The 144179-nt window shown below is 40.7% G+C and overlaps 1 protein-coding gene and 2 pseudogenes across 1 annotated transcript; all 3 read left to right on the top strand.

The window, feature by feature from the left end:
- Positions 1-21448: 21448 nt before the first annotated feature.
- Positions 21449-40675, top strand: LOC127079842 (26S proteasome non-ATPase regulatory subunit 2 homolog A-like; annotated as a pseudogene).
- Positions 40676-42185: 1510 nt separating this feature from the next.
- On the top strand, positions 42186-119993 carry LOC127079841 (26S proteasome non-ATPase regulatory subunit 2 homolog A-like; annotated as a pseudogene).
- A 1376-nt stretch (positions 119994-121369) lies between these two features.
- LOC127079840 (uncharacterized) lies at positions 121370-121819 on the top strand. The gene has a single exon (XM_051020208.1). It carries the CDS (start codon positions 121370-121372, stop codon positions 121817-121819), a length of 450 nt encoding a protein of 149 aa, XP_050876165.1.
- Positions 121820-144179: the final 22360 nt, after the last annotated feature.

The raw sequence follows: 144179 nt of genomic DNA, 5'->3' as shown, positions 1-144179 counted from the left end.
TGCTATGCATATGATGCAAAAATGAAAATGAAATTAATTCTATGAAAATTTAAATATGCCCAGACAAAATTGGGGTATGACAGCTGCCCCTATTTAATTATCTTGAACTAGAAAGTAAGAATGACGACAGTCTTCATACATTCGTGGTGGAAGGTAATTAAATACTAAAAAGACCCAAATTTTGTCCTTTGGAATGCAATGGAGAAACGCAGAAAGAAAATGCAGTGAGAAATACAGTAAGAAAAGTTATTAGAAGGTAAAATGAAATGGTCAAGACTCTCAGGGAATCGTCAGAACAGTATCTTGGATGTCATAATCGAGATATTCCAATAATGGAATGATACCTCAACTGTATCTAAGACTTTCTGATAATTAGCAGAACAGTGTCTCGATTTGAACGCATGAGATTCTCTGAGGATCAACGAAGCAGTACCTTATATGATATAATTGAGATATTCCGACAAGGGAATGATACCTCAACCGTATCTAAGATTCTCCGAGGATACCTAGAGTAGTATCTCTAAAAATGAATGAGACTCTTCATATTGATGAAGCAGCATCTCAAACAGCAGAAATGAGATTCTCTGTATCGAGTCGAAGCAGCATCTTATCTGATAGAATTAAGATATTCCGAACAAGGGAATGATACCTTAATTAAATCTAAGACTCTTCGAGGATACTAGAGCAGTATCTCTAAAAACTGAATGAGACTCTTCATATTTATGAAGCAACATCTCAAACAGACAACTGAGATTCTCCATATAAATGAAGCAGTATCTCAGATGTTTATCTGTTGGGGGAAATGTTTTAGACAAGACTCCTTTTGGAAGAGGTTTACTATAAATGCTCTGCAGTGGAAAAGCTCATAAGAGACTTTTTAGGGTAACCTCTGCTTGGGGAGCAATGATAGCAAAAATGTTGGGGAATATCATTATTAATCACAAAGTTGAAGAATGACTGGCTGGGAAATAATTCCACGAGCACATATAAGGTAATAACTCTATTAAATTAAATGAGGAAAGTCCGGGATACATATGGACGGCCCTGGATCTTGATATTTTATGTTTGTATGATGTTCCACTTTGGGTGGCAATGCCATGCATGAGATGATGCATTAGATGCATGAAGGGATGCAATTGTTGGGGATATTTAGGATGTGTATGTATGAATGCGAGTAATTTTGTTCATTTTTTATGAAATTTCCGTTTTGACGGGAGTGCTTATGCATGGGTATGCTGATGATTGATAGGATTGTGTTTGATGAATCTTCCTGTTTGGTAGGAAAATTATGCATGAAATGATGCATGTGATGCATGTGGGAATGCAATTGGGTACTTGGATGTTTTTGTAGGGTTTTATTCTTGATTGCCAATGAGGTTGGACTTTAAATGGGAATTGCTAAATGAGAATTGGTGAACAATATTAAACTGTCAGGTGAGAACAGAACTTGAAGGATATGTCACCAGACCAGAACTGGTGAAAATAAATGAAATGTCAGACGGGATTGAATTTGTTTTTGTTTGTCAGACGAGAACTGACTTTTAAGGTGGGCTACCAGACGAGAACTGGTTACGAAAAATAGACTACCAGACGAGAACTGGTATCGAAATAGGTGACCTACCAGACGGGAACTGGTATTTAAGAGGTAATTTACCAGACGAGAACTGGTATTTGGCAAATGATTTTTGATATAGTTTGCCAGACGGGAACTGGACTTTGGAATAAGTTGCCAGACGAGAACTGGACTTTGAAATGAATTGCCAGACGGGAACTGGGCTTTTGAAATGAATTTGTTAGACGGGAACTGGGCTTTGAAATAAATTACCAGACGGGAACTGGGCTTTGAAATAAATTGCCAGACGGGAACTGGACTTTGAAATAAATTGCCAGACGGGAACTGGGCTTTGAAATGGATTTGCCAGACGGGAACTGGGCTTTGAAATAAATTGCTAAACGAGAACTGGACTTTTGAAAAAGGTTTGCCAGACGGGAACTGGGTTTTGAAATAAAATGCCAAACGAGAATTGGACTTTGAAAAGGTTTGCCAGACGGGAACTGGACTTTAAAATGAATGCCAAACGAGAATTGGACTTTGAAAAGGTTTTCTAGACGGGAACTGGACTTTGAATTGCCAAGCGATGTTGGGCTTTGGTGTCAGACTTTGTGTTTCAAGGATTTTTGATGTCAGGTTCATGTTATGGGGTTAGACCCGATGAATGCTATGATATGCATGGCTTTATGTTAGAGCAGAGCGACATGACTAATGCATGAGGATGATTTATGTAATGATTTGTATGTTTCCAAAATGCCCCTGCGTGGGTATTGGAAGAGAAGGTTCTTTGCGACAAGGCTTCTTATCTATCGAAAGGTTATTGGATGGGGTGGTAGCATGATTCCCCGACACTCATCTTGAACTCTGCAGTTGACGACATGCGAAAAAAGATTTTGCTTGAACAACTTGAAAACATGGAGAGGACCTGCTCCTATATGGCTCATCCTGCCCCAGTTTGTTGGGTCTTCGTGGAAGTTTACCTCGAAAGGATTTCGAAGGCAGTTATACCATAATTTGGAGATGGCTTGCCCCAGAATTTTAAGTCATGAAAGAATTTATCCTTGGTTAACTGATTCTCGGAGTGGTTGACTTTTCTATGCTCTTGAGGTAGCTTGCCCCGGTATGAGCGTTGAAGCGATTTGACTCACCCTGACTGAACATTGAAGAGATTTGCCCTGGGTCAATACATCCTCTAGGTGATATGCCCATAGTTAATAGGGTCTTGAGATGATTCGCTTTGGATCAACTGATTCTTGAAATGATTTGTACATTTATTAACAGATGTTGGAGACTGTTTAGGACTGACTAATTCTTGGAGTAATCTTCCTCCGATCAACTGCTGTTTTTTGGGTGGCATGCCCCTGATTCATGGATTATGAGGTAGTCTTGATTCGGGTCAGCACCAACGAATGTCCAAGTTCCTCTGATTGTTCCTTATTGTTGGAATTTCCCTGACGTCAAGTACTGACTTGCAGTTAAAATTGTTTGTTCAGAAATGGTAATTTTAATGCGATACTCATGCAAGTTTTGAAAAGAATTTATTTGAATGATGTGATAATGTGTGACGAGTGGACCATGAGTCCAAATGTAATGCTGATTTAGCAATTTAAAGTGTGAAAGACACAGCGGGAATAATGACATCGATGTTGAAGATTAGCAAATCTTTAGGAGTCAGTTTACGCAACGTTGCTGTAGTATGCTTTCAGAATAAACCCTGCTTCAATTAGGTCTTTTGAGGGTTGTAACGTGGCTTGGTTCATGGTTATTGAAACAAAAGGATATAAGGCTCAAAGTTCATTTTAACCCGCCCCTTCTTCATGATGATCTCCAATCCTACGTTCAATTAATTCGACACACACTTACTCTTACGAGATTTCAGTAGTGTAAAATCTTTTTGAAATGACAGTCACTTATTTTCCTCTTCATGGATATTGGTGACCCTTTGATTCTTGATATGGTGGTCACTGAATCTTGTTTTGGTTTTACTGAGGATTTTCGTGACCTCTTTTGATTTTTTTTTCTTGATCCCTAACTTTTGCCTGAACTGCTTTTGAAGCTTTTAGTCCATCGGGATTGCCCTAATTTTTGCCTAAGTTGCCTCTTGGGTGTTCAACTTAGCGGACTTTTCTTTGATTTTATTTTTGATAGGTTGTGACTGCCAAGTCAATGGTCCTTAAAGAACAATCGTCATAACTTTTGGATTTTCCAGGGTTCCTTCGACACTTTAGGATGTGTGCGAAGAATGGCATGTAGTTGATCCACATACGGGATGTTTCATCTTGTAATTTGAATGCATAGTCAAATTAACTGAACACTACCCTTCCCCAGGTTAAACATAAGGGTTTGTAGATCCGAAAGAAACTCCTACTTCTAGGCTCGAAGTGGTTGACTAGGGATTAACTCCTTATCTCTCCAGTGTTTGGGAATTTGAAACAATGCCTGTACATCATCAGCAGGATCTTATCTGAAAGAATACAGTCAGCAATTATGGGTATTTTATTTTCGTCATCCTCCCTCCAATTTTGCTAAAACAACAGTTTGATAAACGAGGTGAGGTGGAGAATATGAATGTATTTTTTTTATATATTTTTTTTATAAGAGAAGAAAAATGAGTGAATGCGAGATAATTTGTTCAAAGCACGCGTCATTACTTCATTAATATTACCATTAAAGACAACAAAATTTAAAAGCAAGTAGCATTTAATCAACAAAGAAACTACAAATGCAAATGAAAACAAATCAGTCCAATGATTGCTAATGTTAAGGATGTCTTCTTGTCTGAACCACTGGCCTTATGAGATACTCCCTTGAAGTCTTCGAACTTATTCAGACGAGAGGTTGACGTGCACCAACAGATTTCCGTCTGGAAAGGATATGTACTTTTTGTCAATCAACTGTTGAACCTTGGCTTTGAAAGCATTGCAGTCTTCAGTCGAGTGCCCTATTGACCCGACATGATATCCACATTGCAAATCTGGGTCATATCCAGGTGGGTATGGTTCTGGCAATGGCCTAAGAGACTTGGGATCCACCAACGAGTTCTGAATCAGATATGGCAGAAGTTGACTGTATGACATGGGAATTGGATCGAGAGGAGCATTCCTTCTTTCCAGATTGTTTCGAGGCCTAGATCGGTTCAAAGGCTGATTTTGATATCCTCGACCACGAGATCGTTGATTTGCGTAAGGAGCAGACCATGGTTGCTGGTATGGTGCTCTCGGCGTTGCCGGTTGCCTGGCATCTGTTATGACTGCATTGATTTCATCCTTTTCTTCCTTTTGGGAATTGTTGAGGAATTCTGTCTCGCTAGCTTGGCTGCTCGAGGCGCCTTGGATTCTTCCGCTTTTGAGGGCACTCTCGATGCGTTCTCCAATTGTCACTAAGTGGGCGAAGTCTGATAACGCATTACCTACCATCCTTTCAAAGTAAGGACTCTGCAAGGTATCCATAAACAAGTCAACCAATTCCTTATCCAAGAGTGGTGGTTGCACTTGGGCTGCCAATTCTCTCCATCGTTGTGCATATCCTTTGAAAGATTCGTCGCTCTTTTGGGATAAGCTTTGTAGCTGCCTTCGGTCTGGAGCCAGGTCCAAGTTGTAGTTGTACTGCTTCAAAAAAGCATTGGCTAAGTCTTCCCATGACTGAATATGGCTTCTTTTCAATTTCATATACCAGCTCAATGATGCTCCAATCAAACTGTCTTGAAAACAGTGAATCATCAGTTTGTCATCGTGAGTATGTGATGCCATTTTTCGGAAGAACATCACCAAATGGTGCCTTGGACAACTATCCCCTTTGTACTTCTCGAAGTTGGGTAATTTGAATTTTGGGGGGATTATTAGGCCTGGTACTAAGCACATATCAAGCCTAAAATTGTCATTTACATCCATTGCCCGGACTCTCTCCTCAAGGGCATGAAGCCTTTCAACATCAGGATTGGTCAATGGCATCAACTGGGATTGAGTAGGAATGTTCACTTGTGGAGGATTATAGTCATACAGAGGTTCATACATTGGGTTGGTAATTACAGTAAAGCCTGATGAGGAACCAACATTCTCTGTGACACCATGTTGAAAATTGTTCTTTGATTGGGCTAGCCTAGCCTCCAACATCTAGTCTACCTTTCCTTCCATGTTGTTCATATCCATTTTCAACTCAACTTGATTATGTTCTCAGTGATCCCTTGTCTTTGAGTAGCTCTCAAAGGTTCAGTACGAGTGCCAGGAAATCAGCCTGCTGGTAATTGGCAAAAGGACGGGATGAGTTTTTTTTGTATTGGAAAATGATATGCAATCCATGCTAATGAAATGCGAATGCATGAAATTTTATATTTGTATGCAAAGAAAATGTAATGCAGGTATAATTAGGATCCAGGATATCATGAGTATCATATGGTACACCCTATACGGAGGTTCTATGTTCTCTACCCCACACACAAAAGGATGGCTCATAAGGTTGTTCGTTTTCATGATAAGAACTTAGAGTCATGGACCAAGTTCAGTCTTCCAACGCAATAATGGGCTAGCCACATCGAAATGGAAATTCTAAATCAATCTACTCTGAGTGGGATCCTCGTATTGTTCGAACAGGGTGTACACCCTTCGGTTCAATACTACACGATCGCCAATCATGAAGACGGACTTCAGTTTAAGATGAGGTTCCCAGAGTCATTGACCATGTTCAACGTTTCCTCGCAATAATGGGCTAGCCATATTATGATGGAAATTCTGAACAGATCTACTCTAGGTGGAGTTCTCGTATTGTCCCAATGAGGTGTACACCCCCCGGTTCAATACTACACAACTCCGGGTTCTAAGTTCTTCTCAAAGCTCGGGTACGGAGCTTATCTCACAACATGTGTCGAACACCATACATCACCCCACATAATAGCAGAATAAATTACATAGCATAAATAATACATCAAGATATACAGAAGAAAATAAAAAGAGGTATTCTAACATTCATAGCAAATTGACTAAGTTAGGCTTGACTCTCTCTAGCTTGGAGCAAGTTCCCCAGCAGAGTCGCCATCTGTCGCACTTCGAAAAAATGCGATTCCTCGCGATGATCGCGGAAAAATTTAGTTCGAACAGAGTCACCACCGAACTTTATTTATCCCAATGAAGGAATAGGAAAATATCGATAAAACCTTTAAAAAAAATGGGATAATGGTCGTCGCAACCATATTCGGGTTCGGGAGTCGATTACGCAAGGGGAAGGTATTAGCACCCCTCACGTCCGTTGTACTCAACGGGAACCTTTTAGTCTAATTTTCTTATTTGAATGTTAGTTGATTGTTATCCGCTTTCTTCGAGTGATTGGAATTGATAATAGATATGGATGAAGACCTCAGAAGGGGAAAAGGGAGGTTTTTTATTAGTGTGCTCGCGAAGATACAGCAATCTCCTGCCTACGTATCCTTATGGTGCAATAAGGAAATCAGAGCATTCGTAGTTCGGGCAACTACGGGTTTTGGTGTGTTTTTGTTTTGATGAACGACTGTGTAGGTCGGCGTTCTAACGGCTAAACGCTGACTTGTCTACTCTCGGCGGAGGCTTAAGCACTGGTTTGTTATGCGCATTAGAAAGGATTGACAGTGTTCTTTTGAAGAGGTTTTGGTCACGCGGGGGTGACGAGTTGATTTGATGTGTTTGGGTTTGATTGGTTTCGATCGCTCGGGGGCGAGAAGTTAGTTAGATTTGTTTGAGATGTTTTTGGAGAACGACGAAAGGTTGAGCAATGTGGTGTTCACCAATCGTCCAATTCTTTCGAGGAGTAATAAGGCGTCCGCCTTCTATTCCTTTTTCGTTCGAATTATTTTGAAAGTTTGTTTGTGAATGTTGAATATGCACGGTAGTGAGGCGTACGCCCCTACTTGCTTATTCAAAGGATAATGAGGCGTACGCCACTTATTCCTTTATCCAAGTTTATTTAGCATGTTTTAGTCGGAAATCGATAATTTGTGCAATATGGCGTTCGCCAATTATTCAAATGATCGAGAGATGGCGAGGCGTACGCCTTTCATTTTTTATCATCCAAAGTTTAAATTGTAAAAGTAATGTTTGGATGTCATATTCGATTTGTGAAAATAATTTGTATTTTGATAGGCTTTAATTTGATGACGAAGATTCGAGCAATATGGCGTACGCCAATTATTCGAATAATCGAGAGATAATGAAGCGGATGCTCACTATTCTCCTTTTCATCTGAAATGTGGAATTAAAAGGATTTAGGATTTGTAGAAATGATTTGAAATATTATGATTTGAAATGTTATGGTTTGAATAATTTGAATTAGGGAATTATATTTGATTTTGAAATGTGATTTGAAATTGTGTGGTTTAAGATTTAATCGGGTGACAAGAACTCACGCAATATGGCGTACGCCAATTATTCGAGTAATTGAGAAATAGTAAGGCGTACGCCTCCTATCTCCTTTTCATCCCAAGTTTATGTTAAGAGAGAAAACCCTTTCGAAATTGAGTTGGTTTGGAACTATGATTTGGATTTGTGTTTTAAATGAAATGAAGTTATTTGTGTATTATTTCATCTACCCGATTAATCAATAATCAAGTAGGTTTCATTGTAAGAAAGCCCAAGAGTAAACTATGTGAGGTTGATGGCGATGCTTAGGAGCGATCGACTTACAAGGGGTTTATTTTGAAATGGGCTCGATATTAATCGAGAATTGTATGATGTGCTTTTTGAAATTGGTTTGTGTTGGATAATGAATTGAAATAAAATTGAAATTGAAAATGATTTATGAAAAGATGATTTGTGAAGTTATTTAGTTTGAAATAATGTGAAGTTTGTGATTGGAAGAAGTTAATCAAAGTTCTTTTTAACAAAATTAATTTATTAAAATTTGATTAAATTGATTAATTAAATTAATTAAAATTAATTATCAAAACTATTTAATTAAATCAAATAATTAAGTTAATTACAATTAATTAATAGAAATTAAACTAATTAAATATTTTAATCAATTAATTAAATCAAAAGAGAAAGAAAGTGGGTATTGACATTGATTTAATCGGTATGTGTATATGAATATGTACTCGGAACCGATTTGAGCGTAATAACAATGATGGATATTATCCGCAAATTCGAAACTCGGTGAAAATGTACAATTGATGTATTCGGAATTTTGGCGGTATATCGGCATGAAGTTACCGGATCCACGAATGGAAATTTTGACTTTATTGATAAAGCAATAGAAACCAATTATATTTACAAAATTCATATTTCAACATTTATATATGCTTTATCGTTACAGCTTTTAACATTCATTTATCAATATAAACACCATTCTAATCCAAAAATTGACAGTTTAACTACAGTGCCAATAATAATCACAAAATTAGGACAAAAAAAAAAATGGGAATAAGCTTTAAGATTTATCCTGTAGAAACTACTTTTAAACTCAAAACAGTTTAAGAAACAACATGACAGAATGATGAAATCATTTGCTACAGCTCAAAATCAGGTTGAAGATCTTAACCGTTATCACCAATAGCACACAGTTTCACACATAAATCGCTTATACGACCCGAAACAGAATAGAAGAAAATCTACATGATCAAAATCCATCTCTACAACAATTACCCTTCTGACTTGATCATTATCGAAACAAAGCAGAATAGCCACAACTTAGAAATAAAAACTACTGATATATCCCAGAGATGTATCAATCAATCCGCTTATTCAAGAACAAATTTTACTTAATATTTTTTTTAAAACAGAACAATGTAAAAACCAAACAAAGTTTTAGGACACACACTAAAGCAACAAGCAGCAGATGATTTGGACTCGAAAACTCATAACAGGACGGACTTGAAATCTCATAACAGGACTGAATCGAAAAACTCATAACAGGATGTAACATGAAGTCGTTAGATCGAAAATATTACCAAAACGAAACACAATTATTGCCGGAAGTTTGTGGTACTTGAATGATGTTGAAACCAAGTTGTCCGTTGATGTTGCATATTTGCCGGCAAAGAAAACTGTTGGCGAAGCGGATGGTGCGGTTTGACGATGGGATCTCTGTCCGTAAGCCTCCAAAAAACAATATCCAACCTACTCACAAGGCCCAGTTTCACAATTAGGGTAGGCTCTTTGCTGTAGATTCGTTGTAAACACCTTAAACTCCCTGTTCACCAGAGCGTGCGGATCTGGATCTTCGGAAACAGCGTCGTTTGAGACAGCGGAAACGAGGATGATTCGCAATCCAACTGAATGCAAAGTGTCATGGAGGGTTTTCGGTGGTGATAGAAAGGGAGGATTCGCCGGCGGATTTGTGTGAAGATGATGGGAACGGCGGCGAGGGTTTTGAAGAGAGATTTGGGGTTTTGACGGAAGAAGAGATGAAGGGTTGCGGAGGAGTGTGGTGCGGTGACGGATTTGGGGTTTCACCGGTGGTTTTGCATGGCATTGATGATGTTGAAACCAGAATGGGTTGAAGGTGAATGGGTCGTGATGAAGACGGATTGAGCGATTTAGGTTAGGGTGATGTTGAAGGTGGTGGCGGCGCACGGTGAGGGTTAAGGGTTGGAGCGGTGTTTGATGAGCGGCTTGACGGAGGCGACACGGAAGGGGTTCCGGCGGTTGAAGGGGTTTTGTGGCGACGGATTTTGTTTGGGTGGAAGGGAGATGAAGGGATTTTCGCAGAGAGGGAAGAGAGAATGAGGAAAAGGTTTTTCTTGTGAGGGTTTGAGAAAGTGAAGAGAGATTTTCTGTGAATTTTTTCTGAGAGAATTTTTTGTGTTGAGGGAGTGAGAGAGTGGTTAGTGGGAGAAGATAAGGGTGAGGTGTCTCCCTTTGAGTGGATTCGTGAGAGAGATATCAGGATTTGTAAGGAATTTTTTATTTTTTATGGATTTTTTGTCCTTCAGTCTGAGAGACGTTAGGAGTAAATGTGGAGAGGTTTAAGGGACACGTGGCAGTGAGAGAATGGAATCAAATCTTTTTTTGATTTTTTTTGTAACCGTTTGAGAGAGAGGTGTTGGATTTTTTTTGTTTTTTTATGTGAAGAAGGAATCCAATGCACACAATATATACATATATATTTTTTCCAACTATTATTCTTTTAAGAAGAATAGAAATCATAAAAAAATTCTAATTAATATTTACTTCTAATTAACATCTAAAAAAAACTAACTAATATTCAATTGAATCACTAATATATAAAAAAAACTAACTAAAATTTAATTAAATAGCTAATATTTAAAAAACTAACTAATATTTAATTAAATCACTAATATTAAAAAAAACTAACTATTATTTTAGAAAAAATCTAACTAATTTTTAGAAAAAATCTAACTAATATTTAATTAAATATCATTCTAATTTCTTTAATTAAATATCAAAAAATATTTGACCAATTAAAAAAATAAAATAAAGTACAAGCTTGTTCGAAAAAATCGAACTGGTCACACTAAAATTGTCAGGACAAAATATACTTATTAAAAATACAGTCTTTCCTCAAATTTTAACGATTCAACCGATTTTTTCTGTATTCTCAAATAAATTCATTCTGACTGACATTTCAGGTGTTTATTCATGATGCAAATGTATGTCATGCTATGCATATGATGCAAAAATGAAAATGAAATTAATTCTATGAAAATTTAAATATGCCCAGACAAAATTGGGGTATGACAGGCATCAATACCAAGATATATTCCTGGGACCATGTTTGCAGCAACATTTGTTCAAATTTCTTCTGGGGTCTTCCATTACCCTACGTAGGATTCCAGCGGTCATAGACTTCATTGGACCATCCACAGCTTCTGCTTTAATTCCTATGACCTCTTTATTGAAAGGTCCTGTAGCGGGGTATTCGTTACCATTAGAGATATTGACTAAATCTAAGGTAAACCATACAAGTCGAGTCGCCACCGCACTTCTATTTATCCAAAGGAATGGTTAGAAAGCGAACAAAAACCTAATAGTTTTAACAAAAACTAGTAAAAGAAACAGAGATCTGGGTAAGGGGGTTGGTTATGCAATGGGAAGGTGTTAGGCACCCAAAACATCCTAGGTACTCCTAGGGAGCCCTTTTCACACTTGTGAAGGTTGTTGTCTTGTGAAAACTTTGTTTGTGCAAATATGATTGAAGAGATGAGAAGAGAATGTACAAGTTATTTACATTTTGTGTTTGGATGGATAAACCCATTGCCTACGTACCATCTTATAAAAAGATTAGGATCAAAACCTCGTAGTTCGGGGTAAAAATCTCAAAACAAATTGGTGAATTGATTGGTCCAAAAGCCTTAAGGTCTTTTGTTATCAAAGGGAGAAAACTCAACCAAACCACAAATCCACCATGTGAGGATAGCTTCAACATGCTAGTGAGGGGTTAACCCTATAATAAGCATGAAAGACTCATTGTCCATCACTAAGGATATAGGTGAGTATTACATCTACCACAAGGATAACTCAAACCTAATAGCTAAAGGTTATGGAAAATTTTGATTAAGAAAGTGGCCATTGGAACCACAAAAGGGAAATTTGAATGGGTTATATTTACCAAATTAGAAGTATATACAAAAGTAGTCAAAGTTGACTTAAAGATTCAATTCAAAATGAGTGTTATGAAAAGAAAGTTTGAAATTCAAAAGCATAAGGCTTAGGTTTCTAATGTTGAAAACAAAGGTTAAATGTTTGCACAAAAAGGGTTTTGGCTTGGGTTAGAGTGGAGAGATGAAGAAGAAGGGCTAAGTCCTAAGGAAAACAAAAAGATTAGGGATAAGAAATGAAACAACACTAGGAGTTCCTCTCTTGAGATCATATTGATGATCCAAGTAGCTCCCATCCTTTGGAATAAGCAAGCACAAAGTATAAGCAATCAAACAAGTCTCATAAGAGATCCTCAATGTATCTTGTATCTTCCACTTGGATGAACATGGTAATGATCCTCCAATTAAGCTCAAATGGAAACTCCTAGTTCAAGAGCACACACATCAAAAGTTCCATGGGGTAAAACACTCTCCTAACCAGAGACCAAGGAAACAACAAACTAATAGGGAGATTAAGACTCGAGCCTAATAGTTGTCATGCAATCAACATCCCTAAGTTGAGGTCTCTAACAAGAACTTAACTCACAAGTAAACAAACATCACACACTATATCCATACAATAGGCTCAAACAATGGGTGGGCTTTAGTCAAGAGGGGTCATGTCAACCTCGACAAACAAGCCGAACTGTAAAGGGTAATCTGTAGCTCTTAACCACTAACATTGAACGTTAGGGTGAAGCTGATCAAATCGGTAATGAGGATGAGACCTCATGCTCTTAACCCTGGCCAGGGTGAGCTCATGACAAAGAAAGCGTGGGGATCCAGAAAGTGGGATCCTTTTCCACTTGACAGACTCTAGACAAAGATCTGGGGCACATGTTCAGAAGCATCAACACGTAGTGCGAGCATAAAGAACGACACACTGAATAATGGGGGATTGTCTACTAATCCCTTTTATCCGTCAATTGCCTCTTCTCTTGGAGGTCTTATCAAATATAACACATGCCTCTTCTTGGAGGTCTTTGAGCACAATTTTAAACAAACACAAACAGAGCCTCTGAAGGAGGACTTGCCAGCAAAATGCCTGCCAAAAAGGTGACAGGACTTCAGACTATATGAAGTAAAAAGCTAACTACCTGAGTGGTATGTCAACCACAATCCAATGCTCAAGCAAGAGCTAAAGCAAGCAAGCAACTAAGGTACCTGTACAAAGACTAAACCGTTAGTACTTCAGTCATAAAACCAGCAGACAAACAGTGAAACCCTCTAACAGTTACACAATTCAATGCATAAGTGCCCTAGCACTCAAATGAGCTCATGAGTTCACCACATCAATTAAAACCCTACAAAACAAAAATAGGCCAGTACTCAATGCATTTGCATCTCACAAGGAGAGAATAAATCCAACCATCAATGATGAGTATCCAATCCTGAAACAATAAGCAAAGTTAGTCTATATACATACAATCAACACAACAAAGCATAAAAAAACCAATTGCATGAGATGAATCAATGATCACAAGCCTCAAACAGAACCATATGAACCCCTAAACACCAATCACCATGGCCAAAGATCCACCATACTCCAAATACCATTCAATTGCTTCAAAAGCTCCAAACACATGCACAAAATGAGCTTCCAACTTAGAAAATTCATACCAAATCAGAAATGCATGTAATGACTTTGAGATTTTTTGTATAAGTTTCTCATGCCATGAATGTTCAACATGCAAAAAATCCAGTCCAGAATGATGCAAATGCTATGTGAACAAAAATGCACCAATTCAATGTCAAAAATGTGACACAAATTGTCACACTTTTCTCTATGTGTCAAAAATGATGATAACATGTGAGAAAAAATCCAAACCAGTGACCAATAATTCATGTCATGTATGAATGTCAAGTATGCAAAATATTGGATTGAATGGCTCAAAAATGAGGATTTCACAATACATTGAATGCACTAGGTCAATTTGGCACAACATCAATTCAAAAATTCCCATCTAAAAATCCAGACATCAACAATTCATGAATTTAGAACCATAAAAATGTAGACACCAATACAAAACTATGAAAAAAAATTAGGACTCATTTGGATCATTTTTTCATTTTTTATGAATTTTACAAAGTGAACAAAATAATTGAAATAACATGGAAAATGGAGGGAAATGAAGATATTTGAATAAAATCCAGAAAAAACCACAACCATCTGATATGGCGCGCTCCTTAGATCAATGGCTCACATTCAAACAGTGAAACGCGCCGTTTCATTAAACCCAGTCATCACACACAATCAGCTTCAACGCACGCATGGCTTGGTCAAACGCGCTCTCATCCAATCAAATATCCACGCAATGTACACATGGCCTCCTATGTCAGCTAAACCCTAAACACACGCAGACGCCGGAGCTCCGCTCCGGTCGTCTTCTCCGGCGAGCCCTACGGTGGCGCCTCCACAAAATTTTCCAGAATTTCCCCAGGCTTACATCATTCCACTCGGTTTTCCATGTTGGTTCCAAATCTCCACTAAGTTTCTCCTAATTCCTCCTAGGTTTTTCAAATCGAAGAGAGAAAGTTTCTAGATCCAAACTTCCATTCAACACTACATCCTTAATACTCACTCATTCTTAATTCTAAGCATATGTACATGATCTACACAGCACGATCTACAAGTCTATGATAAAAAACAGCAAAAGGAGAGATCGAAAATTGCATCACCTGGAAATGAAGACCTCTGAAACCGCGATCTCTCAAGCTCTACTGCTCTAGATCAACCTCCTTGAACTTCCTTTGAAGCTTTGTGCAAAAAGCAATGGCTGAAACCATTTGAATATGCTTCAATTTCCAAATTCCATCAACATGAGAATGTACATGAACTGCTCGAATTCTTGAGGTATGGCACCAAACAATGAATGATTCTTGATCAGTGAAGCATGAGGATCAAGAATATGTAATAATATTTGAGGCTTGTGTGGAGAAAAATCAAATTCGATTGAGAGAAAATTTTGGAGAGACTCTTGAATTCTAGATCTGAAATGGTGGTTCCTGCAGTTATGATTAGGGTTTTCCTATTTATATTCCTTGTTAATGACACTGATAATCACATTAGCCTTGTACTAATCATGATTAGTGAGTTATGAAGCCAATTGCAAAAAATGAAATTTAAGCTCCCATGGCCATAATGCACGTGTGATCTCCCATGCTAGGGCTTTAATTCACTCAAGAACAACCAAGGGTCAGGATTTGAGGATTATTTTGCTTACATCTCAAGCCAAAAATGAATGGTGAAGATTAACTTCAAAATGAACATGTGTGAAATAATGAACATTTGACCATGATTCCTTTGCACAATTGAGCCAAATGATGTTACTTTGAGATGCCTTGAACATGAGAAGCACTTTGCAAAAAGAATGAACCAATTTGAAGCATTACATCAAAAGTTATGCCATTTTGAATTTCCATGCACACTTTGTGATCAAATGACCATAACTTCTCAACCATTCATCATATGGACATGAATTAGGACTTTTTGGAAAAGGAAGACAAAAATATACAGTTTTCATGTTCACCAAAAATCCATTTGAAACTTCTTTGACATTGACAAGTCAAGTTGAAAGTGGACCAAAACTTGCCAAATTTGGAAACTTTGAATTATATGTCATTTTCCATTTTTAGTAACTTTTGCCATGACCTTTGAATCTTCAAGATGGATGTTTAGAATGATGAATAGACCCCATTTGAACATGATTGAGGTGTATCAACTCATTTCCCCACCTCATAGCCCTCAGTTGACTACACAGTTGACTTTTGGTCCTCAGATGACCTTGAAATGTCTTGATTAACTTGAGCCTCTACCCCTTGGTGAAATTGCTTCAAAATGAAACCCTAGCTCCTGTAAGCTCCTTATAATAATCATGTGATCCTCATCCCAAGAAAATACCTCATCTCTTGCACAAAGGATCTTCTTGAAGCTCTTGACCCGGTGATTGCTTAAGCTACAAACAAAAGATGTTAGTGACATATTTTTGTGCTTTTGGTTAGAAAATAAAACAAGAAAAGCAATGATATACAATTCAAGCATGCTTGGTGATCTCAAACCACTCACAAGAGATCCCTACCCAAAGGGAAAGGGAGTCAAGATGCTCAATGATCCTTGAGGCTATGCAATGCAATGTTATGATGCCATGAGGGATCTTAGGGACAAAATTGGGGTCTTACAGGTCCCATAATGTTGACGCAGTTTGCGACATCACCTATCCTCATTTGGTCAGGATCAAGGCCTTCAGTAGCCTTGTTTTTAATAGTGAGGTCTTCAGTAACCTTCTTTTTGATGATAGGGAGATTGTTAGTTATCTCAGTTGTTTTTTCATTGTTGCTCAAAGGTAAATCTCCCCAACCGGTTGGCTGGACTGCGTTGATGTCGATACGAGAACTTGCAGGCGCAGTGTATTTCGCGAGATAATCGTACTTCCCACTTGGCTGTCCCAAGCAATCCCAATTTGCTCCTTGTCGATCTACAACATCTTCAGCAATATTGTCATTGTCCTTTTTGTCGAAGCCTTCAGTAGTTTCACTCTTTTTTTGGTCGTCGAAGCCTTCAGTGACTTCAACTTTGTTCTGGTTTGTAAGATCATCAGCAATCTCAACCATGTTGATATTAGTGTCGAAACCTCCAGCAGCTTCCACCATTTCGAAATTACCGTCAGGAGCAACTTCGACCTCCACCATATTCACAATGGATGGTTCAGCATAATGGGCTTCGACTGGCTGCATGGGATTCGAATCAATCCTCATCTGTTGTTTTGGCTTATCACCAAACTTCAGCCTTCCGTCGCGGATAGCATTTTGAACGAGATCCCTGAAAAGGAAACAACGAGACGTTTTATGGCCCAGAAAGTTATGGTATTTACAAAAACCTCTCTTTTTCTGTTGTTCCACAGGCGGTTCTTTAGCGCCTGGCGGTTTTATTAATTGACCATCTTTAACTAATAAGTCAAAGATCTCGTCACATTTGGTGATGTCGAATGTATAAGTTCTTTTAGGAAACTTATCATTAGTTTCGACTGGGTTTCCGTTCGACGGAGTTAGTACTTCACACGAATATGGTGGGCCTTGCTTCAGTTCTGCTAAGTCAATCTCTTGTTCGTCGAAGTTACTTGATTCGTTTTCGTCGTATTCATCATCTTGACATACCCCTACATAGGCCACCCTTTCTTTTTTATTCTTATTTGCTCTGAATTTTTCATCCCTTAACCTTTCGACTTGTCTCACCCTATCTGCTAATTGTGCCATATCCCTTAAATACTGGGTGTCTAGTTTCTTTCTTATAGAATAATCTAGACCCCCTGCGGCCATTTCGACTAACTCATGTTCTGGCACCGGAGTGAAACATCTAGCCTTTAACAACCTGAACCTATTTAAATAATTATCTATTGGTTCTCAGTGTTTTCTTTTAACACTGGCTAATTCCTTCAGACTTATTTTGGTTTGTCCCATGTAAAATTGTTCATGGAATAACCTCTCTAATTGGGTCCACGTATACACTGAGTTTGCAGGCAGGGATGTAAACCAAGTAAACGTCTTTTTCGTCAAGGAACTAGGAAAGTATTTTATTTTCAAATTTTCGTTATGGGCTATCTCTCCTGCTTCGATCAGATAACGCGCTACATGTTCTATGGTGGATTCACTAGTATCCCCTGAGAATTTGGTGAACTTAGGAACTTTCCATCTTGGGGGCAATTCTTCTTGCAGAATATATTCCGACAGTGGGGAAGCGTAATTGGGCCTTTGTAATCCCATGTTCACCCCATTTTGTCCCATTATCGTTTCGACCATGGCCGCTAAATTGTTTTCGGCAGGCAAGTTATTATACCGGATTCGCTGCTGCAACACAGCATCAGCGTCTTGGCCTCTCTGGATTACTATCCTTCTAGGCTCTTGTGGAACAGGGATTTCGACACGAGGCTGTTCGACTACATCCTCTTGATTTTTGACGTTTGCCTGAGGATTATCTGACGATATTTGATTTATTGTAGGCTCTTCTTGGACCGCCACCACTGGGTTCTGAACCACTTGTTCTCTGTGTCGAGTTTGAGGGACCCCCAAAAAGTCAGCAATGCGCGTCATTTGTGCTACCAACAATTGGTTTGTTTGGGTGGTGTTTTGTATTAGAGGATTAAACACCGCCCCCATTTGTTGTGTCAACATTTGGACCATATCATGATTACTCTCGTCCATTTGTTGTCTAATTACTTGCGCAGAATTATTTGTTATTGCTGGCATGTAAAGTTTGTTGTTGGTTTAGTCTACTCATGTTTCCGCCATACCCTGACCCTTGTAGTGGTGAAGACACATTGGCCATAGAATCAGAATATAATACCGGCAAATTGTGTAAATTTGCCATTACCGAAGTTGGCATTCCAAATGGTTGTTCCCTACCAGGCAGAGGCATGATGAAATTTGTCACAAACGGCCTAGAAGTATTCCCTATAGGAGGAGGTGTCCCAACAGGCATTTGTTGTGCCCTGATGGACGAACTAGGCGCATTTTGCGATATCGAAACCGCTGGTATTGACCCCGTTGACGAAGGCACAGCCTCTGACACAGAGACTGATCCCAAATTTCCTCCTGTCGAAGGGATAGGGTTGGATATTGGGATGGCTTCATTTGGATTAGGATTATTTGGATTATTTGGTTGATTCGCCATTTTCCTTACTCTCGTTCTTTTAGGTCTTTCTACGTCAGATACAGCTAATTTACCGCTTCTTAGTCTCATACAACGAAGGAAAAACCTTGACTAAAGATTATTTAATTTTTTGATTTTGCACTGGTCCCACCAGGCGTGCCAATTTGTTCGCGGTTGATTTTGGCGAACAACCTCTGGTTTTCCAAGACTTGTCGAATTGGGTTACTTGCAGGATCAACCACACAAATCCTAGGACATGTGCAAATTTAAATAACTTTGTAACTCTTTAGAACAACCTTTGTATCTTTTATTTGGTTTCCTAAGTTTTCCATGTACTAAAGATATTTGACTAAAAGTGCGTAAGTAAAAGTAAATTTAACAAGACTAAGATAAATGGTGAAGAAATAAATGACGAAGCATAAATTGTCGAAAAGTAAATGTAAAGGACAAATGACTGGTAACTATAAAGGAAAATTGGTAAAGAACTTTGAAATTTATAAGATAAAACTTTTAATGAAATGGTGTTTGTTCACACGTACATTTTTCGGATAAGACTCTTTTCTTTCACACGGGTACTTTGAGTATTTTGCAAGAATTTTGTACAAGTTTTTTCCATACTTTTTCTGATAACAACTATCCTATTTATATACAAACAAAATAACTATCACTAACGAATAAATCCTAAAAATATGACACTTGGCTCTCTGCATAACTTCTTTTCTCCAGGTGCTTCCACACGTCTTCTGTCAAACGTCACAACTCTTTTGAATTTGAATTTCCACTTTACGTCGAAATGACGTCTCTCTTCAGACTTTGTCGAATTGTCGAAATATCATAACATCATTCATACTTGTCAAAGACGTCTTTTCATTTGCAGACAACTTCTCTTGTCGAAATGTCGAACCAACATCTCCATTCGTCGAAGTGTCGAAAAGCACTAATTCTGCTTACTAATTTCATGGCGTCGAAAATACATGTATACAGGCTCACACTTTTCTTTTCTCCAGTCCACTTCTCTAAAGGAACAATTCCCTTCAACTTCTTGGTTGGACACCTGTTGAGCACATATGTTGCAGTAACAACAACTTCTCCCCACAAGGTGTGAGGTAGCTTATTCTCCTTCAACATGCTCCTTGTCATATCAAGCAAAGTTCAGTTTCTTCTTTCAACAAGATCATTGTGTAAGGAGTGTATGGAGCAGTCACCTCATGATCAATTCCATTCTCCTCACATAACTTTATGAACTCTGTAGAGTTATACTCACCTCCACCATCAGTTTTGAGAATTTTCAGCTTCTGACCACTCTGTTTCTTAGCCTTGATTCTGAATTTCTTAAATTTAGAAAACACCTCGTGTTTGAACTTTATAAGGGATACATATGTCATTCTTGTGAACTCGTCAACAAATGGCACAAAGTATTTATTCTCTCAAAGTGAAGGTATTGGAAATGGTCCATACACATCAGAATGCACCACACCCAGAGCATGTTTTTCTCTTAGAGGAATTTCATATGCAAATGGCGGTCTTGGTTGCTTTCCTACCCTGCACATATTGCATGACTTCTCTGGCTTCTTAATTGAGGGAATTTTATGTACCAGCTTCTTCGAATCCAGATGTCCTAAGCTTCTCAAGTTCAGATGACCAAATCTTTTGTGCCACAACTCACTTTCCTTCACAACACTTGTTTCACTAAGGCATTTAGAGTCTGCAGTTTTAACATTCACTTTGAATGTCTTATTCCTCCCATGTTCCAACTTCATAGTCAACTTTTGATTACAGATATACAACTTGAAAAGATTGTCCTTCATGGTAATTGAAAATCCTTTATCATTTAATTGACCTACACTCATCAGATTGCTTTTCATGCCAGAAACATACCACAAATTCTGAATCAATGTTGATTTACCATTATTCAGAACTACTATAATATTTCCCATACCTTCAGGATTGAGGTATTTTTCATCAACATTTCTGATCTTTATCCTTTTACCAAAGTGAAAGTCAACCAACCATTTCTTATTTCTAATAAGATGATTTGAGTAGCCAGTGTCCATATACCACCAGTCTGCCGAATACGCATCAACAAATTCATAAGCCATCAATAGCACAGATTCATCATCAGAATCTCTTTTGGCTATGTTTGCTTCTTCTTACTTTCTTTCATTGTTTGACCAACAATCAGCAGCGAAGTGGCCAAAATTCTTACAATAGTAGCAATGAACTTTTCTCTTGTCATACTTCTCCTTCTCCTTCAGAGCACTCTTCTGCCATCAAGAAGTTGAGGTTTCTGACTTCTTAACATCATCATATCTCTTCCTGGCTTCTGACCAAGACTGCTTCTGATATTTCTTACCAGAAGCTGCTTTTAGAGTTTGTTGCTCTACCTCCATTTTAGAGTTTCTCTTAGTCAGAAACAACTCTTGTGCCTCTAGACTGCTTTGCAACTCTCCTATTCTCATGGTTCTAAGATCCTTAGAATTATCACTTGCTACCACAATGCAATCAAACCGGGGAATAAGAGATCTAAGTACCTTTTCAATGATACTTTCTTCAAAGAGAGTTTCTCCGCATGACTTCATCTCATTCGTGATCAGAATCACTCTGGAGATGTAGTCAAGTACCTTCTCATTGTTCTTCATTTTGAGATTCTCACACTTCTTACGTATAGACTGAAGCTTTACCTTCTTCACTGATGCATCACCGCCGTAACATCGTACCAGTGTGTCCCACGCAACCTTCACCGTCGTCGAATCAGCAATTTTCTCAAACACGTTCACATCCACATACTGATGGATGTAGAACAACGTCTTCTAATCCTTCTTCCTCAGATCAAGCTAAGCATTTATCTGCACATCCATTTCATTTTCTGGAAGTGCAGCCTGAACGTAACTGTCGTTGATGAGATCAAGAACATCTTGAGCGTCAAACAACACACGCATTTGAATCATCCACTGATTTCAGTTCTTACCATCGAACACTAGAAGCTGAGTACTCAGATTACCATTTCCGTTCATCTTCAATTTTGGGCAAATCACTCAGATCTCACCAAATACTAGTGTTTCCCAATCCCGCAGAATCAAGAAAGGTGATCTGTTACGATTCCGATTAAAAGTTCAACACACATTAACCCCATCAGACATCAGAATCCGTTCGGATTCGGGGTCAGGCCCCTCCTCCAGGATCGGTTACTCTCAATCTTTCGATTTGAGCACCTCGAGATGTCCTCATCAGGGAACTCAAACTTCCTCAGTTGATAATCCTCAATGGGTTGCTGGGCGAGATAATCAGACAATACACCCCTTTATTGCTTTCTGAGAGCATCACAAATCAGTCAACATTCTTTTTCTCTCTCGCAACCCGTCCGGTCAATGCTGGCTTCTCATGCACATACTCGATCGGATCCATCTTGGAAATCCATAAAGTGGTATGAACCAGCATATACTGTCTCAGTCGGCGAGCAGCCTATGCCAAAGTACAACAAGTTTCCTCGAGCCATGAATGTATTGTTTCACGGTCGATAAACTTTTTGCTAAGGTAAATTGCATGCTCTTTTCGACAAGACTCGTCATGCTGACCCAATACACCTCGTAGACCCCTCGAAGGTCGTCAAGTACAGATTAACAATTGCTCCTTCCACAGGAGGCATCAGAATCAGAGGTTCCTACAACTTATGCTTTTATTTCTCAATGCCCCTTGGCAATCATTATCCACCTGACCGTTTGATCTTTCTTAACAACTTGAATATGGGTTCACTCGTGGCTGTTAGATAAGATGTGAACCATGAAATGTAGTTCAATCTACCTAATAGACCACGAACCTCTTTCTCCGTTCTCGGTTCAGGCACTTCTTGTTTTTCTTTCTTCTTTTTTTTTTAGCAGGATCAACCTCGATTCCTCTTTCCCTTACAATAAGCCCCAGCAACTTACCGGACCGCACTCCGATAGTGCACTTACTCGAATTCAACCTCAGTCTGAATTATCTCAACCGGTCAAACGACTTGCCCCGGTCTCCCAGATGCCCCTCTTCTGTCTGGGACTTTGCTATCATGTCATCAACATAGCATTCAATTTCATGATGAATCATATCATGAAACAAAGTCACCATGGCTCTCTGATACATGGCACCGGCGTTCTGTTTCTCTAGAGGACAGTCTTCTCTCCATGGTAGCTTGTGCATAACGACATCGGTATCCGACCCTGGCATATCCTGACACGACCAGGCGAAGGTATCCACATGCTCTTTCAACAACGCCACCATTCTGCTCTCGACTCGCCTCTGAAGCGGCCCCAATTTTTGTTTCCCTTTTGACCTCGGCGGCACCTGGAATAACAACCTTGCATCGCTCCTCGGGCGGCTGAATCACCTTTTCCTCTTGTTTCAACAACCTGGCTAATCTTCCAGCAGATCACAATCTTCTTCGCCTTCTTCTTCGGCATGATAGATCGGATTGTCGAAGTCATATGAAGGTGTAACCAAATTGTTATCAATGAGATCCGGAGAAATACTTTTCAAAGTCGGAACGAGACAAATTAAAAAGGGGAAAAATGAAAACAAACATTGCCATTTTTATTTGTTTTTAAACTGCAAAAATAAATGAAAAACAGGGAACACCGCTTTTAATGTGAAAAACATCCATTTATTAATGATGCAAAATGTTGCAAAATGAAACACATGAGGTGGCCCTTACAATGGACCAATACGTTTCGGGCAAAACGTATGGCTTTCATGCAAACAGAATTGAAAAACAGAAACATTACTCTTCCGGATGAGTGACAGTGATGATCTTTTTAGGCCTTCCAGTTCTGGAATTCCATCCCTGGTACGCACGGTTTTATCCAACCATCAAACTCGCAGTCACTGTCGTTCTCTTCACCTATCGCACAGGCGTGATCCGGATCCAGCACTCCGGTACTGACAAATGTGAACGGTGGACGACGTCCTCTGTTTTGTCTAGACGACTCTTGATCTGGCTGATAGCCAACCCCGAACATATCCGCCTTTACCATAATGCCTATGATCTTTCCCCAGCCTGGGGTCCCTCCATTTCTCACCACTTCCACGGCCTGTTTGTAAGAAGAAATGGACGGCTTTTTCTCTTTCTCAACAATAATGGCCTTCTCCACCTTGACAGTTTCAACTGCCTGACATGGTGTTTCAAATTTTTCACCATCCATTTCCACCTCCATCATTCTCTGAATCGTTTCCCCAATCACTACACACCCCTTTGTGGCGACGGCCGCACAACAATTATCAACACGAGGGAATGCTCCACTTTTCGTCAGATGTTTTGGGACCACAGACATTGGAGTCCTCAACTGGCTCACGTCTGTCACCTCTATTTTTCTCTTATCCTCTGACATCACATTCACCCCCATAGGGCCATGCATCGGCATGGGATTAGCATTCATATTTGGAGACGGTGCAAAGTTGATTGCCTTAGAATCCACCAAGTCCTGGACCACATGCTTAAAAGCTTTGCAATCCTCAATGTGATGTCCGGGTGCACCGGCATGGAACTCGCACCTGACATTCTCATCGTAACTTGCAACCCTCTGATCCGGTTTCCTTGGAACCAATGTCCTTGGCTGCACCAACCCAAGATCCTCCAACCTCTTAAACAGAAAGGCATAAGTCATGGGTGGCTTATTGAAATGACGATCTGTCGTCCTTCTTCTCACTTGGCCCCCAGCTCTTTGTGTCCTCTGTTGAGGTGGCTGATGTTGTTGTCGGACTGACTGATTACCAGCAGGGGTGGTTACCGCAGCAGTGTGCTGGTAGTAACGATCCCTACCGTGTCCTCTCTGGGCATACACATCACTCGATTCACCCTCATTCTTGCGCTGACCATTCCCAAAGGATTTCTTCGATCCAGACGACGAAGCGTTTCCTTGTATTTTCCCCTTCTTCAGCCAGTCTTCAATCCTCCCCACCTTCTCGGCAATTTCTTTCTTCCCCAAGGCGAACTCTTGCATGACATTGATCAGCTCTCCCATCTTCTCTTTCAGCTCGAGAATGTCTGTGTTGGGTGGATTCATCATTCCTGTGTGAATTAAACACGTTAGAAACTGACACCTGCAAAATAGAAGACAAGTTATTATGATTTATGCATGAATGCAATGTCTATCCACATGAGGAACACTTTGTCCTTCGATCCTGGCTTCATCGAGACATATAATAATCCGGCGGCAATATTCTGACATCACATCTAGTTTCATCATACAGATCAGAGATATATGATTTAACAAAATACCACCCAACCATGTGTGTGCTGTGTGAGTGCATACAGGAAAGCAAATAAAGCTTGAAGATCGATCACTGAATGAAAATAACTATCGCAAATTAAAAGTGCACAATAAGTGCCATAGTCATACATCAAGCTGACACAAATCAAATACAATTCTCCAGAATCAGGAAGGAAATACAAGCAAGTGAATCCCGTCAACAGGCCTGACGGTAATCCACACAAATAAGAAAGGTCTAGTCTGACGAAGGTCCCACAGAAGGCCCTACATCACCAACCATCTTGGCAAACTCTGCAGCGAACCTGAGCTCGGTGTTCTCCTGCTGCAATCTCCCCACCTCCTTCTGGTGAATCTTCATCTGTCTGAAGTAATGATCTCTCTCAGCAAGATAATGATCCCTCTCGGCAATGATCTTCGCTTTCTCCGCTTCCCATTCTGCAGCAAGGACTCTAGCTCTGGCATCTCTCTAATCCTTCACAAGGATTTGCCTCCTCTTCTCATCTTCAATGACCTTCGAAGCTCTGGCCAACCTCTCCTTGGTGATGTCGTGCTCCCTTGTAGACGACTCCAATGCTTGGCTGACCTTCCCATAATAGGCAGTGTCTACCTCGAAGCGCTTCACGTCCAGGGCATGTTTCTTATCCTGATCTTCCATCCTCACTTTGATCTTCTAATTAGCCATCTGAATCCGAGCAACACTCATCTCCAATTCAGTCTTCTCTACCCGCAGCTGATCTCTGGCCTTCTTCATCTCGAGGAATTCTTCCATACTGACAGAAGACCGCGGTCCCTCAATTAAAGGACACCAAGGATCACATCCAGGAAATGGTAGATGTGTGAGCTCTATCCTCTTCCTAAGCCAATCGTCAAATGGAGGAAAAGATCTGCTATTGACCTTACCAAAAAGGAACCTTGCCCTTCCTCTGAATATTACGCCATGCCCCAGACACTTGCCTCAACCGTGTCAGATTACCCTCAGCCGGGAAATAGAAAGACTCCTGAATCTCGTGCTCGAGAGGAGGAACCTCCATGGCAAACCCCATCTGTCTCCTAAGAAGCGTCGGGTTGTGATTAATGCAACCCTGAACTCCTATGAGAGGCACATTGGGAAAACTCCCACAACTGTAGATGAATTCTCGTCCGGCCATACCATTGTGAGTCCAAGCTATATCAGTGGCTCGCAAACCCATCAACCTGACTGACCACTTGACCGTAGGATCAAGAGAAGCAAAAGCACCTCGGGAAGGCAAATACCCCATGAACCATTTGTGCAATAGCTGAGCACAACACCAGATCAATCCCCCACGCCGCTTCTCGTTCCGATTATGGACCGAGTAATAGACATCTCCAATCAGAGTAGGAACGGGATTCCTCTGCACAAACAATCTGACGGCATTAATGTCCGCAAAGCTCTTCTGATTAGGAAACATGATGGTCCCATAAATGCCCACGGCAATCAAGGCACAGACAGTCTTCCAATTACCCACAGCAGCATGTTCCTTGGCTTTAGCCTCCAAGAAACTCAAATGAAAACCAGGAAACTTCCCCTTCTCTTTCAAACCCCCCTTAATCACCTCCGGACTCAAATAAAGAGCGCGAGACATCTCAACAATATCAGGTTCCCCCTTAGTAGCATAGAAAGGAATCTGATCTCTGATCGGAATACCCAGGAGGCTAGCGTAGTCTTCCATCAGAGGTCCCAACAAATAATCCGGGCACACGAAACATCTCAGACCCGGGTCATAAAACTGAAGGAGAGTATGTATGGCGCTCTTGTCAATGTCTGTGAGCCTGAAAACCAACTTCAGAATACCACCGTATGCCTCTCGAAACATCCCCACATGGTCGGGTGTAATTAATGCTACCATATCTCTCAGCACACTGATCTCTGGGTCGAAGAAGTTATAGACAACATTGTCCTTCAAACTGGGCCACATATCTGAGCAAAGAAGTCTCTCAACCAGGATCTCAATCGAAAATGTCCCTGCATATGGATAAACATGTGTTAGATGCAGGTAAATGCAAAAATGGAATGATGCTGATGAATGAATGCAATGCATAGTGCCATCCTCCAAGTCATCTGATCATCTGTTGCACTGAAGCCCTGATCTCTGAACTGATCATAACCATCTGAGGTACTGAGCAATCATAAGTCCGACTCAAGGGTTCCGAAATAAACGGAACTGAAAGATACATCACCATCATCATCACAGAGATCCACTGAACAGATAACCATAACAATCTCCGAACCAGCCTGGGGAATCCTGAAATAAACGGATCCCCACTGATAAATACCACGGACAGAACTCCGGCGTCTCGGAAATAAACATCCATAAATCCGACTTATAAATAGGACTCTGATCAACTGCTGAACCAATAGTCACCGACAAAGTCACCATCAGATCATGCATCTGTAAGAATCACCCCGCCCCTCACAGGTAAATTCTAATCAGGTTATCCTAAGGAGGATAATGGTTTCGACAAATCGGGCAAAGATACTCAACGGGTTTGCCCTTTCGGGTGTGCCGTTGCAACTCTCTTAAGATCGTCTAAACCAAAGATCCGGGAAAGATCGGTCACCGAAGTCAATAGTTCAAATGAGATAACCCAACCTGAGTGGAATAACTCCAAACGGAAGGACTCTCTCAAATGAACCTCGTCCGGCTTGTGGTATGTCACGTTGCAACAATATGCTGATAAAGCAAATGAGGAACGTGAGACCACACTAATCCTAGGTGTATACTCGGGCCTGGGTTTTAGCCCCACTCAGAACACCCACCCCAAAACAGAGGAACCACCTGCACAGAGGACGGCAAAATGATAGTATGATGCATGCAAATATTTATGCAAATATATACAACAGAATAATAATAAATGCAATAAATAGAGCAGCACAAGCAACCTAAACTATCCTAGAACGCTAGGAGAGACTCGCTTAGGGAAGGTGGACCAGCAATAGGTCAACTTCTATAATTCCCCAGCAGAGTCGCCAGCTGTCGCATTCGCGAAAAACAACCGGCGGGCTAAAACAAAACAACACAGAGCCGCCACCGTGCGTTATTTATCCCAAAAGAGGGAAAGGAAACGCTTGAAGTAAACCTGGAAAAGACATGGTCTCGCGACCAAAGAGATGGGATCGGGAGTCGGTTACGCAAGGGGAAGGTATTAGCACCCCTCACGTCCGTCGTACTCGACAGGATCCACGCTCAAAAAGATAGGATAAGGTTGCTAAAAAGAAGTTGCTCACACACATCACACACACACTGGGAACAACACAGGTGGGAGAAGAGGGGAAAGGGCTCGCTAGGATATCGCATCCTATGCCTACGTATCTCATCTGGAATGAGAATCAGAGCTACCGTAGTTCGGCTCACGCACGCCAAACAAAACAAAACACAACCACAGGCAAACATGGAAGCCGAATGCCAATCGCTGGACTTACATCAGACTCCGAACCAACAGACCCACACTGGAAACCAAACGCCAATTGATGGACTTATATCGGACTCCAAGCACACAACAATAGGATACGGAATGCCAATCGCTGGTCTTATATCCATCTCCTAATACACACAAGAACAAACAAACAGACAAGTTACTAAGGAGTCTGGCACTCGAGCCTAGCAACTGTCAAGCAAACACACACAAAAAGAAAAAGGGTGCCCAGAGAGATCTCGTACGACCTCCTGCCTACGTACCTCATCTGGTATGAGGATCAGGGCAACGTAGTTCCCCTGAACAGGGGAGAAACTTTCTCCTAACCAGAGACTGGGAAATGACAAACTAGAAGGGAGATTGACTCGAGCCTAATAGTTATCATGTAATCCACCATGGTCCTAGGTTGAGTTTTCTATCTAACTTGCACAGGCAGCAAGCTATCTTAAACATCACAAACAAAGCAATCAATCACACAAATAGCACACACTATATACAAACAAAGTGGGCTCACACATGTCTAGGCTTTATTCGAGGGGTCATGTCAACCTCAACAAACACGCCACTGTATCAGGGTGATGTTAGCTCTTAACCCTAACATTGAGAGTTAGGGTGAAGCAGATGAATGGGAAGTGAAGATAAGACTTCACAATTCTTATCCCTAGCCTGGGAGAGCTTCAGATGATAGAAGGTGTGGGAGTTCAGAAAGTTGGAACTCTCTCCACAAGTTAATGACTCTATAGATCTTGAGTTAATATCCACAATGCATCAACATGTAATGTGAGCAAAGGGATGACACACAGACTAATAGGAGATGGGTTACACATCTCTTTTATCTGTCAATTGCCTTATCAAAGGTCTTTTCCTGCTTGGCACAAGCATAAACAATCACAAGCATTGCCTCTTAAGGAGGACTTCAGACAGGTGCCTGACCACATAACAGGCCAGGTCTTCCAGACTACATGGAGAAGAGATGTTATACCTAGGTTAAGCAACCCACAAGCAAATGCAAGTTCACAATGGAACTATAGCAACTAATGTACCTGAAAACAATCCAACTCAATCAGTATACAACTCAACCAAAGTCAAACAGACAATTAAAAGTCAACAGTCAACTGTACAAAGTCAAACAAGCAACAATGTGCAAGGCACAAGCTCAACTCAAATGAGCTAAAAGCCACCTGCAAAACAAGTCAACCTTAGTCAAGATAAACCAAATAGTCAACTCAAGCAATGTGAATCAATTCCCTCATGGCCATATGCTTCTTAACCTGCAAACCAAGCTCAAACATGAGAAGCAAACCACTAGGACAAGGCCTAGGGTCAAAGAGGGAGAAATAATTCAAAACAGAACATGAAAATTGACAAGAATCAAGCTCAATCAAATTAGAACATCATCCAAAAAGTCTCATGTCCATATCATGCACCAAATTCATTTCACAAGTCAAATAAGGCAAGGCATGCAAGTTCAAAGCTCATTGAAGCAACCAGAATGAACCAATCCACATCAATGCAAAAATGATTCAATAAATCTCAAGAAAAATCATGGCTAAACAGCACACATAACATGATCAACACACCAAAATTCAAGGCATTTGGACAAGTTTAAGCATGGCAATTAAATTCATCAAGTCAAGGCAAGCAAAGGTGTGACACACATTGTCACACCTACATTAACCATATCATAACTCAACAACCAGAAATGAGAATAATGCAAACTCTATACCAAAATGTCCATTAAGATGTCTATTTCAAGCATGCATAGTTTCACAATCATTGGATCAAAACTCATCATTTCATGAAGCATATGGCAAGGTTGGTCAAGAAAGCACACATATGAACAATCCCTAAGCAAAAATAAATTCCAACCGTGCACAATTTCTGGAAAAAATCCCATAAAATACTAGACATCATGAGGATCATCATGCAAAAAATCCCAGGCCAATTGGATCATTATTCATTGAGTTATGGTTTTTAGAAGTGGAGAAAAAAAATAAAAAGAACATGAAAGCTTGTACATGAATAGCATGGTGAAAATGAACTAAAATGCCAAGGCCATATGTGAAAATGTCTCCACCAAGGATCGAGCTGAGTGCAAATTCAAATGAGGCGTGTTTCATGTGAAACGCACCGTTTCACTAAGTACATGTGGCAACGGGAAGCAACGATAGCGAATCATTTCGCCACGCCATCTACAACTGGACCAATGCATGACGACTAACAGGAAAATGCGTGCAAAACACGCTCAAACGGATCAAAGGCTATATGGAAATAGAAACCCTAGGTGTTCTTCATGTTCATACACGTTCATACACTCAAGAACATTTTCGTCCAGAAATCAAAAATGAATACATCATCATGTTCATCCTTCCAAGCACAACACGAATCCATGCTTAGTTAGTGCTAATTCAAACCATATCAAAAGATTCGAGCAAAGGAAAGTTCATGCATCAAACTTAAAATCAACAGAACTAAGTCATTTCTTCATGGAATTTCATGGAACAAAGCTCAGATTAATCACCTAAGAAAGATCTACAACATGCATACATCAATTTCACGAATTATGAGAATCGATTTCTGACCTTAATTGAAGTGCAGAACTGGAATCGATGCTTTCAGGCTTGGTAAGGCACAAACAGATGCTCCTCAGCTCTTGGATGAATGAATGGAGGAAAGTTTGGATGTTAATCGTGCTTGATCTTGCTCAAATCTCCACTTGCCATTGATGATGCAAAACTTTAACAATTCCAAACCAGCTCGAAAATGGATGAATCTTGCTTCAATCTTGTTCAAAAATGCTTGTAGATCATAGATTGATCAAGAACAAGGCAAGGTTTGTGAAGAATTTTGGATGAAAAGTGAGAGAAAAAGTTTGAAGAGATTTGTGAATTAGATCTAGATCTGAAAATTTGATGTGTTCATCACAAAAACAGTTATGCTTATGCCTTTATAAGGTATGCTAATGATGCTCTTAAGCACAATTAGGCAAATGCAATTGGAATTAGTGAAAACCAAGTTTTATGCAAATTGTCTAATTCACCCTCATGTGCATGCATGCAATGGAACAGTACACGAATTTGGTATGGAATTCACTTCAAATGTCATTTTGAGCCAAATGCAAGTGGTAACAAGTGAATACAATGCATGATTTTTGAATTTGGATTTTCCCTCCAAAATTCAAATGAAAAGTCCAAAATTTTTGTAATGGAAATGCATGGTTTATGATGCATGAATTGGATAGTGCATGTCAAAATAAGAATGTTGCAAAAAGAACCACTTCATTTGGCCTTATGGTTCAAAAGTTATGCACTTGTGAAGTTCAAATTCCATTGACCATGATTGATCCATATCTTCTCAACCACACATGAGAAATTCATGTTCTTGGACTTTTTGGAAATGGGAGAACAAGATCTACAACTTTCATGTTGGACAAAATTTAATTTGAAGCATTTTTGGTTATGTAATCTTGAGGAGAAAACCTTTCCATTTTTGGCAATTTCAAATTATAAGTCACTTTCTATTTTTGGAAAGTTTTGTCCTGACTTTATTTTCTTCAATGTTGATGTTTGAAATGTTAAATGAGACTTGTTTGAACATGAATGAAGTATTTCTAACCATCTCCCACCTCCAAATCCAACAATTGACTTGTGGTTGACTTTTTTAGTTGATAGATGACTTGGTCATGCACAGATGAATTTGAGCCTCAATCTCCTGATGAAATGGCTCCAAAATGCAACCCTAGCTTTCAAAAGCTCAATAAAAGCATATGGTGATCCCCATCTCCACAAAAGACCCCATCTCCTTGAGAAACCCTGATTGGCACAATGCAGATGATTAGGGTTGACCAGAGGTCAAAACCCTAATCCCAAGGAATCTGATCAGGCACAATAAATCTCTTGGTGATGACAAGACCATGATGATGGTGATGTACCATTCCAATCCAAGATAATATCCCACCTCCTTGAGGAACCAAGAAACCCTAATTGAAGCACAAACCCTCAGATGATTAGTGATCAATTCATGAGAGCCTCAGGCTTGAATCTCTTAACCTCTCCATCTTCTGAGAAAGACCTAGGAGGATGACTTGCTCAATGTTTCCACATGACATGCAAAGCTGAAATGACTAATGTCCTAAAAGATGAAAATGCAATATGCTAAGCTAGTCCCAAAAGAGGAGGATAAATTTTGAGGTGTTACAGGGTGTAAAGTTATGAAATTCACCAAGTTCGCCAGAGATATCGAAGAATCTATCGTCAGACATGTTGTCAGGTATCAAACCGAGTTCTCTTACAAAAAATGCGTTAACGTGGTTTACGATGCTACCACCCCAATCCGTCCAAACGTGGACGCAATTAGAGAGATTATTCCATGAACAATTTTACATGGGGTGGTCGAAAATCAGTCTGAAAGACCAAGCCAACGTCAAACGAAAGACTGTTGAGTCAGTCGATCAGTATCTAATTAGGTTTAGACTTTTGAAATCTAGATGATTTTAATTTTCATTCATTTATCATTCATTGCCATTTACATTTCATTTAACTTGTTTATGTTTATGTCATTTTCACTTTGCTCATTTGAGTCATATCTTGTGATTGTATACGTTATTTGTGCATTTTGGTTTTATTTGTGGTCTCAGGACCTTAAAATACCTAATAACAACAAAAACCTTAAAAAATGTTTGGTGGACTGTTGATCTCGATCTGAATTATTGGACTTAAGATTAAACAACATTCCCTATGCAAAAAGGACTTGGCCAATGCCAACATTTTGAGACCAAGTTATTGTGAACTAAGCCTTCATCTGGTGCAAGTCTTGGGATTTGTTTGAATTCATCTGCTACTTTGTTTTTGTGCTTATTTGTTATTTTGACCTTGTGTATGACGCTTTGCTCTAAGTTGATCAAGGAATATTTCATCTGATACATGAGAAGACAAAGAAGACTGCTAGATTTTGGGATTGCTTGCTTGGATGTGGCTATCTTTATTTGATGTCTTGATCTTCATGATGTCTGGATATTGCTAATTGCTTATTGATTATTGCTTGATTCAAAGTCCAAAGGGAAAATGGGTTTTCTATGTGACATTATTGTCTATTGGATTGCATCCAATTGGTCAGATCTTTTTAACTCTTAACTTTTAATTTTTGTGCTTATAATAGCCTCTTCATCTTCTCCCACTTCTTAAATTTCAAAATCTCTCCCCCTTTTAAAAAAAATTATTTGCTTGTGATTTCAAACTGAGATCTTATTTTAAATAGAAACTTTGGCCTTATGTTAATGAATTTTCAAACTCTTTCTTAAATCAAACTTGTAAGTAAACTTAATCATACTGACTTAAAATTTCAAAATACAAAAAGAACTAACAACTTCGTTCAAAATTTTTGGCCCTTTGTGCCCTTTTCATTTAAATTTTTGTTAAAAAGCAACTCACCAACTTTGAAATTGTTACCATGAACTATGATGTTTTGATCCCTCATTTTTATGTTGGTACATAGGCATAAGTCCGAAGGTCTTGTCAAACACAAAAATATAATCAATGAGTTCTTTTCTCATCCCACACTCTATTTTTCTCAAACATATTTTATACCAAAAACACATACACGCACAAAAAAAGGCTCCCAAGGAGTACCTAGAACACTTTGGGTGCTAACACCTTCCCTCGGTGTAACCAATCCCCTTACCTGTAATCTCTGACATTTTATTAGTTTTGATTTGAAAACTTCTTATCTTTGGATTTTGTTCGTACTTTTCCCTTTTCCTTTGGAAATAATAGAAACGCGATGGCGACTCTGGTTTTATTAACGTTAAGCTTATCCATAGCTTGATGATCATGAATTTACCACTATACTATGCTCTGATGAATAGCCAAGCCATGCTTTTGAAGTTGTTCCATATGCCAACCCTAGCTTCACAAGTCAAGAGTTTTGAATCTATGGTGATCCACTAATGGATGAATGATGCATATGAATGAATTGTTAATGTATGCAACTGATGCTCAAGTCAAATGGTTGGATGGAAATATCAAAAAGTGGAGGGCACATTTTGGGGTACAACACTTTCGATATAATTTTTTGATGATGTGGGTATCGATATGGTCACACATTGAATGGGCCATGTCCATCTATCAAAGTAATGGCATGTGAACGCTCCCTTTCAGATGATAAGCTTATCACTTCCTTAGAAAACCCTTTAAACTTTCTCATTAATTCTTCTAATTTCTTCTGTTAAGTAGCAGTGAAATCATGCAACTATATGTATGCTGCCATTATGGTCTCTAATATTCCCAACTCTCATATCTTAAGATGACACTGCCTCCCCAAAATGCTCTATAACCCCCCCCCCCCCAATTGTGTAGTGTTATCCATTTATGTTCACTCAAAAACCACTCAATTATGTGCACTACATCCATATTTTCCAACCCACACAGATGTGCATCAACAACAATTTTGTAATCTTCCGTAATCATCTCTAACTTCTTACACTTGCCTAAGCTCCTTCATATGTTCATGCCATTTTCTGAACTAGCCTCTAAGAAACAAAATTATGAGATGTTCCACTATATATCAAAATCACCATAGGCACCCCTTTAATTGTTCCTCTCAACTTTATAGTTTAAGGTTTTCTAGTTGTTTTTACAGCAAAGTTACACATGCCTAGGATTATCAATTCCGATTCCTCCTCAACCTATCTTTCCTCCATTTCCACAACCAATAATTTCTCATCCATCACCGCATTGTCCCCTTCTTCTACCATCATGACTCTAAGTTGTTTATCAAGACTATGGTACGTTATATGAAATGGATCCCCACGTTTTCATTATATATAGAGTCAGTCAAGTGGAGTAGGGTCCCTCATTCTGGATCCCCACGTTTTCATTGATTCGAGCTCACCCAGGCCCGAGTTAAGAGCTATGAGGTCCAATCCTCATTACCTTTCATCTGCTCACTCTGACGGTCAATGTCAGTGGTTAAGAGCCTCAGACACCCCTACAATGTTGGCTTGTTTGTCGAGGTTGATATGGCCCCTTGACTAAAGCCCAACCTTGTATGAGCCGCTTGTTTGCATATAGTGTGTGATACCTGTTCACCTGTGTTTGTTTACTTGCTGTTTAGGCTAGCTTGCTTCCTGTGCGAGTTAGGTTCTGATTAGAGACCTCAACATAGGGATCGTTTGCATGACAACTTCTAGGCTCGAGTCGTAGTCTCCCTTTTAGTTGTTATCTCCCTAGTCTCTGGTTAGGAGAAAGTTTCTTCCCTGTTAAGGGGAACTACGTCGCCCTGATCCTCATACCAGATGAGGTACGTAGGCAGGAGATCGAGCGAGATCTCTCCGGGCGCCCTTTTCTTTTTTACGTGTGTTTTGTTTGCAACTATTAGGTCCGAGTTCCCGACTCCCTTTTAGTCTGTGTGTTCAACCTTTTTGTTTCTTCTGACGTCTCAGCGTCTTCTTGGTGTTTTGCTTGACAACTACTAGGCCCGAGTACCGGACTCCCTTTTAGTTTGTCAACCTGCTCTCTTTCTTTGGTGTTCGCTGGTTAGCGATTGCTTATCTGTTTGGAGTTAGATGTAAGACCATTGATTGGCCATCTGTTTCCTGTTTTGCTTTGTGGAGTTAGATGTAAGACCATTGATTGGCTTTCTGTTTCCCGTTTGTTTTTGGAGTTGGATGTAAGCGCAGCTATTGGCATTCTGTTTCCTTGTCGAGTTTCTTTTAACGTCTCAGCGTCTCTGTGTTGTGTTTTGTTTCGGCGTGTGTCATACGGTGAACTGGACTTTTATGTTTTGCTTTGAAATTGCAATGTCGCGGATTGCAAGAGTCGCCACCGACTTTTCTTTTATCCAATAAGGAAAGGCGGAAAAGAACAGGAAAGACCTTGATTAGATTTTGGGTTCGGGAGGTACATTATACAAAGGGAAGGTGTTAGCACCCTTTGTATCCATGGTTATCCATGGGCTCTTAATTGCTGAATCACTTATGATTTTCTTGTCTGAAAAAGTGTCTGAGAACTGTTTAGAAAATATTTTGAAAAGAGAGTTTAACTTTGTAATGATTCTTGTACGAATGTATACAAAGTATTTATCTCGTTTAATTTTGAAAGCTGTTTAGAAAAATATAACTGGGTAATAATTCTAATACGAATGTATACCAAGTGGTGATTTTCTAATAGATGTTTTGCGAAGTGTGAGGTGTGAAAAGTATTTTAAGTTGTGAGTCAGCATTTAAGAGTTATACCTAACCCAAGGTCTTTATTGGTATCTCCTGTCCTTAGGAGGGTAAAACTGTCCCTACTATTGAGAAGTAAGTAGTCTTATCCTTTGGATGTAAGGGACATCGTAGGGTCATCGATTGGTCATTGAAGGCAACATTTGTAAGGATACCCTAGCATTCGAAGGGACGATCATCATTTAACCGTAGGCTACAACGACGCCATCGAGGGACAAAATCATATATTCGCAGGCGACATCCGAGGGACTATGATTTATCTTATAGGGACATGATGATTTAATCGAAGGGTCTTTGCTAAGTGTATCCCCACATTCATGGGACATGACCGTAATACCGTAAGGCAACAAAGAGAGGGCCAAGGTCATATATTCAAAGGCAACATTTGTAATCAGTTAGGTAATTAGGATAAATCTCCACAAGGGTATCCCACAAATAAAGTGGAATACCTAGCAAGCTACCTTCTTCGGGAGTATGCGAGCCCTAACAAAATTCAGCAAACATGTCAGAATACCAAATGGGGTGCGGTCAATAGTTGCACCGAACAAAGGAATCACAACAGTAATAATGTCAGGCAAATAATACACAGCTATGATAGAACATGTCAGATAAGCACAGAACAGAATAGAAAAAAATCAGCGACTGTCATGTTCGCTACTGCCTCGCCTAGCGAAGGCTTGGCGAACACTCGCTACATATTCACTTAGCGATGTGCTAGCGAACGATTGCGGGTTTTGAGTTTAATAACAGTACGATTTCAGCAAGCTCCAAACCCTATGGCATCCATTACAGAAATTACATGGTTAAACATTCAAGACATCCTTGCATACTTAAATCCATATGCAAAACCTAAGATATATTTATAAATTCAATCATAATATCACATGTAAATTGGGAGCATAAAGCGGTAGTGGTAGTGCAAACCTGTTTGCAATTGAATTGCAACGTTGAATTGGCAGATCACCCTTAGGGTAGGTGTCGGATTGAGTTGGGCGGAGGTAACCTTTGTGCAAATGAGTTTCCTTCGGGGTATCCGGGGTTTACACTGAATTATCTTCGTTCGCCTCCAGGGTTTTGCCAATTGCCTCTGTTAGGGTTTGATTGCTAGGGTTTCTGTCCGTCCGTTTCTGTCTCGTTTTGCGTCCCCTTCTCTGTGTGAAGTTCTGGTATTTATAATAATTTTTGTGACCTGATGGGCTCAGAATGAAGCCCAAAATTTCTGGTATTCGCAAGCTTCGCTAGGCGAGTGGTGCAGCGAAGGGTTCGCTAGGCGAATGATTTTGCTCGCCTAGCGAGCAAGCCATTTTAAGTCATTTTCTGGATCTGGCCACCTGTGTGCTGGGTCTTTGTTCCTTTAATATCAATGTCTTGAAAAATGAGTTGGAGTGCCTTGAAAAATGTCTTGCACGGTTAACGGGCAAATTTTGGGGTATGACAGCGTGCGTTAGCCGAACTACGGTAGCTCTGACTCTCATTCCAGATAAGATACGTAGGCATAGGATGCGATGTCCTAGCGAGCCTGTTCCCCACTTCCCCGAACTACGTCGACTCTGATGTTTGTTTCTGACAAACTACGTAGGCCCGGGATGCGACATCCTGCTGAGTCCTTTTCCTCCATCTTCTTTCACCTGTTTATTCCAGTGTGTGTGCATTCTTTGAGCAGTTTATCAGCAACCTTATCCTATTCTTTTGAGCGTGGATCCCGTCGAGTACGGCGGACGTGAGGGGTGCTAATACCTTCCCCTTGCGTAACCGACTCCCGTGCCCTGCATCTCTGGTCGTAAGACCGTTCCTTTCCCCTTTTTCAGGTTTACTTCGAGCGTTTCCTTTCCCTCCTTTGGGATAAATAACGCATGGTGGCGGCTCTGTGTTGTTTTTTTTCCGCCGGTTGTTTTTCGCGTTGCGACACTAGTAGACCACACGGTTAAAGAAGAACGCTCCTCGGTCAGGGTTGGTGCAATTATGGGATTGGGAATAGCATATGCAGGTTCCAAAAATGAGAAGGTGATCTGTTTATATACATTTTCTTACAAATCTTGTTTCAGTTATACTAGTTGAAATACATGTGAGTTTTTACTTGCAAATGTAAAACATTTTGCTTTATTCTTGCTTCTTCAGCTACGACACATATTGACAGATATTCTCATTGATGAGGAAAATTCAATTTCTGTGACTGCTTTCACTGCAATTTCATTGGGCTTGATTTATGTGGGTTCTTGCAATGAGGAAGTTGCTGAAACACTCATATCTGTACTTATGGCCCGTATTGAAGCAGAGTTGGAACAACCTCTTACAAGACTTTTACCTCTTGGCCTTGGTCTTCTTTATCTTGGAAAAAAAGTTATTAGATGTTGGGCAGTGTTAGTTGTTTCTTTCTTCCTTCCTCTTGTCTTTTCAAATTATTGTAATGGGCAATCTGGTTCATCAAAGCTCTCACCATGTTAACAGTCTAAAGAAGGGATAGAGTCTATTGTAGGTAGCTTTATCTTACATTTGCAAAGGATTCATAACCTATCTTATTTAATTTCTGAAAAGATTTGATTGTTAGGAAGGGTTTAGCTATTAAGTTAGGTTTTTTTATAAGAACTATTAGGTTAGGTTAAAGTCCCTCTGGTGTAGCATTCAATCTTCATACTGTGCTTTGTATAGGAAAGTGTGGAGGCAACTGCTGAACTTTCAAAGACTCTTGATGTAAAAATGAGAAAGTATTGGGACACGACACTGCTATCCTGTGCCTATGCTGGAACTAGGAATGTTCTCAAGGTACAATCTTATTATAGATAACCAGCAGTTTTTTGAGGAAAACTGTAAATGCAGTTTTGTGCTTATAGTTTCTGGTGCTTCTTTCATGCAGGTACAAAATCTTTTGGGTCAATGTTCACAACAACATCTTGAAGAAGACGAAGTGGACCAGGGTCCTCATGCAGTGCTTGGAATTGCTATGGTAGCAATGGCTGAAGAATTAGGTCATGAGATGGCAATTCGATCATTGGAACATCTACAGTACGGGGAGCAGAATATTCGTCGAGCAGTTCCTCTGGCACTTGCTCTACTGTGTATATCAAATCCAAAGGTAAAGTGGATTGGCATCACTTTACTTTATCACCTTGCTAATGTTATTATTTAACAGTGAAACAGCTTATGACCTTGCTCCCAATAGATGGTCAAAGTAAACATGTGTTGTATGCATGGATAACCATTGATTTTCGTCTCTACATGTGTGGATTGCCCAAGGTCTTGTACATATGGGAAAGGGCTTATTAACACTTGATCCATATCATTCTGATCGCTTTTTACTATCACCGTAAATGAATCCTTATTTTCCCTTCTCCCTTTGTCTTTCATTAAATGTTGTGTTGGAAGATTGTAAGCCAACTGAGAAAGTGCTTAGAATGAAATGTACTGCTTTACTATAATAATTTCTAATGGACGTTATTTTCCTTTCACTTTTACAGGACAGCACTTGCAGGTCTAGTTATTATGTTGTATGCATGCCTCGATATGACAACTGCATTGTTTAGAGAATATCACTATGTTCTCTACTTCCTTGTTTTAGCAATGCAGGTTTGTTCAGTGATTCACTCCTTATCCCCCTCCTACATTTTAAGACAACCTTAATAACATTTTGTTGCAACAGCCGAGGATGTTGTTGACTGTGGATGAGAACTTGAAGCTTCTAACGGTGCCTGTTCGAGTTGGTCAAGCAGTTGGCGTTGGACAGGTTGGTCGTCCCAAGATAATCACTGGTTTTCGGACCCACTCCACCCCTGTTCTCCTGGCTGTCGGGGATATGGCAGAGCTAGCTACAGAAAAGTAATACATCAATGCCTTGAAATTTTATAAAAGTCTGTCTTTCTAATACTAACAATTGCTTTTTATGCAGATATATACCTCTATCACCAATTCTTGAAGGTATGGTAATTTTGAAGAATAATCCAGACTATGTGGTAGAGTGAAGACCATAATCATGCTTTTTTATTTGTTGCTATTGTAGATATTTGAAGTGATGATTAGTTGTAAATTTTAGGCAAATTGAAACATTTGATACCCCCTCTAGCTTGGCTGGCAATGCAATGCAACCGTCCATTTTAACTGAACGACAACATCATATACACCACATCAAACATCATACTAAACATGAAAATTTTGTCCATTGAAAACGTGGTGAAGACCATAAGACTATTATTATAGTATAATACTATTGTCAAAATCCTAACTCTAAAAAGTTATTGAGCAAATGCATCTTGAAACCAATAGTTAAATAAATTATGTATAATTTTGATTGTATTATTTGAGTGAAACCAATAGTTAAATAAATTAAAAAAAATTGATTATATAATTTTTTTTTTACATTTTGATAACACATAAAATTAAATTCATAAATAAAAATCACAGAAAGATGGTGAACAAAATGATCATTATAAATCGAATCTCATTTGTTAGCTGTACTTTACAAGGACAATAAATGCATACGAACTCAAATCCTGGACATTCCACTTAACTAAGAAATCCACTATAAATTGTTGGTAATTAATCCAAAGGTAATTAATCCAAAGGATTGCAACATTAGGGTAATCTACTCCACATAACTATAATCAACAAATATATACACAACCACCAAATTATTGATGAAAATAAAGAAAAAAAATTATAACATACATAAAATGGATTAAGGTACATCCCTCATGTAATTTGAGTAAACTTTGGTCTATATTTTTTAAGTAGAGATTTTAATCTTATAATTAGGAATAGTTCAGACCAATTAATAGGGGTGTTCTAACCTATATATGACAAGGTCATATCAGTTTTTTTTAAATAGAAAAGTTAATGAATTTTACACAGTCAGTTAATCCTAGACGTTGGATATTGAAATAAGTTTGACTTTTATTTTAAAAACTTATAAAATAATACAAACGGGTGGTGATGATAAATCGACAGACACTGACAGTGCATAGTAATTAATCTTATTTTTAATTTGATAAAAATAATTATTTTAATTTAAATAATTGATTATGGAAAAAAACAAAATCCACCATCGCCCTTTCCTATATCTATTTGACATATCTATAAGTAGGAATGGGTCAGTTTCTCTCTAAAAACAAACCGATAAGGAAGAAAAAAGAAAGTGAAAAAGTGCTAGCATAAATGGTTGACATATGAGTTAAGAGTAGAGTAGTGTTTAAATTACATCCATTAATATTAGAATAATGCTGATTTGTGTCATAAGATAAGAAATTCATTATAAAAAATTTGTATTAAAAAAAAAAATTAAAAAAATAATTTTATATTTTTATTAGAATTATTCACGATTTTCAATCTAACATTATTTTTTTTTGTTTTTAAGGTCACAAGTTAATATTACTCGTAATATTATTCGGTGAACGATTGAAGTGTATGAATATATTTTTGTTAAATTATTATGCATTTGTTAATTACCAAAAGCAGACCTAAGGAATTTGGATTCTCGAATTCCAAAACTTGAACTCTGACTGTTGCTAGCTTCCAACAATGCAAAGTAAAATCCAACTGAAATGGCCGCTTCTTCATTTTCCGTTACCTTAACCATCAAAATCCTCAAAATCACTTCTTCAACCCACCACAAATCCCATAATTCCCAAATTACCCATCTCCGATTCAAACCTTCCCCTATTCGCACCCTCTTTCACTTCACACACAAACCAATTAGCCTCCGTACCAACGCCGTCTCAGTCCAATGCCTCTTCACCGACCTCGTCGAAGAAATCGGCACCGTCAAGCAAATCGGAGCGTCCCCTGACGGCGATTTCGACTCAAAGGTCAACGCAAAGACAGTTCTCAACGGCGTCAATCTCGGCGACATCATCGCCGTCAACAGCACATGTCTCACCGTGACAGAATTCGACACAAAAGCTTCCGATTTCACCGTCGGTTTAGCCCCGGGAAGTCTTTCCTCTCATTTTCTCTTCTACCAAACTACCTACAAATCTTCTCATCTTCTACTCCCTATCACTTCTTCCACTTTTGTTACTCTTATTTTCTATACGGAAACCAAACAGCAACTGTAACTTTCAATGTTTCTGGCTTTTCAAAGAGAATGCTTCTTATAACATTGCTTTATAGTGCCTGCAGTTGTAAGACTAATCAGACAGGTGTATGCAATCTGCTGCAAGAAGTCTGTTTAGGCTGACATTTGAATCTGTGAATGTGTTCATGTTGCAAGTTATCAGAAAATAGTTCTAGCTATGTTATATGCTATTTTCGGTTCAAGGGTCGATTTTTTATTTGATTTAAACCTTATGTTTTAATTTGCTTGATTTTTCCAGCCTCGCTTGCTTGATGGACACACAAGTAATAGTGGAAAAGTTGATTTAGCTAGGAAGAATGTTGCTGCTACTTTTGTTACTGCATTTGTAAATGCTGGCTTTGGTCAGGTACAGTGAACCTCAAATTTCAAGATTGTGTTATGGGTTGCTAATCTCTTGTATTTCTTCTACTCTGTCCTTCCTTTTCCATTATTGTTGTGCAGGCCAAGTTTATGGCTCTTACATTAGATTCTCCAAGGCCCGACTCTTTTAAAGATTGGGTTTTCATACACGAGAAACACGGGAGGACTAGTGCTGTAGCAAGCCTGGTTTAAATTTTCTCACAGTCTTCATTACTAGTTATGGATCATATGAATTCCATTTGCGATACTTATATTATCCATGTGATATATCAGGGTATGATTTCACTCTGGGATGTTGACTCTGAACTGGCACAGGCACAAATTGACGAGTGCTTTAACATTAATGATGATGGGTATAGCTTTGCTGGTGCATTATTGGGAGTTGGTATTGCCAATTGCAACATAAAAACTGATTGTGACCCAGTTAGTTCTATTTATACTTTTTTGTGTGTAGTATGATAAGCATTTTTTAGTTCTTGTATTAGACTGAAATTTGATGCCATTTTAGGCTATCATACGCCTAGTTGTAACACCTCAAAATTTTCCCTCCTCTTCTTGGGACTAGTTTAGCATATTGCATTTCATGTTTTAGGATATTAGGCATTTGCATATTGCATATCATGTGGAAATAATGAAGTCATCCTCCAAAGTCTTTTCAGAGATGGAGAAGTGATATGATTCAAGCTTGAGGGTTTCTATGGACTGATTGTCAACCATCTGAGGGTGTGCATTTCAATTAGAGTTTTCCTGATCCTTCAAAGGTCTTGAGTATTATATTGCTTGCAAGGATATGTTACCATCATCATGGTTATGTCATCCTCAAGGGGTTCATTGCTCATGCTCATGTTCCTCTGGATTAGGGTTTTGACCTCTGGTTAACCCTAATTATTGGCATTCTTCCAGCTAGGGTTTCTTAAGGAAATGAGGTATTTGTTGATGATGAAGATCACATGGTTATGTGGAGAAGCTTATGTGAGCTAGGGTTTCATTTCTGAGCCAGTTCCTCAAGTGGTAGAGGCTCAAGCTGATCAGAGCATGGTAAGGTCATCTGAGGACCTATACAGTCAACTGTGCAAGAGCTGAGGGCTATGAGGTGGAGAAATGAGTTTCAACACTTCCCTCCAAAAATTCTCTCAATTGAAACTTGAGTTTCAGAGCATTGCAAATTTGGATTAGCAAAGTGATTAGCACATGGTATATAAGCTTAATCATAACAGAATTGCTCAGTTTTCACATTTTAGATCTAGAAATTTCACTTCCCTCCAAAAATTCTCTCAATTGAAACTTGAATTTTCTTCACATAACTCATCAATATTATTGCATATTCTGGTTTATCTTGTGTGATTGATGAAGAATCAAGGCTTGGATTGAGGAAATTGATTAAGATTCGTGCACCTTCAACACATGAACATGAACATGGAAGTTTGAATTTCAGCTAGATCCAGATCAATTCAAGTGTCAATTCATATCCAAAGCTTCATAACAAGAGTGGAGAAGGAGATCTGAAGCTGGAGAAGGCTTAACCACAAAGATTTGGTCACTGCAAGTTCAGGTTGGTGAAATTTCGAATCTCATGTTTCTTCAATTCATTGTCATGATTAGATAGATCATAATGTGCTGGTGATTCTGATGCAAGTAGACCTTAATTTGGTTGAGATTTGAGTGAGATATTTGGATCTGAACTTTTGAATGTCAAGAATGTTTTGCTTCAATTTGCTTAATGCATGATGATTTAGGCTTAGATAATGTTAGATTCGTGTTCCTCTCAACGAGATGGTTTCAATGATGTATACCATGCGTAATTCTGGAAAAAATTGTGATGAATGTTACTGTAGCGCCGTCGGTCCAACGAAGAAGACGGTGGAAACCACCGTCCTCCACCGCGCATGAACAGTACCATAGATCCCTGGTTCAGCGCTAGGGTTCTACTGTTTGATCCCTTGTAACCTTGTTGTACCGTGTTGGATTCCCCTGCGTGCATTTTCATTTTTTCATTTAATTCACCAATTGATGCTAAACGCTGCGTTTAGCTTGTAGCGCTCTTGAACCTCATGTACATGAGTTCGAGCCTTACCTTGAGCACTTGTCATTTTTTATTGCCAGCGCCTTTTGTGACTCCATGTACCTGTGCTCGATTTCTCCATGATGCATTTCCAGTTTTTCATTTCACATATTATTTCCAATTGATTTTCACATTTATTTCATTTTATTCATGCAAATTCCAAAAATCACTAAAAGTAGAATATTGATCCAAATTGAATGCAATTTTTTCCTACATGCTCATTTGAATGTCTATTATTTTGTGATGGTGATTTCATGATTTTTTCCTTGCTGGAATTTTAAATGTGATTGCTTATTTGAACATGGTGCAAAATGTGACATGTGGTGCTAATTGATTTGTGAAATGCTCATTGATTGTCCAATTGCCTTGGAATTTAACATGCTTGATCCTAACATGTTGGCTGATTTTTAAGAATTGGTTTGGCATTTTTAGCATTTTTCATTTTCTGTTTTGGACACATGAATGTATGGTGTGACAATGTGTGTCACACATTTTGATGTTGATTTTGTTCATTTTCATACACATGTCAATTGAGCTTTTCTGATTCTAATTTTTTGCATGATGCTTATGCTTAACATGTTGAGCTTGTATATAAATTTTCATGATCATTGAATGTGTTTCTGATTTAATGTGCATTTTCTCATTTGTATGCCCAATTGTTGATCACATTATGCACCTTTGCCTTAGCATGATCATTAGATGGATTTGCCTTAGGATTTGAGTCTGGCCCTTTTTAGGACATGTTCTTACTTGAATAAATATGCTTCATGTTGAATATCACCTTCTGTTTTGACTTTTTGCTTTGCCTTTGACCCTAGTCTTGGACTAGTGGTTTGTACTCACCTTTTGAGCTTTGTATTTCAGGTTCAAGCATCTAGCTCTAGTTATTGGTTTGGCCTTATTTCTTGAGATGCCAATTAACTTTGACCACTAACCCTTGCTGTTTTGTAGGTCATTTGAAATGATGAAACAATTTGAGTACTTGCACTTATGCTTTGCTTGGTGTAACACTGCTGATTGGTTTTGTCTGTTTTCTGTTTGTTTGTCTGAGTTACTAATTGACTAGCCTTTTACACAGGTACATTAGTCTCTTTTAGCTCATTGCTTGAGCTTTGCTTTGCTTGTGGTTGGCATACCACCTAGGTAATCATCCTCTAACTCCATGTAGTCTGGAAGCCCTGTCGTTTCTTTTGGCAGGCGTTTGGCTGAAGTCCTCCTTAAGAGGCAATGTCTGTGATTGTTTACTTTTGTGCTAAAGACCTCTAAATGAGGCATTGTTACATGTTAAGACCTCCTAAGTGAAGAGGCGATTGGCAGATAGAAGGGATTATGAAATTCTAGTTATCAGACTTTAGATGTCACACGGGTTGTTATGACATCCAATTCTGCACAGACAAGAATTATGCAGAACTTAAAAGTAAGTGCAGTAAATAACACAAGTAATTGTTTACCTAGTTCAGTCCAACATGACCTACATCTAGGGGCTACCAAGCCAGGGAGGAAATCCACTATCAGTAGTATTAATTCAAAGCTAAACTCACCCGTTTACAACTCTTCACTTAATCCCTACCCAATGCAATTTCAATCTTACTCTAAGATCAGAGTTCCTACTCACTCCCCCTCAATCACCTCAGTGATTACTACCTTTAATCAATATTAAAGACAATTTTGAAGTCACACTTCAAACAACTCTTGATTGTGCTTAACAGCTTTAATCAAGATACACAGCACTCACGCTTAAAAGCTTTGAGCGACACAACACTTACAACTCAATGAACACCCTATGCCAAAGCAATCATCTACGTGATAATGGCTTGGCTTACAAGATATGTCTAATACAAGACTCACAAAAATACAGCAGTGAAGTATGATGGACACACTAAATCTTCACGCCTCAAAATCCCCAATTCTGAATGAAGGAACGACTTCCTTTTATATTGTAGTACTTGGGCCTTTGCACTTGTATTCTCCTGAATTTAAGGTCACACGAGTTCCCCTAAATTCCACATCTAGGTTACTAACAAATAGGCTATTTGTTAGGTTCATTAAATGTAGCTTGGTTGTTGATTTCCTGGATTTTCTCTAAGCTGTTGAATCCCTGAAGAATAGCCTGAGAAAAAGCTCAAACAGAAAACTGAACAACCTACAATATAGCATATGCTGTCAGGAATGAATGTCACGACATTCAGCTTGACATCAAGGATCATATGCTAAGTCTGTTTTTCCAGAAAACAGACTGTACAATTTTGCTGACCTGTATATGACCAAAATGACCATACTATAGTAACAACTTACATTAATAAATGTCAAAGTATCCAATTTGACATTTACACATTTGGCCTTAAGTCAGTTCTGTTATCCTCTTGAAGAACAGACTAAGAAACATGCTGAAGTATAGCAGAACACCACTCTGTCTATTGTTCAGTATATGCTGTCAATGATGAATGTCATAACATCCAGTTTGACATTCAGTCAGTAGGCCTTATGCCAGGTCTGGTATTTCCTTGATAACCAGATTGGAAATAAATACTAAGTTCTAACAGAACACCAGCTGTTATATTCCTTAGTATCTGCTGACAGGGATGAATGTCACAACATCTAGTTTGACATTCAATAAATCCTGTATTAGCTAATCCTGCAGTAACTACTCAAGTGTGTCATGACATCAGTCAAGACATCAGATTACAGTTAGATATTCTAACCTACAATGCAGTCACACATACACACCATGTCATGACATCAGTCAAGACATTAGAATCCAGCTAGTGTTTTACCATATAATGCAGCCAACTAAACACCTACAGATTAGCAATCAATCCTCTGCTATTCAGTTGAGTCTTTCATTATGCTCGCACTACGTGCTGATGCTTTTGAATAAACACCCAAGATCTTGTATATAGAGTCAGCCAAGTGGAGTAGGGTCCCTCATTCTGGATCCCCACGTTTTCATTGATTCGAGCTCACCCAGGCCCGGGTTAAGAGCTATGAGGTCCAATCCTCATTACCTTTCATCTGCTCACCCTGACGGTCAATGTCAGTGGTTAAGAGCCTCAGACACCCCTACAGTGTTGGCTTGTTTGTCGAGGTTGATATGACCCCTTGACTAAAGCCCAGCCTTGTATGAGCCACTTGTTTGCATATAGTGTGTGATACCTGTTCACCTGTGTTTGTTTACTTGCTGTTTAGGCTAGCTTGCTTCCTGTGCGAGTTAGGTTTTGATTAGAGACCTCAACATAAGGATCGTTTGCATGACAACTTCTAGGCTCGAGTCGTAGTCTCCCTTTTAGTTGTTATCTCCCTAGTCTCTGGTTAGGAGAAAGTTTCTTCCCTGTTAAGGGGAACTACGTCGCCCTGATCCTCATACCAGATGAGGTACGTAGGCAGGAGATCGAGCGAGATCTCTCCGGGCGCCCTTTTCTTTTTTGCGTGTGTTTTGTTTGCAACTATTAGGTCCGAGTTCCCGACTCCCTTTTAGTCTGTGTGTTCAACCTTTTTGTTTCTTCTGACGTCTCAGCGTCTTCTTGGTGTTTTGCTTGACAACTACTAGGCCTGAGTACCAGACTCCCTTTTAGTTTGTCAACCTGCTCTCTTTCTTTGGCGTTCGCTGGTTAGCGATTGCTTATCTGTTTGGAGTTAGATGTAAGACCATTGATTGGCCATCTGTTTCCTATTTTGCTTTGTGGAGTTAGATGTAAGACCATTGATTGGCTTTCTGTTTCCCGTTTGTTTTTGGAGTTGGATGTAAGCCCAGCTATTGGCATTTCGTTTCCTTGTCGAGTTTCTTTTGACGTCTCAGCGTCTCTGTGTTGTGTTTTGTTTCGGCGTGCGTTAGCCGAACTACAGTAGCTCTGACTCTCATTCCAGATGAGATACGTAGGCATATGATGCGATGTCCTAGCGAGGCTGTTCCCCACTTCCCCGAACTACGTCGACTCTGATGTTTGTTTCTGACAAACTACGTAGGCCCAGGATGCGACATCCTGCCGAGTCCTTTTCCTCCATCTTCTTTCACCTGTTTATTCCAGTGTGTGTGCATTCTTTGAGCAGTTTATCAGCAACCTTATCCTATTCTTTTGAGCGTGGATCCCGTTGAGTACGACGGACGTGAGGGGTGCTAATACCTTCCCCTTGCGTAACCGACTCCCGTGCCCTGCATCTCTGGTCGTAAGACCGTTCCTTTCCCCTTTTTCAGGGTTACTTCGAGCGTTTCCTTTCCCTCCTTTGGGATAAATAACGCATGGTGGCGGCTCTGTGTTTTTTTTTTCCGCCGGTTGTTTTTCGCGTTGCGACAGTTGGCGACTTCACTGGGGATCTGCAGTTGACCTCTTGCTGGTCCATCTTCCCTAAGCGAGTCAATCCTAGCGCTCCCTAGGATAGTTTTGGTTGCTTTTGCTGCTCTATTTATTGCATTTGTGATTATTATACTGTGATTGTATATATTTGCATATATGTTTGCATGCATCATATTATCATTATGCTGGATTCTGTACAGGTTGTTCCTCTGATTTGGGGTGGGTGTTCTGAGTGGGGCTAAAACCCAGGCCCGAGTATACACCTAGGATTAGCGTGGTCTCACGTTCCTCACATGTTGGGTTGACATGATTGTTGCGACGTGACATACCACAAGCCGGGCGAGGTTCTTCTGAGAGGGCTCTTCCTTGTGGAGTTTCCACTATGGTTGAGTTTTATCTCTTTGGAGCTGTTGACTTCAGTGACCGTTCTTTCCCGGATCTTTGGTTTAAATGATCTTATGAGAGCTGCAACGGCACACCCGAAAGGGCAAACCCGTTGAGTATCTTGTCTGATTGTCGAGATCATTATCCGCCTTAGGATGACCTGATTAGAATTCACCTATGAGGGGAGGGTTTGATTCTTACAGATACAGGTTCAGTTGGTGATACTGTGATGGTGATTTTATAAGTCAGATTTATGGATATTTATTTTTGAGACGCCAGAGTTCTGTCCGCGGTATTTATCAGTGGGTTCCGTTTATTTCGGATTCCCCGGGTTGGATTGGAGGTTACTCTTTCAGAGGATCTGGTTGATATCAGTTCAGAGGATTTCTGTGATGATGGTGATATATCCTCAGGCTCCGTTTATTTCGGAACTCTCAAGTTGGATTTGTGGTTACTCGGTTCCTCAGATGGTTGTGATCAGTTCAGAGACCGGGGCTTCCGTACAGTTGATGTTCAGATGACTTAGAGGATGGCACTGTGACTTGCATTCATGCATCTGCATCATTCCCATTTTGCATTTATCTGCATCTAACTCATGTCTATCCATACTCAGGGTACATTCTCGATTGAGATTCTGGTTGAGAGACATCCTGATGTCAGAATGTTATTGTCAAATTATTATCCGTCTCGATGAAGCCAGGATCAAAAGACAGGGTGTTCCTCATATGGATAGACATTGCATTCATGCGTGAGTCATAATAACCTGTCTTCTGTTTTGCAGGTGTCAGTGTCTAACCTGTTTGATTGACTTAGGAATCACTGCTCGCGCAAGCAGAATCATCCTCTGCACGTAGCTCGTCCGCACAGATACCCTACCGGACGCAACAGACCCAAACTGATGGATTCACCCAACACTGACATTTTCGAGCTGAAAGAGAAGATGAGTGAGTTGGTCGACGTCATGCAAGGGTTCGCCTTGGGGCAGAAAGCAATCGCCGAGAAAGTGGAGAGGATTGAAAGCTGGCTGAGAATGGGGAAAATACAGGGAGATGCTCCGTCGTCTGGAGTAAAGAAGCCATTGTGGAACGGTCAGCGCAAGAACGAGGGTGAATCGAGTGCTGTGTATGCCCAAAGTGGACACGGTATGGGTCATTACTACCAGCATACTGCTGCGGTAATGATTCCTGCTGGCAATCAGTCTGTGCGACGACAACAGCAGCCACCTCAACAGAGAGCACAGAGAGCTGGGTGCCAAGTGAGAAGAGGGATGACAGATCGTCAATTTGATAGGCACCCATGACGTATGCTCTTCTATTGAAGAAGTTGAAGGATCTCGGGATGGTACAGTTGAGGACGTTGGCTCCGTTGAGACCAGATCAGAGGCCTCCTAACTATGATGAGAATGCCAAGTGTGAATTCCATTCTGGCACACCAGGGCATAACATTGAGGGTTGTAGAGCCTTTAAGCATGTTGTCCAAGACTTGGTAGACTCCAAGGCCATCAATTTTGCACCATCTTCGAATGTTAATGCTAATCCCATGTCGGCGCATGGTCAGATGATGGTGGGTGTAATTTCTGAGGATGAAGGTAAAATCCGGGTGACGGATGGGGATCAGTTGAAGACCCCACTGGCTGTGGGTGAATAGACTGACAGTGACTGTGAGCTTGACTCGTAGATAAAACCGTGCGTACCATGGATGGAAGTCCAGAACTGGAAGGCCGAAAAGATCATCACTGTCACTCTACATGAAGAGTAATATTTCTGTTTTTCAATTTTGTCTGCATGAAAGCCATACGTTTTGCCTGAAACGTAATGGTCCATTGTAAGGGCCACCTCATGTGTTTCATTGTGCAACATTTTGCATCATTAATAAATGGATGTTTTTCACATTAAAAGCGGTGTTCCCTATTTTTCATTTATTTTTGCAGTTTAAAACAAAAATAAAAATGGTAATGTTTATTTTCATTTGTCTTCCTTTTGATTGGCTTCGTTCTGACTTTGGTATTCTCCGGATCTCATTGATAACAATCCTGTTACACCCTCATATGACTTCGACAATCTAATCTATCATGCCAAAGAAGAAGGCGAAGAAGATTGTGAACTGCCGGAGGAATTAGCCAGGTTGTTGAAACAAGAGGAGAAGGTGATTCAGCCGCACGAAGAGCGAGTTGAAATTGTTGATCTGGGCACCGAAGAGGTCAGAAAGGAAGTAAAGGTTGGGGCCGCCTTGGAGGCGAGTGACAAGAGTGGAGTAGATGCCTGTAACATCTCAAAATTTGCCCTCCTCTCCTGGGACTGGCTCAGCATATTGCATTTCATTTTGTAGGACATTAGGCATTACATCTTTGCATATCATGTGGGATAGACAAGTCATCCTCCTAAGTCTTTCTCAGAACATAGAAAGGTTGAGAGATTCATGCATGGGGGTCTTGTTGAATTGATCAATCATCTGAGGATTGCTCTTCAATTAGGGTTTCATTGGTTCCTCAAGGAGGTTGAGTATTATCTTGGTTGAAAGGGTATGTCACCATCATCATGGTCTTTGTCATCCTCAAGGGGTTCATTGTGCCTGATCATGTTCTTTAGGATTAGGGTTTCGACCTCTGGTCAACCCTAATCAGTTGCATTCTACCAGTCAGGGATTTTCAAGGAGATGAGGTCTTTCTTGAGAAGGAGATTATCATATGATTTTATTGAGCTTGTACAAGCTAGGGTTCATTTTGGTGCCATTTCATTAAGTGGTTGAGGCTCAAAATCATCTGTGCATGTTCAAGTCATCTGTCAACCAGAAAGTCAACAGAAAGTCAATTGAGGGCTAGGAGGTGGAGAAATGAGTTTCAACATCTCATTCATGTTCAAAAGAGGCTTATTAATCATGTCAAATGCATATCTTGAAGAATTTGAGGTCAGATCAAGAGTTTCCAAAAATGGAAAGTGACCTATAATTGAAAGTTTCCAAAAATGGAAAGTTTTTGGTTCAAATTCAACTTGATCTTACATCATCAAAGAAGCTTCAAATGAAATTTTGTCCAACATGAAAGCTGAAGATCTATTTCTCCCATTTCCAAAAAGTTCAAGATCATGGGCATCTGATGAATGGTTGAGGAGATATGATCCAATCATTGCAAAGTGTGCTTGAAACTTCAAATGGCCATATCTTTTGAACCAAAACTCCAAATTTGGTGCCTCTTTTTCTAAAATTCTTCTCATGTCATGAAGTTTCCAAATCAATCATCACATTGCATAAAATGTTATCACATGATCATTTGCATATCCATGCCCATTTTGGAGGGAAATTGCAAAATTTAAAAATGGTGCATTACATGAATTTTTTTACCATTGCCAATGTGTTTTAAAAATGATTTTAAGTGCATTTGAGCTGGTAATGGTTACTGTTCACGTGTGCATGCTTCACACACCCTCCAATTTGTCATTTTCTGCCATGCACCTTATCTTGATTAATTTCAACTAAAACATGGTTAATTTGGATTAAGAGTGGATTAATGAGGCATATATATTCATAATCATAACAGAATTGAAAAAATTTTGGATCTAGATCTCAAAACTCCCTCTCCCTCCAAAATTTTCTCATAAGCAAAATTCAAATTTCTTCAACATAGCATCTTGTTTTGATTGAAGATTCATGATCAGTGAGTGTGGTTGAGTGTGAATTCAGCCTTTGTTTGAAGAATTGGAGCCATAATCGAGCAGTTGAAGTTCAAGAACATTGCCATGGAAGTTGATTGGTGAGCTAGATCTACATGTTTCCAAGCTTCAAATTCTTCATCAATCATCATAACAAGTATTCTGGAGCTGATTTGGACCATTACAAGCCTTGAATCGTGCGAATCCAGAACCTGCTCTTCAAGAGGTTAATTTTTTAAACTTCTTAATTCTCAAATCCATGCATATATTCATGTAGATCTATTCTTGCTGATGATTCTGGTAAAAATTTCATGAAAAATAACACATTATTGAGTGAGTTATGTGTGATTCAAGGTTGTTGCACAAAAATGTTTTGCATCGATTCTCTTTGATCGTGTGGAATTGAGCTTAGATATTAGTTGATCTGAATTCACCATTGAAAAAGCTTCATGTTGATGTAAGAGTTTTGAAGTTCTGGAAAAAATTTGTGTGAGCATGTACTGTTCATCTTCATCTTCGTGAGGAAGATGAAGATCTTCATCCTAGCGTCTGTTTTGTGACGGCTTTGTGTCCGCCTCTGGTTCAGTGTGAGTTGGCCTAGGGCTTCTGTTTTACTCGTCCACGCGTATGCCTTGTAAGCAAATTGATTGGCCTCCAATTGTTTGACCGTGCCACTTAAGCGCTTGACTGCTGACTGGTATGTCCAGTCATTAATGAAACGGTGCGTTTCATGTAAGTGGTGCGCTCACATTCAAATTCGTACCGTGTTCGATCCTTGACGCAACCGTATTTCAAATGTTTTCATCATTTATGCATTTCCCTCCTTATTTTCCATGTACATGATCCTTTTGATTTCAAATTTTTATTCCAACTTCAAAAATGCATAACAAATTGAAAAATGACTCAAATAATTCCAATTTTTTTGTAGCATGATCCTCTGTTTGTCTAGTATTTTTTGATGATAATTGCTGAAGTTGTGCCTAGCTGGTTTTCGATTTGTGTTAGACTATTTGATCATATGTGCTTTTGTGACCTTGCCTTGCTCTTTCTATTGTGAAATGCTTGATATTGATCCAAATGCTTTGAAATTTTGCATGATTGTTCCTAACATGTTAATGGATGTTTGAGGCTTGGTTTGGTATTTTTCTCATTTGCCAATTCTGTTTTGCACACATGTTTGTATGGTGTGACAATTTGTGTCACGCATTTGGTTGATCAACTTGTGCAATTTAATTTCCATGCCAATTGATCTTTGATGCTTCTGATTTTTTGTATGATGATTGAATTGGATGTGTTGAATGTTCATAATTTTTCCAGAATTGTTTGAATCATTTCTGTTTTGATTGGGAATTTTCATTCATGATGATCATTTGTGAGCTTTGAAATTATCTTTGACTTCTCTTGCGCATGAAATTCCTTTGCTTGATGATTTTGCTTTGGTCCTGTTTAGGACATGTTAATATGTGTTTGAAGTTGCATTGTGTTGAATTTCAGCTCCTGTTTTGAATTTTTTCTTCACCTTTGACCCTAGGCTTTGACCTAGTGGTTTGTACTTACATGTGAGCTTTGAATTTCAGGTTCAAGCATCCAATCTCCATGGTTGATGTTGCTTCATCATTTGAATGTTGATATTTGCTATTGATTGCTAACATTTGGTTGTTTTGTAGGTTGATGATAATTCACTTGAGTTTGCCTTATGGCTTATGTGTTGTACATTGGGATTGTCTGTTTGTTGTTGACTGTTGTCTGTTTGTCTGAATACTGTACTGATTTGTTTAGTTGTTTACACAGGTACCTAAGTTGCTTTAAGTTCATTTGAACTTTGCTCTGCTTTGCTTGTGGTTGGCATACCACTTAGGTAACTTCCTTGATCTTCATGTAGTCTGGAAGACCTGTCATGTTACTTTGGCAGGCACCTGTCTGAAGCCCTCCTTAAGAGGCAATGTTTGTGGTTGTTTAATTTTGTGCCTTGTACATATAAAGGCCTCCTAAGTGAAGAGGCATTGGCAGATAAAAGGGATGTGCAATCCATCCCCTGCTATTCAGTTGTGTCTTTCATCTTGCTCACACCATGTGTTGATGCACTTTGAATAAAAACCCAAAATCTTGTTGTGTCAGTCATGTGGAATAGAGTCCCATATTCTAGACTCCCACACTTTCATCGTCTGAAGCTCTCCTAGGCCAGGGATAAGAGCTGTGAGGTCTTACCCTCACTTCACATTTCATCTGCTTCACCCTAACTCTCAATGTTAGGGTTAAGAGCTCAAAACACCCCTTTCCAGTTGGCTTGTTTGTCGAGGTTGATTTGACCCCTTGACTAAAGCCCAGCCTTGTATGAGCCACTTGTTTGCATATAGTGTGTGTGCTTGCTCTCTTGTGAATGCTTGTTTGTTGTTTATTTGTTGTTTCAACTTGCTGCCTGTGCGAGTTAGGATCTGCTTAGATACCTCAACCTAGGACCATTGTGGATTGCATGATAACTATTAGGCTCGAGTCATTCTCCCTTTTAGTTTGTCATTTCCCAGTCTCTGGTTAGGATGGAAGTTTCTCCCCTGTTAAGGAGAACTGCGTTGCCCTGATCCTCATACCAGATGAGGTACGTAGGCAGGAGATCGTGCGAGATCTCTCCGGGCACCCTTTTTCTCCTTTTGGTGTGTGTTTGCTTGACAGTTATTAGGCTCGAGTTCCAGACTCCCTTTTAGCTTGTCTGTTTGTTAACCTCTTGTGTGTGAGTGTGGAGTCTGACGTAAGTCCAGCGATTGGCAGTCGGTTTCCTGTGTGTGTTTGCTTGGAGTCTGACGTAAGTCCAGCGATTGGTAGTCGGTTTCCTTGTTTGTGTTTGTTGTTTGGAGTCGGACGTAAGACCAGCCATTGGCAGTCTGTTTCCATTTGTGTGTTTGCTTTGACATCTCAGCGTCTGTGCGTGTGTTTTGTTTCGGCGTGCGTTGGCCGAACTACGGTAGCTCTGATTCTCATTCTAGATGAGATACGTAGGCATTGGATGCGACATCCTAGCAAGCACGTTTCCCATTTCCTCGAACTACGTCGACTCTGATGTTTGTTTCTGACAAACTACGTAGGCCTAGGATGTGATATCCTGCCGAGTCCTCTTCCTCCATCCTCTTCCGCCTGTTTATTCCAGTGTGTGCGCATTCTTTGAGCAGTTATCCAGCAACCTTATTCTATTCTTTTGAGCGTGGATCCCGTCGAGTACGACGGACGTGAGGGGTGCTAAAACCTTCCCCTTGCGTAACCGACTCCTGATCCTTGTAATCTCCGGTCGTAAGACCATTTCCTTTCCAGGTTTACTTCGAGCGTTTCCTTTCACTCCTTTGGGATAAATAACGCATGGTGGCGACTCTGTTTGTTTGTTTTCCCGCCGGTTGTTTTTTCGCGGATGCGACAATGCCATTCGGTCTCAAGAACGCCGATGCCACGTATCAGAGGGCTATGGTGACTTTGTTTCATGATATGATTCATCATGAAATCGAATGCTATGTTGATGACATGATAGCAAAGTCCCAAACAGAAGAGGGGCATCTGGCAGGTCTGGCCAAGTTGTTTGACTGGTTGAGACAACTCAAACTGAGGTTGAATTCAAATAAGTGCACGTTCGGAGTGCGGTCTGGTAAATTGCTGAGGTTTATTGCGAAAAAAAAAGAGGAATCGAGGTCGATCCTGCTAAAGAAAAAGTAGTACAAGAAATGCCTGAATCGAGAACAGAAAAAGAGGTTTGTGGTCTCTTTGGTAGATTGAACTACATTTCATGGTTCACATCTCATCTAACAGCCACGAGTGAACCCATATTCAAGTTGTTGAGAAAAGATCAAACGGTCAGGTGGAATAATGATTACCAAGTGGCATTTGAAAAAATAGAAGAATATTTGCAGGAGCCTCCAATTCTGATGCCTCCTGTGGAGGGACGACCGTTAATTCTGTACTTGACAGTCCTCGAGGGGTCTATGGGGTGTGTACTGGGGCAGCATGACGAGTTGTTAGATACCCAAAAGTGCTTAATTGAGCTATCAAATATTGGTATCTTTCACTTCATTTCCTTGCTAAAGTGTTCGAAACCACCTTTGTTTTAGATGAAATGCAATACAATGATAATCGATCTTGGTACCTTTGATTTGTGTGTTATTGTGCAGGAAGTAGGCATGAAATAATAGAAAATGAAGACACAAGAAATTTGGCAAAGGGATCAAATAAAACAAGCATTCATCAGCTTGCTCGCTAGGCGAGGGCTGTGGCGAAGGACTCGCTAGGCGAGCTTCCAGCGAACTTTGTAGCGAACACGTCCAGACTTGGTGAAAAGCGCAGCCAACATTCACTCGCTAGGCGAGCCATTAGCGAGTTCCCAGCGAGCATTCCAGTAGCAAAACCTCTCAACCTCGCTGGAGCGAAGGTTGAAGCGTGGCCTTTGCTAGGAGAAGGTTTTGTTCGCCTAGCGAACATGACAGTCTGGCAAAGGATATTTCCCTGGGCGCAGGTGCCCCAGGTGCCTCATTTAGGGGCTCGCTAGGCGAGCCATTCTGCTCGCCTAGCGAGCATGTCAGCTCAGTAGCAGCTCTATAAGTAGCAGAGGCTACTTTTTGGAGCCATACCTTACTTTCCATACTTTTGTACTTTTTGGAGATATTTTCCAGCTTTGCTCTAGAGATCTTTTGTGACCTAGAAATCATTTCTCTTCATCTCTTAACCATCTTTCACAAAAAGAAGGTGGATTCCCATCCAATCTCGATTATTCGACTCGGATGTTGATCAACCTCCTTCCGAAACTTGTCGACCAAGCTACCATGAAAATGAGTAGCTAAGTCCTCCATTTTGTCAAGGTTAGATGTAGATGATCATTAGCTTTGTGTGTAAATGTAAGGATATTCATTTGTAAACTCTTTAATGGTAAATATATGATGAAAACTTTGTTCTTATTCAAAACTCTTTGTGTTGGTTTATGATCGAGAGATGTTTACCAACTCTTAACCTAGGCTTTCATCCAATCTTGTTTGTTAGCTAGAGATAGTAATGAATGATTTTGTTCACCATAAGGTTGAACCAAAAAGTTGTCATTTTGATAGATTGTGTTAGAGATAAACAATCGATCAAAATGGGAAAACTCACAATGTGTGTTAGAGATAAACACATTGGGAGGACTTTGTGAAATAGTTTATCATCTAAAGGAGTTTATAAGATTTGTTGATCGAACATATACATGCAAAGTGATCGTCGAACCCTAACTTTGGCAATATTTCTCAAATAGAAAAACCTAATCTTTTACCGCATTTTATCACTCATTTATGCAAGATAACGTGACTAAAACCAAAACCCCCTGTGTTACTTAAGCTAAGATTAAAACAACCATCGAAGGGCGGTGATATCTCACAATCCCTGTGGAGACGATAACAAAAACCCGACACTTAAAAATACATTCAACAAAATGGCGCCGTTGCCGGGGATTGTGAATTGATATTGCGAGCATCGCAATAGTTGTTTAAGTTTTAGCTTTCGAATTTTTGACTTGTGCTTGTAATTTGTTTGGTTTAGTGTGCAGCTTACGTTTTATGCGAGGGCAAATCCCTGTGGACGGACTTCTTTTTGATCCTGAGATCGAGAGAACCGCAAGGAGGCTTAATAGCAAAACGAGACGAAGGCGGCAACAAGCGAGACATCGACAAGAACAAGGAGAAAGTTCTTCTACCACAAATCCACCACCATTCATACCTAACATGGAGCCACCACCACCACCGCCTATTTCTACCCCATGCATAAACAGTCCAAGAAACACTGCTCAGTTTGCCAACCACACGGGAAGGCAAGCTGAGATGAAAACGGGAACTCTCAATTTATTATATGGAAGTCCATTCACTGGAATGGACCATGAAGATCCCTTTGCTTTTCTCACAAAATTTTATGAGATAGCATTGGCGGCCGGAGTGGATCAGGCTCAAGAGCTTCCGTTGTTCAGAAGATTATTTCCCCACGCTTTGCTCGGCAAAGCAAAAGATTGGTACTTAGATCAAACACCAGCCGTAATGACAGACTGGAACGTGTTAGAAGAGAAGTTCATCGAACGATTTTTCTCCCATAACAGGTTCATGGAATCCAAGACGGCAATCTCAGTGTTTTCTCAAGGAATCAATGAATCATTAAATGAGGCGTGGGAAAGATTCAAATCCATGCTTCGGAAATGTAAAGAGCATGGATTTGATGAATTGACTCAAATCCATATCTTCAAAAATGGACTTCAACCAAATTGCAAGACGTTGTTGGATGCTACCTCGGGTGGCTCTTTATTGTCTAAAAGTGCAGAAGAAGCTACAAACATCATAAATCGAATGGCTCTAAATGATCTTCAGAGTCAAAGTAGAGGCAACTCTTTGAAGAAGTCGGGAGTGCTTGAGCTTGGAACGAATGATGCCATCCTTGCCCAAAACAAACTCATCTCACAACAAGTGGAACTCTTAACGCAACAAATAAAAGAGTTAAGAGAACCTCCAAAAGCTAAACAAATAGCTTGTTGTGAGCTTTGCAAAGGTGAGCATGACACCGGTTTTTGTCCACCTCCCGGGTTTGACGAAGTAAACTACATGGCCAACCAACGGGACTACCAACCGAGACAACAACAACAACAACAACCTTATCAACCACACCCTCAAAATCAACAATAACATTTCCAAGGGAATCAAGGGTTCCAACCTAGGAGTAACTATTATCATAACCAGGGTTATGGAGGTGGTTCTTCTAGCCGTCAAAACCCTCCCCAAAATCCTTATCAACCTCAACAACCGCCGGTCGTAAATTCTAAGTTGGAAGAGACATTGACGCAATTCATGCAAATGCCAATGGCCAATCAAAAGAGCAATGTCGCGGCTATAAAAAATCTCGAGACTCAAGTTGGGCAACTTGCTAAGCAACTCGCGAAACAACAAACCGGTCCTTCCTTTTCGGCAAACACGCAAACAAATCCTAAGGAGCATTGTAAGGCGATCACAACGAGAAGTGGGAAGGAGTTGATGAGTGAGAATAAAAAAAGAGTTGAGAGTGAACAAAGAGAGAAAAAGAAAGAAAATGAGGAGGAAATATTGGAGGATAATATTGATGGTGAAGTGGGGGAGTGGAGTGAGGAGGAAGAAGTTGAAAAGAACGAAAAGAATGGTGAAGTTGAAAAGAAAAAAAGTGTGGAGATTGAGAAAAACACGAGTGATGAAGTAATGGGGGAGGAAGTGAAAAAGCCTAGATGGAGGAGTGCTAGAGTTGCAAAGGGAAAGGAGGTAGTGAGCACTACTCCAATCCAAAACCTTCCTTATCCTCATGCCCCGTCCAAAAGGGAGAATGAACGGCATTACGCCCGGTTCATGGATATTTTTAAACAACTACAAATCAACATTCCGTTTGCCGAAGCCTTGGAGCAAATGCCCAAGTATGCCAAATTCATGAAGGACATACTTACAAAAAAGCGGAGGTATACGGAACCGGAGACCATCATCCTAGATGCGAGCTGTAGTGCCATTATTCAAAGGACGCTTCCAAAAAAAGAGGTTGATCCGGGAAGAGTTACCTTGCCAGTTAAAATTGGAGATATCTATGTCGGGAAAGGACTAATTGACTTGGGGTCAAGCATTAATCTTATACCTTTGTCTATTATAAAGAGGCTTGGCAACATTGAAATTAAGTCCATCCGAATGACGTTGCAATTGGCGGATAAGTCGACTACCCATCCTCATGGCGTAGCCCAAGATGTTTTGGTTAAGGTCGACAAATTCTTTTTCCCGGTCGATTTTATTGTTATTGATATGGAGGATGATGATGATGCTCCGCTCATCTTGGGCCGACCTTTCATGAAAACCGCGCGAATGATGATAGACGTTGATGACGGTTTAATGAAGGTGAGAGTTCAAAATGAGGAAGTTACATTCGATCTATTCGAGGCAATGAAGCATTCAAAAGATAGAAGTGATAGCTTTCGCATCGATGTGACCGAAGAGGCAATTTTGGAGGTTTCAAAGCATATTCATGAGATATCTCCTATGGAGTTAGCTCTTGACGACTCATTGGAAGTTTTCACAGTTGAAGAAGAGCTAGCTCTTGAGGAATGCTTAAAGGAACTTGATAGTTTAGACGAACTACAACCGTGGGAAGTAGAGGAAGAAGACTTGAAGAAGGAGGTTACTGACGAAAAAGCGCCTATTGAATTGAAAATACTACCTTCTACTTTGAAGTATGTATTCCTAGATGAGACCGAGGCAAAGCCGGTCATCATAAGCAACCTTTTGACAAATGAAGAAGAAGCCCGTTTGATCACTGTGCTAAAAACAAATCAAGAAGCCATAGGTTGGACTCTTTCCGATCTCAAAGGAATTAGTCCTTCCTATTGCATGCACAAGATCTTGATGGAAGAGGATTTTAAGCCGGTAGCTCAACCACAATGCCGCTTAAATCCTACAATGAAGGAGGTTGTGCGAAAGGAAGTTGTAAAGCTGTTGGATGCGGGAATGATTTACCCGATCTCGGATAGTCCATGGGTTAGTCCTGTGCATGTGGTTCCGAAGAAAGGTGGAATTACCGTGATCCGGAATGACAAGGATGAATTGATCCCTACTAAAGTTGCAACGGGGTGGCGAATGTGTATTGGTTATAGGTGGTTGAATACCGCAACTCGAAAGGACCATTTTCCACTCCCATTCATGGATCAAATGCTCGAAAGACTCTCGGGGCAACAATACTATTGTTTCTTGGATGGCTATTCCGGGTATAACCAAATTGCGGTTGACCCGGCCAATCATGAGAAGACGGCTTTCACATGTCCGTTTGGAGTGTTCGCATACCGAAAAATTCCCTTTGGGCTGTGCAATGCACCGGCGACTTTCCAACGATGTGTGCAAGCCATTTTTGCCGATCTGATAGAGAAAACAATGGAAGTCTTCATGGATGACTTCTCGGTATTTGGTGGGTCCTTTAGTCTATGCTTGGAAAACTTGAAAACGGTGCTCGAAAGATGTGTGAAGACCAATCTGGTGCTTAATTGGGAGAAGTGTCACTTCATGGTGGCCGAGGGGATCGTGCTTGGCCATAAGGTCTCTTCAAGAGGGCTTGAAGTTGATCGAGCCAAGGTTGAAGTGATTGAAAAGTTACCTCCTCCGGTGAATGTGAAGGGAATCCGAAGCTTTTTGGGGCACGCCGGGTTCTATCGGCGCTTTATCAAGGACTTCTCAAAGGTGGCTAAGCCTTTGAGCAATTTGCTAGCTAAGGACCAGATATTTCTCTTAACCGATGATTGTTTGCAAGCTTTTGAGACTTTAAAAGAAAAATTGATCACCGCTCCAATTATAGTCGCTCCCAATTGGAATTTAAATTTTGAGCTAATGTGTGATGCAAGCGACTATGCTATTGGAGCGGTACTTGGCCAAAGAAAAGATAAAAATTTTCATGCGATACATTATGCAAGTAAGGTTCTGAACGAGGCTCAAATAAACTATGCCACCACGGAAAAAGAACTACTTGCAATAGTGTATGCGCTTGAAAAGTTTAGGTCTTATCTTATAGGGTCTAAAGTCGTAGTGTATACCGACCACGCGGCGATTAAATATCTGCTCACCAAACCGGATTCGAAGCAAAGGCTCATCCGTTGGATCCTCTTGTTACAAGAATTTGATGTGGAAATCAAAGACAAGAAAGGATCGGAAAATTTGGTGGCGGATCATTTATCCCGCTTAGTGAATGTGGAGGTTACCGCGTCAGAGAAGGAAATCCGGGAAGAATTTCCTGATGAAAAACTGTTTAAATTTCAAGTTAGGTCGTGGTTTGCAGACTTTGCAAACCACAAGGCTAGTGGTTTTGTGCCTCCCGACCTAACTTCGAACCAAAAAAGGAAGTTTCTTTCGGATGCCAAGTATTACGTATGGGATGACCCGTACTTGTTCAAGTTGGGTAGTGATAACCTTTTAAGGAGATGCGTCACTGGCGATGAAGCGCAGAGCATCCTTTGGCATTGTCACAACTCGCCTTACGGCGGACACTATAATGGGGTGAGAACGGCCACTAAAATCCTTCAATCGGGATTTTATTGGCCCACTATTTTCAAAGACGCACATACCCATGCGCAAAGTTGTGATAGTTGCCAGAGAAGCGGTGGGATTGGTAAGAGAGACGAGATGCCTCTCCAAAACATCCAAGAGGTCGAAGTATTTGATTGTTGGGGCATCGATTTTGTAGGACCATTCCCACCCTCTTATGGGAACGAGTATATGCTTGTCGCAGTTGATTACGTTTCTAAGTGGGTTGAGGCGATTGCCTCACCTCGGGCGGATGCGAAAACGGTGATAATTTTTTTGAAGAAAAACATATTTTCCCGTTACGGAACCCCCCGAGTGTTGATAAGTGACGGAGGGTCACACTTTTGTAATGCACCGTTGGAAAGCATTTTAAAACATTACGGTGTATCACATAGAGTGGCAACTCCGTATCACCCGCAGGCTAATGGGCAAGCTGAGGTCTCTAATCGTGAGATTAAGAGAATCCTCGAAAAAACTGTGTCAAATTCGAAAAAAGAGTGGTCACAAAAATTGGATGAGGCGTTATGGGCATACCGTACCGCCTTTAAAGCTCCAATTGGCCTAACTCCTTTTCAATTGGTGTTTGGTAAAACTTTCCATTTGCCGGTTGAATTGGAGCACAAAGCCTTGTGGGCTCTAAAATTCTTAAATTTTGAAAATTATTTGGCCGGTGAGAAAAGGAAGGTGCAACTGCTTGAGTTGGAAGAGATGCGCAATGCCGCATATCACTCAAGTTGGTTGTACAAAGAGAAGGTAAAAAAATACCATGACAAAAAGCTTCGAAAGAAAGAATTTGTGCCGGGACAGTTGGTCCTCTTGTTCAATTCCAGGTTGAAGTTATTCCCCGGAAAGTTGAAATCAAAATGGTCCGGGCCATTTCGGGTCAAAGAAGTTAAGGAGTACGGAGCTATTGTCATTGAGGACCTAAAAAAGAAGGACAGTTGGACCGTTAATGGCCAACGTTTGAAGGTTTATCTTGGCGGTCATGTGGATCGCGAGAGCTGTGATATTCCTTTGGATGCTCCTCTGTGAGCATCACACCGTCGAGCTTAGCCGATGTTAAACAAGCGCTTGTTGGGAGGCACCCCAACATTGTAAGTATTTACAGTTTTTCTGTTGTGTTGTGGTGGGATTCGAATTGTCAAAACCTGGCTGAATGTACCAGGCATGCTGTTTTTGAAAAGCCAAATGCTGTCATGCTCGCTTGATGCTTGCTAGGCGAAGCAGTAGCGAGCAGATTCGCTAGCTGCTCGCTAGGCGAAGCAGCAGCGAGCGCTGCGTGACAGCACTAATTTAAATTCTCAGCAGGCCACTCATTTTGGCCCAAACACAAATTTTCTGTTTTTACAACTCTGCTGAGGCAATCGCACGAACACTCACCACACTCTCTCATTTTCATCTCTCTCACTAACACTCAAACCCTAAATCGGAGGATTGCAAACCTCACTGCACTTCAAATTTAATCACTCTACTTTGCTAAGGTTTGCCCTAATACCATTTCTTTATGTTTGAACTTTGTTTATTTCTGATTTACATGTCATTTAGGGTGAATTTGGGGAATGGGAATTTTAGGTTGTGCATTTGGGAATTTTAGGTTTTGCATGTGAGTTTGTAATTACATATAGCATAGAATGATTCTTTTCTTGATATATCATTAGGTTCTGAAATTGAAACCATTAGAATGTGGGTTTTGGGAAAATTTTACTGAAAATACTGCAGAACCCAAAAACCCGTAAGGTTCGCTAGCAACTCGCTAGGCGAACCAGTAGCGAGCATTCGCTCCCACTTCGCTAGGCGAAGCAGCAGCGAGCATGGCAGTAGTTTGAATTATGTGTTGCCTTCTAATCTGTTTTGTGTTGTTTTGGTTTCCTCTCTATGTTTTGCAGATGGAATCCAGATCCGGGGCTTCAAAGAAGAGAAAGGGCGGGAGCACTTCCTGTCCTGTAACAATCCAATTCGACACCGATAAGTTTGTCGGGCCGAAGCAAGCCGCAAGATACGTGGCTTTGGAAAAGCGGAAAATTCTACCGAAGAAGAGATTCATCATCAACCCCGAAGGCACGAACCGAACATTTGCCGGGTTGATTGACACCAAAAAGTGGGATCGGTTAATTTCCCCCCTGGAGCATTACGATATAGCAACGGTGCATGAGTTCTATGCGAACGCACTGCCGGATGATGACGAGCCATTTACATGGACATCTAGGGTGTCCGGCCGTCCTGTTGCGTTTGATCGGGATGCAATTAACTGCGTCCTAGGTGAGCCGCTCCAACTGGGAGCCGAGGAGAGAGACACCTACCACCAGGAACTAAGGCTTCACCGGGATACGGATGCAATTTCTGCTGCCCTGCTTTTGAGAGGGAAATCAGTTGAGCTGAACCCATCTGGGGTTCCCATGAGATATCATAGGGAGGACATGACTCCCTTGGCTCAACTGATACTGTTGTTGGTTCTTACAAACATCAAACCTAAGTCCCACACTTCTACCGTGCCGATCCCAGTGGCACACTTGGTACACTGTATCCTCACTAACGTCCAGATCGATGTGGCGAGGATTATTGCTTTGGAATTAAGGTCCGTGATTGAAAGCGGGCTGAAGGCGGGGGAACGAGTGAATTGTCCCCTGGCTTTCCCTTGCCTAATCATGAGTTTGTGCCTCCAAGCGAGGGTGAGGCTTCCCTCTAGGGGTCAAGTCAGGATCCCGCCACCCATTGATGACTGTTACATGCCCAAGTATTGCAGGGCGAAGAATGTTAGAGGTAGTTCAGCTGCTGAGGGTACCCGGGCTTCTGATGGTCCTGGTACTTCTACTCTCGTACCCGATCCTTACCAGCAAGCTGTCTGCAATTACAACTGGGACTGGATGGCGGCAACTCAGCGTGCCATGCTAGATATGCACGATTCTATGCAGCTGTTGCAGCTACAGGGACGTGACCCAACCGGTGATCATTCATTGATGACGCGTGAGCAGTTTCTGCTTAACGCTAACTGGCCTGTGGACAGGCCTGTGTTTGGTGAGGGGGCGGGTGTTGGTGCTTCTTCTTGTGCTGCTGATGATGATGATGATGATGAGGCTACCGGTTCTGAAGCCGGTAGTGAGGAGGGTTCTGAGTCCTTGGAGGGCTAAGTTATTTCATTTTTTATTTTATGTTTTATTTCTCTTGTATTTTCAGATTGGTGTATTTTAATTTTGGCTATGTACTTTTGGGGTGTTTTGTCCCCCTTGAACAATTTTAAATTTTGAATTTAATGTTATTATTTATGTTTTAAATTTTGTTTGTTTTAATAAATTTTTGGTTGGTTGAGTGGCAAACCTTCTAGATTGGTTGCTCCTCAAAGAAGTACCCAATGAAGGTGCATCCGAGCTTGGATGGCAATGATAAGAATAAACAAGTGAATAATGCTAAGGTACATGGTTACCTCCGGCTAGAATTTTAGAATGCATTAAGAACTTTACTCTTTTTGGTAATTGAATATTTTCTTTTTGCAACATAATTGAATGAATGTTTCATCTAGGACTTAAAACCACAAATTGTGAGGAAACCTCCATTGTACACTTAAATGCTGGATTCTAATAAGTTTTGTTGATTCATTTGATTCATGCTTTGTCTTTTATTATTGTGAATATGTGGAAGCAATTAGAAATGATCAAGGCACTTGTTTTCTATCGAGCACAACTACATCCAAAAACAACTTACCTGTGAGCAGAGAGAGTATTCGTTAACCCCTTTGAGCTCAAACAGTTGAATCTCAGCTTGAAATAAAGCGAGATTTCAAAAATCTTTTTTCTTGAAACCCGGAAACTTTTGATAATTGTTCTTTTGCCGTAAAAAGTCATAGAGCATTCACTTAGGGTGAGTAAGAAATAAGTTGGGGAGAACGAAAATAAGAATCGGTAAGTACCACAACTCTTGAAAAACCGAGCAAGCATAAAAAAATATATATTTAGAAAATATAGAAAATAAACATCTGTTTTGTAAATATGATGTGAAAGAAAAGAACAAAAATAGAAAGAATGAAAATGAATGCTTGCTTGGAAGAAAAATAGTGAAAAACAAAAAATTGAGTTGTGAAATAAGAGTTGTGAAGATTTCAGATGAGAAACAAATGGAACGAAGTCTAGATGTGTGAATAATGTACAGTGAATGTCTCTTTTGCATCGGCAATTTCATTTTCAATGGCCTTAGAAATGACCCTTGTTTGTTAACCTAACCAAGCTTCAACCGAAAAGTCCTTAGTGATCTTCATGCTTCCACATTACCATTTATAATTGTTAGACATTGTATGAATCAAATTGATTTCTTCATTATTTGTTGGAGAGTGAGATTATTCCCGCGGTTGCAAACGCGTAAATTCTTCAGAATATTATTGTTGTAGATAGATACTTATTTCGCATTGCTGCTAAGTCTTAGTTCTTGTGTATTATTTTATTCTAACCGTTGGAAATTTGTATCTGCTGATTCGCTTGTGTTTGAGCCGTTTTATCCGACTTCGGAGAAACCTTTTTCTTAAAGCAAATCCTCTTGTTCTTCAAGAGGCATACTTTGCTTGAGGACAAGCAAGAATCTAGTTGGGGAGAGTTGTTAGATACCCAAAAGTGCTTAATTGAGCTATCAAATATGGGTATCTTTCACTTCATTTCCTTGCTAAAGTGTTCGAAACCACCTTTGTTTTAGATGAAATACAATACAATGATAATCGATCTTGGTACCTTTGATTTGTATGTTATTGTGCAGGAAGTAGGCATGAAATAATAGAAAATGAAGACACAAGAAATTTGGCAAAGGGATCAAATAAAACAAGCATTCATCAGCTTGCTCTCTAGGCGAGGGCTGTGGCGAAGGACTCGCTAGGCGAGCTTCCAGCGAACGTTGTAGCGAACACGTCCAGACTTGGTGAAAAGCGCAGCCATCACTCACTCGCTAGGCGAGCCATTAGCGAGTTCCCAGCGAGCATTCCAGTAGCAAAACCTCTCAACCTCGCTGGAGCGAAGGTTGAAGCGTGGCCTTCGCTAGGCGAAGGTTTTGTTCGCCTAGCGAACATGACAGTCTGGCAAAGGATATTTCCCTCGGCGCAGGTGCCCCAGGTGCCTCATTTAGGGGCTCGCTAGGCGAGCCATTTTGCTCGCCTAGCGAGCATGTCAGCTCAGTAGCAGCTCTATAAGTAGCAGAGGCTACTTTTTGGAGTCATACCTTACTTTCCATACTTTTGTACTTTTTGGAGATATTTTCCAGCTTTGCTCTAGAGATCTTTTGTGACCTAGAAATCATTTCTCTTCATCTCTTAACCATCTTTCACAAAAAGAAGGTGGATTCCCATCCAATCTCGATTATTCGACTCGGATGTTGATCAACCTCCTTCCGAAACTTGTCGACCAAGCTACCATGAAAATGAGTAGCTAAGTCCTCCATTTTGTCAAGGTTAGATGTAGATGTAGCACCTCAAATTTGCACCTCCATTTTGTACATTCATTTTCATGTAAGGTCATAACATAACATAGTCCACTGCATAGCATTGCATTGTCCTTTGCCCAAGTGCAATTCATCAGACAAGATTAGGTCAAGATGATCAGGAGAATCAGTCAAGCAAGCAAGCAAGTGCATATCCTATTGAAACAAAGCCCTATGGTTGGTTCATCAAGTTCATATGACTTATGGATCATTTTGAAGTGGTTTGGCCAAAGATTGGATGATCAAAGCTCAACAGTCAAGCTGAATTTCATCTGAAACCCTAGAAAGTCAACTGTGGTCAACTGTGCCTGAATTCATGGATTTGAAGGTGGGAGATGGTTTGAAAGGCCTCATTCATGTCCATACAAGTCTCATTTGACATTTCAAAGATCAAGATTGAAGAATTTGAGGTCAGATGAAAAGTTTCCAAAAATAGTAAGTGACCTGTAATTTCCAACTGCCAAAAATGGATAGGTCTTCTCCTTAAATTTACATCATCATACAAGCTTCAAATGAAATTTTGTCCAACATGAAAGTTGAAGATCTTGCTCTCACCTTTCCAAAAAGTCCAAGAACATGCATTTCTCATGTGTGGTTGGCAAGTTATGATCAAATCGTTGGCAAGAAATTTTGAACTTCAAGGAGGCATAACTCTTGAACCAAAAGGCCAATTCATGTGATTCTTTTTTGAGCAAACTCCATTTGACATGCTTTATCATAATCATTCATCACATTTCATCAAAAATCATCACATAAAAGTCCATTTTTCAAGTGAATCAATTTGAATTTTGATGGGAAAAAAGGTGAATTTGAAAAGTACACATAATTTTCACTCCAAACCAATTGCATTGGCCTTGAAACAGAAATTGTGACTTGCTGCAAGGGATTTTGGCACTGTTCCATTGGCACATGATCATAAGGGCATTTTGGCATTTTTGCATAACATGTTCAACTTCACTAATCCATTTCATTTTTGCTAATCATGTTTAGCTAGTGTGATTAACAGGTGGTATAAAGCACTAATTGTAACAGAATTCTGCATTAACAATTCACAATCTCAGATCCAAACTCATTTTCATCTCAAATTTCTCTCAAATTCTCTAAAACTTTTTTCACTTTGTTCATCAAATTTCACCATTCTTTTTGCTTGTTCTTGTGCTAATCTTGATCTGCAGGAAGTGTTGAAGATCTGTTGAAGCAAAATAGTGGAGAATCCTTGAAGATCGTGGCTGTTGGAACCTTGAATATTCACATGGCAGTTGAGAATTTCTTCGGATTCAAGCTGTTTTGAGCTGAAGTTTTGCTTCCAAACATTCATCCAAACATCATTGAGCATCTGTTTGCACAATTGAGGCCTTGAGGAGCACGAACCAAGATCTGCATCTTCAAAGAGGTAAGAACTCGACCACTCCAATTCTCCCAATTATCATATGGCTTTTGTAGATCTTAGTATGTAGATCATTCTGCAACTTGAATCGTGCAATTTCATTAAGTTTTAAGAAAGTTATGCTGATTTGAAATCTGGATGTTGAAACTTGTTTTGATCGATGCTCTTGATATAGTTAGAATTAATTGAAATTAAGGCTGGATTAATGTTGTGCATGATGAGATGATTCGATTGGTATATTGCTTGTTGCTTTCTGTGATGAAAAGTTCATGAGCATGATGAACAGCAAGAACACAATGAGTTTGTTAAGTTTTCGTTTCCAGAACTTCCTTCGATCCGCCTGGCCTTTGTTTTGCATGTTTTTTGTGTTTTTCCGCCATGAGCCAATAGCAGCGCGCCACATCTTTTAGTGAAACAGAGCGTTTCACTTGAAGCGCGCTCATTTTGAATTATCCAGGGGTTCGATTCCCCGCTCCACACAAATTTCATTTTGCCTTGTATTTTCTCCATGCTATGTTATTCATATTCATATGCTTCCTTTTCACTTTTTTTTATTTTTTCTTCTCAATAGAAAATTCATAACTCTCTCAATAATAATCCAATCAACATGAGATTTTTTCTGCCATGATCCTTGTAATGTCCTCTTTTTTTTTTATGATTTTTAATAAATTTGTGCACGGTTGGAAAAAATAATTTCCTAGGGTTTGTTTTCATATGCCATTTGTTGCACCATGCTTACTATTTTGATCATGAAATGATGATGCTTAATTGGAAATTCTTGAGATTTTACATGTGAGTTCTAGACTCATTCCTGGTCATTTTGGTATATGGTTTGTGATTTTTGCATTCCTGGATTGTGAGATATGACCTGATCATTAGAGGTGTGACAATTTGTGTCACACCATTTCTTGTGCAACTTCATGATTTTTGTTACCATGCCATATGAACTCTAAATGACCTGAATTTTGCATGTTGAATCTTCTGGATGTTGAGTTTGAATGTGAATTTTTGTGGATTTTTTTGAGTGCATTTCCAATTTGATTGAGATTTTCTTCCCTGTTTGACCAATTGTTGACTTCTTGTGAGACATGATTTTATATGTTTTGTGAAATTCTTGTGGTTTATTGGATGGACTTGAAATTTGGCATGTGTATTATAGACATCTTGAAGTTTGCCATGGCTTTGGTTTCATTCATTTATCATGTTTGGTTTCTGTTTTATGCTTGCTTGAAGTTGATACATGTTTTGGTGCCTTGTATGAGCTTGTTTGAACTTGTGTTGACTTGATAAATTTAAATGACTTGCTTCCCTTGGTCCAAATGACTTGAAATTTGGTATGATTGTCATGTTATGAATTCTGTTTGACCATAAACTTTTTGGTGATTTATTGAAATGTTTGTGAGTTGATTTGAATTGGATCTTTCTGTTTGGTCCTATGAGGTTCTAACTTGCATGTTTGACCATGATTGATGTATGAAATGATATTGGTTGATGATATGAATGTGAGGCCACTTGGATTTGTTTCTTAATTGATTGATCTTGATTTTTGATAAGTTTCATGTTCTGTTTTGGCTTTTTGCTCTCATTTTGACCCTAGTCTTGTACTAGTGGTTTGTGCTCTCACATTTGAGTTTTGTTTCAGGTTAAGAGCACAATTGCTTATGCTTGATGATGTGCACTCAATTGGAGTTGGCTTATTAATTGTTTATGACTAACTTTGAGTTTGTTTTGTAGGCTTTGAGACTTGTGCTTATGCCTTGTGGCTTGCACCTTTGTGCATTAATGCTTGTTATTTGTTTGTGCTGTGGACTTGTAATTATCTGTTTGCCTTTTGTTTGAGCTGAGTACTGATTATGCTGGATTGATTTCAGGTACCTTAGTTGCTATAGTTCCCTTGAGAACTTGCTTTTGCTTTGCTTGCTAGCTTGAGCATTGAGGTATAATGATCTCTTCTCCATGTAGTCTGGTAGACCTGGCCTGTTACTTGGCCAGGCACCTGTCTGAAGTCCTCCTTAAGAGGCAATGCCTGTGATTGTTTATTTTTGTCCCCAAGCAGGAAAAGACCTTTGATAAGGCAATTGGCAGACACAAGAGATGTGCAGTCCATCTCCTGCTCTTCTGTTGAGTCGTCCCTTTGCTCACACAACTGGTGTTGATGCATTGTGGACATTAACCCAAGATCCTTGTACAGTTGTACAATTGAGTCAGTGTCATAAGTGTAGAAGGGTTCCCACTTTCTGAACCCACACTTCTTTTGTCTTAAGCTCTCCCAGGCCAGGGATAAGAGCTGTGAAGTCTCACCTTCACTCACCTTTCATCAGCTTCACCTTAACCCTCAATGTTAAGGTTAAGAGCTAACATTACCCCGATACAGATGGCTTGCTTCTTGCAGCCTAACCCTTGTTTGAGCCCCACTTGGTGTGTATATAGTGTGTGATATTTGTGATTGTTTGCTTTGCTTTACCTGTGCTGAATAGGATAGCATGCTCCCTGTGCAAGTTAGCTAGAAACCTTAACTTAGGGATGATTTTGCATGATAACATCTAGGCTCGAGTTAGTCTCCCTAGTTGTGTCTCCCTCTGTTATCTAGTTAGGCTAGTCCTGTGTCCCTTCGGAGGGGAACTACGTCGCCCTGATCCTCATACCAGATGAGGTACGTAGGCAGGAGATGAGCTGATCTCTCCGGGCGCCCTTTTGTTTTGTCTTTGTGTGTGTTAGGAGATGGATGTAAGCCCAGCGATTGGCGTTCCGTATCCTCTTGTTGTGTGCTTGGAGTCCGGTATAAGTCCATCAAGTGGCATCTGGTTTCCAGTGTCGGTGTGTTTTGGTTCGGAATCTGATGTAAGTCCAGCGATTGGCATTCGGATTCCACGTTTGCCCGTGTCTGTTGTGTTTGGTGTGCGTGAGCCGAGCTACGGATGCTCTGATTCTTCTTCGTCCAAGAAGATACGTATGCATAGGATGCGACGTCCTAGCGAGCATGTTTTTCCCCAGTCCGAACTACTTTGACTCTGATGTCTATGCTTGATAGACTAAGTAGGCCCAGGATGCGATATCCTGCCGAGTCAGTCTTGTTTGTTTTCTTGTGTCTCTTTCAGCCGATATTTGTGTTTGAGCAGTGTTTTAGCAACCATATTCCTTCCTTTTGTGCGTGGATCCCGTCGAGTACGACGGATGCGTAGGGGTGCTAATACCTTCCCTTCGCATAACCGACTCCCGATCCCATTCTCTTTGGTCGCGAGACCATGTCCTTTCCAGGTTTACTTCGAGCGTTTCCTTTCCCTCTTTTGGGATAAATAACGCACGGTGGCGGCTCTGTTGTTCTTGTTTCCCGCCGGTTTTTCGCGTAATACGACAGCTGGCGACTCTGCTGGGGACAAAGAGAAGTTGACCTCTTGCTGGTCCATCTTCCCTAAGCGAGTCTCTCCTAGCGCTCTCTAGGTTAGGGTTTTGGTTGCTATTTGCTGTTATTTATTGTATTCATGATTATTGTGTTGTATATATGTGCATATCTGTTTGCATGCATCATACTGTCATTGAGTTGTCTTCTGTACAGGTGGTTCTTCTGTTTGGGGTGGGTGTTCTGAGTGGGGCTAAAACCCAGGCCCGAGTATACACCTAGGATTAGTGTGGTCTCGCGTTTCCTCACTTGCTGTATCAGCATGTTGTTGCAACGTGTCACCACAGCCGAACGAGGTTCATTTGAGGGAGTCCTTCCGTTTGGAGTTATTCCACTCAGGTTGGATGATCTCATCTGAGCTGTTGACTTCGGTGACCGTTCTTTCCCGGATCTTTGATTGAGACGATCTTAAGAGAGCTACAACGGCACACCCGAAAGGGCAAACCCGTTGATTATCTTTGCCCGATTGTCGAGATCATTGTCCGCCTTAGGATGACCTGATTAGAATTTACCTGTGAGGGGAGGGTTGATTCTTACAGATGCATGTTCTGATGGTGACTTTGTTGGTGACTATTGGTTGATCAGAGTTCTATTTATAAGTCGGATTTATGGATCATTATTTCTGGACGCCGGAGGTTTGATCCTGGTATTGATCGGAGGGTTCCGTTTATTTCGGATCCCTGGGCTGAATTTGAGAATGCTCAGACGTGGATATGGTTCAGTTGACTTGGGTTCAGATGACTTTGGGTTTCAGATGAAGTTGTGATGCCAGAGTTCAAGTCGAAGCTTTGATCATGTGCCGTGTGATACTCAGCCGACCAGTCATGGCTCCATCATTTGCATCATAGCATGTTTATTTTCGAAAGAAAAGAAGAAAAATGTATAATAATGCATGAAAAAGTTAACCTGCATACACATCACGCACATCATACACATATCATTTTGCATAACAGGTGTTCTTGCGCACGACTTCTCACTCTGGTTCCTGTGTCAGGCAGGATAGTTGATCAGAGACCGCACCGGTATTCAACCAGACTCAATCAACAGCGAAGTATGGATCAGGTTCAGAACGAGCTGGCTGAGATGAGGGCGAGCATGGCCCAGTTTATGACAATGATGCAAGGGGTTGCTCAGGGTCAGGAGGAGCTTCGAGCTTTGGTTCAGAGATAAGAGACGGTTATTCAGGCGTCTAACCGTGGCTCACCTGCTGGTATCCCTGTGCCTGAGAATGTCAATGTTTCTGCTCCCGCTAATGATTACACCGTGGGAGATGAGTTAAGAGGAATAAGGATCAATGGACAGCCTCTTGCTGCTGAGACTGTCAACGCCAGAGCTACCCGGGCTCCGGTTCGTCATCCAGCTCCGATTGTCGATAGACAAGAGGACATGTTCACACTGTTGAGTGAGGATGATGGTGAGGTTGGAAGAGTTGAGGATAGGGATCGTAAGGTTGATGCCCTGGCTGAGAAGATTCGAGCGATGGAATGCCAGAACTCTCTTGGGTTCGATGTGACCAATATGGGATTGGTTGAAGGTTTGAGAATCCCATACAAATTCAAAGCACCTTCCTTCGACAAGTATAATGGTACTTCCTGCCCTCGCACCCACGTGCAGGCGTATTATCGGAAAATCTCTGCGTACACTGATGATGAAAAGATGTGGATGTACTTTTTCCAAGATAGTCTATCTGGGGCTTCTTTGGACTGGTACATGGAATTGAAGAGAGATTTTATCCGATGCTGGAGGGATCTGGGTGAGGCCTTCTTGAGGCAATATAAGCACAACATGGACATGGTGCCTAGCCGGACTCAGCTGCAGAGTCTATGTCAGAAGTCAGGTGAAAGCTTCAAGGAGTACGCCCAGAGGTGGCGTGAATTGGCTGCGAGAGTTCAACCCCCTATGCTGGAAAGGGAGTTGACAGATATGTTTATCAGTACTCTTCAAGGTGTGTTTATGGACCGAATAGGGAGTTGCCCATTTGGAAGCTTTTCTGACGTGGTCATTTGTGGTGAGAGGACTGAGAGTTTGATCAAGGCTGGGAGGATCAATGATGCTAGTTCCTCGTCATCCAAGAAACCTTTCTCTGGGGCACCTCGCCGTAGAGAGGGTGAGGCTAATGCTGTTCAACATCGCAGAAACCAGAACAGAAATCAGTACTGTCAGGTCGCTGCAGTGACCATTCCTGCACCTCAACAACGTCAACAACCGCAACAACAGAGGGTTCAACAACAAATGCCACAACAACAACAACAACAACAGCAACAACGTCCGTATCAGCCGAGGAAGAGGATGCCTGATAGACGTTTCGACCCACTGCCAATGACCTATGTTGAGTTACTGCCTGAGTTGCTCAGACTAGGGTTTGTGGAATTGAGGACTATGGCACCATTGACAAAAATACCACCTGGGTATGATGCCAATGTGCGTTGTGACTTTCATTCTGGTGCACCTGGCCACCATATAGAGAATTGTAGGGCTTTTCACCATAAAGTCCAGGACTTGATTGATGCCAAGACAATCAATTTCGCTCCTGTGCCAAATGTTGTGAACAATCCTATGCCTGCGCACGGTGCTCACCGGGTGAATTGTGTTGAAGGGGCTGAAGTTGAAGACGTGGTTGTCAGTGTGAATGAAGTTCAGACCTCTTTGCTGGTTGTTAAGGGCCGTTTGCTGAGTGGTGGTGTCCACCCGGGCTGTGATAAAGACTGTATGGGCTGTGCAGAGTCAGATAATGGGTGTGAACAGTTGCGGGCCGATATTCAGAAGTTGATAGATGAGGGCTGTGTCCAGTTTGGCCGGGCTGATAATAGAGATCATGGGGCAGTGTCAACTATCACTATATTTTTCAAACCGTCTGAAGGACGTGGGCCGAGGACTGTTGGTAGTGCGCCTACAACAAGTGGTAATCCAGTTACCATCTCTGCACCAGTTTCTGCCAATAATCCAACAACGATTGTCGCTCCGGTCAGAAGGGCTGTGGACAGTAGGGCTGTACCCTGGAAGTATGACAACGCCTACCGAAGCAACAGAAGGGCTGAGAATCGGGTCAGGCCGTCGAATCAAGCGCCTGTGACTATCAGTGTACCAGTTAATAGAACTCCTGTGGTTGTGAGTCCCGTTGTGGACAACGTTGGGGGACCAGGAGGTTTTACTAGAAGTGGTCGACTGTTTGCTCCCCAACCGGTGAGGGATGCCAGTGCTGAGGCTTCTGCTAAGTCGAAGGGCAAACAGGCCGTTGTTGATGAGGAACCTACTCAGACGAATGTGCCTGGTGGCTCGTTTGAGAAGGAAGTGGAGGAATTCATGAGAATCATTAAGAAGAGTGACTACAAGATCGTAGATCAACTCAACCAAACTCCGTCCAAGATTTCGATTCTCTCTTTGCTGTTGTGCTCTGAGGCGCATCGCAACGCTTTATTGAAGATGCTGAATATGGCGTATGTACCTCAAGAGATCTCCGTCAATCAACTGGAGGGTGTGATTGCCAATGTCAGTACCAGACATGGTTTGGGGTTCACAGACCTTGATTTGACGCCTGAAGGGCGAAACCATAACAAGGCCTTGCATATCACGATGGAGTGCAAGGGGACTGTTTTGTCGCATGTGCTAGTCGATACTGGTTCTTCTCTGAACGTGCTGCCGAAGCAAATCCTGAAGAAGATATCTGTTGAAGGGGTTGTGCTTACTCCTAGTGACCTGATTGTGAGGGCATTTGACGGATCCAAGCGTTCTGTCTTTGGTGAAGTCACCTTGCCTGTGAAGATAGGTCCAAAGGTGTTCGACATCATCTTCTATGTCATGGACATCCAACCTGCCTACAGTTGTTTGTTGGGGCGTCCATGGATCCATGCAGCAGGGGCAGTCTCGTCGACTCTCCATCAGAAGCTCAAGTATGTCTGGAACGGTCAGATCGTGACCGTGTGCGGTGAAGAAGATATCTTGGTGAGTCACCTGTCCTCGTTCAAATATGTCGAGGTGGATGGCGAGATCCACGAGACTTTGTGCCAGGCATTTGAGACTGTGGCTCTTGAGAAGGTGGCATACGCTGATCAGAAGAAGCCGGGTGCTTCAATTGCTTCGTACAAGCAGGCCAAAGAGGTTGTTGACTCCGGTAGAGCTGAAGGCTGGGGCAAGATGGTGGATTTGCCGGTCAAAGAAGATAAATTTGGCATTGGTTATGAGCCTCTCCAAGCAGAGCAGGGTATGCAAACAGGTCCTAGTACCTTTACCAGCGCTGGGCTGATGAATCACGGTGATGTCTTCGCAGCTGATGTTGAAGATGGTGACAGTGATTGTGATCTCGACTGCTGGGTTCGCCCGAGTGCACCAGGGGAGACGATCAACAACTGGACAGCAGAGGATGTAGTCCAAGTTACTCTTCAAACAGAGTAACTTTCTTTTGTTTTTTCATTCTGCACAAAACCCTACGTCCTGCCCAAGGCGTAGTGGTTCATTGTAGGGCCACGTCATGTTTTACAATTTTTATCATTAATAAAGGACGTTTTGCAAACAATTTTGTGATCCCTGTCTTTCTATTTTTGTTTTCACTTTTCAAAAAAAAATGGCAATGTTTTTGTTTTTGTGACTTTATTGAACTCTTTTTCTAAAAACAAAACATTAAACATGTGTCGCATTACGCGAAAAACCGGCGGGAGAACAAGAACAACAGAGCCGCCACTGTGCGTTATTTATCCCAAAAGAGGGAAAGGAAACGCTCAGAGTAAACCTGGAAAAAGCATGGTCTCGCGACCAAAGAGAATGGGATCGGGAGTCGGTTATGCGAAGGGAAGGTATTAGCACCCCTACGCATCCGTCGTACTCGACGGGATCCACGCACAATAGAAAGGAAAATGGTTGCTAAAACACTGCTCAAACACACACACGCACTGGCTGAAAGAGACACAAGAAAACTGACTGAAACTGAAGCTGACTCGGCAGGATATCGCATCCTGGGCCTACTTAGTCTATCAGGCATAGACATCAGAGTCGAAGTAGTTCGGACTGGGGAAACGACGCATGCTCGCTAGGATATCGCATCCTATGCATACGTATCTCCTTGGACGAAGGAGAGTCAGAGCATTCGTAGCTCGGCTAACACGCACACAAACAAACACAGGCAAAGGCAAACGTGGAGCCTGAATGCCAATCGCTGGACTTACATCAGCATCCGAACCAAAACGCACACAAGAAGGCAAACGTGGAGCCTGAATGCCAATCACTGGACTTATATCAGCATCCGAACCAACAAACACACACAGGAAACCAACTGCCAATCGCTGGACTTACGTCGGACTCCAACCAGAAAAGGAGAAATAAACTCACACAAACAAAAACAAAAAGGGCGCCCGGAGAGATCAGCTCATCTCCTGCCTACGTACCTCATCTGGTATGAGGATCAGGGCGACGTAGTTCCCCTACGGAGGGAAAAAGGACTAGCCTAACCAGATAACAGAGGGAGACACAACACTAGGGAGACTACGACTCGAGCCTAGATGTTGTCATGCAAAGTCGTCCCTAAGTTAAGGTTTCTAGCTAACTTGCACAGGAAGCAAGCCTATCCTAAACATGACTTGCACGGGAAGCAAGCCACACCTAAACTAACTTGCACAGGAAGCAAGGGTCTCGATTGCAACTAGGGCAAGAGAAAGGGGAGGTCTCAATCGCAACGAGGGCGAGAGAAAAGAATTAGTGTTAGTTGTTAGTCAAACTCGACAAGACATCGCATCTCGTGCCTACGTATCTCATCTGGACATGAGAATCAGAGTTGCCGTAGTTCGGCTAAACTATTCCTGTTGGTTTGTGTTTTTTAAGTGGACAACGTCACTGCGCAATCTACCTGATGCTCGACCTTTGGAGACTTACTCACCTGTAGTAGAAGGAGTTAACGTATCCTTAAGAGGGGATAATGTTTGTTTGTGTTTTAGGAAAGCTCAAGCAAGAAAGGAAGTCCTATACGAAGGAACCGTGCTACCTTACTTGACATGCAAACGAGACTACACGGAGTCTAAAAAACCTAGGGGATACAATCACACCACACAAGCACATACAACATGAAATAAACACACCAACAAGGGGCTCAAACATCAAGGCTAGGTTTTAGTCGAGGGGTCATATCAACCTCAACAAACAAACCTCTGGAACTGGGTAGTGTTAGCTCTTAACCTTGCCATTGATGGGCTAAGGTGAAGCAGATGAAAGGTGAGTGAAGATGAGACTTCACAGCTCTTATCCCCGGCCTGGGAGAGCTTAAGACAAGAATGTGTGGGTTCAGAAAGTGGGAACCCTTCTACACATTTGAAACTGACTCAACTGTACGATTGTACAAGATCTTGGGTTTGTATCTGCAATGCATCAACACAGTGGTGTGAGCAAAGCAGATGACACACAGAATAGCAGGGGATAGGTTGCATATCCCTTGGGTTCTGCCAATTGCCTCTTCACTTAGGAGGTATTTGAATATGTACAAGGACAAATTGTAAACATACACAAGCATTGCCTCTTAAGGAGGACTTCAGACAGTTGCCTGGCCAAGTAACAGGCCAGGTCTTCCAGACTACATGAAGTAAAGAAGTTATACCTCAATGCAAATTGCTATTAAGCAAAGCAAAGTTCACAAGGAACTAAAAGCAACTAAAGTACCTGAAATCAGTCAAGCACAGTTAGCATACAAGTCAAAGTTAAATCAGAATGAAACAAAGGTTAACAGTCAACACAAGCAGATAAATGTGCAATGCACAAAGCTCAAGGCATGTGAGCCAAGCAACCTACAAAACAAATGGATTAGTCATGATAAACAAAGCACACACAATCAATTTGTATTGGTCTCATTGGGTAATTGTTGGTTAACCTGAAAAAATGAGCTCAAATGTGAGTAACAGGACCACTAGGACAAGCCTAGGGTCAAAAGAGGATAAGAAAGTCAAAACAGCAAACGAAATCCAATCAAAATCATATTCAAACAATCAAGAAGCAAACTCAATTGGTTCCACAATCATATCATTCATGATCATCATTTTATAAGCAAAAGAAGTCAAAGCATGGCATATGGAAGCTCATAGAAGTCAACAGCAAGACTTGAATCAAAACCAATCATAAACAATTCCAAAAATCATCAAATAAATCATGATAAAACACAACTCATAGCATGGTAAGCATGTCAAATTTCAACTCATTTGGACAAGTAGAAGGTGGTCAATGAAAATCAGAAAGGCAAGGCAATTCCAAACATGCTCAAAGAAGTCAACCAAACATGCATCAACTTGAAAAACTCATAAATCAGTGATAGCATATGAGAAATGAATGGGATCAAAACCATAGCAAAGCTTAAGATGTCTACTAATCACATGTAAAATTTCATGTCCATCTAATAAAGTATGATAATTTCACAAATGAAATGGGAGCATGTGTCACAAAAAGTCAACATAAGACCAAACAGGGGACAAAAATCTCAATCAATTGGAAAATGCCATAAACAAATCCAAGAAAAATCACATGTAAACTAGACATACTCAAGTGAATTCATGCAAAAAATCAAAGCATTTTGAGGTCAAGAGGCATGGTAATGAAAATCATCAAGTTGCACATCAATGGTGTGACACAAATTGTCACACCCTACTTCAGAAAATCATAACTCAATGACCAGAGATGATAAATTCACAACCTCTATATCAAAATCACCATGGATGTGTCTAGTTTATGCACAAAAAATTTCAAGGGCAAAGGATAAAGCATCACTATTTCACAAATGATTTGGAAAAAGGTACAAAAATTGAGCACATGAGCAAAAACCTAATACCAATTAAAAACCAACCATCCAAAAATTCTGGAAAAAATATGATAAATAAGTAGAGATTGTGATGAATCAAATGCAAAAAATCCCATTAATTTTGGATCCAGCACGATGGACTTATGATTTTTGCAAAATGATGTATCCAAATGAAATAAATAATGAAAATAACATGGATTAATGAGTCAAGTGGCACGAGCGATGGCATTTTTGTAAATATGGGCCAACTTAACCAAAACGCAGCGCATGAGGGAGAACAATGAAATGTTCTGATTGGCTCATGCCAATAGAACAGTGACCAACGCATGCACACATGTGAGAAATTCTGGGCAAAGGCATGAAGTTAGGGTTTTAGCAACAGTATCCATTCTTCATCATCTTCAAATTCGTGAAAAAAAAATTTATGCCCAGAAATAGCAATTGAGTATACCAACCAACTCAGCAAACATCACACATTACAAATCCATCATTCATTTGTATTGAATCAAGCTAAATAACATGAATCGAACAAAAACAACATTCAACATCAAACTTAAAAACTAGATTTCTCTTAAACTACTCAACCATTCAACATGATTCCAAGTTCATTGTGACCAGGGCAGTGAGATCTACACAGTGCATAGCATGATTTTGAGAAAAGATGGATTCGAAATCTTACTTGTTCTTGAAGACAAAGATGAAACAGTGCTGTTTTGGTGGTTTGGTGATGAAACAGTTGAAGCTTTGAGTTCCAAATGGTGAATGCTTGAAGATCCTAGCTCAGCAAGGCGTGAGATGGCTCGAACCAAAATCTGCCATGTGTGAATGCTTGATGTAGCAGAGCTCGAAATTGTTGTTACAGCTATGAAATAAAGCTTGTAATGTGCTCAAAATAGATGTTGAATGATGAAGCAACCAAACAAGAACCTTGCTCCTTTGAGTTTTTTGGTCGAAAATTAAAAATGAAGGAAATGGAGATTTTGAGAAAAATGGATTTCTGTTGGAATGAGAGGCTGCTAGGGCTTCAAATGAGCAGAAAATCATCCTTATATGTTCTGTTTAAGGTTGCATAAGTGAATGCTAATCACAATTTTGTTTAATGAGAAATTTTGCTAATTTGCATTTTACTTAAGTGGTGAGGTGTATGATGGCTGCAGCTCGAATTGGGCCTTCCAACATGTTTCAAATGCAATTTCTGAACTATTCCAAATGGCCAAAATGATTAAAAATGGTTATTTCAAAAAGTCAAATTTCCACTTCACTTAAAATTAATTCAAGTAAGTTCAAAAATGCCATTTTGATCTATGATGTTTTGATGAATGATGGTTACATATTTGGAAAGAGGAGGTCAAATGTGACTTGTTGCAAAAAACCCCACCCAATTTGGCCAAATGGTTTGAGAGATATGGCCTTTTGAAGTTCAAGAATTTCTGAAAATGATTTGATCATAACTTGCCAACCATACATGGGAATTGAGTGTTCTTGGACTTTTTGGAAATGGGAGAACAAGATCTTCAACTTTCATGTTGGGAAAAAATTCATTTGGAGCTTGTATCATGATGTAAGTTTAGGATCAAGAAGTTTCCATTTTTGGCAAGTTTCAATTACAGGTCAAGTTTCTATTTTTGGAAATTTCTTGTCTGGCTTCAAATTCTTCCATGATGATGTTTGACATGTTATATGAGGCCTATATGGACATGAATGAGCTCTCTCAAACCAAATCCCATCATCAAAACCATAAAATCAGGCACAGTTGACCAAGTTTGACTTTTTAGGGTTTCTGATGGACTGTGCATTGACTGATGACTTCTGAACATCCCATCCTTGACCAAAACACTTCAAATGGATCCCCAAGTCATGTGAACATGTTGGACCAACCCTAGGGCCTTGGCTCAATGAAAATTGTACTGACTTGCTTGATTGACTGACCTCCTGACCAGTTTGACCTAATTCTTCTGACTGGCTTGCACTTGAGGCAAAAGGGACAATGCAATGCTATGCAGTGGACCATGTTATGTTATGACCTAATATGAGAATGTATGTACAAGAAGTAGGTGCAAAATTGAGGTGCTACAGCTGCCCCTATTCAATCAGCTGGGAACCCGAACGGATGATAGCAACGGCTGTCAGACTTTCAGGGTAAACAGGGATTGAATACCAAAGAACCGTAGAAATTTGCACCAACTGGATATAATACAAGAAGAACCACGTCATTTACCGATGACGACTGCAAGTGACAACTTCAGAAAAGCAAAACCATTTACCGATGGTTAAAAACTGGAAACTTGATATTTACCGATATCAACTTCAGCAAGACCATTTACCGATGGCTGCTGGGAAAACAACTTCTGAAAAACAAAACCATTTACCGATGGTTAAAACTTGAAACTTGATATTTACCGATATCAACTTCAGCAAGACCATTTACCGATGGCTGCTGGGAAAACAACTTGATGTAGAAGGAAGCGAGACCATTTACTGATGGTGGCTTCAAAGCAAACTTGATATTTACCGATATCAACTTCAACAAGACCATTTACCGATGGCTGCTGCAACTGGGAATTCGATATTTACCGATATTGAAGAAAACTGGGCCATTTACCGATGGCATCTCTGCTTGGGGAAGAACAAAATCTTGGTTGGAATCAGACAAGACGTTTACCAACGACTTCTGGGGGTCTTGATTTTATTAACAAGAAAGATAACACATGACCAGACATTTACCGATGACTGGGATGAGACTCGATGTTTACCGACATCGAAAGATGATGTTTACCGACGTCCAAAAAATGACCAGACATTTACCGATGACTGGGAAAAAATTTATTGGGGAGAGACAAACAAATATTCGCAACCGGAAACCAGATAGGACATTTACAGATGACTCTACAGGGGATTTAGCTGGGGAATTATCAGACATTTACCGATGACTGAGGAAAAACTCGACGTTTACCGACATCGAAAGATGATGTTTACCGACATCAAAAATGACCAGACATTTACCGATGACTGGGGTGGGACTCGATGTTTACCGACACCGAAGCAATGGTGTTTACCGACACCAAAAATGACCAGACATTTACCGATGACTGGAATGAGACTCGATGTTTACCGACACCGAAACAATGGTGTTTACCGACACCAAAAATGACCAGACATTTACCGATGACTGGAATGAGACTCGATGTTTACCGACACCGAAACAATGGTGTTTACCGACACCAAAAATGACCAGACATTTACCGATGACTGGAGTGAGACTCGATGTTTACCGACACCGAAACAATGGTGTTTACCAACACCAAACAAAGAAACACACGCGGGTGCTGACATGACACTTACCGGTGTCACAGGAACGACATCTTAGATATGTCAAGGCACGGCTGATCACTTGCCGGGGGTCTCACTGAGGAGAAACAAACTTTCTGTCACCAACGGGTGAGGAAATAAACCTTTGTGGGGATATCAATCCTGAATACTGTCAGGAGCAATTGTAGCAGACGTGTTGTGCTGATGTTGAACAAAAATGATCCGCCTCTGTCGGGGATACGGTCTGATGGGTTTCGAATACATGAATGCATATGTTTGAATTTTTCTATGGCGTAATGCTCCACATGGAGATGGAAATGCTACGCAGTTTTGAGGATGCAATGATTACTACATGCAAAATGCAAAATGATGAGAACTCCGCCGGGGATACACAGGACGACTGTGCTGAGAAACCTTCAATACAATTCCGCTGGGGGAAAACAATACCACTGTCGGGGAACCAATCAATACAACTTCGCTAGGGGAAGACAAGATAACTCGCTGGGGAGTAATAAAGCAACTTGCTACTGACAAAAGTAAAATTTGCTGGGGATAACCCAAACAAACAACCAGTAGGATAAACTCCGCTTGGGGAAATAACTGCTCCGCTGGGAAAGATAAACCAGGCAACTCTCTGGGGATAAAGCTCATACAAACCTTAGATACGATAAACTCTGCTTTGGGGAATATCTGTTACTCCGCCGGGGACGACCCACGCAATTCACAGGTAGAATCAACTCAGCTGGGGATGCAGGTATCGACCTGCTATGGAAACTCGTCCAATCCACTGGTAGGATGAACTCTGCTGGAGAAAACAATCGAAAGATTGACCAAAGAGTGCATGAGATATATTATCTATAGCCGTCAAAAACGTAGATAATACACTCGCATGGAAGATTATCCATAACCGGGTTGCAGGTTGTTAAATGGATAAACGACCGAAAAGAAAGGCATCGGTACCAGGACTAGGTATGCAAAGATGACCAATCAAAAGAGGATAAAGTTGCTAACTCGGAGCAAATATCCAAAAAGAAGGGGAAGACCCAAAGGGGACAATACTGCTTGATCAAGGCAAGTATCCAGAGGGGAAAAGAATATCAACACCGCAAACCGGATACTGATAACTGTAAGGAGGGGATTACATCTACCGGTTTGTAGGTAGAAAACCACGGAAAAGTAACCAGTCATCGATAGGATGAGCACACAGGGTTAACTCCACCAAGGGGATGAAAGTGGGATTTTACATCTACCAGCTAGTAGGTAGAAAACCACAAAGATAGGACTTACAACTACCGGTTCATAGGTAGAAGCCAACAAATTCCACTGAGGATAAGATGAATGAGTGCCGGTTAGTGAGCGACTATTCATTTATGCCCCAGGGAAGCACAAGAGACAACCAATAGGAAGCCGATTTAGGATCGATCCAAAAAGGCAGACTGAAACAAGACTCATCCTAGTGAGGAAAGAACTCAATAGGGAAAACCCATCCCAACGTGTGTTGGGAGGGAACGGAAACAACCGTCATCCACGAGGATGTATCTCAGTGGGGAAATGGCAGGAAAGGGTAGACACTTTCTGCTTAAGGGGTTGGCTCTACATGGAGAGATCAGACACACCCACATCTGCTAGGGAAGATCTACTGGAGAGATCTGTATCAACAAATAGCAGGAGACAACCATCAACAGATACACGGCAACAGCTGCATCATGAGTATCCGAATGCTATGATTATGCATGTATGCATTATGCATGATGAATGTATGATGAATGCTGACAAACAGACATGCTCAATACACAGATCCGGGAATCGACCATCCGGCACCACTCTTCAGAGGGAAAACCAAAGACACCAGAGAGCAAACGCTATCTGCTGGAAACCGGGATATCAGGGAACAACACCATCCTGCGGGGAGAGGAGAAGACTGCTCTGCTGGAGAGACGAACGCTAACGTCTTCAGTAAACACTCTGCTTGGGGAACCGCCCCACAAAAGTATTTCAACAGCAACCTTGCTGGGAATGCCCCACGGTAGGGTTCAAACAGCCCTCTACTGGAGATGCCCCACAATAGGGCTAACAGGGACTTGGAGGAAGAATATTGCACTGCCGGGGACGTGAAGATGAACAACTTCAACCAACACTGTACTGAGCGACCTCACTGAGGAGAAACCATAAGAGGTTCTACAGGAAAAGATACAATTATGCTCGATGCTCGAGATACGAACAAATGTCTTACCTGTTGGTAATCATACCACCCTTGGGAGAGCACTGCGGATCTCCTAAGTATCCTTCCATCATTGTGAACGTTCACTTTGTTTAAGAACAATTTTTGTGAAAAATTTGTTTATTTTGAAAACAATGATACTTTATCAATTGAAAACATGCAAAACATTTGTTGAGTTGAAACAAATAAGAGTGCAAATAATTGGATGAAAGCTCAAATAGATGTAATGGAATGGTAGTCTGCAAAGGGCGAGACTCCATAGATCTGTAAAAGTTTGAAATCGGTGATATATATTGGAGAGGGCTACATTGAACATAATGACCCTTTCTCTACCATTCCGAATTTTCGATGTATTCGGAGCTTCAGTCGACGACGAATCGAGAATCCCTGACGGATGACAGATATAGAGCACAGTCTTGTCAAGATGCAGTTACTTGCCAAATCCCTAATTTTTGCCTAGATTGCCCCAGCGTGAGGTGATCAATCTAGCGGGATGCAGATTCTTTTTTCAATGTCTCTAACTTTTGCCTGGATCGCCCTTTCGGGTTTTCAATCCATCGAGACGCTCCTTTTTTACCTAAGTCGCCCTTTGGGGTGTTCAACTTAGCGAGCTGTTTTGTTTTTTTTTCGTTTTTAGGCTAAGTATTTCTTGACTGCATCGGAATTCACAGGACGAGTGAACTTCCATCCATTGTTGTAAGTGTCAAAACATTGCCTGAAAAGGCTCTCTTGACAACATATGGACATTCATAGCTTGGAGTCCACTTGCCCCTGGAATCGAGCACGAAAGACAAGACCTTCTTGAGCACAAGGTCACCTTCTCGGAACACACGAGACTTGACCTTCTTGTTGAATGCTTTTTCACTCTCTGCTGATATGACTGACCATGACACATGGTAGTTGATCTCTTCTTTTCGATTGAATTCAGCATCAGTCAACTTGGGACTTTGAGGGTGCTATTTTTCTTTTGTTTCTTTCTTTTGATTCTTTCTTTTGATTCAGATTTCTTTTGATTTCTTTTGATTTTGCACCCTCCTCTTTTTTTTCCTTCTCTTTTTTTTTGTTTGATCGTTTGTTTTTGTTTTTGTTATGCCCCAGTTGGCTGTTCTGCTGATTCTCGAGATGCAGCTGAGTGATCTTCTTTTCTTGCTCAAGAAGTCGGGAAATCTCGTCAGGAATCCCTTCAACATCATCTTCTTCCGCTTCGAATACAGGGAATTCAAAATTGGGAGATGACGTCTGATCATTATGTTCAATGGGTTTAAGAAACAACCTGCATAATGATTTAGAGATGAAAAGCTTTTTGAAAAACAAACAAGACAATCGTTATGCAGATGAAAAGATTGCTTTTATTCTTGTTTTTAGGGTTTTTTGTGATCACCAATTTCATGCAAAAAGCGAAAAGGGAAAACAAATGGAAAAACAAATGTTTAACATGAATTTATTTGAATGAAAATATCATTGCACAAAATGTTGCCAACAATGTCATCACTTCTCCTTTTGGCATGGGAGAAGGGTTTTTAAACAAAGTGATTATTGCTCTGACTTATGAACAACTGTAGGAAAGCCCACAGTGACCCAATTGTGATAGATCCCACTGGAGATGACAACTGTCAGTATCTCTTGCATCAGCAGCTTCTGTTTTCTGAACAAACCTTCTGAAGAAAAAGTCGGCGCCAGCCCAGGACTTGTTATCTTCAAGCTTGATTATCACGGGGACCCAAGTCTTCAAAGTTCAAAATACCTGATTTCACGAGGTCTTGAACCTTCATCTTCAACTGAAAGCAACTATCCACATCATGACCAGGAGCACCTGAATGATACACACAATGCTGCTCAGGCCTATACCACCACCGAGGGTTGACTGGTATAGCCGGCGGGTCTCTGGGAGTAATCAAGTTCCGCTCTATCAAAGAGGGATACAGTTCGGCGTAGGACATGGGGATTGGATCAAAAGTGATCTTCTTCCTCTCATTACTTGTACCAGCTTGATTTCCATTGTGAGGCGGGGAAGCCTGCTGCTTAGGACGATGTTGTGGAGTCTGATACTGCTGAGTTGGTCTTCTCTGCTGTTGTTGAGGTTGAGTTGCTGGAATAGTCACAGCAGCAACCTGACGATACTGTCCTCTGTTCACACTCCTCCGTCGGTGCACAACATTTGTTTCACTTTCTCCCCTTTTGGGTGCCCCAGAGGATGGCTTCTTAGAACCGGAAGAACTTGAAGAGCCAGGATGGCGAACCGGAGCGGGGGTTGCTCTGACATTAACAGTCTCTACAGCAAGAGGCTGTTCACTGATTCTGATCCCCTTCAATTCATCACCCACGGCATAATCATCGACGAGAATAGTGACAGCAGCATTCTCACGAACGGGTACATCCACTGGTGGAGCACGGTGGACTGGTGGAATCACGGCTTCCAGTCTCTGGGCTAAGGCACGCAACTCCTCTTGCCCCTGAACAACTCCTTGCATCATTGTCATGAACTGGGCCATGTTTGCCCTCATCTCGGCCAATTCTGCTTGAACCTGATCCATACTCCTCTGTTGATTCAATCTGGTTGAGTAGCGGTGCGGACGATGATCAGCAATCCTGTCTCAGTCAGGAATCAAAGTGAGGAGTCTTTCCAAACATGTCTGTAATGCAAGATATGTGCATGATATGCATGATATGGGTACTATTTTGTCATGAATGATCCTGAAAAGGATATGAGTATGCGAATTAACTTTTTTTCTTATTATTTTTTTTTTTGGAAAATAAACATGCTATGATGCAAATGATGGAGCCAAGACTGGCAGGCTGTGCATCTCAGAACACCGGATCGGAGCTTTGGCTTGAACTCTGATCACAAACATCTGAAACCCAAAGTCAATCTGATCAACTGGCATCTGAACCCATATCTGGAGAACTGAGTCACCATCTAGTCACCAACCGGTCACCATCAGTACCTGTTAAAATGATCAAACCCTTCCCCACTCACGGGTGTCGTCTAGGCCAGGGTAAGGTCGAGAGAAACGCAGCATAAATAACCTTTCGCAGAATATCATCCTGTGCACACCCGATGTATGCACCGATAATATCCCACTAGGGTCTGAACTGCTCGTGATATCAATGTTCCGCTAAGAGGCGTACACCACCCGCTTCCCATGAATCACTCTATTCCTAGGTTTCCTAGATTTCACTCATAGCCTGGGTATTGGACCTTTTACCTCAAGTGACTCCCACCCCAACAAAGAAAAACAGACAACCAGCCAGGCAGATGAATAATGAATGTGAATGAATGCAAACATAATTGCAAACATAAATGCAAACAATAAATGAAATGAACAAATAATGAATGCAATAAATAAACACAGCACAAGGCAACCAAAACCCTAACCTAGAAAGCGCTAGGAGAGACTCGCTTAGGGAAGATGGACCAGCAGAGGTCAACTTCGGTTATCCCCAGTAGAGTCGCCAGCTGTCGCATTACGCGAAAAACCGGCGAGAGAACAAGAACAACAGAGCCGCCACCGTGCGTTATTTATCCCAAAAGAGGGAAAGGAAACGCTCAGAGTAAACCTGGAAAAAGCATGGTCTCGCGACCAAAGAGAATGGGATCGGGAGTCGGTTATGCGAAGGGAAGGTATTAGCACCCCTACGCATCCGTCGTACTCGACGAGATCCACGCACAATAGAAAGGAAAATGGTTGCTAAAACACTGCTCAAACACACACACGCACTGGCTGAAAGAGACACAAGAAAACTGACTGAAACTGAAGCTGACTCGGCAGGATATCGCATCCTGGGCCTACTTAGTCTATCAGGCATAGACATCAGAGTCGAAGTAGTTCGGACTGGGGAAACGACGCATGCTCGCTAGGATATCGCATCCTATGCATACGTATCTCCTTGGACGAAGGAGAATCAGAGCATTCGTAGCTCGGCTAACACGCACACAAACAAACACAGGCAAAGGCAAACGTGGAGCCTGAATGCCAATCGCTGGACTTACATCAGCATCCGAACCAAAACGCACACAAGAAGGCAAACGTGGAGCCTGAATGCCAATCACTAGACTTATATCAGCATCCGAACCAACAAACACACACAGGAAACCAACTGCCAATCGCTGGACTTACGTCGGACTCCAACCAGAAAAGGAGAAACAAACTCACACAAACAAAAACAAAAAGGGCGCCCGGAGAGATCAGCTCATCTCCTGCCTACGTACCTCATCTGGTATGAGGATCAGGGCGACGTAGTTCCCCTACGGAGGGAAAAAGGACTAGCCTAACCAGATAACAGAGGGAGACACAACACTAGGGAGACTACGACTCGAGCCTAGATGTTGTCATGCAAAGTCGTCCCTAAGTTAAGGTTTCTAGCTAACTTGCACAGGAAGCAAGCCTATCCTAAACATGACTTGCACGGGAAGCAAGCCACACCTAAACTAACTTGCACAGGAAGCAAGGGTCTCGATTGCAACTAGGGCAAGAGAAAGGGGAGGTCTCAATCGCAACGAGGGCGAGAGAAAAGAATTAGTGTTAGTTGTTAGTCAAACTCGACAAGACATCGCATCTCGTGCCTACGTATCTCATCTGGACATGAGAATCAGAGTTGCCGTAGTTCGGCTAAACTATTCCCGTTGGTTTGTGTTTTTTAAGTGGACAACGTCACTGCGCAATCTACCTGATGCTCGACCTTTGGAGACTTACTCACCTGTAGTAGAAGGAGTTAACGTATCCTTAAGAGGGGATAATGTTTGTTTGTGTTTTAGGAAAGCTCAAGCAAGAAAGGAAGTCCTATACGAAGGAACCGTGCTACCTTACTTGACATGCAAACGAGACTACACGGAGTCTAAAAAACCTAGGGGATACAATCACACCACACAAGCACATACAACATGAAATAAACACACCAACAAGGGGCTCAAACATCAAGGCTAGGTTTTAGTCGAGGGGTCATATCAACCTCAACAAACAAACCTCTGGAACTGGGTAGTGTTAGCTCTTAACCTTGCCATTGATGGGCTAAGGTGAAGCAGATGAAAGGTGAGTGAAGATGAGACTTCACAGCTCTTATCCCCGGCCTGGGAGAGCTTAAGACAAGAATGTGTGGGTTCAGAAAGTGGGAACCCTTCTACACATTTGAAACTGACTCAACTGTACGATTGTACAAGATCTTGGGTTTGTATCTGCAATGCATCAACACAGTGGTGTGAGCAAAGCAGATGACACACAGAATAACAGGGGATAGGTTGCATATCCCTTGGGTTCTGCCAATTGCCTCTTCACTTAGGAGGTCTTTGAATATGTACAAGGACAAATTGTAAACATACACAAGCATTGCCTCTTAAGGAGGACTTCAGACAGTTGCCTGGCCAAGTAACAGGCCAGGTCTTCCAGACTACATGAAGTAAAGAAGTTATACCTCAATGCAAATTGCTATTAAGCAAAGCAAAGTTCACAAGGAACTAAAAGCAACTAAAGTACCTGAAATCAGTCAAGCACAGTTAGCATACAAGTCAAAGTTAAATCAGAATGAAACAGAGGTTAACAGTCAACACAAGCAGATAAATGTGCAATGCACAAAGCTCAAGGCATGTGAGCCAAGCAACCTACAAAACAAATGGATTAGTCATGATAAACAAAGCACACACAATCAATTTGTATTGGTCTCATTGGGTAATTGTTGGTTAACCTGAAAAAATGAGCTCAAATGTGAGTAACAGGACCACTAGGACAAGCCTAGGGTCAAAAGAGGATAAGAAAGTCAAAACAGCAAACGAAATCCAATCAAAATCATATTCAAACAATCAAGAAGCAAACTCAATTGGTTCCACAATCATATCATTCATCATCATCATTTTATAAGGAAAAGAAGTCAAAGCATGGCATATGGAAGCTCATAGAAGTCAACAGCAAGACTTGAATCAAAACCAATCATAAACAGTTCCAAAAATCATCAAATAAATCATGATCAAACACAACTCATAGCATGGTAAGCATGTCAAATTTCAACTCATTTGGACAAGTAGAAGGTGGTCAATGAAAATCAGAAAGGCAAGGCAATTCCAAACATGCTCAAAGAAGTCAACCAAACATGCATCAACTTGAAAAAATCATAAATCAGTGATAGCATATGAGAAATGAATGGGATCAAAACCATAGCAAAGCTTAAGATGTCTACTAATCACATGTAAAATTTCATGTCCATCTAATAAAGTATGATAATTTCACAGATGAAATGGGAGCATGTGTCACAAAAAGTCAACATAAGACCAAACAGGGGACAAAAATCTCAATCAATTGGAAAATGCCATAAACAAATCCAAGAAAAATCACATGTAAACTAGACATACTCAAGTGAATTCATGCAAAAAATCAAAGCATTTTGAGGTCAAGAGGCATGGTAATGAAAATCATCAAGTTGCACATCAATGGTGTGACACAAATTGTCACACCCTACTTCAGAAAATCATAACTCAATGACCAGAGATGATAAATTCACAACCTCTATATCAAAATCACCATGGATGTGTCTAGTTTATGCACAAAAAATTTCAAGGGCAAAGGATAAAGCATCACTATTTCACAAATGATTTGGAAAAAGGTACAAAAATTGAGCACATGAGCAAAAACCTAATACCAATTCAAAACCAACCATCCAAAAATTCTGGAAAAAATATGATAAATAAGTAGAGATTGTGATGAATCAAATGCAAAAAATCCCATTAATTTTGGATCCAGCACGATGGACTTATGATTTTTGCAAAATGATGTATCCAAATGAAATAAATAATGAAAATAACATGGATTAATGAGTCAAGTGGCACGAGCGATGGCATTTTTGTAAATATGGGCCAACTTAACCAAAACGCAGCGCATGAGGGAGAACAATGAAATGTTCTGATTGGCTCATGCCAATAGAACAGTGACCAACGCATGCACACATGTGAGAAATTCTGGGCAAAGGCATGAAGTTAGGGTTTTAGCAACAGTATCCATTCTTCATCATCTTCAAATTCGTGAAAAAAAAATTTATGCCCAGAAATAGCAATTGAGTATACCAACCAACTCAGCAAACATCACACATTACAAATCCATCATTCATTTGTATTGAATCAAGCTAAATAACATGAATCGAACAAAAACAACATTCAACATCAAACTTAAAAACTAGATTTCTCTTAAACTACTCAACCATTCAACATGATTCCAAGTTCATTGTGACCAGGGCAGTGAGATCTACACAGTGCATAGCATGATTTTGAGAAAAGATGGATTCGAAATCTTACTTGTTCTTGAAGACAAAGATGAAACAGTGCTGTTTTGGTGGTTTGGTGATGAAACAGTTGAAGCTTTGAGTTCCAAATGGTGAATGCTTGAAGATCCTAGCTCAGCAAGGCGTGAGATGGCTCGAACCAAAATCTGCCATGTGTGAATGCTTGATGTAGCAGAGCTCGAAATTGTTGTTACAGCTATGAAATAAAGCTTGTAATGTGCTCAAAATAGATGTTGAATGATGAAGCAACCAAACAAGAACCTTGCTCCTTTGAGTTTTTTGGTCGAAAATTAAAAATGAAGGAAATGGAGATTTTGAGAAAAATGGATTTCTGTTGGAATGAGAGGCTGCTAGGGCTTCAAATGAGCAGAAAATCATCCTTATATGTTCTGTTTAAGGTTGCATAAGTGAATGCTAATCACAATTTTGTTTAATGAGAAATTTTGCTAATTTGCATTTTACTTAAGTGGTGAGGTGTATGATGGCTGCAGCTCGAATTGGGCCTTCCAACATGTTTCAAATGCAATTTCTGAACTATTCCAAATGGCCAAAATGATTAAAAATGGTTATTTCAAAAAGTCAAATTTCCACTTCACTTAAAATTAATTCAAGTAAGTTCAAAAATGCCATTTTGATCTATGATGTTTTGATGAATGATGGTTACATATTTGGAAAGAGGAGGTCAAATGTGACTTGTTGCAAAAAACCCCACCCAATTTGGCCAAATGGTTTGAGAGATATGGCCTTTTGAAGTTCAAGAATTTCTGAAAATGATTTGATCATAACTTGCCAACCATACATGGGAATTGAGTGTTCTTGGACTTTTTGGAAATGGGAGAACAAGATCTTCAACTTTCATGTTGGGAAAAAATTCATTTGGAGCTTGTATCATGATGTAAGTTTAGGATCAAGAAGTTTCCATTTTTGGCAAGTTTCAATTACAGGTCAAGTTTCTATTTTTGGAAATTTCTTGTCTGGCTTCAAATTCTTCCATGATGATGTTTGACATGTTATATGAGGCCTATATGGACATGAATGAGCTCTCTCAAACCAAATCCCATCATCAAAACCATAAAATCAGGCACAGTTGACCAAGTTTGACTTTTTAGGGTTTCTGATGGACTGTGCATTGACTGATGACTTCTGAACATCCCATCCTTGACCAAAACACTTCAAATGGATCCCCAAGTCATGTGAACATGTTGGACCAACCCTAGGGCCTTGGCTCAATGAAAATTGTACTGACTTGCTTGATTGACTGACCTCCTGACCAGTTTGACCTAATTCTTCTGACTGGCTTGCACTTGAGGCAAAAGGGACAATGCAATGCTATGCAGTGGACCATGTTATGTTATGACCTAATATGAGAATGTATGTACAAGAAGTAGGTGCAAATTTGGGGTGCTACAACATGCAGAAGTGAACTTATGGCATCCACTATGAACAAATCTGTTATGGCTCAGTATGATTTCGACAATCCCATCTACCAAGCTGAAGAGGAGAGTGAGGAAGACTGTGAACTCCCGAAAGAATTGGTCAGATTGTTGAAGCAAGAGGAGAGGGTCATCCAACCTCATCAGGAGGAATTGGAGATTGTGAATCTTGGTACTGAGGACGCCAGAAGGGATATCAAGATCGGGGCTGCTTTGAAGCCAGATGTCAAGAGCAGGCTGATTGAGATGCTGAGAGAGTATGTGGAGATATTCGCCTGGTCTTATCAAGATATGCCTGGGTTGAATACTGATATTGTGGTTCATAGACTACCTCTCAGAGAAGATTGTCCTTCGGTCAAGCAGAAGCTTCGTAGAACGAGTCCTGATATGGCAGTGAAGATCAAGGAAGAGGTTCAGAAGCAGTTCGATGCGGGTTTCTTGTCAGTGACAACTTATCCACCGTGGGTAGCCAACATCGTTCCAGTGCCGAAGAAGGATGGCAAAGTCAGAATGTGTGTCGACTACCGGGATCTGAATAGAGCGAGTCCGAAAGATGATTTCCCATTACCTCACATTGATGTATTGGTAGATAATACGGCTCAATCCTCGGTATTCTCTTTTATGGATGGTTTCTCGGGCTATAATCAGATTAAGATGGCGCCAGAGGACATGGAAAAGACGACATTCATTACACCTTGGGGCACGTTCTGCTATAAGGTGATGCCATTTGGGCTGAAGAATGCCGGTGCTACCTATCAGAGGGCTATGACGACTCTCTTTCATGACATGATGCACAAAGAGATTGAAGTGTACGTGGATGATATGATTGCGAAGTCGCAGACAGAAGAGGAGCACCTGGTTAATTTGCAGAAGTTATTTGACAGGTTGGTCAAGTTCAAACTGAGGCTGAATCCAAACAAGTGTATGTTTGGTGTGCGATCCGGGAAGCTGTTAGGCTTCATTGTCAGTGAGAAAGGGATTGAGGTTGATCCAGCAAAAGTCAAAGCTATTCAAGAGATGCCTCAACCGAAAACGGAAAAGCAGGTTCGTGGGTTTTTAGGGAGATTGAATTACATTGCAAGGTTTGTATCTCACCTAACTGCCACGTGTGAACCAATTTTCAAATTGCTAAGAAAGAATCAAGCAATCAGGTGGAATGATGACTGTCAGAAAGCTTTTGACAAGATAAAAGAGTATTTACAGAAACCTTCAATCCTGATTCCTCCAGTTCCTGGGAGACCGCTGATAATGTACCTGTCAGTAACCGAGAATTCGATGGGGTGTGTATTGGGACAACATGACGAGTCTGGTCGAAAAGAGCATGCCATATACTACCTTAGCAAAAAGTTTACCGACTGTGAAATCAAATATTCACAGCTTGAGAAAACTTGTTGTGCTTTGGCCTGGGCTGCTCGCCGACTGAGGCAGTATATGTTGAACCATACTACCTTGTTGATTTCTAAGATGGATCCAGTAAAATACATCTTTGAGAAGCCGGCTCTCACCGGACGTGTTTCCCGTTGGCAGATGATCTTAACAGAGTATGATATCCAGTACACGTCTTAGAAGGCTATCAAAGGTAGTGTTTTGTCAGACTATCTTGCCGAACAACCGATCGATGATTATCAGCCTATGATGTTTGAATTCCCTGATGAAGACATCATGTATTTGAAGATGAAAGATTGTGAAGAGCCTCTTGTCGAGGAAGGACCGGATCCTGATGACAAGTGGACATTGATGTTTGATGGGGCTGTGAATGTGAATGGTAATGGTGTTGGTGCAGTGTTGATCAATCCGAAGCTGAGTATGAGGCTTGTATCATGGGGATAGAAGAAGCCATTGACTTGAGGATCAAAACGCTTGACATTTTTGGAGATTCTGCTCTAGTGATCAATCAGGTCAATGGAGATTGGAATACGAACCAGCCGCATTTGATTCCTTATAGAGATTACACCAGAAGAATACTGACGTTCTTCAAGAAGGTGAAGTTGTATCATGTCCCCCGGGATGAGAATCAGATGGCTGATGCTTTGGCTACTTTATCCTCTATGATAAAAGTTCATTGGTGGAATCATGTGCCACATGTTGCGGTGAATCGACTCGAGAGGCCTGCGTATGTGTTTGCAGCTGAGTCTGTTGTGATTGATGAGAAGCCGTGGTACTATGATATCAAGAACTTCCTCAAGACTCAGGAGTATCCTGAAGGTGCGTCAAAGAATGACAAGAAAACCCTGAGAAGGCTAGCCGGAAGCTTTTATCTGAATCAGGATGATGTGCTGTATAAGAGGAACTTTGACATGGTCTTGCTCAGATGCGTGGATAGACACGAAGCAGACATGTTGGTGCAAGAAGTGCATGAAGGTTCGTTTGGTACCCATGCTGGTGGTCATGCAATGTCAAAGAAATTGTTGAGAGCCGGTTATTACTGGATGACTATGGAATTCGATTGTTTCAAATACGCTCGGAAGTGCCATAAGTGTCAAATTTATGCTGATAAGGTGCATGTACCACCAAGCCCGTTGAATGTCATGAACTCGCCTTGGCCGTTTGCCATGTGGGGCATTGACATGATTGGGAGGATTGAGCCTACTGCTTCGAATGGACATCGCTTCATCTTGGTTGCGATTGATTACTTCACCAAGTGGGTGGAAGCAGCTTCCTATGCTAATGTTACCAAACAAGTGGTTGCCCGGTTCATCAAGAAAGAAATCATCTGTCGTTATGGGGTCCCTGAGAGAATCATTACTGACAATGGTTCGAATCTCAATAACAAGATGATGAAGGAGCTGTGTAAAGATTTCAAGATTGAACATCACAATTCTTCTCCTTACAGACCGAAGATGAATGGTACTGTAGAGGCGGCAAACAAGAATATCAAGAAGATTGTGCAGAAGATGGTCGTTACGTACAAGGATTGGCATGAGATGCTGCCTTTCGCTTTGCATGGGTACCGTACCTCTGTACGTACGTCGACCGGGGTAACCCCGTACTCCCTTGTGTATGGTATGGAAGCAGTCCTACCAGTTGAAGTGGAGATCCCTTCTCTGAGAGTTTTGTTGGATGTCAAGCTGGATGAAGCCGAGTGGATTCGAATAAGGTTTAACGAGTTAAGCCTTATTGAAGAGAGACGGCTAGCAGCTGTGTGCCATGGGCAGTTATATCAGAGAAGGATGAAGCGAGCCTTTGATCAGAAAGTGCGTCCTCGAAGCTATCAAACTGGTGATCTAGTTCTAAAGAGGATCCTTCCTCCAGGTACAGATAACAGGGGCAAGTGGACTCCTAATTATGAAGGTCCATATGTTGTGAAGAAGGTCTTCTCTGGTGGAGCCTTGATGCTTACAACTATGGACGGTGAAGATTTTCCGTCCCCTGTTAACTCAGATGTAGTCAAAAAATACTTCGCATAAATTGACCCGCTGGACAAAAAGAACAAAAGAGTCCAGGAAAAAAAGGGCATCCCGGCGAACCAAAAAATAGAAAGAAAAGGTTCGGGCAAAAATTAGGGATAAAAATGAAAAGAATTTGTACACCCGGTAAGTCGAAAACCCGCACGGGCGGCTTAGGCAAAAATGGGTATCCTGGTGGATTGAAAACCCGAAAGGGCGATCCAGCCAAAAGAGGGATTAAAGCGAAGACTACAGTCTGAGTTATCTGTACCTCACCACGCTTTGTCGTCTGCCATCTCGAAAGATGTGATCAGTCCAGTCATTCTGCTCAGAAAGCAAGGAGTTGGGAGGAAAACTGATGATCTGTGAGTTATAACAGAATTGGGAAATAGTGGATGCCGTGTTCACATTGCCAGTAGGATAGATTTTTCCTTTTGTGTGCAATTACCTCTTTCTAGGAATTGCTTCCCAATGTATTCGCATTTTCAGGCACACTTTCAATCAATAAAAGTCGTTATTCAGATAAATAGCTCTCTTGTTTTTATTTTACTGTTTTGTTTGCAAGAACGTCCGAATTTTTGATAAACATTGCATATAAAACATGAAGGCTTAAACAATAACTTGCAGGAAGATAAAACATTTGAAAATCATTTTGAATGTTGAGGACACTTGAGCGTATCTTGTCCATGTATCCCCTAGGGCATTTTGATGTGCTGTTTTGCAGGTCGTTATCTGTGAGGATGTTTCCCCGCAGATATTTCCCAAGCAAGTTGAGAGCTATCAGAGCTATGTTCCCCTGCAGAGATGTCGGTGGATGGTGCCTTCTTTCCCCAGCAGGCCTGAAAGTGGGTTATTCCCCAGCGAATATTTCCCCAGTTGAGATCCCCCGTTGAGTGTCTGGCAGGTGTTTTCCCCAGGAGAGTTCCCCACTGAGTTGGAAGGATGTTGTATCCCCAGCGGAAGTGTCAGTGAGCGCTTGTTCCCCAGCAGGGTTATGGATGTTTCTCCCCAGCACAGAGTATGGTATATTACGTTCCTCACCAGAGTTTTGCTCTTCCTCAGCAGAGGTTGGTGTGATATCCCTGACAGAGTTATTTTCCCCAGCTAGTCCCCGAGTGGAGCGGGTTCAATGAAATTTATCTCCAGCAGCTATCCTACCTGTGGATGGGATGAGTTTCCCGTAGTGGAACGATATCTGCATCCCCCAGCTAAGTATATCCTATCTGTGGATTGGTTGGGTCGTCCCCGGCGGAGTAGCATTTATTTCCCAAAGCGGAGTTTATCACTACTTGTGGATTGGTTGGCTCTCCCCAGTGAAGTTGCCTGGTTATCCATAGCAGAGTCTTGTTACTCCCCAGCGAGTTGTTTCACTAGAGAGTTGTTGTGTCTTCCTCAGTGGAGTATTGATGGTTCCTCAGCTCCGTCGCAAGTCCTCAGCAAAGTTGCTTTGATTATTCCCCAAGCGGAGTCCCCGAGTGGATTGGGTCCTTTGAAGGATGTTCCCAGTGGAGTCTATCCTTTCCTCAGCAACAGTTTTGTTTCTCCAGCATGAGTGAGAAGTCGGTGCTCTCCCCGCAGAGTTTTCCTCAAGCAGAATCTCCCCACAGAGTCGGAGTATATGATCTTTTGGCTTCCCAGCCAGAGTTCATTTTGCATTTTGCATATAGTGAGCATTGCATCCTCAAAAATGCGTAGCATTTCCATTCATAATGGAGCATTACGCCATAGGAAAATTCAAACATATGCATTCATGTGTTCGAAACCCATCAGACCGTATCCCCGGCAGAGGCGGATTTTTGATCAACATCTGTACGGCACGTTTGCTACAGTTGTTCCTGACAGCATTCAGGATTGATACCCAGAGAGGTTTATTTCCTCATCCGTTGGTGACAGGAAAGTTTGATTCTCCCCAGTGAGATCTCAGCAAGTGTGTAGCCTTGCCCTGACATATGTAGATGTCATCCTGTGATACTGGTCAGTACCATGTCAGCACCCGTGTGTGTTCTTTCTTTGGTGTCGGTAAACACCATCTTTCGGTGTACACATCGAGTATTTCCCAGTCATTCGTTAATGCCTGGTCTTCTGTTGGTATCCGTAAACATCATCTTTCGATGTTTGTAATACCCTTATTCTTCCCCAGAAGAGTCCTCCTCTCCGTTGGTGTCGATAAACGTCGAGTTTTTCCTAGTTGTCCGTTGACAACTGGATGTATTATTCTTCCAAAGTAGGGTCACCTCTCTGTTGGTTTCGATAAACGTCGAGTTTTTCCTAGTTATCCGTTGATAACTAGTTGTATCCCTTTCACCTCAGATTCACCTCTCCGTTGGTTTCGATAAACGTCGAGTTTTTCCTAGTTATCCGTTGATAACTAGTTGTATCCCTTTCACCTCAGATTTACCTCTCTGTTGGTTTTGATAAACGTCGAGTTTTTCCTAGTTATCCGTTGATACCTAGTTGTATTTTCCCCACAGGTCATCCGTTGATGTCTGTTTACCTCTACGTTGGTTTCGGTAAACGTCGAGTTTTTCCTATGCGTCCGATGACGTATAGTTGCTTGTTCCCCACAGATCATTTGGTAAAGCCTGATGATTCCCCGCAGGGTTACCTCTCCGTTGGTTTCGATAAACGACGAGTTTTTCCCGATCGTCTATTGATGGTTGTTGGTGATATATTTCCCCATGCAGAGTTACCTCTCCGTTGGTCTCGTTAAACGTCGAGTTTTTCCTAGTTATCCGTTGATATCTAGTTGTACTTTCCCCAGTAAGTCTCCTTCTCCGTTGGTGTCGATAAACGTCGAGCTTCTCCCATTCGTCCATTGACGTCTGGTCGAGTAAGTCTCCTTCTCCGTTGGTGTCGATAAACGTCGAGCTTCTCCCGTTCTTCCGTTGACGTCTGGTCGAGTTTTCTCCTTCTCCGTTGGTGTCGATAAACGTCGAGCTTCTCCCGTTCGTCCGTTGACGTCTGGTCGAGTAAGTCTCCTTCTCCGTTGTGTCGATAAACGTCGAGCTTCTCCCGTTCGTCCGTTGACGTCTGGTCGAGTTTTCTCCTTCTCCGTTGGTGTCGATAAACGTCGAGCTTCTCCCTTTCGTCCGTTGACGTCTGGTCGAGTTTTCTCCTTCTCCGTTGGTGTCGATAAACGTTGAGCTTCTCCCGTTCGTCCGATGACGTCCGGTCGAGTCTCCCAGTTCGTCCGTTGACGTCTGGTCGAGTTTTCTCCTTCTCCGTTGGTGTCGATAAACGTCGAGCTTCTCCCTTTTGTCCGTTGACGTCTGGTCGAGTTTTCTCCTTCTCCGTTGGTGTCGATAAACGTCGAGCTTCTCCCGTTCGTCCGATGACGTCCGATCGAGTCTCCCAGTTCATCCGTTGGTGTCTGGTTACCTCTCCGTTGGTTTCGGTAAACGTCGATTTTTTCCTGGTCGTCCCCAGTTGGCTTACCTCTCCGTTGGTTTCGGTAAACGATGAGTTTTTCCCATGTCTTCCGTTGACGTATGGTTGTATCCCTTCCAGTCATTCATTAATGATTGGTTACCTCTCCGTTGGTCTTGGTAAACGTTGAGTTTTTCCTAGTTGTCCGTTGGCATCTGGTTGTGATTTCTGTTCCCATTCATCGTCGTTGTGATGTCTGGAGGTGGTTGTACCTTGGAAGAGAAAGAAAAACAAAAATCTCAGTAATAGGTATCAGATCCCAGTGGACGTTTCCGTTGGTGGATCCCCGCATTGTGCAAATTTCTACGGTTCTTGGTATTCAATCCCTGTTTACCCTGAAAGTCTGACATCCATTGCTCTCATCCATTCGGGTTCCCAGTTGATTGAATAGGGGCAGCTGTAGCACCTCAAATTTGCACCTCCATTTTGTACATTCATTTTCATGTTAGGTCACAACATAACATAGTCCACTGCATAGCATTGCATTGTCCTTTGCCCAAGTGCAATTCATCAGACAAGATTAGGTCAAGATGATCAGGAGAATCAGTCAAGCAAGCAAGCAAGTGCATATCCTATTGAAACAAAGCCCTATGGTTGGTTCATAAAGTTCATATGACTTATGGATCATTTTGAAGTGGTTTGGCCAAAGATTGGATGATCAAAGCTCAACAGTCAAGCTGAATTTCATCTGAAACCCTAGAAAGTCAACTGTGGTCAACTGTGCCTGAATTCATGGATTTGAAGGTGGGAGATGGTTTGAAAGGCCTCATTCATGTCCATACAAGTCTCATTTGACATTTCAAAGATCAAGATTGAAGAATTTGAGGTCAGATGAAAAGTTTCCAAAAATAGTAAGTGACCTGTAATTTCCAACTGCCAAAAATGGAAAGGTCTTCTCCTCAAATTTACATCATCATACAAGCTTCAAATGGAATTTTGTCCAACATGAAAGTTGAAGATCTTGCTCTCACCTTTCCAAAAAGTCCAAGAACATGCATTTCTCATGTGTGGTTGGCAAGTTATGATCAAATCGTTTGCAAGAAATTTTGAACTTCAAGGAGGCATAACTCTTGAACCAAAAGGCCAATTCATGTGATTCTTTTTTGAGCAAACTCCATTTGACATGCTTTATCATAATCATTCATCACATTTCATCAAAAATCATCACATAAAAAGTCCATTTTTCAAGTGAATCAATTTGAATTTTGGTGGGAAAAAAGGTGAATTTGAAAAGTACACATAATTTTCACTCCAAACCAATTGCATTGGCCTTGAAACAGAAATTGTGGCTTGCTGCAAGGGATTTTGGCACTGTTCCATTGGCACATGATCATAAGGGCATTTTGGCATTTTTGCATAACATGTTCAACTTCACTAATCCATTTCATTTTTGCTAATCATGTTTAGCTAGTGTGATTAACAGGTGGTATAAAGCACTAATTGTAACAGAATTCTGCATTAACAATTCACAATTTCAGATCCAAACTCATTTTCATCTCAAATTTCTCTCAAATTCTCTGAAAATTTTTTCACTTTGTTCATCAAATTTCACCATTCTTTTTGCTAGTTCTTGTGCTAATCTTGATCTGCAGGAAGTGTTGAAGATCTGTTGAAGCAAAATAGTGGAGAATCCTTGAAGATCGTGGCTGTTGGAACCTTGCATATTCACATGGCAGTTGAGAATTTCTTCGGATTCAAGCTGTTTTGAGCTGAAGTTTTGCTTCCAAACATCATTGAGCATCTGTTTGCACAATTGAGGCCTTGAGGAGCACGAACCAAGATCTGCATCTTCAAAGAGGTAAGAACTCGACCACTCCAATTCTCCCAATTATCATATAGCTTTTGTAGATCTTAGTATGTAGGTCATTCTGCAACTTTAATCGTGCAATTTCATTAAGTTTTAAGAAAGTTATGCTGATTTGAAATCTGGATGTTGAAACTTGTTTTGATCGATGCTCTTGATATAGTTAGAATTAATTGAAATTAAGGCTGGATTAATGCTGTGCATGATGAGATGATTCGATTGGTATATTGCTTGTTGATTTCTGTGATGAAAAGTTCATGAGCATGATGAACAGCAAGAACACGATGAGTTTGTTAAGTTTTCGTTTCCAGAACTTCCTTCGATCCGCCTGGCCTTTGTTTTGCATGTTTTTTGTGTTTTTCCGCCATGAGCCAATAGCAGCGCGCCACATCTTTTAGTGAAACGGAGCGTTTCACTTGAAGCACGCTCATTTTGAATTATCCAGGGGTTCGATTCCCCGCTCCACACAAATTTCATTTTGCCTTGTATTTTCTCCATGCTATGTTATTCATATTCATATGCTTCCTTTTCACTTTTTTTTATTTTTTCTTCTCAATAGAAAATTCATAACTCTCTCAATAATAATCCAATCAACATGAGATTTTTTCTGCCATGATCCTTGTAATGTCCTCTTTTTTTTGATGATTTTTAATAAATTTGTGCACGGTTGGAAAAAATAATTTCCTAGGGTTTGTTTTCATATGCCATTTGTTGCACCATGCTTACTATTTTGATCATGAAATGATGATGCTTAATTGGAAATTCTTGAGATTTTACATGTGTGTTCTAGACTCGTTCCTGAGATTTTACATGGTATATGGTTTGTGATTTTTGCATTCCTGGATTGTGAGATATGACCTGATCATTAGAGGTGTGACAATTTGTGTCACACCATTTCTTGTGCAACTTCATGATTTTTGTTACCATGCCATATGAACTCTAAATGACCTGAATTTTTGCATGTTGAATCTTCTGGATGTTGAGTTTGAATGTGAATGTTTGTGGATTTTTTTGAGTGCATTTCCAATTTGATTGAGATTTTCTTCCCTGTTTGACCAATTGTTGACTTCTTGTGAGACATGATTTTATATGTTTTGTGAAATTCTTGTGGTTTACTGGATGGACTTGAAATTTGGCATGTGTATTATAGACATCTTGAAGTTTGCCATGGCTTTGGTTTCATTCATTTATCATGTTTGGTTTTTGTTTTATGCTTGCTTGAAGTTGATACATGTTTTGGTGCCTTGTATGAGCTTGTTTGAACTTGTGTTGACTTGATGAATTTAAATGACTTGCTTCCCTTGGTCCAAATGACTTGAAATTTGGTATGATTGTCATGTTATGAATGATGTTTGACCATAAATTTTTTGGTGATTTATTGAAATGTTTGTGAGTTGATTTGAATTGGATCTTTCTGTTTGGTCCTATGAGGTTCTAACTTGCATGTTTGACCATGATTGATGTATGAAATGATATTGGTTGATGATATGAATGTGAGGCCACTTGGATTTGTTTCTTAATTGATTGATCTTGATTTTTGATAAGTTTCATGTTCTGTTTTGGCTTTTTGCTCTCATTTTGACCCTAGTCTTGTACTAGTGGTTTGTGCTCTCACATTTGAGTTTTGTTTCAAGTTAAGAGCACAATTGCTTATGCTTGATGATGTGCACTCAATTGGAGTTGGCTTATTGATTGTTTATGACTAACTTTGAGTTTGTTTTGTAGGCTTTGAGACTTGTGCTTATGCCTTGTGGCTTGCACCTTTGTGCATTAATGCTTGTTATTTGTTTGTGTTGTGGACTTGTAATTATCTGTTTGCCTTTTGTTTGAGCTGAGTACTGATTATGCTGGATTGATTTCAGGTACCTTAGTTGCTATAGTTCCCTTGAGAACTTGCTTTTGCTTTGCTTTCTAGCTTGAGCATTGAGGTATAATGATCTCTTCTCCATGTAGTCTGGAAGACCTGGCCTGTTACTTGGCCAGGCACCTGTCTGAAGTCCTCCTTAAGAGGCAATGCCTGTGATTGTTTATTTTTGTCCCCAAGCAGGAAAAGACCTTTGATAAGGCAATTGGCAGACACAAGAGATGTGCAGTCCATCTCCTGCTCTTCTGTTGAGTCGTCCCTTTGCTCACACAACTGGTGTTGATGCATTGTGGACATTAACCCAAGATCCTTGTACAGTTGTACAATTGAGTCAGTGTCATAAGTGTAGAAGGGTTCCCACTTTCTGAACCCACACTTCTTTTGTCTTAAGCTCTCCCAGGCCAGGGATAAGAGCTGTGAAGTCTCACCTTCACTCACCTTTCATCAGCTTCACCTTAACCCTCAATGTTAAGGTTAAGAGCTAACATTACCCCGATACAGATGGCTTGCTTCTTGCAGCCTAACCCTTGTTTGAGCCCCACTTGGTGTGTATATAGTGTGTGCTATTTGTGATTGTTTGCTTTGCTTTACCTGTGCTGAATAGGATAGCTTGCTCCCTGTGCAAGTTAGCTAGAAACCTTAACTTAGGGATGTTTTTGCATGATAACATCTAGGTTCGAGTTAGTCTCCCTAGTTGTGTCTCCCTCTGTTATCTGGTTAGGCTAGTCCTGTGTCCCTTCGGAGGGGAACTACGTCGCCCTGATCCTCATACCAGATGAGGTACGTAGGCAGGAGATGAGCTGATCTCTCCGGGCGCCCTTTTGTTTTGTCTTTGTGTGTGTTAGGAGATGGATGTAAGCCCAGCGATTGGCGTTCCGTATCCTCTTGTTGTGTGCTTGGAGTCCGGTATAAGTCCATCAAGTGGCATCTGGTTTCCAGTGTCGGTGTGTTTTGGTTCGGAATCTGATGTAAGTCCAGCGATTGGCATTCGGATTCCATGTTTGCCCGTGTCAGTTGTGTTTGGTGTGCGTGAGCCGAGCTACGAATGCTCTGATTCTTCTTCGTCCAAGAAGATACGTATGCATAGGATGCGACGTCCTAGCGAGCATGTTTTTCCCCAGTCCGAACTACTTTGACTCTGATGTCTATGCTTGATAGACTAAGTAGGCCCAGGATGCGATATCCTGCCGAGTCAGTCTTGTTTGTTTTCTTGTGTCTCTTTTAGCCGATATTTGTGTTTGAGCAGTGTTTTAGCAACCATATTCCTTCCTTTTGTGCGTGGATCCCGTCGAGTACGACGGATGCGTAGGGGTGCTAATACCTTCCCTTCGCATAACCGACTCCCGATCCCATTCTCTTTGGTCGCGAGACCATGTCCTTTCCAGGTTTACTTCGAGCGTTTCCTTTCCCTCTTTTGGGATAAATAACGCACGGTGGCGGCTCTGTTGTTCTTGTTTCCCGCCGGTTTTTCGCGTAATGCGACAGTAGATGATCATTAGCTTTGTGTGTAAATGTAAGGATCTTCATTTGTAAACTCTTTAATGGTAAATATATGATGAAAACTTTGTTCTTATTCAAAACTCTTTGTGTTGGTTTATGATCGAGAGATGTTTACCAACTCTTAACCTAGGTTTTCATCCAATCTTGTTTGTTAGCTAGAGATAGTAATGAATGATTTTGTTCACCATAAGGTTGAACCAAAAAGTTGTCATTTTGATAGATTGTGTTAGAGATAAACAATCGATCAAAATGGGAAAACTCACAATGTGTGTTAGAGATAAACACATTGGGAGGACTTTGTGAAATAGTTTATCATCTAAAGGAGTTTATAAGATTTGTTGATCGAACATGTACATGCAAAGTGATCGTCGAACCCTAACTTTGGCAATATTTCTCAAATAGAAAAACCTAATCTTTTACCGCATTTTATTACTCATTTATGCAAGATAACGTGACTAAAACCAAAACCCCCTGTGTTACTTAAGCTAAGATTAAAACAACCATCGAAGGGCGGTGATATCTCACAATCCCTGTGGAGACGATAACAAAAACCCGACACTTAAAAATACATTCAACACGAGTCTGGTCGAAAAGAGCATGAAATTTATTACCTTAGCAAAAAGTTTACCGACTGTGAAACAAGATATTCACTGCTCGAGAAAACTTGCTGCGCTTTGGTATGGGCTGCTCGCCGACTGAGACAGTATATGCTGGTTCATACCACTTTGTTGATTTCCAAGATGGATCCGATCAAGTATATTTTTGAGAAGCCAGCATTGACCGGACGGGTTGCGAGGCGGCAAATGATTTTGACTGAATATGATATCCAGTATACCTCTCAGACAGCAATCAAGGGGAGTGTATTGTCTGATTACCTCGCCCAGCAACCCATTGAGGATTATCAACCGATGAAGTTTGAGTTCCCTGATGAGGACATCATGGTTCTCAAATCGAAAGATTGTGAGGAACCAATCCCGGAGGAGGGGCCCGATCCTGAATCCGAACGGATTTTGATGTTTGATGGGGCCGTTAATGTGAATGGTAGTGGAGTTGGTGCTGTTTTGGTTACGCCGAAAGGATCCCGCATTCCTTTTGCTTCCCGGCTAACAGTTGAATGCACCAACGATGTGGCTGAATATGAATTTTGCACGGGTATCGGACCTCGGTGCGTACATCTACTGGGGCAACGCCTTTTTCGCTGGTGTATGGGATGGAAGCCGTGCTACCGGTTGAGGTTCAGATTCCTTCGTTGAGAGTTCTGATGGACGTAAAACTAGAAGAGGCTGAATGGGTAAGGACTCGGTACGAGGAGTTGAGCCTGATTGAGGAAAAGAGGCTGGCAACCAGTTTTCATGGGCAATCGTACTAGCAACGGATGAAGCGTGCTTTTGACCAAAAGGTGCGACCTCGGGTATATCACGTAGGAGATATGGCGTTGAAAAGGATCCTTCCTCCTCAGAACGATCGTCGGGGAAAGTGGACACCCAATTATGAAGGTCCATTCGTGGTCAAGAAGGTTTTCTCTGGCGGAGCCTTGTTGTTGACGACCATGGATAGCGAAGATTTTCCATCTCTTGTGAATACGGACACAGTTAAAAAATACTTCGTATAAGAGACCCGCTGGACGAAAAGAATAAAATAGTCCAGGCAAAAAGGGGCATCCCGGCGAACCGAAAAAAAATGAAAAAAGGTTCGGGCAAAAATTAGGGATAAAAAGAAAAAACTGTACACCCGGCAAGTCGAAAACCCCGCAAGGGCGGCTTGGCAAAAAAGGGTATCCCGGTGGACTGAAAACCCGAAAGGGCGGTCCAGGAAAAAGAGGGATTGAAACGAACAATTGCGTCCAGCATGATCGTTTGTACTTTGGATATGACACATGGGTAATCCCCGACAGTGATCGGTCGGAAGCGTCTTGTTCAGAAGGCAGAAAGCACGGAGAGTCTTGAGGATATATGGGGTGTAACCGAGTTGGAACTCGATGAGATCACGGGTTCACATTGCCATTAGGATAGATTTTTCCTTTTGTGTGCAATTACCTCTTTTCAGGAATTGCTTCCTGTGTATTGCTCATTTATGAGCCACATTTTCAATCAATAAAATGCATATTCAGTCAAATAATTTCATTTTTGTTTTCATTACCGCTTTGATTGCAAAAACATCCGGTTTATTTTGATAAAGAATATTTGCATTTTAAGACATACAGGTCCCTTCCAATGCATGCTTATAGGATTGAGAACTTGAAATCTTATTCGGAAGGTTGAGTGACCCAGGTGTTGAAATTTTGGCACGCCTGGGGCACGTTTTTATCTAACGATCTCTTTTGCAGGTGCTGTTAGATATTTTCACTCACTTGCAGGTTGTGATGTGAAGCCTTTAGACAAAAGATCCCCGTGGAGTCCAATCAGGGACGAGGAATGGAGGAACGGTGAAAAGACGACGAAAGAACGTGCGATGATCCTGGAGGATTAATCAAGAAGACTCTTCAAAGTATGAAGAATTGGAAAGTTGATACCAATTTGAGGGGTTCGATCTCCGTAGAGTACGGAGAAGTTAAGAATACAAGGTGATGAATCAGAAAAGTCCAGACGAGTCTGGGAGCTCTCAAAAGTGGAAAGCTGACACTGTGGTTAGATAGTGAATGTCAGTGTTCGATGAGTCGACAGGTGTTCCGTATCAGAGATGTCGTATCTCCCCAACAGATTTGAGATCGAGGTTTCTTAGGCAGCCAGGCCTGAAGGTTGTTGTATCTCCCCAGTAGGTTTGAGGTCAGTGTTTCTTCGACAACCAGGCCTGAGGTTGTTTCCCTAGCAAGGGGGAGGTTGTTATTTCCCCAGCAAGTCGAAGATTGCTGTTTTCCCCGCAGAGTGCGTCGGTAGCTGTTTCCCAGCGAAGTCCCCAAGCGGATCGGGTGCAGTGGAGTTCATCCCTGTTGAGGGTTGTCCTTTCCCCAGCGGCAGTGCTATTCCCCAACAGGGTGGAGATTGGAGCGATAGCGAGTTCCTCAGCAGAGTGCCTCGAGCTTCCCAGTAAAGTCCCTTGAGGGGGATACTTGTTTATGCATTCATCATTTAGAGAAGCATAGCATATTGCATAATAAATTGCGTAGCATTTCCATGGTTATGGAGCATTACGCTGTAAAAAATCATGCATCAGCATTGCAAGCATAAACTAGTCTCAAGCCGTGGTTACCGTTTGAGGATTGGTTTCGCTGGTTGGAGGATCAGCATCAGCATTGCAAGGATCTGCAAGACTCAAGCCGTGGTTACCGTTTGAGGATTGGTTTCACCAGATGGTGAAGATGTTACTCCGAGGAGTTTAGCATCATGACGCGATCCGCACGACTCAAGCCGTGGTTACCGTTTGAGAATTGGCTTCGCCGGATGGTAAAGATGTTACTCTGAGGAGTTTAGCATCGTGACGTTGGGTCAACAGTATTCCCCAGTAGTGCGATATTGGAGGAAGAATTTATGTCGTGCGAGATGGAAGTTGAGAGATGTTACTCTGAGGAGTTCGGCATCGTGACGTTGGATCAATGGTATTCTCCAGTAGTGCGATATTGGAGGAAGATTTTCCGTCGGGCGGAGATGGAAGTGAAGACCGGAGAACGTTACGCGATCAGCGCGAAAATCGAGGTTCAAATGGAGAAAAGGAAGTGTTGTGCATTTTCTGGAGAGCGAGGTTCAAATGGAGAAAGGGAAGTGCTGGGCATTTTCTGGAGAACAGGGTTCAACTGGAGATTGGAGTTGAAGATTGTATCCGGGATGAGGTCCTCAAGATTGTCTTCTGATCATGTGTCACCTTAGACTTTGGCGAGGCCAAGAGAAGTCGTTATGGGTGTCTTCGAGGGAAGAAATGCACATGTTACCTTCCTTTCGTGAAGGCGTACCCTCTGATATGTCGCCATCAGAGTGGGGTTTGGTGTTATTTCCGACGTTGCCAACGGAATTAGCATGGGAAAATGCAGAACGGGGTTCATTGTTTGGCAGCAAGTTTGACATGAAGTTGTCAGGTTCCAAATGTGGTGATCAGGGATTATCCACGCAAAATCAATAGAAAAGTTTTGGGGTCCAAGAAAAGAAAGAAGAAGAAAAAAAAATCAGAAAATTTTGGGGTTTAAGAAAAGCAAAAAATAATAAAAAGAAAAGAATAATCTCCAGCGGAGCGCAATTTGTTCGATTGTGCTTTATATTCAACCACTTTTTCTCCCGGATCGTCTGAAAGTCGAGGTTGTTCATATTGAAAGGTTCACAGCGGATTGGATGAGGGATAGCCTGTTCATGACTTATTATCCCCAGCATAGGTCGTTGGCACGCATGCCACCTCAATTGTCATTTTCCCTAATTTCTGCCGATGCTGACAGGCATGAAAGTTTTCCGATGTTCAGATCGAAGAAGTTTCCGACGCTCAGGTTGAAGTACTTGTGGCACTCAGGCCAGTTTTTCCGATGTTCAGATCGAAGAAGTTTCCGACGTTCAGGTTGAAGCACTTGTGGCACTCTGGCCAGTTTTTCCGATGTTCAGATCGAAGAAGTTTCCGACGTTCAGGTTGAAGCATTTGTGGCACTCAGGCCGGTTTTTCCGATGTTCAGATCGAAGAAGTTTCCGGTGTTTAGGCCGAGGTGGGCATTCAGACCAGATTTTCCGATGTTCAGATCGAAGAAGCTTCCGAAGTTCAGATCGACGCAGCTTGCGGCATTCAGGCCAGGTTTCCGGTGTTCAGGCCGAGGTGGGCATTCAGACCATATTTTTTGATGTTTAGATCGAAGAAGCTTCCGAAGTTCAGATCGACGCAACTTGCGGCATTCAGGCCAGGTTTCTGGTGTTCAGGCCGAAGGGGGCATTCAGGCCAGGTTTCAGGTATTCAGACTAATGAGCGGCATTCAGGCCATGGGTATTCCTGTGTTACCATTTATTTTGGTATCCAGGTCAACATTCTTTTCGGTATTCAGACCAACTTTCACCGTACCAGACGGATTTTTCTTTTAAGATCGCTTCTTTGCCGATTCTGACAGGCATTGTTAATTATTTCCCAGAGGAGTGCAAATTGTTCGTCTGTTCTTGGTATTCAATCACTCTTCACCCTAATCATCTGAAAGCTGAGGCTGTTCATATCGACAGGTTCACAGTGGATTGAATAGGGGCAGTTATAACACCTCAAAATTTTCCCTTGTCTTCTTGGGACTAGTTTAGCATATTGCATTTCATATTTTAGGACATTAGGCATTTTCATATTGCATATCATGTGGAAATAATGAAGTCATCCTCCAAAGTCTTTTCAGAGATGGAGAAGTGATATGATTCAAGCTTGAGGGTTTCTATGGACTGATTATCAACCATCTGAGGGTGTGCATTTCAATTAGGGTTTTCCTCCAAACATCAATCTGGAAGATTTTGAAGTCAAGGCGAAAGTTTCCAAAAATGGAAAGTGACCTGTAATTGAAAGTTTCCAAAAATGGCAAGTTTTTGGACCATATTTAACTTGACTTTACAACATCAAAGAAGCTTCAAATGAATTTTTGGTGAACATGAAAGTTGAATATCTTTCTCTCCTCTTTCCAAAAAGTCCTATTTCATGAATTTATGATGAATGGTTGAGAAGTTATGGCCAAATGATCACCAAGTATGCATGGAAGTCCAACATGGCATAACTTTTGATCCAAAACTCCAGATTGGTCCACTCTTTTTGCAACATACTTCTCATGACCTATATTTTCCAAATCCATCATTGCATTGCATGAAATAACATCACATGATCATTTGTCCATGCATGAGTATTTTGGAGGGGAAATGCCTAATTTAAATTTGGTGCATCATACATGCTTAATTCCAATCCAATTATGTTCATGAACTGATTTTAAATGGTTTTACACACTCACATGGCACTTTTCACATCCATTTTGCCATGCATAAGGTGCAATTACCAATTTTGCATTACACTCCCTATTTCATTAACTTTCCATTAACCATTGCAAATTTGGATTAGGAAAGTGATTAGCACATGGTATATAAGCTTAATCATAACAGAATTGCTCAGTTTTCACATTCTAGATCTAGAAATTTCACTTCCCTCCAAAAATTCTCTCAATTGAAACTTGAATTTTCTTCACATAACTCATCAATATTATTGCATATTCTGGTTTATCTTGTGTGATTGATGAAGAATCAAGGCTTGGATTGAGGAAATTGATCAAGATTCGTGCACCTTCAACACATGAACATGAACATGGAAGTTTGAATTTCAGCTAGATCCAGATCAATTCAAGTGTCAATTCATATCCAAAGCTTCATAACAAGAGTGGAGAAGGAGATCTGGAGCTGGAGAAGGCTTAACCACAAAGATTTGGTCACTGCAAGTTCTGGTTGGTGAAATTTCGAATCTCATGTTTCTTCGATTCATTGCCATGATTAGATAGATCATAATGTGCTGGTGATTCTGATGCAAGTAGACCTTAATTTGGTTGAGATTTGAGTGAGATATGTGGATCTGAACTTTTAAATGTCAAGAATGTTTTGCTTCGATTTGCTTAATGCATGATGATTTAGGCTTAGATAATGTTAGATTCGTGTTCCTCTCAACGAGACGGTTTCAATGATGTATACCATGCGAAATTCTGGAAAAAATTGTGATGAATGTTACTGTAGCGCCGCCGGTCCAACGAAGAACACGGTGGAAACCACCATCCTCCACCGCGCATGAACAGTACCATAGATCTCTGGTTCAGCGCCAGGGTTCTACTGTTTGATCCCTTGTAACCTTGTTGTACCGTGTTCGATTCCCCTGCGTGCATTTTCATTTTTTTCATTTAATTCACCAATTGATGCTAAACGCTGCGTTTAGCTTGTAGCGCTCTTGAACCTCATGTACATGAGTTCGAGCCTTACCTTGAGCACTTGTCATTTTTTATTGCTAGCGCCTTTTGTGACTCCATGTACCTGTGCTCGATTCCTCCATGGTGCATTTCCATTTTTTCATTTCACATATTATTTCCAATTGATTTTATCATTTATTTCATTTTATTCATGCAAATTCCAAAAATCACTAAAAATAGAATATTGATCCAAATTGAATGCAATTTTTTCCTACATGCTCATTTGAATGTCTATTATTTTGTGATGGTGATTTCATGATTTTTTCCTTGCTGGAATTTTAAATGTGATTGCTTATTTGAACATGGTGCAAAATGTGACATGTGGTGCTAATTGATTTGTGAAATGCTCATCGATTGTCCAATTGCCTTGGAATTTAACATGCCTGATCCTAACATGTTGCCTGATTTTTAAGAATTGGTTTGGCATTTTTAGCATTTTTCATTTTCTGTTTTGGACACATGAATGTATGGTGTGACAATGTGTGTCACACATTTTGATGTTGATTTTGTTCATTTTCATACACATGTCAATTGAGCTTTTCTGATTCTAATTTTTTGCATGATGCTTGTGTTTAACATGTTGAGCTTGTATATAAATTTTCATGATCATTGAATGTGTTTCTGATTTAATGTGCATTTTCTCATTTGTATGCCCAATTGTTGATCACATTATGCACCTTTGCCTTCGCATGATCATTAGATGGGTTTGCCTTAGGATTTGAGTCTGGCCCTTTTTAGGACATGTTCTTACTTGAATAAATGTGCTTCATGTTGAATATCACCTTCTGTTTTGACTTTTTGCTTTGCCTTTGACCCTAGTCTTGGACTAGTGGTTTGTACTCACCTTTTGAGCTTTGTATTTCAGGTTCAAGCATCTAGCTCTAGTGATTGGTTTGGCCTCATTTCTTGAGATGCCAATTACTTTGACCACTAACCCTTGCTGCTTTGTAGGTCATTTGAAATGATGAAACAATTTGAGTGCTTGCACTTATGCTTTGCTTGGTGTAACACTGTTGATTGGTTTTGTCTGTTTTCTGTTTGTTTGTCTGAGTTACTAATTGACTATCCTTTTGCACAGGTACATTAGTCGCTTTTAGCTCATTGCTTGAGCTTTGCTTTGCTTGTGGTTGGCATACCACCTAGGTAATCATCCTCTAACTCCATGTAGTCTGGAAGCCATGTCGTTTCTTTTGGCAGGCGTTTGGCTGAAGTCCTCCTTAAGAGGAAATGTCTGTGATTGTTTACTTTTGTGCTAAAGACCTCTAAATGAGGCATTGTTACATGTTAAGACCTCCTAAGTGAAGAGGCGATTGGCAGATAGAAGGGATTAGGAATCAATCCCCTCCTATTCAGTTGAGTCTTTCATTATGCTCGCACTACGTGCTGATGCTTTTGAATAAACACCCAAGATCTTGTATATAGAGTCAGTCAAGTGGAGTAGGGTCCCTCATTCTGGATCCCCACGTTTTCATTGATTCGAGCTCACCCAGGCCCGGGTTAAGAGCTATGAGGTCCAATCCTCATTACCTTTCATCTGCTCACCCTGACGGTCAATGTTAGTGGTTAAGAGCCTCAGACACCCCTACAGTGTTGGCTTGTTTGTCGAGGTTGATATGACCCCTTGACTAAAGCCCAGTCTTGTATGATCCGCTTGTTTGCATATAGTGTGTGATACCTGTTCACCTGTGTTTGTTTACTTGCTATTTAGGCTAGCTTGCTTCCTGTGCGAGTTAGGTTCTGATTAGAGACCTCAACATAGGGATCGTTTGCATGACAACTTCTAGGCTCGAGTTGTAGTCTCCCTTTTAGTTGTTATCTCTCTAGTCTCTGGTTAGGAGAAAGTTTCTTCCCTGTTAAGGGGAACTACGTCGCCCTGATCCTCATACCAGATGAGGTACGTAGGCAGGAGATCGAGCGAGATCTCTCCGGGCGCCCTTTTCTTTTTTGCGTGTGTTTTGTTTGCAACTATTAGGTCCGAGTTCCCGACTCCCTTTTAGTCTGTGTGTTCAACCTTTTTGTTTCTTCTGACGTCTCAGCGTCTTCTTGGTGTTTTGCTTGACAACTACTAGGCCCGAGTACCGGACTCCCTTTTAGTTTGTCAACCTGCTCTCTTTCTTTGGTGTTCGCTGGTTAGCGATTGCTTATCTGTTTGGAGTTAGATGTAAGACCATTGATTGGCCATCTGTTTCCTGTTTTGCTTTGTGGAGTTATATGTAAGACCATTGATTGGCTTTCTGTTTCCCGTTTGTTTTTGGAGTTGGATGTAAGCCCAGCTATTGTCATTCAGTTTCCTTGTCGAGTTTCTTTTGACGTCTCAGCGTCTCTGTGTTGTGTTTTGTTTCGGCGTGCGTTAGCCGAACTACGGTAGCTCTGACTCTCATTCCAGATGAGATACGTAGGTATAGGATGCGATATCCTAGCGAGCCTGTTCCCCACTTCCCTGAACTATGTCGACTCTGATGTTTGTTTCTGATAAACTACGTAGGCCCAGGATGCGACATCCTGCCGAGTCCTTTTCCTCCATCGTCTTTCACCTGTTTATTCCAGTGTGTGTGCATTCTTTGAGCAGTTTATCAGCAACCTTATCCTATTCTTTTGAGCGTGGATCCCGTCGAGTACGGCGGACGTGAGGGGTGCTAATACCTTCCCATTGCGTAACAGACTCTCGTGCCCTGCATCTCTGGTCGTAAGACCGTTCCTTTCCCCTTTTTCAGGTTTACTTCGAGCGTTTCCTTTCCCTCCTTTGGGATAAATAACGCACGGTGGCGGCTCTGTGTTGTTTTTTTTCCGCCGGTTGTTTTTCGCGTTGCGACACTAGTAGACCACACAGTTAAAGAAGAACGCTCCTCGTTCAGGATTGGTGCAATTATGGGATTGGGAATAGCATATGCAGGTTCCAAAAATGAGAAGGTGATCTGTTTATATACATTTTCTTACAAATCTTGTTTCAGTTATACTAGTTGAAATACATGTGAGTTTTTACTTGCAAATGTAAAACATTTTGCTTTATTCTTGCTTCTTCAGCTACGACACATATTGACAGATATTCTCATTGATGAGAAAAAATCAATTTCTGTGACTGCTTTCACTGCAATTTCATTGGGCTTGATTTATGTGGGTTCTTGCAATGAGGAAGTTGCTGAAACACTCATATCTGTACTTATGGCCCGTATTGAAGCAGAGTTGGAACAACCTCTTACAAGACTTTTACCTCTTGGCCTTGGTCTTCTTTATCTTGGAAAAAAGGTTATTAGATGTTGGGCAATGTCAGTTGTTTCTTTCTTCCTTCCTCTTGTCTTTTCAAATTATTGTAATGGGCAATCTGGTTCATCAAAGCTCTCACCACGTTAACAGTCTAGAGAAGGGACAAAGTCTATTGTAGGTAGCTTTATCTTACATTTGCAAAGGATTCATAACCTATCTTATTTAATTTCTGAAAAGATTTGATTGTTAGGAGGGGTTTAGCTATTAAGTTAGGTTTTTTTATAAGAACTATTAGGTTAGGTTAAAGTCCCTCTGGTGCAGCATTCAATCTTCATACTGTGCTTTGTATAGGAAAGTGTGGAGGCAACTGCTGAACTTTCAAAGACTCTTGATGTAAAAATGAGAAAGTATTGGGACACGACACTGCTATCCTGTGCCTATGCTGGAACTGGGAATGTTCTCAAGGTACAATCTTATTATAGATAACCAGCAGTTTTTTGAGGAAAACTGTAAATGCAGTTTTGTGCTTATAGTTTCTGGTGCTTCTTTCATGCAGGTACAAAATCTTTTGGGTCAATGTTCATAACAACATCTTGAAGAAGACGAAGTGGACCAGGGTCCTCATGCAGTGCTTGGAATTGCTATGGTAGCAATGGCTGAAGAATTAGGTCATGAGATGGCAATTCGATCATTGGAACATTTACAGTACGGAGAGCAGAATATTCGCCGAGCAGTTCCTCTGGCACTTGCTCTACTGTGTATATCAAATCCAAAGGTAAAGTGGATTGGCATCACTTTACTTTATCACCTTGCTAATGTTATTATTTAACAGTGAAACAGCTTTTGACCTTGCTCCTAATAGATGGTCAAAGTAAACATGTGTTGTATGCATGGACAACCTTTCATCTGGTTATTTTTGCTAACCCTTAACTCGATCATCATAGGTCAATGTTATGGATACCTTAAGCAGACTTAGCCATGACTCTGATGTAGAAGTAGCAATGGTAAGATGGTTTAACCACTTCATTTATTATTGGTCTTTCCCCTGATTCTTATTTGTAAGTATAAAAGCATTTTGTATGCTACAGGCAACAGTTATCTCCTTAGGTCTAATAGGTGTTGGGACCAACAATGCTCGAATTGCTGGCATTCTTCGCAATCTTTCAAGATATTACTGCAACAATACCGATCTTCTATTTTGTGTATGCTTCATCTAGTTGTCCATATTTTCTAATTTTGGGTATTTGGATAGCCATTGATTTTCGTCTCTACAGGTGCGGATTGCCCAAGGTCTTGTACATATGGGAAAGGGCTTATTAACACTTGATCCATATTATTCTGATCGCTTTTTACTATCACCGTAAATGAATCCTTATTTTCCCTTCTCCCTTTGTCTTTGATTAAATGTTGTGTTGGAAGATTGTAAACCAACTGAGAAAGTGCTTAGAATGAAATGTACTGCTTTACTATAATAATTTCTAATGGACGTTATTTTCCTTTCACTTTTACAGGACAGCACTTGCAGGTCTAGTTATTATGTTGTATGCATGCCTCGATATGACAACTGCATTGTTTAGAGAATATCACTATGTTCTCTACTTCCTTGTTTTAGCAATGCAGGTTTGTTCAGTGATTCTATCCTTATCCCCCTCCTACATTTTAAGACAACCTTAATAACATTTTATTGCAACAGCCGAGGATGTTGTTGACTATGGATGAGAACTTGAAGCTTCTAACGGTGCCTGTTCGAGTTGGTCAAGCAGTTGGCGTTGGACAGGCTGGTCGTCCCAAGATAATCACTGGTTTTCGGACCCACTCCACCCCTGTTCTCCTGGCTGTCGGGGATATGGCAGAGCTAGCTACAGAAAAGTAATACATCAATGCCTTGAAATTTTATAAAAGTCTGTCTTTCTAATACTAACAATTGCTTTTTATGCAGATATATACCTCTATCACCAATTCTTGAAGGTATGGTAATTTTGAAGAATAATCCAGACTATGTGGTAGAGTGAAGACCATAATCATGCTTTTTTATTTGTTGCTATTGTAGATATTTGAAGTGATGATTAGTTGTAAATTTTTAGGCAAATTGAAACATTTGATACCCCCTCTAGCTTGGCTGGCAATGCAATGCAACCGTCCATTTTAACTGAATGACAACATCATATACACCACATCAAACATCATACTAAACACGGAAATTTTGTCCATTGAAAACGTGGTGAAGACCATAAGACTATTATTATAGTATAATACTATTGTCAAAATCCTAACTCTAAAAAGTTATTGAGCAAATGCATCTTGAAACCAATAGTTAAATAAATTATGTATAATTTTGATTGTATTATTTGAGTGAAACCAATAGTTAAATAAATTAAAAAAAAAATTTGATTATATAATTTTTTTTTACATTTTGATAACACATAAAATTAAATTCATAAATAAAAATCACATAAAGATGGTGAACAAAATGATCATTATAAATCGACTCTCATTTGTTAGCTGTACTTTACAAGGACAATAAATGCATACGAACTCAAATCCTGGACATTCCACTTAACTAAGAAATCCACTATAAATTGTTGGTAATTAATCCAAAGGATTGCAACATTAGGGTAATCTACTCCAAATAACTATAATCAACAAATATATACACAACCACCAAATTATTGATGAAAATGAAGGAAAAAAATTATAACATACATAAAATGGGATAAGGTACATCCCTCATGTAATTTGAGTAAACTTTGGTCTATATTTTTTAAGTAGAGATTTCAATCTTATAATTAGGAATAGTTCAGACCAATTAATAGGAGTGTTCTAACCTATATATGACAAGGTCATATCAGTTTTTTTTTAAATAGAAAAGTTAATGAATTTTACACAGTCAGTTAATCCTAGACATTGGATATTGAAATAAGTTTGACTTTTATTTTAAAAACTTATAAAATAATACAAACGGGTGGTGATGATAAATCGATAGACACTGACAATGCATAGTAATTAATCTTATTTTTAATTTGATAAAAATAATTATTTTAATTTAAATAATTGATTATGGAAAAAAACAAAATCCACCATCGCCCTTTCCTATATCTATTTGACATATCTATAAGTAGGAATGGGTCAATTTCTCTCTAAAAACAAACCGATAAGGAAGAAAAAAGAAAGTGAAAAAGTGCTAGCATAAATGGTTGACATCTGAGTTAAGAGTAGAGTAGTGTTTAAATTACATCCATTAATATTAGAATAATGTTGATTTGTGTCATAAGATAAGAAATTCATTATAAAAAATTTGTATTAAAAAAAATAATTAAAAAAATAATTTTATATTTTTATTAAAATTATTCACGATTTTCAATCTAACATTATTTTTTTTTGTTTTTAAGGTCACAATCTAATATTACTCGTAATATTATTCGGTGAACGATTGAAGTGTATGAATATATTTTTGTTAAATTATTATGCATTTGTTAATTACCAAAAGCAGACCTAAGGAATTTGGATTCTCGAATTCCAAAACTTGAACTCTGACTGTTGCTAGCTTCCAACAGTGCAAAGTAAAATCCAACTGAAATGGCTGCTTCTTCATTTTCCGTTACCTTAACCACCAAAATCCCCAAAATCACTTCTTCAAGCCACCACAAATCCCATAATTCCCAAATTACCCATCTCCGATTCAAACCTTCCCCTATTCGCACCCTCCTTCACTTCACACACAAACCAATTAGCCTCCATACCAACGCCGTCTCAGTCCAATGCCTCTTCACCGGCCTCGTCGAAGAAATCGGCACCGTCAAGCAAATCGGAGCGTCCCCTGACGGCGGGTTCGACTTAAAGGTCAACACAAAGACAGTTCTCGACGGCGTCAATCTCGGCGACAGCATCGCCGTCAACGGCACATGTCTCACCGTGACAGAATTCGACACGAAAGCTTCCGATTTCACCGTCGGTTTAGCCCCGGAGACGCTGCGATCCGGCTTTCAATTCGGAAAGGGAAGTTTTTCACAGCGTCTCCGGGGCTAAACCGACGGTGAAATCGGAAGCTTTCGTGTCGAATTCTGTCACGGTGAGACACGTGCCGTTGACGGCGATGCTGTCGCCGAGATTGACGCCGTCGAGAACTGTCTTTGCGTTGACCTTTAAGTCGAAACCGCTGTCAGGGGACGCTCCGATTTGCTTGACGGTGCCGATTTCTTCGACGAGGCCGGTGAAGAGGCATTGGACTGAGACGGCGTTGGTACGGAGGCTAATTGGTTTGTGTGTGAAGTGAAAGAGGGTGCGAATAGGGGAAGGTTTGAATCGGAGATGGGTAATTTGGGAATTATGGGATTTGTGGTGGGTTGAAGAAGTGATTTTGGGGACTTTGGTGGTTAAGGTAACGGAAAATGAAGAAGCAACCATTTCAGTTGGATTTTACTTTGCACTGTTGGAAGCTAGCAACAGTCAGAGTTCAAGTTTTGGAATTCGAGAATCCAAATTCCTTAGGTCTGCTTTTGGTAATTAACAAATGCATAATAATTTAACAAAAATATATTCATACACTTCAATCCTTCACTGAATAATATTACCAGTAATATTAACTTGTGACCTTAAAAAAAATAATGTTAGATTTTTTATTAATAATTGTATGTGATTGTTAAACAATTGGTTCTGATTTTTTATACATGTGTTGGACTTGGTGCCCATATTTTAAAAGCCAAAAAATAATCTGCAATGCAAGTATGTGTGAAGCTCTTTTCAGAAGCTACTAATTTTAACTGCCAAAACATTGCTTTAGCAGCTATTTTGAGTTTTTATTTTGAAAAATTTGCATAATTATTGTTTCTAAATGCATCTAAAATTAAGTCAAGTTTTCCTTATTCAGAAAAAGCAGAAACAAACAAATCTTTAATGCCATGCTGCAAATTTACTTTATTTCATATTTTACAAGTGAACTTTTGTTGATTGTATCCAATTGGAACTATAATTTCTGATGTGCTGGATAACTTGGTCACTTTTGGTGCTTCACTACAAGATATTCTTGAATAATAACTGGTAGAACTTATATTTATGTGTTGGTTATAATTGATGTAAAATAGCATTATTTGAATTTTGAAGAAATCGAGTTTTGTTGTTTCAATGTTATTGTTTTTCTTTCCTTGGTGGAACATATGTCTTGTTTGGAAAAGAGAAATGGATGAGAAAAAGGAACGGAACACAAGGAACTCAAAAAGTCTTCATTTGTTTGGTTTTAGTAAACCTTCTCTCCAAAATGGGAAGAAACGAGAACAAAACAAATTAAATTTGATCCCTTTTTCAATTTTATCCAATTTTTTTTGTTGTACCACACTATTAAAGAGTATATGTGTCATTTTGTTTTCACTCAACTTTCTTTCCTTATACTTTGTACACACCTGAACTAGAGAAGTTTTTTTATTTAAAACTTTCTTTCCTCTCATTTTCTCTTCTACCAAACTACCTACAAATCTTCTCATCTTCTACTCCCTATCACTTCTTCCACTTTTGTTACTCTTATTTTCTATACGGAAACCAAACAGCAACTGTAACTTTCAATGTTTCTGGCTTTTCAAAGAGAATGCTTCTTATAACATTGCTTTATAGTGCCTGCAATTGTAAGACTAATCAGACAGGTGTATGCAACCTGCTGCAAGAAGTCTGTTTAGGCTGACATTTGAATATGTGAATGTGTTCATGTTGCAAGTTATCAGAAAATAGTTCTAGCTATGCTATATGCTTTTTTCAGTTCAAGGGTCGATTTTTTATTTGATTTAAACCTTATGTTTTAATTTGCTTGATTTTTCCAGCCTCGCTTGCTTGATGGAGACACAAGTAATAGTGCAAAAGTTGATTTAGCTAGGAAGAATGTTGCTGCTACTTTTGTTACTGCATTTGTAAATGTTGGCTTTGGTCAGGTACAGTGAACCTCAAATTTCAAGATTGTGTTGTGGGTTGCTAATCTCTTGTATTTCTTCTACTCTGTCCTTCCTTTTCCATTATTTTTGTGCAGGCCAAGTTTATGGCTCTTACATTAGATTCTCCAAGGCCCGGCTCTTTTAAAGATTGGGTTTTCATACACGAGAAACACGGGAGGACTAGTGCTGTAGCAAGCCTGGTTTAAATTTTCTCACAGTCTTCATTACTAGTTATGGATCATATGAATTCCATTTGCGATACTTATATTATCCATGTGATATATCAGGGTATGATTTCACTCTGGGATGTTGACTCTGAACTGGCACTGGCACAAATTAACGAGTGCTTTAACATTAATGATGATGGGTATAGCTTTGCTGGTGCATTATTGGGAGTTGGTATTGCCAAATGCAACATAAAAACTGATTGTGACCCGGTTAGTTCTATTTATACTTTTTTTTATGTGTAGTATGATAAGCATTTTTTAGTTCCTGTATTAGACTGAAATTTGATGCCATTTTAGGCTATCATACGCCTAGTTGTAACACCTCAAAATTTGCCCTCCTCTTCTTGGGACTAGTTTAGCATATTGCATTTCATGTTTTAGGACATTAGGCATTTGCATATTGCATATCATGTGGAAATAATGAAGTCATCCTCCAAAGTCTTTTCAGAGATGGAGAAGTGATATGATTCAAGCTTGAGGGTTTCTATGGACTGATTGTCAACCATCTGAGGGTGTGCATTTCAATTAGGGTTTTCCTGATCCTTCAAAGGTCTTGAGTATTATATTGCTTGCAAGGATATGTTACCATCATCATGGTTATGTCATCCTCAAGGGGTTCATTGCTCATGCTCATGTTCCTCTGGATTAGGGTTTTGACCTCTGGTCAACCCTAATTATTTGCATTCTTCCAACTAGGGTTTCTCAAGGAAATGAGGTATTTGTTGATGATTAAGATAACATGGTTATGTGGAGAAGCTTATGTGATCTAGGTTTTCATTTCTGAGCCAATTCCTCAAGTGGTAGATGCTCAAGCTGATCAGAGCATGGCAAGGTCATCTGAGGACCTATATAGTCAACTTTGCAAGAGCTGAGGGCTATGAGGTGGGGAAATGAGTTTCAACACTTCATTCATGTTCAAAGGAGGTTCATTTGTCATTTCAAACATCAATCTGGAAGATTTTGAAGTCAAGGCGAAAGTTTCCAAAAATGGAAAGTGACATGTAATTGAAAGTTTCCAAAAATGGCAAGTTTTTGGACCGTATTTAACTTGACTTTCCAACATCAAAGAAGCTTCAAATGAATTTTTGGTAAACATGAAAGTTGAATATCTTTCTCTCCTCTTTCCAAAAAGTCCTATTTCATGAACTTATGATGAATGGTTGAGAAGTTATGGTCAAATGATCACCAATTATGCATGGAAGTTCAACATGGCATAACTTTTGATCCAAAACTCCAAATTGGTTCACTCTTTTTGCAACATACTTCTCATGACCTATATTTTCCAAATCCATCATTGCATTGCATGAAATAACATCACATGATCATTTGTCCATGCATGAGTATTTTGGAGGGAAAATGCCTAATTTAAATTTGGTGCATCATACATGCTTAATTCCAATCCAATTATGTTAATGAACTGATTTTAAATGGTTTTACACACTCACATAGCACTGTTCACGTCCATTTTGCCATGCATAAGGTGCAATTACCAATTTTGCATTACACTCCCTATTTCATTAACTTTCCATTAACCATTGCAAATATGGATTAGCAAAGTGATTAGCACATGGTATATAAGCTTAATCATAACAGAATTGCTTTGTTTTCACATTCTAGATCTAGAAATTTCACTTCCCTCCAAAAATTATCTCAATTGAAACTTGAATTTTCTTCACATAACTCATCAATATTATTGCATATTCTGGTTTATCTTGTGTGATTGATGAAGAATCAAGGCTTGGATTGAGGAAATTGATCAAGATTCGTGCACCTTCAACACATGAACATGAACATGGAAGTTTGAATTTCAGCTAGATCCAGATCAATTCAAGTGTCAATTCATATCCAAAGCTTCATAACAAGAGTGGAGAAGGAGATCTGGAGCTGGAGAAGGCTTAACCACAAAGATTTGGTCACTGCAAGTTCAGGTTGGTGAAATTTCGAATCTCATGTTTCTTCAATTCATTGCCATGATTAGATAGATCATAATGTGCTGGTGATTCTGATGCAAGTAGACCTTAATTTGGTTGAGATTTGAGTGAGATATGTGGATCTGAACTTTTGAATGTCAAGAATGTTTTGCTTCGATTTGCTTAATGCATGATGATTTAGGCTTAGATAATGTTAGATTCGTGTTCCTCTCAACGAGACGGTTTCAATGATGTATACCATGCGTAATTTTGGAAAAAATTGTGATGAATGTTACTGTAGCGCCGCCGGTCCAACGAAGAAGACGGTGGAAACCACCGTCCTCCACCGCGCATGAACAGTACCATAGATCTCTTGTTCAGCGCTAGGGTTCTACTGTTTGATCCCTTGTAACCTTGTTGTACCGAGTTCGATTCCCCTGCGTGCATTTTCATTTTTTTCATTTAATTCACCAATTGATGTTAAACGCTGCGTTTAGCTTGTAGCACTCTTGAACCTCATGTACATGAGTTCGAGCCTTACCTTGAGCACTTGTCATTTTTTATTGCCAGCGCCTTTTGTGACTCCATGTACCTGTGCTCGATTCCTCCATGATGCATTTCCAGTTTTTCATTTCACATATTATTTCCAATTGATTTTCACATTTATTTCATTTTATTCATGCAAATTCCAAAAATCACTAAAAATAGAATATTGATCCAAATTGAATGCAATTTTTTCCTACATGCTCATTTGAATGTCTATTATTTTGTGATGGTGATTTCATGATTTTTGCCTTGCTGGAATTTTAAATGTGATTGCTTATTTGAACATGGTGCAAAATGTGACATGTGGTGCTAATTGATTTGTGAAATGCTCATTGATTGTCCAATTGCCTTGGAATTTAACATGCTTGATCCTAACATGTTGGCTGATTTTTAAGAATTGGTTTGGCATTTTTAGCATTTTTCATTTTCTGTTTTGGACATATGAATGTATGGTGTGACAATGTGTGTCACACATTTTGATGTTGATTTTGTTCATTTTCATACACATGTCAATTGAGCTTTTCTGATTCTAATTTTTTGCATGATGCTTGTGTTTAACATGTTGAGCTTGTATATAAATTTTCATGATCATTGAATGTGTTTCTGATTTAATGTGCATTTTCTCATTTGTATGCCCAATTGTTGATCACATTATGCACCTTTGCCTTAGCATGACCATTAGATGGATTTGCCTTAGGATTTGAGTCTGGCCCTTTTTAGGACATGTTCTTACTTGAATAAATGTGCTTCATGTTGAATATCACCTTCTGTTTTGACTTTTTGCTTTGCCTTTGACCCTAGTCTTGGACTAGTGGTTTGTACTCACCTTTTGAGCTTTGTATTTCAGGTTCAAGCATCTAGCTCTAGTGATTGGTTTGGCCTCATTTCTTGAGATGCCAATTAACTTTGACCACTAACCCTTGCTGTTTTGTAGGTCATTTGAAATGATGAAACAATTTGAGTGCTTGCACTTATGCTTTGCTTGGTGTAACACTGTTGATTGGTTTTGTCTGTTTTCTGTTTGTTTGTCTGAGTTACTAATTGACTATCCTTTTACACAGGTACATTAGTCGCTTTTAGCTCATTGCTTGAGCTTTGCTTTGCTTGTGGTTGGCATACCACCTAGGTAATCATCCTCTAACTCCATGTAGTCTGGAAGCCCTGTCGTTTCTTTTGGCAGACGTTTGGCTGAAGTCCTCCTTAAGAGCCAATGTCTGTGATTGTTTACTTTTGTGCTAAAGACCTCTAAATGAGGCATTGTTACATGTTAAGACCTCCTAAGTGAAGAGGCGATTGGCAGATAGAAGGGATTAGCAATCAATCCTCTGCTATTCAGTTGAGTCTTTCATTATGCTCGCACTACGTGCTGATGCTTTTGAATAAACACCCAAGATCTTGTATATAGAGTCAATCAAGTGGAGTAGGGTCCCTCATTCTGGATCCCCACGTTTTCATTGATTCGAGCTCACCCAGGCCCGGGTTAAGATCTATGAGGTCCAATCCTCATTACATTTCATCTGCTCACCTTGACGGTCAATGTCAGTGGTTAAGAGCCTCAGACACCCCTACAGTGTTGGCTTGTTTGTCGAGGTTGATATGACCCCTTGACTAAAGCCCAACCTTGTATGAGCCGCTTGTTTGCATATAATGTGTGATACCTGTTCACCTGTGTTTGTTTACTTGCTGTTTAGGCTAGCTTGCTTCCTGTGCGAGTTAGGTTCTGATTAGAGATCTCAACATAGGGATCGTTTGCATGATAACTTCTAGGCTCGAGTCGTAGTCTCCCTTTTAGTTGTTATCTCCCTGGTCTCTGGTTAGGAGAAAGTTTCTTCCCTGTTAAGGGGAACTACGTCGCCCTGATCCTCATACCAGATGAGGTACGTAGGCAGGAGATCGAGCGAGATCTCTCCGAGCGCCCTTTTCTTTTTTGCATGTGTTTTGTTTGCAACTATTAGGTCCGAGTTCCCGACTCCCTTTTAGTCTGTGTGTTCAACCTTTTTGTTTCTTCTGACGTCTCAGCGTCTTCTTGGTGTTTTGCTTGACAACTACTAGGCCTGAGTACCAGACTCCCTTTTAGTTTGTCAACCTGCTCTCTTTCTTTGGCGTTCGCTGGTTAGCAATTGCTTATCTGTTTGGAGTTAGATGTAAGACCATTGATTGGCCATCTGTTTCCTGTTTTGCTTTGTGGAGTTAGATGTAAGACCATTGATTGGCTTTCTGTTTCCCGTTTGTTTTTGGAGTTGGATGTAAGCCCAGCTATTGGCATTCCGTTTCCTTGTCGAGTTTCTTTTGACGTCTCAGCGTCTCTGTGTTGTGTTTTGTTTCGGCGTGCGTTAGCCGAACTACGGTAGCTCTGACTCTCATTCCAGATGAGATACGTAGGCATAGGATGTGATGTCCTAGCGAGCCTGTTCCCCACTTCCCCGAACTACGTCGACTCTGATGTTTGTTTCTGACAAACTACGTAGGCCCAGGATGCGACATCCTGCCGAGTCCTTTTCCACCATCTTCTTTCACCTGTTTATTCCAGTGTGTGTGCATTCTTTGAGCAGTTTATCAGCAATCTTATCATATTCTTTTGAGCATGGATCCCGTCGAGTACGGCGGACGTGAGGGGTGCTAATACCTTCCCCTTGCGTAACCGACTCCCGTGCCCTGCATCTCTGGTCGTAAGACCGTTCCTTTCCCCTTTTTCAGGTTTACTTCGAGCGTTTCCTTTCCTTCCTTTGGGATAAATAACGCATGGTGGCGGCTATGTGTTGCTTTTTTTCCGCCGGTTGTATTTCGCGTTGCGACAGCTGGCGACTTCACTGGGGATCTGCAGTTGACCTCTTGCTGGTCCATCTTCCCTAAGCGAGTCAATCCTAGCGCTCCCTAGGATAGTTTTGGTTGCTTGTTGCTCTATTTATTGCATTTATGATTATTATACTGTGATTGTATATATTTGCATATATGTTTGCATGCATCATATTATCATTATTCTGGATTCTGTACAGGTTGTTCCTCTTATTTGGGGTGGGTGTTCTGAGTGGGGCTAAAACCCAGGCCCGAGTATACACCTAGGATTAGCGTGGTCTCACGTTCCTCACATGTTGGGTTGACATGATTGTTGCGACGTGACATACCACAAGCCGGACGAGGTTCTTCTGAGAGGGCTCTTCCTTGTGGAGTTTCCACTATGGTTGAGTTTTATCTCTTTGGAGCTGTTGACTTCAGTGACCGTTCTTTCCCGGATCTTTGGTTTAAATGATCTTATGAGAGCTGCATCGGCACACCCGAAAGAGCAAACCCGTTGAGTATCTTGTCCGATTGTCGAGATCGTTATCCGCCTTAGGATGACCTGATTAGAATTCACCTGTGACGGGAGGGTTTGATTCTTACAGATACAGGTTCAGTTGGTGATACTGTGATGGTGATTTTATAAGTCAGATTTATTAATATTTATTTCTGAGACGCCGAAGTTCTGTCCGCGGTATTTATCAGCGGGTTCCGTTTATTTCGGATTCCCCGGGTTGGATTGAAGGTTACTCTTTCAGAGGATCTGGTTGATATCAGTTCAGAGGATTTCTGTGATGATGGTGATATATCCTCAGGTTCCGTTTATTTCGGAACTCTCAAGTTAGATTTGTGGTTACTCGGTTCCTCAGATGGTTGTGATCAGTTTAGAGACCGGGGCTTCCGTACAATTGATGTTCAGATGACTTAGAGGATGGCACTGTGACTTGCATTCATGCATCTGCATCATTCCCATTTTGCATTTATCTGCATATAACTCATGTCTATCCATACTCAGGGTACATTCTCGATTGAGATTCTGGTTGAGAGACATCCTGATGTCAGAATGTTATTGTCAAATTATTATCCGTCTCGATGAAGCCAGGATCGAAAGACAGGGTGTTCCTCATATGGATAGACATTGCATTCATGCGTGAGTCATAATAACCTGTCTTCTGTTTTGAAGGTGTCAGTGCCTAACCTGTTTGATTGACTTAGGAATCATTGCTCGCGCACGCAGAATCATCCTCTGCACGTAGCTCGTCCGCACAGATACCCTACCGGACGCAACAGACCCAAACTGATGGATTCACCCAACACTGACATTTTCGAGCTGAAAGAGAAGATGAGTGAGTTGGTCGATGTCATGCAAGGGTTCGCCTTGGGGCAGAAAGCAATCGCCGAGAAAGTGGAGAGGATTGAAAGCTGGCTGAGAATGGGGAAAATACAGGGAGATGCTTCGTCGTCTGAAGTAAAGAATCCATTTAGGAATGGTCAGCGCAAGAACGAGGGTGAATCGAGTGTTGTGTATGCCCAAAGTGGACACGGTAGGGGTCATTACTACCAGCATACTACTACGGTAATGATTCCTGTTGGCAATCAGTCTATGCGACGACAACAGCAGCCACCTCAATAGAGAGCACAGAGAACTGGGTGCCAAGTGAGAAGAGGGACGACAAATCGTCAATTTGATAGGCCACCCATGACGTATGCTCTTCTGTTGAAGAAGTTGAAGGATCTCGGGATGGTACAGTTGAGGACGTTGGCTCTGTTGAGACCAGATCAGAGGCCTCCTAACTATGATGAGAACGCCAAGTGTGAATTCTATTCTGGCACACCAGGGCATAATATTGAGGGTTGTAGAGCCTTTAAGCATGTTGTCCAAGACTTGGTAGACTCCAAGGCCATCAATTTTGCACCATCTCCGAATGTTAATGCTAATCCCATGCCGGCGCATGGTCAGATGATGGTGGGTGTAATTTCTGAGGATGAAGGTAAAATCCGGGTGACGGATGGGGATCAGTTGAAGACCCCACTGGCTGTGGGTGAAGAGACTGACAGTGACTGTGAGCTTGACTCGTAGATAAAACCGTGCGTAACATGGATGGAAGTCCAGAACTGGAAGGCCGAAAAGATCATCATTGTCAGTCTACATGAAGAGTAATATTTCTGTTTTTCAATTCTGTCTGCATGAAAGCCATACGTTTTGCCCGAAATGTAATGGTCCATTGTAAGGGCCACCTCATGTGTTTCATTGTGCAACATTTTGCATCATTAATAAATGGATGTTTTTCACATTAAAAGCGGTGTTCCCTGTTTTTCATTTATTTTTGCAGTTTAAAACAAAAATAAAAATGGCAATGTTTATTTTCATTTGTCTTCCTTTTGATTGGCTTCGTTCTGACTTTGGTATTCTCCGGATCTCATTGATAACAATCCTGTTACACCCTCATATGACTTCGATAATCTAATCTATCATGCATCAGCATTGCAAGCATAAGCTAGTCTCAGGTCGTGGTTACTGTTTGAAGATTGGTTTTGCCAGAGGGTGAAGATGTTACTCTGAGGAGTTTGGCATCGTGATTTTAATCAACAGTATTCCTCAGTAGTGCGATATTGGAGGAAGGATTTCTGTCGAGCGGAGATGGAAATGATAATCCAAGAAGTTTTGGGGTTCAAGAAAAGCAAAAAAAAAGGAAGTAAAGAGAAAAATCCCCAGCTGAGCGCAGATTGCTCGTTTGCTAGGGTTGAATAGAGGATAGCATGCTCATGGCTTGTTATCCCCAGCATGGGTCGTTGGCACGCGTGCCGCCTCATTTATCATTGTCCCTTATTTCTGCCGATGCTGACAGGCATGACAAGTTTTTCGGGTATTCAGACCGATATGGCGTCCATGCCAGTTTTCCGGTGTTCAGGCCGAGGTGGGTATTCAGACCAGTTTCTGATTTTCAGATCGAAGATGTTTCCCACAATCAGGTTGAAGTACTTGTGGCATTCAGGCCAGTTTTTTGGGCATTCAGGCCAATCTCCCGGTATCCAGACCGAAGTGGTATTCAGACCGAAGTGGTATTCAGACCGAAGTGGTATCCAGACTGAAATGGCATTCAGGCCAGTTTTTCGGGCTTTCAGGCCAATCTCTCGGTGTTCAGACCGACATTAATACTCTCATATTCCGATATTCAGTGTTCAGACTGACGAGCGGCGTTCAGGCCATGGTGGTTCATGTGTTACCATTTATTGTGGTATCCAGGTCAACGTTCTTTTCGGTACTCAGGCCGATTTTCACCGTACCAGACGGATTTTCCTTTCAAGATCATTTCTTTGCCGATTCTGACAGGCATTGTTAATTATTTCCCATCAGAGCACAAATTGTTCGTCTGTTCTTGGTATTCAATCATTCTTCATCCTGATCATCTGAAAGCCGAGGCTGTTCATATCGACAGGTTCACAGTGGATTGAATAGGGGCAGCTGTAACATCTCAAAATTTGCCCTCCTCTCTTGGGACTGGCTCAGCATATTGCATTTCATTTTGTAGGACATTAGGCATTACATCTTTGCATATCATGTGGGATAGACAAGTCATCCTCCTAAGTCTTTCTCAGAAGATAGAAAGGTTGAGAGATTCATGCCTGGGGGTCTTGTTGAATTGATCAATCATCTGAGGGTTGCTCTTCAATTAGGGTTTTATTGGTTCCTCAAGGAGGTTGAGTATTATCTTGGTTGAAAGGGTATGTCACCATCATCATGGTCTTTGTCATCCTCAAGGGGTTCATTGTGCCTGATCATGTTCTTTAGGATTAGGGTTTCGACCTCTGGTCAACCCTAATCAGTTGCATTCTACCAGTCAGGGATTTTCAAGGAGATGAGGTCTTTCTTGAGAAGGAGATTATCATATGATTTTATTGAGCTTGTACAAGCTAGGGTTCATTTTGGTGCCATTTCATTAAGTGGTTGAGGCTCAAAATCATCTGTGCATGTTCAAGTCATCTGTCAACCAGAAAGTCAACAGAAAGTCAACTGAGGGCGAGGAGGTGGAGAAATGAGTTTCAACATCTCATTCATGTTCAAAAGAGGCTTATTAATCATGTCAAATGCATATCTTGAAGAATTTGAGGTCAGATCAAGAGTTTCCAAAAATGGAAAGTGACCTATAATTGAAAGTTTCCAAAAATGGAAAGTTTTTGGTTCAAATTCAACTTGATCTTACATCATCAAAGAAGTTTCAAATGAAATTTTGTCCAACATGAAAGTTGAAGATCTCTTTCTCCCATTTCCAAAAAGTCCAAGATCATGGGCATCTGATGAATGGTTGAGGAGATATGATCCAATCATTGCAAAGTGTGCTTGAAACTTCAAATGGCCATATCTTTTGAACCAAAACTCCAAATTTGGTGCCTCTTTTTCTAAAATGCTTCTCATGTCATGAAGTTTCCAAATCAATCATCACATTTCATAAAATGTTATCACATGATCATTTGCATATCCATGCCCATTTTGGAGGGAAATTGCAAAATTTAAAAATGGTGCATTACATGGACTTTTTACCATTGCCAATGTGTTTTAAAAATGATTTTAAGTGCATTTGAGCTGGTAATGGTTACTGTTCACGTGTGCATGCTTCACACACCCTCCAATTTGTCATTTTTTGCCATGCATCTTATCTTGATTAATTTCAACTAAAACATGGTTAATTTGGATTAAGAGTGGATTAGTGAGGCATATATATATATATATTCATAATCATAACAGAATTGAAAAAATTCTGGATCTAGATCTCAAAATTCCCTCTCCCTCCAAAATTTTCTCATAAGCAAAATTCAAATTTCTTCAACATAGCATCTTGTTTTGATTGAAGATTCATGATCAGTGAGTGTGGTTGAGTGTGAATTCAGCCTTTGTTTGAAGAATTGGAGCCATAATCGAGCAGTTGAAGTTCAAGAACATTGCCATGGAAGTTGATTGGTGAGCTAGATCTACACGTTTCCAAGCTTCAAATTCTTTATCAATCATCATAACAAGTATTCTGGAGCTGATTTGGACCATTACAAGCCTTGAATCGTGCGAATCCAGAACCTGCTCTTCAAGAGGTTAATTTTTCAAACTTCTTAATTCTCAAATACATGCATATATTCATGTAGATCTATTCTTGCTGATGATTCTGGTAAAAATTTCATGAAAAATAGCGCATTATTGAGTGAGTTATGTGTGATTCAAGGTTGTTGCACAAAAATGTTTTGCATCGATTCTCTTTGATCGTGTGGAATTGAGCTTAGATATTAGTTGATCTGCATTCACCATTGAAAGAGCTTCATGTTGATGTAAGAGTTTTGAAGTTCTGGAAAAAATTTGTGTGAGCATGTACTGTTCATCTTCATCTTCGTGAGGAAGATGAAGATCTTCATCCTAGCGTCCGTTTTATGACGGCTTTGTGTCCGCCTCTGGTTCAGTGTGAGTTGGCCTAGGGCTTCTGTTTTACTCGTCCACGCGTATGCCTTGTAAGCGAATTGATTGGCCTCCAATTGTTTGACCGTGCCACTTAAACGCTTGACTGCTGACTGGTATGTCCAGTCATTAATGAAACGGTGCGTTTCATGTAAGTGGCGCGCTCACATTCAAATTCGTACCGTGTTCGATCCTTGGCGCAACCGTATTTCAAATGTTTTCATCATTTATGCATTTCCCTCCTTATTTTCCATGTACATGATCCTTTTGATTTCAAATTTTTATTCCAACTTCAAAAATGCATAACAAATTGAAAAATGACTCAAATAATTCCAAATTTTTTGTAGCATGATCCTCTGTTTGTCTAGTATTTTTTGATGATAATTGCTGAAGTTGTGCCTGGCTGGTTTTTGATTTGTGTTAGACTATTTGATCATATGTGCTTTTGTGATCTTGCCTTGCTCTTTCTATTGTGAAATGCTTGATATTGATCCAAATGCTTTGAAATTTTGCATGATTGTTCCTAACATGCTAATGGATGTTTGAGGCTTGGGTTGGTATTTTTCTCATTTGCCAATTCTGTTTTACACACATGTTTGTATGGTGTGACAATTTGTGTCACACATTTGGTTGATCAACTTGTGCAATTTAATTTCCATGCCAATTGATCTTTGATGCTTCTGATTTTTTGTATGATGATTGAATTGGATGTGTTGAATGTTCATATTTTTTTCCAGAATTGTTTGAATCATTTCTGTTTTGATTGGGAATTTTCATTCATGATGATCATTTGTGAGCTTTGAAATTGTCTTTGACTTCTCTTGCACATGAAATGCCTTTGCTTGATAATTTTGCTTTGGTCCTGTTTAGGACATGTTAATATGTGTTTGAAGTTTCATTGTGTTGAATTTCAGCTCCTGTTTTGAATTTTTTCTTCACCTTTGACCCTAGGCTTTGACCTAGTGGTTTGTACTTACATGTGAGCTTTGAATTTCAGGTTCAAGCATCCAATCTCCATGGTTGATGTTGCTTCATCATTTGAATGTTGATATTTGCTATTGATTGCTAACATTTGGTTGTTTTGTAGGTTGATGATAATTCACTTGAGTTTGCTTTATGGCTTATGTGTTGTACATTGGGATTGTCTGTTTATTGTTGATTGTTGTCTGTTTGTCTGAATACTGTACTGATTTGTTTAGTTGTTTACACAGGTTCCTAAGTTGCTTTAAGTTCATTTGAACTTTGCTCTGCTTTGCTTGTGGTTGGCATACCACTTAGGTAACTTCCTTGATCTTCATGTAGTCTGGAAGACCTGTCATGTTACTTTGGCAGGTGTCGCATTACGCGAAAAACCGGCGGGAAAACAAGAACAACAGAGCCGCCACTGTGCGTTATTTATCCCAAAAGAGGGAAAGGAAACGCTCAGAGTAAACCTGGAAAGAACATGGTCTCGTGACCAAAGAGAATGGGATCGGGAGTCGGTTATGCGAAGGGAAGGTATTAGCACCCCTACGCATCCGTCGTACTCGACGGGATCCACGCACAATAGGAAGGGAAATGGTTGCTAAAACACTGCTCAAATAAACATCTATACAGGCTGAAATGGACACAGGATTACAGACAAGACTGAACTCGGCAGGATATCGCATCCTGGGCCTACTTAGTCTACCAAGCATAGACATCAGAGTCGAAGTAGTTCGGACTGGGGAAACGACACATGCTCGCTAGGATATCGCATCCTATGCATACGTATCTTCTCGGACGAGAGAAGAATCAGAGCATTCGTAGCTCGGCTGACACGCACACAAACCAACACGGGAAAAGGCAAACGTGGAGCCCGAATTCCACTCACTGGACTCACATCAGCATCCGCACCAAAACGCACTCAAGAAGGCAAACATGGAGCCTGAATGCCAATCACTGGGCTTACATCAGCATCCGAACCAAACACACCCACACTAGAACCCGAATGCCACTCGATGGACTTACATCAGCTTCCAAGCACACAACAAGACAAAACAAAGACACAGGCGCCCGGAGAGATCAGCTCATCTCCTGCCTACGTACCTCATCTGGTATGAGGATCAGGGCGACGTAGTTCCCCTACAGAGGGAAAAAGGACTAGCCTAACCAGATAACAGAGGGAGACACAACACTAGGGAGACTACGACTCGAGCCTAGATGTTATCATGCAAATCATCCCTAAGTTAAGGTTTCTAGCTAACTTGCACAGGAAGCAAGCCTATCCTAATCATGACTTGCACAGGAAGCAAGCCACACCTAACTTGCACAGGAAGCAAGTCAAACTAAACCTAACTTGCACAGGAAGCAAGCTAAAGCAAACACACAAGCACAAGTAGCACACACTATATGCACACAAGAGGCTCAAACAAGGGTTAGGTTTTAGTCGAGGGGTCATATCAACCTCAACAAACAAACCTCTGGAACTGGGTGAATGTGCTCTTAACCTTGACATTGAGAGCCAAGGTGAAGCAGATGAAAGGAGATGAGGGGTGTGCCTCATTGCTCTTATCCCTGGCCAGGGAGAGCATTTGAATATCAGAAGGTGTGGGAGTTCAGAATGGGGGAACTCTATCCACAACTGACTCTATGGATCTTGGGCTTTTACCCACTATGCATCAACACAGGTAGTGTGAGCAATGTGAGTGACACACAGACTAGCAGGGGATAGGTTGCTTATCCCTTGGGTTCTGCCAATTGCCTCTTCACTTAGGAGGACTTTGCATATGTACAGGGACAAGATTTAAACATACACAAACATTGCCTCTTAAGGAGGACTTCAGACAGTTGCCTGGCCAAGTAACAGGCCAGGTCTTCCAGACTACATGAAGATTAAGGGATATACCTCAATGCAAATTGCTTATACAAGCAAAGCAAAGCAAAAAAGTTCACAAGGAACTGAGCAACTAAAAGCACCTGAAATAGTCAAGCAGACATTAGTATACAACTTCAAACAAAGCAAAAAGAAGCAGACATCAACAGTTAATCAGAAGCGAATGGATGTGCAAGGCATAAGGCTTAAGGCATGTGAGCCAAGCCACCTACAAAACAAACAAGTTAAACAATGATATTCAAGCAAGCTCAATCAAAAAAGAATTGGTCTCATTGGTCATTTATTGGTCAACCTGAAAACATGAGCTCAAAGGTGAGTAACAGGACCACTAGGGCAAGCCTAGGGTCAAAAATGAATGAGAAAGTCAAAACAGCAAGCAATGTCCAATCAAGATCAAATTCAAACATTTAGGAAGCAAACCCAATTGGTTTCATGTTCATATCATGCATCATCATCATTTCATAAGCAAAAGAAGTCAAAGCATGGCAAATGAGAGCTCATAGGAGTCAACAGCAAGACTTGCATCAAAAGTCAACTCAAACATTTCCAAAAATTACCAAATAAATCATGATCAGTCCTAACACATAGCATGGTAAGCATGTCAAATTTCATCTCATTTGGACAAGTGGAAGGCAGTCAATGAAAATTAGAAAGTCAAAGCAATTCTAAACATGCTCAAAGAAGTCAACCAAACATGCATCAACTTAGAAAAATCATAAATCAGAGATGGTGTATGATAAATGAATGGGACTAAAACCATGGCAAAGCTTAGGATGTCTAGTTATCTCATGTAAAATTTCATGTCCACCTAATAAAGTATGAGGATTTCACAAATGAAATGGCAACATGTATCACATAAGGTCAACATTTTGGTCAAACAGGGGAGAAAATCTCAAACAAATGGAAAAAGGCACAAACAATTCCAAGAAAAATCCCATGTGAACTAGACATACAAGAGTAGGTTCATGCAAAATTTTGGATCAATTGGAGGTCAAGAAGCATGGATGCAAAAATCAACAAGTTGCACATCAATGGTGTGACACAAATTGTCACACCCTACTTCAAAAATTCACAACTCAACAACCAGATAAGATAAATTCATGATCCTTACATCAAAATAAACATGAATGAGTCTAGTGTGAGCACAAAAAGTTTCAAGTCCATAGGATAAGTCATGACTATTTCACAAAGGTTTTGGTAAAATGTACAAGGAATGGTCACATGAAAAAAAGCCCTAGCCAAATAAATTTTCCATATGTGCACAATTTGAATAAAAATGCTCATAAAAAACTAGATGAAGAATGGAGAACAAAGCAAAAAATACCATCTCAATTGGATCATCCTTTAATTATTTATGAATTTTTGAAGTTTGTAAAGAAAATGAAATAAAGAAAAACGAAAATGCAAGGAAATGTTATTGATTAATTATTTAATAATTATTTTAAGAAAAGGATTGCACATGCCGCGCAGTGATATGCTGTCGTTCCAAATAGGTGGGATTTCAGGATCCCAGCCGGTGGGGCCCACGGCCACTTGTACAAATGCATGGCCCACGGTCACGTCTGTATGGCCAATTCCCAAAACCAATTGCCATGCTCTCCTTAACTTTATGCAGCAACGGAAATGCCAATTTAATGGGATTTTAAATCCCAGCCAGTGGGGCCCACGGCCACTTGTACAAACTGCATGGCCCTCTACGCACCGGCCAATCAACGTGTTTCTTCATGAAACACTATGCACATCAAACAAATAAAACCCTACAGATCTAGCGGCGTGGCAAAATGGAAAAAAAAAACCAGCATCGTGTACAGCAAAAACTCAGTATTCATATGTTCATCATGCCGATTTCCAGTAACATGAAAATTGCACCAAAATTGACAACCAATATATCAAAATGCTCGTCTAAACACGCACATCCATAATCCAACATTCATATTCACTAAATCAAGCTAACAACCAAGAACCAAACAAAAACATATTTGAGTGTGAAACTTTAAATCCATGTATTTCTCTCAATATGCAACCATTTTTAATGAATCAAAGCTCATTGTAACCAGCATAACAAGGTCTATCTAAAGCACATCATGATTTAGAGAAATGAGAGACTCGAAAACTGACCAAAGTTGGAGAGCAGTCGTGATTCAGTGAGAGTTAGGCCATGTAAGCTCGAAACAGATACTCCTTAAGCTCCCTAAAGTTGAACGATGAAGTTGGCTTGGCTCGAAACAACTTGAAACAGCTTCAACCACACTTTGCCATTGATGATGCCTTGAAAAAAAACAGTCGGGCAGGAGGCTTTCCAGTTGTGGAATGATGGTGAAAACAAGCTTAAAATGGTGTATGGATGTTGTTTTAGGCAAGGCAATGTCAAGCTCTTTGAGTTTCTTTGACAGATTTTGAAAATGGGAGAAAATGAGGTTTTGAGGGAGTGAATGATTTTCTCTGTTTGGAGGCAGCTGCTAGGGTTTCATTCAGCAGAAAAAATGATGAATATATACTATGTTCAATGGTACTGAGCAAGGTTCATGAAAATGTGGAATGGAGTTGGTGAAAAGTGTACTTTTGGCCAATTTTCAAGCAAGTTAGTGATGGGTGTGTGTACTGCACGAAAATGGGCTTCCAACAAGTCTCAAATGTCATTTTTGAACATATTCCAATGACCAAAGTGATTACAAATGGTTATTTTAAAAAGTCAAAATTTCACTTCACTTGAAATTAATTCATGCAAGTCCAAAAATGCCATTTTGATTGGTAATGTTTTGATGCATGATGGTTGCATATTTGGAAAGAGGAGGTCAAATGTGACTTGTTGGAAAAAACCCCACCCAAATTGGCCAAATGGTTTGAGAGATATGGCCTTTTGAAGTTCAAGAATTTCTGAAAATGATTTGATCATAACTTGCCAACCATACATGGGAATTGAGTGTTCTTGGACTTTTTGGAAATGGGAGAACAAGATCTTCAACTTTCATGTTGGGCAAAAATTCATTTGAAGCTTGTATCATGATATAAGTTTGAGGATCAAGACTTTCCATTTTTGGCAGGTTTCAATTACAGGTCCAATTTCTATTTTTGGAAATTTCTGATCTGGCTTCAAATTCTTCCATGATGGTGTTTGACATGATATATGAGGCCTATATGGACATGAATGAGACCTCTCAAACCAAATCCAACCATCAAAACCATAAAACCAGACACAGTTGACCAAGTTTGACTTTTTAGGGTTTCTGACTGACTGTGCATTGACTGATGACTTCTGAACATCCAATCCTTGACCAAAACACTTCAAATGGATCCCCAAGTCATGTGAACATGTTGGACCAACCCTAGGGCCTTGGCTCAATGGAAATTGTACTTGCTTGCTTGACTGACTGATCTCCTGATCAGTTTGACCTAATCTTGCTGATGATCTTGCACTTGGGCAAAAGGACAATGCAATGCTATGCAGTGGACCATGTTATGCTGTGACCTAATAATGACAATGTATGTATAATGATAGGTGCAAATTTGAGGTGCTACAGCTGCCCCTATTCAATCAGCTGGGAACCTGAACGGATGAGAGCAACGGCTGTCAGACTTCAAGGTACACAGGGATTGAATACCAAAGAACCATAGAAATTTGCACTCTGCGGGATATGATGCCAAGAAAAGCCAAGTCATTTACCGATGACGGCTGCATGACAACTTCAAAAAAAAGCGAAACCATTTACCGATGGTTAGAAACTGGAAACTTGATATTTACCGATATCAACTTCAGCAAGACCATTTACCGATGGCTGCTGGGAAACAACTCTGATGTAAAAGGAAGCAAGACCATTTTCCGATGGTGGCTTCAAAGAAACTTGACATTTACCGATATCAACTTCAACTCGACCATTTACCGATGGCTACTGCAACTGGGGATCCGATATTTACCGATATCGAAGAAACGGGGCCATTTACCGATGGCGGATAAAACTGGGCATTCAATATTTACCGATATCGAAGCATACAGGGCCATTTACCGATGGCGTCTCCACTTGGGGAGGAACAAAATCTTTGTGGTGTAATCAGACAAGACGTTTACCGACGACTTCTGGGGATCTTGATTTTATCAACAAGGAAACAAAGCATGACCAGACATTTACCGATGACTGGGATGAGACTCGACGTTTACCGACATCGAAAGATGATGTTTATCGACATCCAAAAACGACCAGACATTTACCGATGACCGGGGAACACTTCACTAAGGGAAAAACAAATATTTGCAACTGGAAACCAGATAGGACATTCACCGATGACTCTACTGGGGATCTCTAGCTGGGGATTATCAGACATTTACCGATGACTGCAGAAAAGACTCGATGTTTACCGACATCGAAAGATGATGTTTACCGACATCAAAAAATGAAATGACCAGACATTTACTGATGACTGGGGTGAGACTCGATGTTTACCGACACCGAAACAATGGTGTTTACCGACACCAAAAATGATGACCTGACATTTACTGATGACTGGGGAGAATACCCGATGTTTACAGACACCGAAACAATGGTGTTTACCGACACCAAAAATGATGACCAGACATTGACCGATGACTGGGGAGAATACCCGATGTTTACAGACACCGAAACAATGGTGTTTACCGACACCAAACAAAGAAACACACGCGGGTGCTGGCATGACACTTACCGGTATCACAAGAACGACATCTTAGATATGTCAAGGCAAGGTTGACCACTTGCTGGGGGTCTCACTGGGGAGAAACAAACTTTCTGTCACCAACGGGCGAGGTAATAAACCTTTGTGGGGATTTCAATCCTGAATGCTGTCAAGAGCAACTGTAGCAGACTTGCTGTGCTGATGTTGAATGAAATGATCCGCCTCTGCCGGGGATACGGTCTGGTGAGGTTAACACATGAATGCATATGTTTGAATTTTTCTATGGCGTAATGCTCCATATTGAATGGGAATGCTACGCAGTTTGAGGATGCAATGATCACTACATGCAAGATGCAATAATGATGAAAAACTCCGGCTGGGGAGCCAAAACTGATCGGGTACTCCAACTCTGCGGGGAGACACTGTAGGGAGAGCAACGACTTTTCACTCATGTTGGAGAATAGCACTGCTGCTGGGGAAAGGTAAACTCCGCTGGGGATATCCTTCAGTCCACAGATAGGATAAATGTTGGAGATAAATTTCAATGAACCTGCCTCACTCGGGGAGGAAAACAGCAAATACAGGCCTGCTGGGGATAGGCGATCCTTAGATCTGTTGGGGAATAGAAGGCACTATCCACAGACGTCTCCGCAGGGGAACATAGCTCTGATAGCTTCCATACTTGCTTGGGGAAAATATCTGCTGAGGAAACGTCCTCACAGATGCCAACCTGAAAAACAGCACAACAAAATGCCCCCAGGGGATACATGGACAAGATACGCTCAAGTGTCCTCAACATTCAAAATGATTTTCAAATGTTTCATCATCCTGCAAGCTATTGTTTAGCCTTCATGTTCTTAGATGCAATGCTTATCAAAAATTCGGACATTTTTGCAAACAAAACAGTAAAAATAAAAACCAAAGAGCTATTTATCTGAATAACGACTTTTATTGATTGAAAATGTGCCTGAAAAGGCAAATACATTGGGAGGCAATTCCTAGAAAGAGGTAATTGCGCACAAAAGGAAAAATCTATCCTAATGGCAACGTGAACACGGCATCCACTATTTCCCAATTCTGTTATAACTCACAGATCATCAGTTTTCCTCCCAACTCCTTGCTTTCTGAGAAGAATGACTGGACGGATCACATCTTTCGAGATGGCAGATGACAAAGTTTGATGAAGTACAGACAACTCAGACTGTAGTCTTCGCTTTAATCCCTCTTTTGGCTGGATCGCCCTTTCGGGTTTTCAATCCACCGGGATACCCATTCTTGCCTAAGTCGCCCTTGCGGGTTTTCGACTTACTGGGTGTACAAATTCTTTTCATTTTTATCCCTAATTTTTGCCCGAACCTTTTCTTTCTGTTTTTTGGTTCGCCGGGATGCCCTTTTTTTGCCTGGACTCTTTTTCTTTTTGTCCAGCGGGTCAATTTATGCGAAGTATTTTTTGACTACATCTGAGTTAACAGGAGACGGAAAATCTTCACCATCCATAGTTGTAAGCATCAAGGCTCCACCGGAGAATACCTTTTTCACAACATACGGACCTTCATAATTAGGAGTCCACTTGCCCCTGTTATCTGCACCGGGAGGGAGGATCCTCTTCAAAACTAGATCACCTATCTGATAGCTTCGAGGACGCACTTTCTGATCAAAGGCTCGCTTCATCCTTCGCTGATACAACTGTCCATGGCATACAGCTGCTAGCCGTCTCTCTTCGATAAGGCTCAACTCGTTAAACCTTGTTCGAACCCACTCGGCTTCGTCCAGCTTGACATCCAATAAAACTCTCAGAGAAGGAATCTCCACTTCAACAGGTAGGACAGCTTCCATACCATACACAAGGGAGTAAGGGGTTGCCCCGGTCGACGTACGTACTGAGGTACGGTACCCATGCAAAGCGAAAGGCAGCATCTCATGCCAATCCTTGTACGTAACGACCATCTTCTGCACAATCTTCTTGATATTCTTGTTCGCCGCTTCTACAGCACCATTCATCTTCGGTCTGTAAGGAGAAGAATTGTGATGTTCAATCTTGAAATCTTTACAAAGCTCTTTCATCATCT

This window comes from Lathyrus oleraceus, chromosome 5 (genome assembly GCF_024323335.1).
Source record: "Lathyrus oleraceus cultivar Zhongwan6 chromosome 5, CAAS_Psat_ZW6_1.0, whole genome shotgun sequence".
Lineage (NCBI taxonomy): Eukaryota > Viridiplantae > Streptophyta > Magnoliopsida > Fabales > Fabaceae > Lathyrus > Lathyrus oleraceus.
This window is presented reverse-complemented; position numbering and strand designations above follow the sequence as displayed.

Bases quoted from the DNA above. Each gene is read 5' to 3' on its own strand.
- LOC127079840 (XM_051020208.1), top strand. From the start codon at position 121,370: ATGGCTGCTTCTTCATTTTCCGTTACCTTAACCACCAAAATCCCCAAA.